Source organism: Chelonoidis abingdonii, chromosome 10 (genome assembly GCF_003597395.2).
Source record: "Chelonoidis abingdonii isolate Lonesome George chromosome 10, CheloAbing_2.0, whole genome shotgun sequence".
Classification (NCBI taxonomy): Eukaryota; Metazoa; Chordata; order Testudines; family Testudinidae; genus Chelonoidis; species Chelonoidis abingdonii.
In genome coordinates this window covers 40622167-40766345 of record NC_133778.1, presented here as the reverse complement: position 1 = coordinate 40766345, position 144179 = coordinate 40622167, and the positions used below count along the sequence as shown (strand labels likewise).

The window sequence follows — 144179 nt, the reverse complement described above, 5'->3', positions numbered from 1 at the left end:
TCACTACCCTCCACCCACCTACCCAATACCATAACACCTGCTGTACTGACCCCACACACAATACACTACAGCCCCTCACCCTGCCTGCTGTACTGAACCCACGCACAATACACTACAACCCCTCACACTGCCCTGCCTACTGCACTGACACACACACACCCCGCACACTACAGCCCCTCGTACCACTCTGCCTGGTGAACTGACCCCCACACCACAGCCCTTCCTGCTGCACTGACCCCCCGCACATGCCCTGACACTCCCCAAAACACACTACAACCCCTCACTACCCTCCACCCACCTACCCAATACACTACAGCCTCTCACACCATAACACCTGCTGTACTGACCCCACACACAATACACTACAGCCCCTCACCCTGCCCTGCCTGTTGTACTGAACCCATGCACAATACACTACAACCCCTCACACAGCTCTGCCTGCTGAGCTGACCCCCCCCCCATGCACACTACAGCCCCTAACACCACTCTGCCTGGTGAACTGACCCCACACACCTATACTACAGCCCCTCACACCACCCTGCCTGCTGCACTGACCCCCACACCACAGCCCTTCCTACTGCCCTGCCTGCTGCACTGACCCCACACACACACTACAGCGCCTCATCCCTCACACAGCCCTGCCTGCTGCAGATGGCCCATACACACACACTACAACTCTTTACACAGCCCTGCCTGCTGCACTGACCCACACACAGTCTAACCTCTCATACCGCCCTTAATGCTGCACTACAGCCCACCACACCTTACACAACCCTGCCTGCTGTACTAACCCTCACACAGCTCACCTTGCCCTGCCCGTTGCACTGACCCACTCACACACACACACCCCACTTTAAACTGCTCTGACTGCTGCATTTACTCCTAACTACACACACACAGCCACACACACTTCACACAGGCATGCCTGCTACACTGACCACCCTCATGCACCTAATAACCCTGCCTGCAGCAGCTGCCCTCAACTTACACACCCCTGTTTTCTGCACTGACCCCCCCCCCCGTTCCATACACACCCTACCATCTTTGCCCCACACAGCCACATAATACAGCTGTGTTTGCTGCATGGCCCTTATCACCCCTCTACCTAACAGCTGTGTCTGCTGCACTGATCCTGCACAGTGCAGTTGTGCCTGCTGAATTGACATCCCCACATACACACACACCTCATCACTACTTTGTCATATACTCCAACACAGCCTTACCTGCTGCACTGACTCTCCCATACACAGACCTCACCATCATAACCTATCCGCAACTGTGCATGGCATTGTGGGATGGAATTCCACTACATTTTCCTCCTCATCTCTTCTCAAAACCCATCTCTGCTTCATGCCTATGAGAAATCAGACAGTTAATGATGGCTTGAGGGGCAGATACAGACAGTTGATACTTTATCTAATTGTAATAATAAAGATAATCCAAATTTATTCACAAATTGCATATACAGTGGAGTCGCATCTTACATGGGGTTTAGGTTCTAAAGTCAGCACGTAAGGCGAAAATCACGTATAGTCAAAATTACCCTTGAAAATCCCTTAATCGCACATAAAGTACAGTATACTGTACATGGTTTTGTGTATACAACCCTGTACAGTAATATGTATAAATGTATAATGTATACAGTAATGTACAGTATATAATAGAGTACATATGCAAAATATAATTTTACAGTACTGTATTTTTAATTACAGGTAATCAGGGCTGATGTCGATCCAGGAAACGGAGGTGATGGAGAGCCTGGGTGATGGAGAGCAAGTTGTAGATGAAGTGGTTGGCTCTGGTTCAGCTCAAGAAGTTGATTGCGTAGGCTCATCTGCTGCTGGCCATTTTTCCTTGAAAAACATGGTGATCGGCAACTGTCACTGTTGTCTTTTGAGCTTCTCAAACAATTCTTGATACGGTCTCTAATAGTCCATAATACTACGTGTGATTTTGAGGGTTCATTCCATAGAGAGATCGTATTCAGAAATTAAATCATTCAAGTGTTTTGCTGCTTGGAACACTTCAGCAAAGTTATGAAGATTCCAACTTGCTGGCTCTTCCTGTTCGTTGTCATCATCTTCGTCTTCTGTAGATGATTTTGTCAGTTCCTTTAACTCTTCGTTAGTCAGTGTTTCTCTATGGCTCTCAGTTAATTCTTCAATTTCTTCCCCACGGATGTCGACGAAGCTATCAACACCTGCTTGCCTGGCCACTTGCACAATGCATTTCACTTCTTTGTCAATGGTCAGGAAACCCTTAAAATCATTCACACATTCTTTTCATAGGTTTCGCCAACATGCATTGACTGTTTTAGGCTTGATTGCATCCATTGCCCATTTAATATAAGTGATGCAATCGGCAATATTGAAGGACTTCTAAACACTCCATCACATTAAGATTGGGATCAGCATCCATAGCGCTATGTATCCATGAGAACGTAAGCCTCATGTGTATGCCCTTTAAACAGCGAATCACGCCTTGGTCGAGAGGTTGGATGATGGAGGTGGTATTAGGGGGGAGAAAGATGACTTCAGCTGCAAACTGGAGTGCCGCAGGGTGGCCAGGAGCATTGTCTACAATCAGCAACACCTTAAAGTCAAGTCCTTTCTCTTTGAGGTACCGCTTGACCTCTGGAATGAAACACTTGTGGAACAAATCCAGAAATAATGCTGCCATCACCCAAGCCTTTTTATTTGATTGCCAGAACACAGGCAGGAGATTTTTGTTCTTGCCTTTTAGGGCACAGGGATTTGCAGCCCAGCTTTATTAAATGCCCAGCTGCATTGCCACAAAACAACACAGTCACACTGTCTTTTTGCTTTGAAGCCAGGGGCTTGTCTTTCTGATTTTGAAATGTAAGTGCAGTTGGGCATTTTTTTCCAGAAGAGCCCAGTCTCATCAGCATTAAAAACTTGTTCTGGAAGGTAGCACTTTTCTTCTATGATTTTCTTTAATTGTTCGGGATAGGCTTTTGCTGCCTCTTCATTGGCAGATGCAGCTTCACCAGTAGTCTGCACATTTTTGAGGTTGAAGCAGTTCCTAAAACTGTTAAGCCATCCTTGTCTGGCTTTGAATTCCTTCTCATCAGAAGGCTGTCCCTCTTCCACAGAAGGTTTGAACAGCGCCTAGAGGGTAAGAGCCTTTTCTCGCAACATGTTGCCATTGATAGGCACACGTTTACGATTCATGTCTTCCAGCCATAAGTTTAATGCCTTTTCAGTCTTCATTAAAGTCTTGTCTTATGCATCTGGCTCATCACCTTAGCAATTATTGGAGCACTTGATGTCGCGGCTTGATGAATTTCTCTCTCTCGAATCTTGATGGCACAGATGCTAGGTTTGTTGCGGCCATATTTATGCGCCACATTGGAGACCGACATACCTTCTCTCAATAAGTCCAACACAGCCAGTTTTTCTCCCAGCACTGGAACAGATGGCTGTTTCTTCAGTGGAGCACCAGATGAAGTAGTTGGCTTGCGTTCAGGGGCCATGTTGTATGAAAAATAAATATCTTTAAACACTAGAATCACACTCAGCACGACGAGATGCTCACACTATGAGAGGCATGCAGGAATTGAGACTGACTGAGGAAACAGCAGATTCACGTCTCCCGTCTCACACTCAATCCGGGGCATTCGCTCATTGGGTGGAATCGCCTGCACTATATACAGGTATCTTGTTGTTTTTCTTTTTTTTGCTGAGTGTGTATGGTTGAATTCGCATAAGTTAAATGCACGTATGATGCGACTCGCCTGTATTTGTTTCCCTTTCCTCAGACCTTTTATTTGTCACATGTATTCTTAGATTCTAAATGCTGCAGGGCAAGAACCATGTCTGATGTGTTTGTGTAGCACCTGGAACAAGGGACTCTCAATCCTGTTGGGGACCTCTGGGTGCTACAACAATATAAATATTTAGCAACAATAATGGTCTGATATAGTATGGCAGTACTGTATATCATTTGTAGATATGATTTTTATTTTTTTATATCTATGGGTAATATAGTATTATATATTTAAATATATTGAGTAGTATTAAGGCACAGCTACAAATATAAGACCTAATTCCTCATTCCCTGCACACCCAAAACTCCCATGGACTTCAGTGAGGGTTTTGGGTGCATGGGGAATTCAGTGTTAGTAGTTTCTAATTTTGTAAATGCAACTTAGTGCTGAGGACAGCTTTGATTATTAATAATGCCATGATTCTCAAGTCTACCATGCCAGACACAGACAACTATCTTCTCTATGAGGCAAGTTTAAAGACTGGGACTGTTCATCTTAGAAAAGAGATTATTAAAAAGGGATATGAGAGAGGTCTATACAATTATGAATGATATGGAGAGAGTGAATAGGGAAATGTCACTTACCCCTTCATGTAACAAGAACAAGGTGTCACCCACTGAAATTAACTCCACACAGAACAGCCAGAGGAGGCAGAGGTGATGTGATGCTGCCACCTCCTACCTTATAACTTTTAGCCCAGAGGTTAGAAAACTCACCTGGGATGCAGGAGATAATCCAGACTCAATTCCCCTCTCATTTTGATGGGACAAAAAATTTGAACAGGGATCTCCCACCCTTCAGGAGAGCACCCTAAACACTGGGCTATGAGATATTCTGATGTGGGTCTCATCCAGTCCTTCCTGCTGAAGCTGTTTCACTCTAGATAAATAATTAAAGACTCACTGGACCAGGGGTACTAGACTTTTGGGGTATGTCTACACTGCAATTAAAAACTCGCAGCTGGTCCATGCCAGTCGACTCAGGCTCATGGGACTCGGGCTAAGTGGTTCTTTAGTTGTGGTGCAGATGTGCGAGCTTAGGCTGCAGCCCAAGTTCTGGTACCCTCCTACCTTGCAGGCTGTACTCGTATATTTTCATGCTTTTCTTCACAACCCTTTTTTTTTTTCACTGAAGGATGAGTTTCTCATGCAACATCATATTTCAGCAGCTGTGGCTTTCAGAAAAATATTAAAACACACAAGGCTCATGATAAATTGTGGGTGGACAGTGGGACTAGTTGTGTGACTAACCGCCCATCACTGTAAGGAGTTCACAAATCCGGTTCTATTTTAAGCCAAAAAAGTGTAAGAGGAAGTAGCCAGCACTGGATGAGGGGAGAGGTTGGGGCGATGTTTTGTACCTAACACTAACTCAAGCAATGAAGAGGTTAACAACCTGCCCATGGCATAGGGAACAAGGGAGAGAGGAAGGGAGTTGAAGCTTGGTCTCACCACACACATTACAACAGTGGGGCTAACAGTGTATTCCGATAAAAGCACACAATTACAGAACTTTAACAAACATTCTTAACATAAACTGACTTTATTTAATCATTAAGGTATGATAAACGCCACATTTATCCTCCACTCCTCTTGAGGAAGTATATTTCATGTCCATGGGCCATCTGCTGAGAGAGTTCTCTTCCCACTCCAACACCCTTCACCATCATTGCTGATAATTCTGTAGTTACCAAGGGTCAAGAGAGAGACTTCATATGGAGGCACCAGAGATGTTGGGGAAAGTTTATGTAACAGAAAAGGGGATTTTTCAGATCTTGGCTGGGACACTCTTAGTACTAATTAATTATAATTATTAAAATAACAGAAAAAATGAGGACCTTAAAACATCACTGACTCTGGGCTGAGTGTGGCTATTAAACCTATACCTTAGAACAGGGAGAAAACTCCACGTTCATATGGGATTGGGGATGGGGAAGAAACATTTCTGTGGCAAGATGACAAAATGAGTTTGATTTTTGTTTTTGTTTTTTTAAAATGACTCTTGGAAGGCTGCTCAGAGTTTTGGAATGTAATTAGCCCTGGCAGGGATGTGTTAATAAACATGACTGGAGGTGATAATGTCAAACGTATATGATAAACAGTTATTATCTAGTTTGGCAGTTTATCCCCACTTGCATTATATATATTGCATCCTTCCCTCACCCATATTGGCTCACAGTCCAGAAATTAGTCTCTTCCATCTGCTCTGTGGTTCTGCCCTCTCTGCTCAGGGTTCTTCTTAGGGTTTCTTTTGGGCGTTTACTCACATCACTTGGTTTCCACTTGATGACTTGATGTGGGAATCTGGTTGTTGGCATCCAGAGTACATGCCGTACTAACTATAATAGCTGGTTGAGTTGTTAATTCATCGCAACTTGTGACTGGTTTCCAGTGCAATTAAAAGGATAAAATGAACAGTTTCCAGAGGTAGAAGACCTAGGATTTTGCTGATGAGTCTTGGGCTCATGGGATAAGGTGAGAGATTTGTGGACCTCATGAGATATTATGACAAAAACATTTAATGTCACACTCTACCATGCACACAGGGTCATCTTTAAGATTTATGGTGCTCTGTGCAGTATTATTAAAATGGTGCCCCTATCCCCAACTTGCTCTTAGCAACACAAACATAAGCTTATGGTATTGGAAAACTTGCCACATGCACTTTATTAAAACCAGTTTAAACAAATTAAGCACACTATAATGCTGATGGACTATACTTGCACTAAAGAAGTAGCGCTATAGAAAAAATTCTGATTTATTGACAGAATGATACAAATAATAATTTTTTTTATTTGTCAACATTTTATTGGAAATTTCTATGAAGAGGTATTGAAACAAGGATTTGTTTTTAATTAAAAGCAATCTTTCTGGCTTTTTTGGCTGCAAAATCAGTAATACTGTCATTGTATGACAAAGACAAAGTGATGTCTTGTTCAACTGCAAGATTAGCAAGACCAGTCAACATTCCTGACTCATTGTAGAGTGGAGATAGTTTTTAATGAGCTTTAGTTTTGAGAAGCTCCATTCTCCTGATGCTACTGTTACAGGAATTGTCAGTAGAATACACATTAGGATATATGTCAACAAGTTTGCTGGTATGAATAAACTGCACAGTGTCCATCAGCGACTTTGCATGTGGCAACATTGATAATGTACTCAATTCTTGTACAGTTCAAGTCCATTTAAATCAAAATGATCACTGTGTTTCAGGAGGCTCTCTAGATTCTTGCACTTTGTCATTAGCTGCTCTTGTTTTCGTGTTTCGTTGAATTCAGTTATGTCATACAAAAATCCAAACTGTTTGTGGTGTACTCGTAAGGTATTAAACCTTTCATCAACAGCAGATATTGCTTTATCCATCACAACATTAAAAAATTCAACCTCAAATTTCTTTTCTGGATCTTCAGTGGGCTTATCTGCTCTTTCATATTCCACTTGCTGTTTTTTTCTCGAAACTCTTGTCACATTTGGACATGGAAATTTTGGTTCTACACTGCATGCCTCTGCAAACTCTCTTGCTGTAACCTGTGCTTCTTTGAATCCATTTTCTCTGTATTTCACTAAAAAGTCTTGTGTGTTGTTTAGTAAGGTAAGTGTTGAATCAAGCTGCATCGCTGGACTCTGTATTATTTTGCTTACACTGAGATTTTAACAAGAATGCCATATCAGATTATGACAGATGACTGGATATTTCAGAGGCCAATGACTGTGTTTCACTTTTAGATTTTGGATCTCTGGCTTCCTCCGACGAAACGGACACTACTGAGTATGAGTGGTGGGAAGGGGGGTCTGGTACCAGGGAAAACCCCACGAGTTCCAATACTGCCACTACATTGGCCAGTGGCCCGGTGGCCATGCGCTGGCCAGAGGGCTGATACCAAAGTCCAGTGAGTAGGTCAGGTACCGGTAGTACTTAGATGGAGCAAAGGATTCCCCTTCAGACTCAGAAGAGGATTCTTCTGAAGACCATGGCGGCGCAGTACCCACGTCCATCTCTGGGAAGTGCTGAGGACCTGGGGACCTTTGGTGGGCTGGGGATTTCTGTATTGGGACTATGGAGGGTTTGCTCCTGGACAGTGCCATAGTGGACCTCACTGTCCCTTGTTCCCTTCCACCCCCAGTCGCCTTGGTTGGCAGGGGGCCTTGAAGGGTTGGCAGGATCAGGAGGGACATCAGGTCCTTTGCCACCTGGAAAGCCTATGGGATTCAAGGGTCCACAGGCACATTGTCCCACGACCACTCCCAGGAGCTGAGGGCAGGTCCCAGACCAGACTCAGTGGTCTAGGCAGAGTTGCGGGTGCCAGCAGTGGCTCTGGGGAGGATGAGTGGCCTGGCGCAGGTCTCAGTACACTGGTCACTCCCCCATTGTCCCTCTTGAGCACCAGAGAGCACTTCTCTTGAGTCACTGTTTCTTATGCTTCTTCCTTGGCACCAGGGATGGAGAACAGTCCAAGAGCACGGAGGCCTAAGTGCTCAGCATCAGTTCAGAGCAGCTCGGCTCCAAGACTGGTCTGAGAGCTGTCTCCATGAGTAAGACCTAAATCAGTGTCCCTGTCCTTCTGAGTGTGTGGTCTGAATCCCCTGCAGATCTGGCACTCCTCTTTAATGTGTTTCCCTGAGGCACTTTAGACAGCTAGAGTGGGCCACTCACTGGCATCAGTTTGCCATAGGGGGTACAGTCTTGAAGCATGGAGCCTGGCACATGCCCAGCCCCTGAGGCAAAAGTCCCTCAATGATAAGGACGAGTATTATCACTACTATATACACTAATACTAACTAAGAACTATATACACTAACTACAAGAACTATACAGTATTTGACAGGAAAGTCCAAACCACTGGAAGCAAGGATTGTTCCAGGCAACTGTCAGGGGCAGTAAGAAGGAACGGAGAGGGTACAGAGTTGGCAGGGCCCCTTATACTGGCACATATGTGCACGGCTCCAGAGAGCACTAGAGCTAGTCCTATGGATACCACTGAGAGAAAAATCTCCGGCAACTGTGCACGCAGTGTGCACACACCTCACATGGAATGAACATGAGCAAGCACTCAAAGAACATCCATTTCTTCTGCCACTGGGTCACATTTTAAGGCTACCAAGTAGGAGGCCAGCTTTAATTTCCAAATACCCTATTGCACCCAGGATTTATAAGTTCAGTAATGTGAGAAGGTTTTTCAGCACTTTGTCTGGCAGACTCCAGGTAATTATTTTTTCACTTGCCTGGACTGGATTTTACTTTATCTGTATGCTAGAATATAGGATTTTCTTCAAGCTTGTTTAAAAGATATGGAAAAGCATACTCCAACATAAAACAACAAGACATTCTAATAACATAACAATATTATTGTAACAACTGTTTGGGGAAAATGTCAAAGGAAACCACAATAGCTTCACCTATACTATGATTTTTGCATGCACAAATGAACAAGTAAATACCCAGTTTGTGCAAACAAAATGACAATTAGTGCATATAAATACAGGTTCTTGTGAGTGTACTTACTTTTAGAATTGCTTCCTTTTAAACCAGCTCAAATTGTAATTGCATTTTGGGTCCCCCTCCTTCCCACATCTCCTCTAGGGATGAGTTATATTGTATATAGCCTGGAGTGGCATCACAATGAAATAGTTTGTCTCTTATCTTTTCACTAACTCATTCTCAGTGTGTGTCCCCATAGCTGTTCCTGCCATTCATCAGAATTACAACCATTTGATTCTGCTGCTTCTGATCAGCAGTGGCAGAGGCAAAGATGCAATCCTTGTGTGTAAGACTGACCAGTACAGGAAAACGCAACATTCCCAAAATCCTGCTTCTAACTTAAAACCCAAGCTAACAGGAGTAAATATCTCAAGGCTACCCCTCTGCTCCTTTGAAGAGTTTATTGTATATCCCCCACCCCCATGGTCCGGTTTACTTCTCAATATTAGATTGCGTTAGACTTAGGGAGACCAAAAGCCTCAAGGAGGGTAAGAGGATTGATTCTTTTTTGGGACAGGTGACTTCCCTGGTTTGTTCCTGAGACTGGCAGCCATTTGCCTCTATTTAACTAGAACAGACGGGAAGAAAGAGATTAAATGGGCATCATATATGGCTCTCCCTTGCTCACCTTTTCAACTTAATGTCAAGCCAGCCCGAGAAAAGCAGTAAAAAAGTTGTACAAAATCCAAACATTGTATAAATAAAAACTGGCCATTTGGGATAAGAAATCTACTGGATGAAATACATTTTTGCCTCTCCTGTCACTCCAAGATTGCTTCAAAGTAACTGTGGTTCATTCAAGATGCTGTTGAGTCCATGAACCGCTACCTTTATTACTGCAGCTTTGGGTTAGAGTATTGCTTGTTATTGGCATGGCTGCAAATAGGGATTCTGTAAATGCAGCCTTGTGGACTATAGTTGGAGGATAGCTCATATTGTGGTACAAGAATCTGTAAATAAGGTCATAAGTCATGGACTCAAAATTTCCAAACCTGCCCAGAGAGCAGGAGCAGATATTAAACACATGTACATTATGCAGGTGCCACTGACTTTTAACAGCTCCTAATCAAAAAGGCTCAAAGGTCAAAAGGGACTCATTCCTCTTTCATTTTTAATCTCCTTGATGGCAGCAGTGTTTCGTAGCAGCCTCAAAGCAAAGAAAGTCAGGCAAGAAGTAGCACATAACAGTAATACAAATTAGAGATGGAAAAGACCATCCAGTCCATTCCCTGACCAGTGTAGGATTTTTCAAATAATATTTTCTACAGCTTTGCGAGGTTTCAATTAATGGGACTTCTATTAATTCACTTGGAAGGCTATTCTGCAGATGAACAGACTTCATGATTTAGTTGGTGTTGGTCCTGCTTTGAGCAGAGGATTGGACTAGCTGACCTCCTGAAGTCTCTTCCAACCCTAATCTTCTATGATTCATCATTAGGACATTTTTCCTGACATTCTATCATTGTTAATCCTCTTTATTTTATCCCTTTGCTCCTAATATCTCATCTTTAAAATTCTTGCCTCTTCTTGGGGTTTGCGCTGTTCATGTATTATATAAGAAAGTTATGTTGCCAATTAGCTGCTAGAGTCCCTACTGCTTTGACTATCATTTACCCAAATTCCTTGTTTGTCATTCTTTTAATCTTGCCTTGTATGTCAATCCCTTTTTGGAACTTCTCTGAATTCCCTCTCATTTATTGACACCATTCTGATAATGAGGTGTCCAGAATCAATCATTCTAAGTGTGGTCTGAGACAACATTTGTGCCAGGGATAAATTTAGTGCTGGGTGTTCTGGACATTAGAGGAAAACATCTAAATTATATATGTACAGAAAACTGATTAACAGTCCGCTTGAATCCATGAAACATTTCTGGGACAATTGCTCAAGATATTGCCCGTTTGTATAGGAAAATTTAGACTATTCAGCACAATATGTAAAAGCCAAAATTTGAGGATATTGAATATTCAGGTGTGCAACAGAACACCAAAATGAATATTTCTGAATGATAACCTCCATTAAATGCAGTTAAATTAGAGATTAATTTGGTCCATTCTTGAGGAGAACCTCAGCTTTTTCCTGCAAGGTTAGAAGCCAATGACATCTTTCTTCATTACCTCATCTCTTTGGGCTTCTAAAATTTACCCAGTTTTGACTGGAAAATTATCCAGTATTCCCCTTTTTTCAGCTTTCCCCGACACAACCCAAAGGTGGAGCATTCATCCTTTCATGAGCTGGAAAGGAGAATTTCCATTTGCACTCAGGAAAGCTTAAGGTTCTTGAAGTGTGTCACTACAAAGCAATTCAGAGGCTAGCTTTATTATGAGCCTTATTTCATCATTTACAGTGACATAACAGTTCCCTAATGTAGATAATAATCACAGCCAAGTTTGATACCACAGGGCAACAGTCAGTCTTAGAATCAACTGATTCAGCTATATAATCAAACACAAGCTAAGAAAAGCTAACACTGATGTATAGGATTCTCCATAATTTGGAAGAAAACATAACACAGAACATTAAAGCACCCATTATAGCTGTTATTGTGGCAGTGTCTCAGAGTTCAGCAGGAGGTAAAGTACATTGCTGCTGCAGCAAGCACCCAAACAGCATTCAAAGAGGAAGAAGTGCTTCTCAGATCATTAATTCAGCTGAGAGGAGCAATGAGAGGCACAAAGTAGAAGTCCATTTTTGCAAAGGGTGGCTGAACTGAATTTTGGAAATTGACTACTGGTGACAGTTACATAGAGAGGGGGGCAGGATACCCCCATGCAATAGAATCTCATTTATAAAGTTCCTTCTCATGCAAACATGCTAAGGAGCTATATGTGAGGAGCTGAGGTAATGTATCACCCTTTTCCATCAGCCATACTAAAAAGTGAAAGCATTAATCTTACCTGCAGTAATATTTAGAGAGGACCTTTTCCTTGAGTTCAGTGGGTCAGGGGTGCGAAATAGAAATATGTGCATAATAAGATTTGGTTTTCAAAAGACAAGACCTGGGGACAGAAAGCAACCTAGGGTTGGAGAATCAGAGAAAAATGACTAAACAGAAGATGACAAGGAAATCTAAGAAATAAGATGATACATGAACATGAAAGACTTTAGAGGGTCTATTATAAAATGTGAGGTTATTTCTGATAAACAGGAAGAAACTGCATCATATCTGAAATACTGTGATGAGCGTCAAAGAGTACCTCAAAATAACTGATGACCATAAAAGCATCCTCATTCCTCCCATGTCTACCCCATCCAAATATGAGGAAATAATCGATCATACATAACCAGGAAGTGGTGACTAAAATTAATACACTGCTTTATTTTGCTCCTACCACAGCTATTATTGACCACAGAGGTCATTTACATAAGAACGGCCATACTGGGTCAGACCAAAGGTCCATATAGCCCAGTATCCTGTCTTCCGACAGTGGCCAATGCCAGGTGCCCCAGAGGGAATGAACAGAGCAAGTAATCGTCAAGAAATCCATCTCCTGTTGCCCATCCCAGCTTCTGACAAACAGTTAATTGTTATCTTCTCTCTTTGTTACTACATTGGCAATATATTAGCAAAGGTTATCCTGTACACATTAAGTTAGGTGATACTAGCAGCAGGGCTGCACTCTAGGGGCAAAATCCTGGCCCTATTTTCGTTCATTGCAAAGTTTCCTTTGACATCAATAGGGCAAGGGTTTCACTGTAAGCGTTTCTGCATGAGGAGTTGTAGGAGCCCTTTCTATATCCTCATTCCTTTCCCTGGGAAAATTTACTCCTTTGCTTTACACAAATGTTTTGCAAAACTCAACACACAATAACACTGCAGGTACAGTACTTTATACCTTTTCATTGCAATTCAGAAGTAATCCTCACCTCATCTTCAGCCTTCCAGAGGAATGCTCACACACCCCCCACCTCCGCCCCGTTCAGCTCTCGCTGAAGCAACAAAGCTATGTCTGTCTCTGGTGGTGTAATCTGGGTAAGGTTTCATGATCTAAGGGAACAAAGGATCTATATGATCTTATAAAATGTACTGTGGGTACCTGTAGCACTGTAGTAACGGTCTAATCATTGACTGGTTAGTGGGAACTTTGTTACAGCCACAGCCGAGCTTAAACTGCTAAAACTGGTCATTAAACTTGATTGTCAGGCACATGTAGACAGCCTCGTTCTCACTTGACAGTTTTTATTAAAAATTCCCACTCTCTATTACCAGTGCAGTTCCACCCATGGTAGCAATGACTGGAGCCCTTGTGTAGACAGGGTCTTGATGGCTGATGGCCTTTTAATAACCACATCATCTGTGCCTGTTGTTTAACCATCATGTAACTTAACTTCTAATTTCAAAAGAAGACTATCACTTGCTCACCTGAGCCAGGGGTATCCCAAAAAGTGAGCTCCCCTAGTTTTCAATAGCCTGACCAATGTCTAAATCAGGTTGGCCTGCCTGGGCCTTACACTCAGAGAAAACCAAAAAGTCTCTCGTTGACCTAAATGCAAAGTGCAGTCAGCAATGGACTCTGACTCATCTTGGCTTCCTGGATTATGGTAGAGGACCCAATCTCCATCCCTTGACTTCCTGCAGGAACTGCAATTTGGTAGAAGCAGCCAGCCCTTTTCATTTGCCTACTGGACCCTATCAGGCTACTGCCTGTTCCCAGCCCTTCTAGCCACTGGAGGACCAACTCTCGTTTGTTCCACCAGTAGCTGACCCTGGGAGACCTTTCTAGGCAATGCAGGAGGTCTAAAAGGCTCTGCACTTATCTTCTTGACGGGCTGCTTCCTGGAGTGGGGTGCATCAAAGCCGTGGGATTTCTGGCAGGAGGCAGCAAATGCCTGACACACCACATCACAGAAGCTAAGTGCCAGTCAACTCTTCTTGTGATAATGTGGTCCATCATGAAAAAATATCATGCATAACAATGGATGTGATGCTGACCAGCGTTCCCATAATGATGTGTACTCTAGATAATAAATGTGTCTATGATTCATTTGTGTTCCTTACTGATTTGTGCCAGCTCTAGCCCTTTTGTCTTGTTCTATTCACTGTTTTCATTTTCTTGTTCAGTGCACCCAGAAATCAATATTCCAATTTATATAAGAAAAGCAAATTGTGAATGTTTCTGTATAATTTAGCCTAAAATGAAGCTCTTAGGTCATTTGTGAATAGGGATAGCATATGCTAAAGTATCCATATTCATTTATTTATCCATGCTTTGTAGATTAAAAAAAATTAAATTTTATATAAATCAGGTTCTTTTCCATTCCATATAAGATCTCATCCTGTGCTTTTAGAATCCACGCACCTTCCCGTAGTGTATTACGCAAACAGAGAAGTGTGTGCAGTGGAGTGTTTTGGATTTTTTAAACGCTATATTGTGATGGAGTGGTGCTCCCAATCATGCCCTCTTGTGGCACAGCATGAGCTTGCTGGCTGTCTGTCCTCTTTTGCCCCCTCTTGTGGTCTTGCAATAGTTTACTCAGAGCCAGGAACTGAGAACAAGACGTCCCTTTGTGGGTCCCATTTATTAACTCCTTTTACAGAGTACAAAGAAACCCCCGCATAGTTAGTCCCTTAAATCCAGTACCATTTCTGGTCTTTATTCATTGATTGCAGATCATTAATCAGTGCCTCTAAATCATGCACAATCAGGAAAGCTTCCCAAGCAATCTGGATCTGCTCTGTCTGTGCCTACCCACCAATCAATAGGCCACCTGCATTTCTGGAGTTCAGTACATTAACTCATGAGGAAGTTCTGGACACTCTAAGAGAGTCACAACCCAAGACTTGTAAATCCAACCAGTGTCCGCCCTGGCTTCTGAAAGAGTCATGAGCAACTGGTGCCGCTCCTGACTGAAATAGCCAATATCTCATTCAGGGAAGGACCTTCCCTTCCTCCTTCAAACATGCAGTAATCTGACCAACATGAAAGAAACCCATACTGGAGACATCAGTTCCAGCCAACTACTGATCAGTATCAAACTTTCTGTTCCCAAGCAGCTCACAGAGAACCTAGCCAGCATCTACAGGCTTATCTATTTGAAGCTATTATCCTAGACTCAGCACAGTCTGGATTCAGGCCAGACCTGGACACCATACTCCAGCAGAGGCCTCACCAGTACTAAGTAGAATGGGACAATTACCTGCTGTGTCTTACATACAACACTCCTGTCAATATATCCCAGAATATGAGCCTTTTTTGCAACTGCATCATACTGTTGATTCATATTCATTTGTGACCCGCTATAACCCTCAGATGTTTTTCACCAGTACTACCACTTAGCCAGTTATTCTCCATCTTGTAGTTGTGAATTTGATTTTTCCTTCCTAAGTTAAGTACTTTGCATTTATCTGTATTGAATTTCATCTCTTTAAGTTCAAACCAAATTTCCAATTTGTCAAGGTAATTTTAAATTCTAATCCTATCCTCCAAAGTGCTTGAATCCCTCCCAGATTAATTTTCCAAGTCATAATGTAAATATTTAATAATAGAGGACACAAGATGACCCTTGCGGGACCCCATTAGAAATGTCCTCCCAGTAGACAGCAAACCATTGATAGCTATTCTGAGTACAGTATTTCAACCAGTAGTGCACTCACCTTATAGTAATTTAATCTAGACCGTATTTCCCAAGTTTGCTTATGAACATGTCATGAGGGACTGTGCAAAAAGCCTTAATAAAATCTACTTATATCGCGTCTACAGCTTCTGCTTATCCATTAGGCCAGTAACCCTGTTGGAGAAGCAAAATAGGTTGGTTTGGGATGATCTTGATGAATCCATGCTGGCTAATCCTTATAACTCTACTATACTCTAGGTGAGAGGTAGGCAACTTATGGCACATGTGCCAAAGGCAGCATGCAAGCTGATTTTCAGTGGCACTCAGATTGCCCGGGTCCTGGCCACCAGTCCGGAGGGCTCTGCATTTTAATTTAATTTTAAATGAAGCTTCTTAAACATTTAAAAAAACCTTATTTACTTTACATACAACAATAGTTTAGTTATATATTATAGAGAAACCTTCTAAAAACGTTAAAATGTATTACCGGGACACAAAACCTTAAATTAGAGTGAATAAATGAAGACTCGGCACACCACTTCTGAAAGGTTGCCGACCCCTGCAGTCTAGGTGCCTACAAACTGATTGTTCAATATTTGTTTAAGTATCTTTCCAGGTATCACTATTGGGCTGCTGGTTCATAATTTCCCAGGTCCTCTTTGTTGCACTTATTAAAGACAGGTACTACATTTTCCCTTTTCCAGTTGTTTGGGTCCTCACCCATCCTCCATGAGTTCTCCAAAATAATTGCTAACAGTTCAGAGATCGCTTCAACTAATTCCTTAAGTATCCCTAGGATGAATTTCATTAGGCCCTGCCCACTTGACCTGCTCTTTTCCTTTATTGGGTTGCATTTCTTCCCCCTTGCTGTTAATATTAATTAGATTAAGTATCTGGTCACCATTAACCTTTTAAGTGAGGACTAAAGAAAAATAAGCATTAACACCTCAGTCTTCTTGATGTCATCAGTTATTAGCTCTCCTTCCCCGCTAAGTAGAGGACCTACACGTTCTTTAATCTTTCTCTTGCTCCTAATGTATTTAAAGAATCTTTTCTTATTGCCTTTTATACCCTTGCTATGTATAACTCATTTTGTGCCTTCTGATTTTGTCCCTACATATTTGTGCTATTTTTTGTACTCATTAGCAATCAGTCCATATGTTTCCAGTTTTGGTAAGATTTCTTTTTCTTTTTTCTAACCCTTTTTTTATTTTTTCCCTTCTGCATTAACCCATGTTTTTTGCCATCAGTGCTCAAATTTCTATCCCTCTGTCTTCATCTGATGCAGGGTGTCAAAAAAACTAAGGAGATCTGTGTGGGTGATGAGGAAGAAGGAGCCATTAGGAGACCACCATGTCAGTAACTGAGGCTAGTGTACACCGATCATACTCACCAGATCCTAGGCTCCTTGGATCATGAGAGCAATTGTACTTTTATTTTAAAACATCATAAAGACAACAGAATTAATACAGCATTCAGTTGCCATGTAAAAATCTGAGCCTACTGTTATCAGCTCATTGACATTCTATCTTTTTTCTCCACAGAAGAGCTAAACTCTGATCTTCTTATTTGCACTGGTGATCAGTTACTCATATGAGTAGTCTCAATTAACTCACTACTCACCATTCTAAGTAAGGGAATTCATGGTCTCATTTTTATTTTATGATCAATGTAGGTGGATATGGAGGCCTGTAAACTACATTGTAAGTATTTAAAGGTAATATTTCCCACAAATCACTGATAAAGTTTTAGTCACATACTTGAGCCACCTTGGATTCCAACATTATTTTTATATTATATATTAAGTGCCCTGAATATTTCCCAAGGTAACTATGAAAAGATTCCCGAAACATTAAAGGTTTCCATCACCTACTGAAGTTCTGTCCTAGATCCATACTGACTTTCTAAAATGTTTACAACAGGACCACACAGAAGTGCTGAAATTAAAAAAGGACTGAAACAGGCATATTTAACATAGCTTGTATATTCAGATAGCTAGATTTCTCTCATATTCCTGCCAGATTGATACATTTCTGTCTTAACTACAAGGGCAATACTTTTCATGACCACTATCTACAGGAAGAATTTTCTGCCAATGCACATTGCCCACTGTATAAAAATAATAGGCCCAGTCTTCATTTTGACCATCCTCTCTGGCTTCTAAACATACTCATTTTCAAAATCTTTGTTCAGTAATACAGGAGTCCGGTTATCACAAGACAGTGGCGATGAAATGACAGGGACCTCAGAAACTATTCCAGAGACCAGCCTTTTACTTAATTCCTGACCTGGATGAAAGATACTGCAGGAGTGAATATTATTATTATTAAGTAAATGTCATGCCATGCCATGCCATCATAACAAACAACTAAAATTTGAGCTCACAAAGTATTTTGAATGGGAACATGCTAATAGCCATAGGAGCTGTATTAAACAAAGGAACTCCTAATGTGCCAGAATCCCAGCCAAGCCGAGTTGTTGGTAAAGCTGCTCCCCAATGGCCAAGGGAGTTTATACCATTCAGTTCAAAGTCCTTCACAAATCCTATTAGACTAAACATAACTATAACACAGCCGAACCAGTTTCCAAAGGTTAGTCTTTCATTTAGGCAAAGCAACATCTGTGTAGTAGTACAGAAATCTAACATGGATTCAACCAACAAGCTGAACAGGAAAGGCACAGATTCTCTAAATGCAAATAATTCAGGTACTAAATGAGTTTCTTAAAGGAAGCAAAGGGACACCTTTTCTCTGTCTAATAAATGAGAACACAGAACAGTTTAGTTTCTTCTTTAAGAATTCTTTGTATTTTTAACTCATCCTGCTGCTTCTATTACTGATCTTCTGTATAAGGTGCAGCTACCGGTTCTGAGCTGCTTCTGCCCTATATAGTCTGAACACCAAAATTACCCTTGCACTAAGGCTCTTGTAAGAAGTTTAAAGCTAGTTCTAAGAAGTGATGACAAAAGTAAAAAGAACCTTGACTGATATTCTAACGGTGCACATTTTAATTTCACCTCCCCTTTCATTTACTTGAAGGATCCTGTGTTTTCATCCCTGTAACAGTTAAATCAGAAATATCTAAAAAGATACAGAAAGAGCAGCCCAGTATTCATTGTCTCAATAAAACAGGTGCAAATGTCTAAGGCTCAGCATGAGCAGTAGCACATAATGGCTACAGGTTTGATTACTCGGTCACTACTCTCCAAGGGTGAAATCCTGGCATCACTCAAGTCAATTGCAAAACTTCCTTGGCTTCAATAGAGCCAAAATTTCATCTTTAATGTAAAATTATTTCTTTTTTGCACAGTGCTTTGGGATCACATGATTAGGAAAGGCATTACATTAAAAAACATTCTGTTCAGCGGCTCTGTAATGTACATGACTGACACAAGGTAAATTATGCACCAGTGTACTCTGTCATCCTAAGTGCTGTCTAGTAGTTTGATTCGAGGATGCTATTGTGGGCCTTATTTAGCAGTGGCTTGTGGATTGGAGTAAATTTCAAGAACATTTATTACAGTCAGCATAGACTTACCAGCTAAGTCTAGTCTCACCACATAACACTCAAAAGGGCATCTTCAGAACTAATACTGATATTCAACTCTTGGGATGTAAGACCTAACTCAAGAGAGAAGGTGGTAAAACAGTAAAAAATGGAAACAAGAATTCAGAATGAGAATAGTGTGCACCTAACTACCTGATTGGTGGAGATCACAGGAGGATTTTATCCTCCACTAGAAAAATGTACAAGAATCATCAGGTGATGATCAGGCAGGGGCGGCTCTAGGTATTTTGCCGCCCCAAGCACTGCAGGCAGGCTGCCCTCGGCGGCTTGCCTGCAAGAGGTCCTTGGTCCCGCGGATTCAGCAGCACACCTGTGGGAGGTCTGCTGAAGCCACAGGACCAGCGGACCCTCCTCAGGCATGCCACCAAAGGCAACCTGCCTGCCGCCCTCACGGCAACCAGGAGAGCGCCCCCCGCAGTTTGCTGCCCCAAGCACGCGCTTGGCATGCTGGTGCCTGGAGCCGCCCCTGTGATCAGGTGAGCAATTCCCACATAGTCACTTTCCCTCATTTCCCAGGAATATGAACATTGGTGGCCTAAGCTTAGACCTTTTTATTCCCCATGGTCTAAAACACTCTTGCTAGTGAAGCATTTATGTTATATTAACCACTTTGTAATTATGGGAATTATTTTAAAGTCTTAAAGTATTAAGCAAAGCAGGAAAGCTAAATGGATAAATTCTATGATAAACACATTCTAATGCAGGGATGCCAAACACCTGGACACCATGGCATATTGTGAGTTTGCCAAGTCTATGTTTCCATTTTTAACAATTTATATTTCTAGCCCTCAAGAAATTGCACAGGAAACTCTCCAAATGTGACTTGAGCATCACTGATAGAGTAGTGTCTTCTTGAGTATGCAGACAGCTTCAATCAATGCATTTAGGAGGTGTGATTACCCCCTACTATTTCCCACTAACCATTATTGTTTATTATTTATATTACATAACACCTATGAGCTCTTCTCCAGAACCAGGACTCCCTAATCTCACTGGAGTGTTAACTTTAATGTTTGGTGATGACTTTAATTATTTAACTGCAGCCCATTTTAGCAGATGGGGATAGGAACAAAGCCCATGAGAGTCGGAAATGAAGAGTTGCTGCGGAGAAGGAAATACAGAGGGGAAATAGAGCAGAGACAGGGAAGAGGGAGAGGAACAAAGGGAAGACGAAATAAGCAATTCTGCTGAGTGATGCTGAATGGGATAACAACGTATTGAACACACAATAAACTATAACAAAAAGTTTAGCTACTACACGAAGACCATATTCTACCTTAGATCTTATGCAAACCAATCAGTGACATCAGTGGGAATTCTGCTGGGGACTGAGTATAGTATGGAGTGCTAAATCTATCCCCCCATAACATATTCCATAATCAAAAACGGCATTCAGTCTTCTCCAGAAAATGTTTGACTGCCCTGCCCTAAATTATTGGCTAATGCCTGTAGCACTTTCCTCAAGTGGAAGAAATCACTACTACTGAGCTGTGTGTGATAGTCCCTATACATCTATAGCAGCTAGGGTGATCAGATGTCTCGATTTTATAGGAACAGTCCCGATTTTTGGGTCTTATATACGCTCCTATTACCCGCCACCCCATGTCCCGATTTTTCACATTTGCTGTCTGGTCACCGTAATAGCAGCCAGCAGAAGTGTTCTTTTAGGCCATGTTTTGGGACCTGATCTTTTGGAGCCTGAGAATCTGAATTCTATCTTCATGCTGCTGTGAAGTTCTGAATGGCCATCATGTGAAGCAAAACAGACCTGATGTCGAGGCTGGGCACAAATTTATTGCAGTGCATTGTGGTAATGGTGGAAGCGGAATCAATGAAGTGATCTGCCCCGTTTAACCAGAAATGTTATGAAGATGGATCAGGATCATGTTCCTCTGAAAGCCGAGCAGCTCTCTTTTCTGCCCTTGCGACAGAGAGCACAGATGCAAATTCTTCAAGATTTAGTTAGCAGCACAAGGCCAAAAGTCGGCTCCTAATAGGAGCTGATGTGAGTTGGATGCAATGATGAGGTACAGTAACTCTTCACTTAACATTGTAGTTATGTTCCTGAAAAATGCGACTTTAAGCAAAACGATGTTAAGCAAATCCAATTTCCCCATAAGAATTAATGTAAATAGGGAGGTTAGATTCCTGTTTTTTCACACACACACACACACACACACACACACACAGACACACACACACACACACACACAGACACACACACTATAAGTTTTAAACAAACAATTTAATACAGTACACAGCAATGATGATTGTGAAGCTTGGCTGAGGTGGTGAAGTCAGGGGGAGAGATATTTCCCAGGGAATGCCTTACTGCTAAATGATGAACAAGCACTCGGCTGAGCCATCAAGGGTTAAAACACTGTTGTTAAGGTAGCCTCACACTGTACAAGGCAGCACAAATGGAGGGAAGGGAGACAGCATTGCAGCAGAGACATACACCTTGTGTGTGTGTGTGAGAGATGTGCATTGCTCCTTGCACAGCACAGCAAGCAGGAGGCAGGGCCAGCTCCAGCTTTTTTGCCATCCCAAGCAGCGAAAAAAGAAGAAAAAAAAAACCATGATTGGGCTGCTGCCGAAGTGCTGCCGAAGAGGAAGGGAGTGAGTGAAGGGCCCACCACCGAATTGCCGCTGCAGGCCCAGACGTTCCGCCCCAATAACGGGCAGAGTGCCACCCCTTTCTATTGGGCACCCCAAGCACATGCTTCCGTCGCTGGTGCCCGGAGCCGGCCTGGCAAGAAGATCCCAGAAGCAGCTCCAAGGCAGAGGACAGGAGCAGCACATAGTAGTGTGGGAAGGGACAGCTGAACTGCCGGCAATTGATAGCCTACTGGGCGGCTGCTGCACAGGGAACTTAGAGGAGCAGGGACCTGAGGAAGGGCTGCCCCACCAGCTTGCTCCAACGGGCTGCTCTTTCTGCAAGCAGTGGACAAAGCAGGCAGCTGCCAAACATTATAAGGGAGCATTGCACAACTTTAAATGAGCATGTTCTCTAATTGATCAGCAACGTAACAATGAAACGTTAACCGGGACTGATTTAAGTGAGGACTTATTGTAGTAGGAACTGATTCCAATTAGCAAAGGCATTCTGACAAGCTAATCACACTTTTACAAGATTTCAGCCTCAATCCTTATAGCCATTTTGCCAACTTCCCTTTTTACCTTATGTTGGTGTCTGAGAATATCATTTTATTATTAACGCCAGATCCCTTCCACTCACCATTTGCTCCATGAGCCACCCTTCCATTTTGAGGTTATTGTCCATATTCTTGCTATATATGCAAACTGTGCACTCAAAGTTCAAAAATGAGCAGAGCGTTTCCATGCCCTCTAAACAATAGCACCAGGACCATGCCAGCTTTGTCATTTAAGATTAGTATCATGTAAGCTTATCTACATGATATTTGCCACCCTCTAATCTACATTATTATGATGGGGCTAGGATCATGGGCATCCAGTTACGGTTTCATCTTGCTCCATATTCTTATTTTCATCCACCTAAATTACTAGCAAGAAATCCCCTTTTACTTTGAAAATTGGCCTTCGGAAAGGGGAGTTTGAAGATAACTGATGAAACTGTTTTTAAATAGAAGCAAATAAAAATGTACTATTTTCAAATTTTAACATTTTTCTAACTCTGTTTCTGCAAGTCACATATGAGTGACTGACTTTTAAAACCACAAACTTTACATATTGTTAATATTCCTGGAAAATTAGGGCAAAGCGAAATCATCGTTGAACAGGCAAAGTCTACTGAGGATCCCCATGCCAGCCAGAATGTCCACAGTTAATAGCAGGCATTGAAAAGAGACGAGTACATGTAGTGTAGTAGGGGCATATTTTGCATGCTTAGGAGAGGCATTAACTAAACCCCACCCAGTGAAGGCAGAGCCCCAATGACCCCAATTTCCTGGAAATCCAAACAAGCTGAAGAACACACCATACAATAATAATAATATTTTTTTTCTTTTTATGGCTAACAGATTGGCTACCATGAGCTGCTTCAGTACTAAAACATTGTGTCTAATATGATGGTTAATTCTTCAGATGCTAACATCACTTGGGCTCTCCTGGAAAGGTCTGAAAACTCACTGCTGATCTCACCCGTTAGGCTTGGGTTAAAATGCAAGAAGCCCAAAGCTTTCACTGTTCATGTATTGACATGTGGAGATTTTTGTTTAACTTCGTATTTATTCACTTTCTCTAGGAATACAAAGAATACTTTTCACTTTTATAGCACCTTTCATCCGAGGATCTCAAAGTGCCTGACTAACATGAATCAAAAAGTTGCAGCAACTTGAAACAAGAATGCTAAAAGGGGCATGATGTGTCAGAAATCACCAAGAACAGCATGTGCAACATGATCCTACAAAAACAAATACTGTAGATAATCCATTTCATTTCACGCTCATAGACACAAGGAAAACAACACTCAGTTAATATTTAGCAATATTACCATCTAGTAAGATTTTGGCTTACACAAACGGATTTTTTTGCTAATTGATAGCAAGGCCAATCAAGGAGAAAGAGAACAAACATGAAACAATGGGAGGCCATAGCTTAATGTAAATAGTAACGCCATGACTTTATCAGGTATTTTCTTGGAGATTACTTCTTTGCATTTTGTTGTGCTCTCCCTAGTAACAGTAGTATGGAGTTAATCTGAAAAGCGGAAAAATACATTGTTAGTGCATTTTTTCTTCTTTATGATATATAAATCAAACCTGAAAGGATTTTGATAAGTGTTTGGATTTTTTCTGATCATTTTTTAATTTGATCTTCCCTAATTTTGCTGCAGCACCTGCTGAGGGTTTCAAAGAAGCAGTTTAGAAGTTCTTTCAGCCCTAATTAAAGGGGTGTTGAATATTTTAAAATAAACATATTTCCTCCCCAGAAATTTTCAGGCATTCGAGTTAAAGAGGTATTTATGAAAAACCAGAAAGAAAGAATTTTAAACAGATTTAATAAAAAATCACTTCCCATCTCATTTTATGAGAGTTCAATTCCTTGGCTGTGATGTAAGGACTATCACAGGATTTAAAAGAGAACTAGATAAATTCATGGAGGTTAAGTCCATTAATGTCTATTAGCCAGGATGGGTAAGGAATGGTGTCCCTAGCCTCTGTTTGTCAGAGGGTGGAGACGGATGGCAAGAGAGAGATCACTTGATCATTACCTGTTAGGTTCACTCTCTCTGAGGCACCTGGCATTGGCCACTGTCGGTAGACAGGATACTGGGCTGGATGGACCTTTGGTCTGACCCCCTATGGCCGTGCCTATGTTCATAGTACTTACTATCAGTTTTCCAGTTACTTAAATAGTTTTGCAGCATAGACAAGGCCTAAATTCCTAAAATAAAAAACACGGCAAGGGGGAAAAATAGCCAAACTTTTTATTACACAAGACTTTCTGTCCTTTTACAACATAAACAAGCAAAACAGGACACAGACCTATTTTTCCCCTTTGCAAGAAATCTTTAAATGTGAGAGATTATTAACAAGATTAATTTTTGCAAAATCTCACAGGTGAAATAAATCTGTCCCCATTATTTCTTCAACTTTTGTTACTAAAATATTTTGGGCACATGTTGGTCACAATTCTGATCATGATTATGCTGATGTAAGTCTGGAGTATCTCCACTGACTTTACTGAGAATCCCTTGGATTTACACCGTTGCAACTGTCAGAATCTGGTCCAAAGCCTTGAGAGGTTTTACCTTTGAAATGAACCACTGAGCTTCCCTTAAAGTTACTAGACTTTTATTGTTTCAGAGCAAAAAAATATTTACTACTTCTTTACTTTGTCTCCAGCCAATTGATGCAAGAAGGAAACAGTTTGATTTAGCACTTGGTGAAATATATTGAAAGGTGCAATATCTTTTAATGCATTGAATGATGTCTGTCATTTAGTTTCCTTTTAGCTGCTCTCATTGTTTTGAAAATAAGTGCATGTAGAAACAAATAAGGTTACAAACAAGGTTTCTGCTGAAAATGTCTATTGATCTCTCATAAACTTCAGCAAAATAAAGTATAGACTTTGTATTTTTTTTCTCTGTGAGCACGTGAGAATTTTCAAATTTAAAAATAGTCCTTATTTCACAGTTTGGTAACGACATGTGGTATTCATTTAGCCTACTAATATTTGCTCGTGAACAATGATAAGAGAGATTTGATTTATCTGGAATAAAATTATTATTATTGTGTTTGTCACAGTTTTCATTTCAAATCAAATCACGCTCAATGGCCAATCATAGTCTCAGTATCTCACGCTTTATTAACACACACCTTGGTTGCTAGGCCACAGAAATGTAGAGAGAATGAAAGTGATGTACTTTGTCAATTCTGCACACCATCTTTGGGCCTAGTTCAGCCCTGGTGTAAGTAGGCTTAGCCCTCATTGGCTTCAATTGGAGTTACACCCACTTATATCCAGGATTAATGAGATCCATCCCTTGAGTATTCACAGGTGTTTCATTCCAGGGATTCACTTAGTTTTGTTCTATTTTATTATTAATTTTAAACTAAACTCTGGTTCTTTTGTTTTTTAAAGAAAAATGTAAAAGGGACTCAAGTATTTTTCACTCAAAATGATCATTCTGAAAACAAAAGCCATCTTACAAAACCAACTATTAATCAAAATGTTTCCATGAAATGGCTTTGTCAGTTCACTGTTTCAGTGCCAGGATGATGTTCCTAACTTTGTATGAACCACTCTATCACACCCTCATGAGTAAACACAGGCACTGCAAGTTCCACAAATGGATTTTTAAAATCCCTGAGAAAATTCACTTCAGCTACTTTCTAAAACTAAAACAAAGATTTTCCCCAAATTAACTTGGAATTTTGTTTTAATAATAATGAAAATACATGAGGAAATACCCAGATAATCCAAGATCGTCACTGTTTTTCTGACAACCCTATTGCCTTCTAGGCTATTTTCAGATCTAAGGTCTCTTACTCTCAATCCTCATCATGAATCACTAAGGTTCCTCTCTCACTGTAATATTGGCTGAAACTGAGGGACCGGGTAAGACAATTGCAGAAGGTTTGAGTCTGGAGTGTAGGTGGGCTAAAACCCCAGTACTATAGCATGGCTTGGGAAAATTATTAAATCAGGTCCAGTACTATATACACACTGCAAAAATTGGACCATGTGCTAAGCTGGAGGACCACTAGGTTGTAACTGAGGGCCCTCTACCCTCAACACAATAATTTTTAAAAGGGAACCAAGATGTGCACATCAGATTTCCCTAGGAACAGCAAACAGAACCACCTCACAAACAAGTTCCTGGTTGTTTAGGTGATTCAGGCTTGTTCCTGATCTCAGATAGGCCCTGACCATGCAAACACACGCACACGTCAACTCATGACTCTCTCACAATATTTGACATTGTTTCTTAAAGCCCCAGTTCTTGGAGGCAAGTGACTACTGGAGAATCTCAGTTTTTATTTTTCTAAAAGAAAGTTTCTTGCCATAATGATTGCAGAGAAAAGTCTGAAAACATGACCTCAGAGAAGCTGCAGGCTCAGAAACCAACCAAACAAAAAGAACCACACATTTTTTTTTACTTCATAATTTTGTAGCCAGTCTCATGATTTTGGGAAGCATGACTTATGATTTTTGAAAGCCCATAATTGATAATACTGCATTCTTAACTTTAACAGTGGAAGTATTTCCATTCATTCCCTACATTTCACTTCAATGGGATATAAGCCTGTGTAAATCTGCAAAGCTGTGGAGAGAACTGTTCACCTTGTCAGTGAGCTCACATGTTGAGAATGTGAAATTAACGGTTAACATTGTATAACAACAATAATAGCAGAATGTGCCATTTGCAGTCGTCAAATCTATGCCCCATCTATATTCCTCCAGTGCCAACATTATACATGATAAGCAGAGTCCATAGATTCCATATGTTACTTTTTTCTTAGCTAAATTAATAACATTATCTATAAAAACTACATCAAGTTTCTGTTATTAATAAGACCATAGATGAGCCTGAACAAGAATCTTGATCCAAACACCCCTAGACTCTGAAATGGGTATTCCTAACTGTCAGGGTGGTTAAACACTGGAATAAATTGCCTAGAGAGGCTGTGGAATCTCCATCTCTGGAGATATTTAAGAGTAGGTCAGGCCTGGTCTACACTACGCGTTTAAACCGAATTTAGCAGCGTTAAATCGCCCGTCCACACAACGAGGCCCTTTATATCGATATAAAGGGCTTTTTAAACTGGTTTCTGTACTCCTCCCCGATGAGAGGAGTAGCGCTGAAATCGGTATTACTATATCAGATTAGGGTTAGTGTGGCGCAAATCGATGGTATTGGCCTCCGGGCAGTATCCCATAATGCACCATTGTGACCGCTCTGGAAAGCAATCTGAACTTGGATGCACTGGCCAGGTAGACAGGAAAAGCCCCGCAAACTTTTGAATTGCATTTCCTGTTTGCCCAGCATGAAGCTCTGATCAGCAACAGGTGGCGATGCAGCCCACAATCCAAAAGAGCTCCGATCACTGGACCGACAGGAGTACTGGATCTGGATCACTGTATGCGGACACAAAATCTTTCTTACTCAGAGCTCCGTACAAGAAGACGGAAATGACAAGCACTTTGAAAAAATCTCCAGGCTGTGATAGGACAGAGGCCACCAGCAGGGACTCAGCCACAGTGCTGGCGTGACCAAGGCAATAACGGAAAGCAAAGAATCCAGGATGGATGCTCATGGAGGGAGGGAGGGGAGTTACTGAGACTTCCAGCTTATCCACAGTCCTGCAGTCTCCGAAAAGCAATAATGCCATCTCATTGTGAGCTCCCAATGCCTTGTAGCCGGTGCAAAAAACGATCCCAGTGGTTCCAGGGTATTATTGTCCTGGAAGTAATGACACCGCCACCCATGAAGAAAGGGAAAAAAAAATTTCTTGCCATTTTCAATGTCACCGTACGTCTTCTGCATCCGGCTACATGGTAGACGACAGGTGCTGCGGCGCTGAACAGCAGGCATCCCTCTCCCCTACCATTCTGATGGCAGACGATACAAAGAATGGCTGAAAACCGTCAATCAGTCCCCGGTGAGTGTCCTCGGCTAGGCCTCAGTGGGGCGGCTGCGGGCGCTGGGCTGGCCGTAAAAATGGGATATGAATGCTGGAAGACGGTACAGAAAGTGTTTGTACCGTCTTATCATATGCAGGCGGTCTGAGCTCCATCAGCCCCCTGTGTGTCTACAGAAAGATCTGTCTCCCTGGAACTATCATAGTGAGCGGGGAGGCTGTGTTCCTCTCCCCCTACCGCTTAAGTCTGCCTTGGACATCATAGCAGCAGAGGAGCTGCCTGCCCACTCTGATAGTATCCGCTAAAAAAGTCTAGTGTTTCTATTCTGCTTCTTTATTATTCTCCACAAATGAGGAACCATTGCCACGGTTTATCCCCAAAGGTGAGACGAAAGCAACGGTCGGGTTCCTTGCAGGGGCACCCCCTAGAAATGGATGCAGCTTATCATTTTGTGGATCTCTGGTGCTCTGTCCGGGGCGCTCGTCTCTTCGGCATCTCGTAGTAGACTGTCCCAGATTGCTCGCAGGACTGACTCTATTTTTACGACAGAAAAATATAGAAGGGAATGCCCGGGAGTCATTCCCATTTTGTCATGCACCCCCAGCTGACCTCAGTAGAGACTAGCCAGGCACCATGACAGCACAGATGGTACAAAATGATTGATAACCGTCTGACCAACTTTGTCGCAATTGAACAAGCGGGTGCAAAAAATGACTGATAACCATCATTCAATCGCCACATTTACAATGGGCAGACGGTGCATTGCATGGGGGGGATGCTAACCAGTCTCTGCACGTGCAAAGCAAATGAATCGCTGCTGCTGGTGATGCACTGCAAGTACCACCTCTGTCGCAGCATCCAGTCACACAGTGTACAGTGGACAAAAGCAAAACAAGGCTCCATGGTTGCCATCGTATGGCGTCTGCCCAGGGCAATGCCACGGGGAAAGGCGGCCCGAAAATGATTGTCTGCCTTGCTTTCATGGAGGAAGGAATGAGTGAAGACATTTACCCAGAATCACCCGCAACACTGTTTTTCCACCATCATGCATTGGGATCTCAACCCAGAATTCCAATGGGTGGGGGAGACTGCGGGAACTATGGGATAGCTACGGGATAGCTACCCACAGTGCAACGCTCCAGAAATCAATGTTAGCCTCGGTACATGGATGCACACCACCAAATTAATGTGCTTAGTGTGGCCACGCGCACTAGACTTTATACAATGTTTTACAAAACCGGTTTATGTAAAATTGGAATAATCCCGTAGTGTAGACATACCCTCAGATAAATGTCTATCAGGGATGGTCTAGACAGTATTTGGTCCTGCCATGATGGCAGAGGACTAGACTCGATGACCTCTCGAGGTCCATTCCAGTCCTAGAATCTATGAATAAATATCTGAAGGTCAAACAATTAGTCCCTATCCAGAACCCCATTCTGGATTCTGTCAAACATAGGGTGCTTTGAAATCTGGACCCAAACACAGATCAGATTTTTGCAATTAGGCCCTCTCTCTATAATGGGATTAACCAGAATCCAAACACCTCCAAAACTTGCGAAGGTAGGAGTCGAAAACCAGACTCAATTTTAAAAGAACTGGCTCGCCTCTAGTTTAGAATAAAAATAACCTGTCAATCAAGTACCAGGATAAGGGTGATCCTTCCTTTTGGGAATACCTAGCACTTTCTTTCCACCTTCCCTCCCACGTTACTTTCTTATTTGTGTCAAGCATAATGAATATCAGAGGAAATGGAACTGGCTGATTCTCCAGAATGACATCTAAATATTATGCTCAATATGGCAGACAGTAAAGCAAACAGAGACATTAACATCCTAAAAACTTTTCCATGTGAAGAACTAAAGACCAAAAATAAGACTAGTGGAATGATGGGTTCAGATGAGCAACATACAGTTTAAGGCCAGAAGGGACCATTATAACTTGTTTGACTTCATGTATATCACAGACCACCAATGCCCCCCAGGACCCACACACTAAACCCAACTGAAATTAGACCAAAGTATTACAGCCCACAGAAGACTAGACTATTATGTGCCACTGGCAGAAAACAGGAGGGCCTGAGCCACACTGGTGCCCAAGAATCATGCAATGGCATGGAAATTAAGTGATATACACCCAGATAATCCTGGCAAGTGACCTGCGCTCATGCTGCAGAAGGCAGCAAAAACCGCCCTAAGGTCACTGCCAATTTGACCGGAGGGAAAATTGCTACCCAACCGCACATATGATAAATAAAGATAACGCATTTCAAAATGCAGATTTTAGCAAACTCAGGAAGTTGGTAGGTAAGATCCCATGGGAAGCAAGTCTAAGGGGAAAAACAATTCAAGAGAGTTGGTGTTTTTCCAAAGAAACATTATTAAGGGCACAAGAGCAAACTATCTCACTCCATAGGAAAGATAGGAAGCATGCCAAGAGACCACCCTGGCTTTTCCAGAAAATCTTCAATAATCTGAAACTGAAAAAAAGAGTCCTACAAAAAGTGGAAACTAGGTCAAATTATGAAGGATGAAAATAAATAACACAAATAACATAACAAAATTAGAAAGGCAAAGGCACAAAATTAGACTAAACGAGCTAGAGACATAAAGGGTAACAACTGCGTTAGAAACAAGAGGAAGACCAAGGACAGGGTAAGCCTGTTACTCAATGGGGGAGGGGAACAATAACAGAAAATGTGGAACCGGCAAAAGTGCTCAATTATTTTTGTGTTTTGGTTTTCATCAAAAAGTTCGTAGCGACTGGCCATTTAACACAATGAACGCCAATGAAAATGAGGTAGGATCAGAGGCTAGAACAGAGAAAGAACAAGTTAAAAATTACTTAAGACAAGTTAGATGTCTTCATCTTAGAATACTCAAGGAGCTGACTGAGGAGATACCTGAGCCATTAGCGATTATCTTCAAAAAGTCATGGAAGACGGGAGAGATTCCAGAGGCCTGAAAAAGGGCAAATATAGTGCACATCTATAAAAAGGGAAATAAGGACAACCTGGGGAATTACAGACCAGTCATCTAAACTTCAGTACTGGGAAAGATAATGGAGCAAATAATTAAGCAATCAATTTGAAATACCTAGACAATAATAAAGTGATAAGTAACAGTCAGCATGGATTTGTCAAAAACAAATGTCAAACCAACCTAATAGCTCTCTTTGACAGGGTAACAAACCTTGTGGATAGGGTGGAAGCTGTAGATGTGGCATATCTTGACTTTAGTAAGGCTCTTGATACTGTCTCACATGACTTTCTCATAAACAAACTAGAGAAATACAACCTAGATGGAGTTACTATAAGGTGGGTGCATAAGTGGTTGGAAAATCATTCCCAGAGAGTAGTTATCAGTGGTTCACAGTCAAGCTGGAAGGGCATAACGAGTTGGATCCTGCAGGGATCAGTTCTATTCAATATCTTCATCAAAGATTTAGATAAAGGCATGAAGAGTACACTTATAAAGTTTGCAGACAACACCAAACTGGGAGGGGTAGCAAGTACTTTGGAGAATAGGATTAAAATTCAAAATGATCTGGACAAACTGGAGAAATGGTCAGAAGTAAATAGGATGAAATTCAACTAGGACAAATGCAAAGTACTCCACTTAGGAAGGAACAATCAGCTGCATACATACAAAATGGGAAATGACTGCCTAAGGAGGAGTACTGCAGAAAGAGATCTGGGGGGGTCATAAGTGCATCACAAATTAAATATGAGTGAACGGTACATCACTGCTGCAAAAAAAGTAGACATCATTCTGGGATGTATTAGCAGGAATATTGTAACCAGGACACAAGAAATAATTCTTCTGCTCTACTCCATGCTGATTAGACCTCAACTGGAGTAATGTGTCCAGTTCTGAGTGCCACATTTCAGGAAAGAAGTGGACAAATTGGAGAAAGTCCAAAGAAGAGCAACAAAAATGATTAAAGTTCTAGAAAACATGACCTATGAGAGAAGATTGAAAAAATTGGGGTTGTTTAGTCTGGAGAAGTGAAGACTGAGAGGAGATATGATAACAGTTTTCAAGTACATAAAAGGTTGTCACAAGGAGGAGAGGAAGAAATGTTCTACTTAACCTCCTAGGATAAGACAAGAAACAATGGACTTAAATTACAGCAAGGGTGGTTTAGGTTGGACATTAGGAGAAACTTCCTGTCAGGGTGGTTAAGCATTGGAATAAATTGCAAAGGGAGGCTGTCTGATCTGCTCTCAAAAAATCTCCAAAGACCTGTCAGGATGGTCTAGAAAATACTTAGTCCTTACCAGGAGTGCAGGGGACTGTACAAGATGACCTCTCAAGGTCCCTTCCAGTTTCTATGATGATCAGTTAAACCTGAGCATGTGACCAGGAACCAAAGTACATTTGCTAGATCTCACACAATGAAACAGCACTAAGAGTCCAAAGATGCAGCTCACCTATTTAAACAGCACATGCTATTTGGAAGTAAACAGAAACCAGAGAAAGTCTGACAGTAGAGAAAAAGAAAATGAATGTTTGCCTGCACATCAGAATCATCCAACACAGCCAGCTTCAACTAGGCATAATTAATCAATTTCACACACATTTATCAAATCAACTTTCCTTTTTATTCCCTTCACTTTGGAGTTGTCTAAATATCTATTTATGGTGACACTGTGAAGTCATACGAGAATGAAGCTGACAGTTATGTACCTCTTTTCTGCATTGTACTGAATTTGTCAACTTACACAGACCACTAGCTGCTCTATCAGGAGCAGGCAAACTTTTTGGCCTGAGGATCACATCAGGTTTCAAAAATTGTATGGCAGGTCAGTTAGAGGAGGGGGTTGTGGCCTGGCCCCTACCTCCTATCTGCCCCCACCCCCGGACTCCTGCTCCATCCAACCACCCCATTCCCTGATGGCCTCCTGGGACCTCTGCCCCATCCACATACTCCTGCTCCCTGTCCCCTGGACCCCCACTGTCCCATCCAACCCCTCCTCTCATTCCTGACGCCCCCCCCCGGGACCCCTGCCCCATCCAACCATCCCTTCTCCCTGTCCCCTAACTGTTCCCAGAACCCCTCCCTGACTGCCCCCCGCCACCCCATCTAACCTCCCCTCCTTCCTGACTGCTCCTCTGGGACCCCTGCCCCCATTCAACCCCCTGTTCCCCACCTGATCACTCCAACCCCTATCTACACCCCCACCCCCTGACCACCACCCTGAACTCCCCTGCCGTCTATCCAACGCCCCCATTCCCTGCCCCCTTACCGCACTGCCTGGAGCACTGGTGGCTGGCGGCGCTGGAGCCAGGCCGTGCCGCCACTGCCACCATGCAGCACAGAGCACTGGGTCAGGCCGGGCTCTGCAGCTGTGCTGCCCTAGGAGCTCACAGCCCTGGCGCCCAGAGCATTGCGCCAGCGGCACAGTGAACTGAGGCTGCAGGGGAGGGGGAACACCAGGGGAGGGGACACACCAGGGGAGGGGACGGGGGCTAGCTTCCTGGGCCAGGAGCTTGGGGGCTGAGCAGGAGGGTCCTGCAGGCCGGATGTGGCCCATGGGCCATAGTTTGCCCACCTCTGTGCTATATAGACTACCTGTTGGAATATAGATGAGTTCACTTCCATTTTTTTAAATGGTGCTTTCCCCTCTACCTTGATTCAATTACATTTGCTTAAGAATTACCCTACAGCATCAGGCCAATGGTATATCCTAGCTCCAACGCTGGCTGATACTAGATACTTCAGAGAAAAGTGCAAGAAATCTTATCCAGTATTAGAAAATGATGGAATAATCCTGACCATAGGAGAAGTTTCTTCCTAAACCCAACATTTAGTGATTGGTTTATGCGCTAAAGAATGAGGGTTTATGCCCCTAATTATTTTTAGCCTAAATAATGTAAATTCTAATGTTTCCATCCTCTATGCACCTGTAGAGTCTTCATTTTTGAAATCCATCTAAGCTCCTAGCCCCAATGATATCTTGGGACAGTGAGTTTCTCAGGTTGTGTACTACTTAAAAAAAATTCCTTTTATTAGTTTACGTTTGTTGCCTTTCAATTTGATTGAATAACCCCTTGTTCTTGTATTATATGAAAAGGTAAGTAGAAACATCCAGCTGGCCTTCTCTATACTAAGCAAAACTTTATACACCTCTATTGTGTTCCTGCTTATTCATCTCCTTTCTAAATTAAAAAGTTCTAATCTTTTCACTCTGTCCTTATATAATATCTTTTCATGCCTCTAATAACTTTCACCATCTATTACTGCTATATCTTTTTTGAGATTGAGAGACCTGAACAGAATACAGTATTCCAAATGAGCCATACCCTGAATTTACATAATGGCATCACAACATTTTCAGTACTATTTTTATCCCATTCTTTATACATCTTAACATTTTGTTTGCTTTTATAACTGCCAAGACACACTGAGCAGCGGTTTTCATTGAGCCGTGCATAAAAATATCCAGGTCTTTTCCCTGTGTGGTTATGGTTAATTTAGAATACAGCAATGTGTATGAATAGCTCAGATTATTTCTTTGCAATATTCGTTACCTTATATTTGTCAACAGTGAATTTCATTTGCCCCTGAACTGCCGGTTCCACCTGGCTTTTATATCTCTTTCTCAATCCCTCACAGACATCACTAACCTACATAATTGTGCGTAATCTGCAAATTTTGCCACTTCACTGCTCCCCCCATCTTTTCAATGGTGTTGCATCAGGGATGCCTTTGGCTCACAGTGAGCTAAATGATGTGCAGGATACAAGGCTTTGTTACACAGGAATTAGATTTAACACTCCTGAGGGATCTTGAGAAGTTAGGCCCTTTGGATGTGTCTCACATTAAAAATGTTTCTGTTTGGGTTGGCTGCTGTTTTCTAAAAATAAGAAAGTTGAAGATATGTTCCTGCCAAAGAGAACTGTGTTAGAATCCCACATAAGGCTCAAGGATTGTCCAGCTGTGATTTCTTTTTAAACAATTTCTTTAGTTTACATATATTCACTGAAGTTCTGTGGAACAGATTCACATGTAACTGAAGCTAGGTCTGGGAGGAACTTCAAGGTGCTAATCTGGACATACAGCATTGATTTAAATGGAATGTATGGAATAAATTTAGTTGCTCTGCCTTAATTCAATAAACATAATCAGTGTGTACAGACTTCTGTTATTTTTTTTTTGCATTAGTGTCACAGGAGCTTAGGATTTTAGCTACTGCAACTTTACAGTTCTACTTGAAAAACAGAAAAATATTTTTTTCCAAAGAAAAAGAATAAGCAGGTACATCATAAATCTTTCTGCAGTTTTAAGAACACATAATATGGCACATAAAAAATACAACAAATAAAATATTCCATATATTAAAATATGCTGTGATACATATGGACTAAAGGCATATAATATTTCATCATAAAAGTCAAAAGATAGTAGTGCCCAAGGGGGAATATGCTTTGGAGGTAGGTGAAAATTTATTAGTTTTAAATAGCTCTCTGCTTTAGTTAGTGTTAAAATTCATTCTCTCTTCCCCCGCTCCCCCACATAAGTACAAAAAACCTATGTCAAAGAATTTTTAAGGTTGTAGAGTCAAGCACTCACAAGTTAGGAAATGCTAGGATTAGGGCTGTCCATACAACCTTAACTTTGCTCCCTTGTGCATATGCATTACGGTACACTCTTAAATTACATACTCACATACTACTTTTTTCACAGGACAGTTTTCACACACAGCAGGAAATGGTTTCCTCGTGTTATTGGACTCCCTGTCACCTCACTGGGCATGATGGGTTTTGTTTGCCCTCCTGAGATGAGGTGGGCTTTGTTTTTTATAAAAGAGGCATGTTACTGCTGTTCAGTGGAACTGAAATTTTAGCTATATCTGTTAAGAAACAGGGCACTTAAGAATTAAAGTTAATTATTAGAAGGTGTTGGTTATTTTCTCTACCTTTACCTGCCTTTTGTACTTATTTTCTTGGTAACTTTGACGGTGTTGGTCCGGCGTGATACTGAGTGTTTAGATCTTCCCCCCCACCCTTTCCATGTGGTGTATGTGGAAGCTGGGCGAAAAGTACATCCCACTGACAAAAACAAGTGAAAAACCAAAGCCTGATTCCAGCCTGTTTGTGAACACACCAAATTTGGTATTTTAACTACAATGTTTTTGCTTCAGCAAAACTGCTTTATCTTTCAACAAAGCCCCTTATCTGTTCCCATTGGCAACCTTTATGAGGCCAAGGACCAAAAACGTGCTAAAACACAAAGGCTTTTGCCTATTACAAAAGGACAATAGGCATGTACCCTATGAAAGAACGAGCTCAGATCTCAAGAGATCAATACTATTGTTCCAATTATCACCCTTTTTCTATAGTAGGAACATTCTGTACATTACACTCAAATTTTCCTTTTCCCTGTAAATTAATTATAAACCATTCTTAGGGTTGGTTGCACTTTCCCCTATAATTCTCTCCGTGGTTTCTTTCTGCCTCCTGTTGCAACCACTACATTGGCTGGGGCGGTTCTAGGCATTTAGCCGCTCCAAGCACAGCAGCCATGCTGTCTTTGGCGGCGTGCCTGTGGGAGGTCCGCCAAAGCTGCGGGACTAGCAGAAGGCAGCGTGCCTGCCGCCCTCGTGGCAACTGGCAGAGTGCCCCCCATGGCTTGCTGCCCCAAGCACGTGCTTGGCGTGCTGGGGCCTGGAGCCGCCCCTGTACATTGGACACCTCCACCCCCTTTTGGCAATACTGGTGGCATCTGTTCTCCATACCAGCACTAGAGTATTTGCAAATACTTTGAGACTACATCCTTGATTACTACTTTAAAAAAGTTAAATTTCATAAACCAAGACACAGAGTGTTATACAGGTTAAAGAGTTTCCAGTTTGCATCTGGACAGAACATCTGCCTCCTTCCTTGGCCTGTCAAGCAATTAATTGTGCTGATAAACAATAAAATACCATTTATTTTAAATATTTTTGGATGTTTACATTTTCAAATATATTTATTTCAATTACAACATAGAATACAAAGTGTACAGTGCTCACTTTATTTTTAATTACAAATATTTGCACTGTAAAAAATTATTTCAATTTTCAATATTTTTCATACAAGTACTGTAGTGCAATCTCTTTATCATGAAAGTTGAACTTACAAATGTAGAATTATGTACAAAAAATCTGCATTCAAAAATAAAAATGTAAAACTTCAGAGCCTACAAGTCTACTCAGTCCTACTTCTTGGTCACCCAATCACTCAGACAAACAAAGTTGGTTACAATTTGCAGGAGATAATGCTGCCTGCGTCTTGTGTACAATGAAAGCAAAAGTTAAAGTGAGAACAGGCGTTCGCATGGCACTGTTGTAGCTGGCGTTGCAAGATATTTACATGCCAGATGCGCTAAAGATTCTTATGTTCCTTCATGCTTCAATCACCATTCCAGAAGACATGCTTCCATGCTGATGATGGTTTCTGGTTGCTAACGATCCAAAGCAGTGCAGACTGATGCTTTCATTTTCATCATCTGAGTCAGATGCCACCAGGAGAAGGTTCATTTTCTTTTTTGGTGGTTTGGGTTCTGTAGTTTCCGCATCAGTGTTGCTCTTTTAAGATGTCTATAAGCATGCTCCATACCTCGTCCCTCTCAGATTTTGGACAGCATTTTAGATTCTTAAACCTTGGGTTGAACACTGTAGCTATTTTTAGAAATCTCACATCAGTACCTTCTTTACGTTTTGTCATATCTGTTGTGAAAGTTAAAATGAACTTAAGATGAACATGTGCTGGGTCATCATCCGACACTGCTATAACATGACATATAAGCAGAATGTGGGTGAAACAAAGCAGAAGACATCTAATTCTCCCCCCAAGGAGTACAGTCACAAATTTAATTGACTTTTTTTTTTTTAAATGAGCATAGTCAGCATGGAAGCATGTCCTCTGGAATGGTGGCCAAAGCATGAAGGGAAGGTTTAGCATATCTGGCATGTAAATACCTTGCAATGCCGGCTACAAAAGTGCCATGCAAATCCCTGTTCTCACTTTCAGATGACATCGTAAATAAGAAGCAGGCAGCAGTATCTCCTGTCAATGTAAACAAACTTGTTTGTCTTAGCGACTGGCAGAATAAGAAGTAGGACTGAATGGACTTGTAGGCTCTAAAGTTTTACATTGTTTTGTTTTTGAGTGCAGTTAGGTAATCAAAAAAATCTGCATTTGTAAGTTACACTTTCATGATAAACAGATTGCACTTCAGTACTTGCCTGAGATGAATTAAAAAACCCTATTTCTTTTCTCATTTTTAAGTGCAAGTATTTGTAATAAAAATAATATAAAGTGAGCACTGTGCACTTTGTATTCTGTGTTGTAATTGAAATCAATACTGAAAATGTAGAAAAAATTCAAAAATATTTAATAAATTTCAATTGGTATTCTATTATAAGTGCAATTAATCGTAAATAATTTTTTTTAGTTAACTGCGTGAGTTAACTGCAATTAACTAACAGCCCTACTGCTTTCATTCTTCCCCTCATCAATTTTTATAACATTTCAAACTACTCTGATAATTTGTTTTTCCACTGGAGTAACCACAGTCCTATACCTACTAGCCTATTCTATGGCTTCTGAAATGGCCACCATTCAGCACTCTAACTGCAATGCATGGAGAGGAAACAGCCAATAAGTGAAGCTGTTATTGTTCCAGGCCTTAAGAGAATTCAACTGGTCAATCATGCTTAAAAGGAGTTTTTGTTTCATCTGGTACCATATATTTGTTAAAACTAGAAACATATAGACATACACACACAGATCCTATATCCATTATCGGCATATCATTCTAAGTCAGTAAATGGGTTTTTGTTAGTCTGAGCGTACGGAAAATCCATGTTACCCACATACAAACAAGACTGTAACATCTCCTGACGTTTAACAATGATCACTACCACTATCACTTAGGAACTTCCATAACCGAAAATGCTTTTTGTTTCAGGCATGCATAGAACCAACCATAGGCGCCGACTTCATGGATGCTCCAGGGCTGGAGCACCCATGGGGAAAAATTAGTGTGTGCTCTACACCGACCAGTAGCCAAGCTCCCCTTACTCCCCACCCCACCTCCTCCTCCTCCCTTGAGCGTGCCACATCCCCATTCCTCCAGCCTACCCCCCAGTGTTTCCTGCCCAGCTGCCGCCAAACAACTGTTTGCCAGCATTAGCACACTCTGGGAGATGGGGAAGGAGCGGGAACGTGGCGTGCTCGGGGAGGAGGCAGGGCCGGGGGGGTTGGGGAAGGAATTGGAATGAGGGCAGGAAAGGGGTAGGAAGAGGCATGGTCTCATGGAGGGGGTGGAGGCAAGGCTCAGTGGGGGGAGGGGGTTGAGCACTCACCTGAAAGAGGGGAAGTCGGCACCTATGCAACTAGCAACATAGTGTAGAAAGTTAATATAATGTATTAGCAGATGTGTATTTATGTTTACTCTTTCCTAAACTATGTAGATTGTACAATAGCCTAAAACCTGTAACCAAATTTAGGGACTGGAGGAACACAGTGAAGCTTTAATCTCTGACTTGATTTATAGTGCAGTTTAGTTACAGGCCTGAATTATGCCTTATATTAGATATCGCTGACTTGAAAGAAAAACAAATAGCTGCTTTACTTTAGAACATAACATCTGATGTCAATGGGAGCTTTGAATGTACAAGGTATGCAGGATCAGGACCTAACATGGGATCCCTTACTGCTTTTGATCTGTGAGACTTATCTGATTTTTTTAAAAATAAGCTGGTCCTTAATACTGTCAAAAGTCAAAGATTCTTGCATTTCAAAACCTCACCTCTCCCGCCAAGCAGATGGATAGTGATTTTGTCATTTTGGAAGACAATCATTTTCCTTAGTTTTGTAGTTAATATCTGACAGAAAATCTATGATGCTAAGATTGCACCATACTTACCAGTCAGACAAAAATCAAAAGGGAGAAAGAAGAGACCTTGGGGACTCCACTGGCTGGATGGCATTTAAAGTTACACGTGTTCAAAACCCTTTTAAAATATCACTGATGTTTGCTTATTCATTCACCTGCTTCTTGCTCTGTGTCACTGAATGTTAAGTGACTAAGACTGGAAGGATTCATGTCTATTGCTTTAATTACTAGTTCAAGTGGTCGTAACTCACGGTCTGGCTTTGAAAAGCAACACCTGCCTCTCAGGGTCTTTTTTCTTTTTCAGACCACATGAAATGTGTGTGTGCTCTGTGGATCTTATTTGCATCGCTCTACAGTGCAGATCATATTGCTTTGTGTCTGGATTCTAAGACACTGGGTGAGGGCTGAAAAACCCATCTCTCTTCTGTGAATAATATATATATATATGATATGACATCCTGGATGCATCTATTATACTGACTTAACTGTTGTTTATATTACGCTATTGTGATAGTACGTCACACAATGGGTTTCTCTATTTTGCATCCTTCAGCTATTTCTGAGCTGTTTCTGATTCAGACCAGAAGAAATAAGCAATTTTGGCTGCAATATGCTCCCCTCCACCCACATAAATGGAGGACTGCTTATTTCTGACACTCCTTTCTTGTGTGATTTTCAGGTTACCACCTAAGGAGCTTTAAATATATTATATACGTTACAGTTATTATTCTATCTTTCTGTGACTTATGATCCTGTTGATTACGACCTGAAGTTACGTTTAGGCTTTTTGGCGTTATTCTGTATTTTAAAAGCAATCAATAAAAAAAGTTTAATATTTCTTGTTTTGAAACTAAATAAAATGTATCAATATATCAAAAATACAATTTTTTGACTTATAAATACCATTATATTTTGGAGTTGATGACATCTCCTGAATTAATATGATATATTGGTAAGGATTACATTAGAGCCGGATACATCTGAAGGCATATGGAAAAGACTTTTCTGCACTACAGTCTAGTAAACTGACATTGCTTTAGCAGGATGTGTGATGCAGAGTCAATCCATTTCTCGTTCAAGGATGTTAATGGAACACTTAGAAGGAGTCCGTTGAGTATCTGTCCTTACCAGACTAAACCCAAAATATCAGAGGGAAGCAAGCTGGGAAACCTCTGAAACTGGACACAGTGTTTTGTCACCATGAGAGTCCTGCTGGGTTTGAAAGATGAACACATAAGGATTAGATACTAAATCACTGTTTATAGTTTAAATGTAGAGCACATGATCAGTCATCCTTTAAAGTGGAAAAACATTGTTTTAAAGTACATTATCTAATTTTAAAATTTAGATTTATAATAAAATTTTGTTTATTTCTCTGTTAATCGTTCAACCAAAAGGCACTTTCCCATGCTCTGAAGGCCCTTGCAACAATTGAAAATTACATTAATATTTTTTAAAAAACCAATAAATATCATATACTAATATAGTGGACTGCTCATCCCTCCATGAATCAGATGAATAAACTTGTCCGGCCAAAACAACATATTATACAGTTAGATAGATAATGCCAATATTACATTGTGTTGATTTGTTGCATTTTTTAACTAATTTGTCTTTTGCATGAGGTGTCCTGACTGAGGTGCTGACCAGCTGTGGTCAGGAAAGAGCTCAACACTTTTTGCAGTGGTAGGGATGTTAACCCTCCCTGTGTCCTGGTTAAATTTCAATTGGGGGTAATTACATTCTGTTTCCTGAAAAATCCCATTATAGTTTATAATAAAAGTGATATTCTTCACTTCTTGTCCTAAACAGTGGTGTAGCATCTCTCTGCAGTTACAGAGCTACCATATTTCAACTTCCATGTGGCTAAGTCTGAATGGTGGATAAATGATTCAGTGCCAAACATTGCAAGCATAGTGTACACAAAACTCCCACTGACTTCCACAGGAGCTACATGTTTATCAGGAATACAGGATCAGGTCCATACAATTCTTCTGTGTGAAATGTAGAAAACAAGGACTTATGTTTTTGTAATCTACCGAAGGGCCTAATAAGGGTCTAGAAATTTAACAAAAGCACATTTTAGCTGAATGGGAAGGAAAATGGTTTGGATGATCTAGTGAGGTTTTTTCCATCTATAACTCCTGCGATTTAAAATGCTATTGGTCTAAAATGATCACGGTAGATTAAAAAGTTATGAAGACTTCATTTTGGCACTGAGAAGAATGGAAGACATTAAAATGCAATGGGCATTATTTCCTACCTTCTACCATGCTATATGCTCTGAGAAGAGGGGGAAGCTCAGACCTTTGCCACATATTTAAAATAACTTACCTGTACAGAATACATTAAAAGTGTAACAAAAATATTTTGACAAATTAGGGACATTTCACATCTACCATAATGGAAGGAATCATAGAAATATAGGGCTGGAAAGGACTTCAAGAGGCTCGTGTAATCCGTCACCCTGCAGTGAGGCAGGATTAAGTACACCTAGACCATCCCTGGCAGGCATGCGTCTAACCTGTTCTTAAAAGCTTCCAAGGACAGGGATTCCATAGCCCCCCCAAACTGCCTGTTCCAATGCTTAACTATCCTTATAGTTAGAAATGCTTTCCTACTATCTAACCTAAATCTCCCTTGCTGCAAACTAAACTACTTACTTACTGCCCTACCTTTGGTGGACAAGGAGAATAATTGGTCACCATCCTCTTTATAACAGTCCTTTACACATTTGTTATCATATCTCCCCCTTAGCCTTCTCTTCTCTAGACTAAATATGCAAATTCCTCAACCTTGCCTCATAAATTATGTTTTTAAAACATCTTATTTTTGTGGTTCTTCTCTGGAGTTTCTCCAATTTGCCCACATCTTCCTTAAAGTGTGGTCACAGTACTCCCAGTACCTTTTCTATAATTTTATCTTGCTTTATTTTTCAGCGTCCAGAAATCAGCTGTGTGCTACCAGCAAACCAGGTGGCTGTTGCTTGCATAAATAAATACAAATAAAAATATAATGGCTTAATTAGGCTAGACAAACGAAAAAAGGAAAGAAAGCTAAAAGCTAGATGGGAAGTGTGCATGTGTAACGCCCGTAATGTCTGTCCCCAAATACTTTACCTTCCACTGAGACTTAACCACCTATAGGGTGCAATGTGGTAGTTGTATAATATTTTGATATAACCACCACCAACCTTTCAAACAAAAGGTGCTTCTGCTAATACTTACTTCATCTTTTAATAAGGTTCTCTGTAAACCAATACTTCTGATTAAGGAGAGAGATGATATTTATCAGAAGTAGTATGTCTGTGAACTGGTAAAATAAACTGATTTGGCGCTGATAGTCTACATTTATCTATCTAAAAAGATTCCAGGAATGTCATTCAGAAGCCTAAAATGGCTGCTGAGTACTGTGAAGCAATGGAGGCAGCTACAAGCTCTTTTTGGTCAGAATATCAGCAGGTTGAATCATCACTGGGTTATGTGGTCTGTTACCATCCAGTTTTTAAGAACACAGCCATTCTGACTTCAAAATTACACCTGCACAGCCATACTAAGGCATGTGTCTATACCATGCCAAGAATCCTAAGCCAGTGTGATGTCAGAGGTAATTCAGCCAGTCACCATTCTTACTCTACGGCTAATTTGCATGCATCAAACTTAACTGGTTGTGAGGGAGACCACACAGATGGTGGATTTCTTGGCTCAAATACCACACCTGTGTGCCCAACTGCCACCTGCAAAAATCAACACAAATCAACACAACCACTCACAACCAGCATACATAAGAACCCCAAACAGACACTGCTCTTCACTGAAGCATACACCTATTCACCACCTACATAAATTAACACAAATCTCCCAGCACAATGCTCCCCGACACAAATCAACACAACCACACAAATCAACACAACCAGCATACACAATAATTCCAAATACAACTAGTTCTTCATTGTAAACAATCCCTCCTCTTCTGCTACCCTTACAAATCAATGCAACTCACCCAGCCAATACAACCCACACACAAATCACCATAGCCACCCACACAACCACCCCGTACATCACCCTCATGCCTAGAATGTCTATGGAGTCAGTGTGAAGAGATGGAAACAGCTACAGGTATGGCTGAGAGCCATTTTTCTTTAGCATATCACCAGGTTCAAACAGCACTAAGATTCGTGGTCTGCTACTGTCCAATTTTTAAGTTCTCAGTCATTTTCCACATGACTTTACAAATTACACCTGCATGACAGCATGGGCTTTCAGCTACTAGCCTAGAATATATTACTGACATTAATTCTTCAATGTGTGCAGACTATTTAGATTAACCTGAGAATGCTCCCTGTTTATCATTGTATCATGAGCTAAATGAACCTGACAGATCATGTCCTTATAGAAAAATAACTCTGAGGCCAAAAGCCAAGGACTTTTAGCACACAACAGTTATTATTGAGTTAACAGGACATTTGCCTATTTCTTAAGCATAAATCCCTATGCTCTGTCTACTGCCCTTGGAATCCCTGGATTTATCTGTGCAACGACTCTTTGTGGCCTGTCAGGGCATGACTCATATAGCCAGCTGTCTCTGCTGATAGGTTTGCTGTCTCTTGCAAGGTCCAATGTAGCAGTACTTTAGCCCTCTAGCCAAGTCACACTTCAGTCCTACCTCTTCCACGGTATTAAGGTTCATAAGAAATCAGAAAAAAAAAAATTCCTCAAAACCATGGTATGATGACCCTGAAGTGCTTGTCTTCAATCAGGATTTCAACCAATCTCCCAGTGACTGGTCATCCCTTCTGCCAGGAGACGAGGCTAGGCTACCTTATCCTCAGTTTCCGTCTGCAACCAGGCTTCTCTCACAGCATGAGAAGCCGAGTTCTGATCTCCTTCCTGGTCAGCCTTGAACTGGAATAAATTTCGTCCTTTTAACTCCCCTCCTCCGGCCTGACATCTCCTGCAGGTACAGCGGGGCATGGCCAACTGGGTCCAAAGGCTCTAATTAGCCCTCTGCTTCCCAGTGTTAGGTGTTTCTGCCAATCGCAGTCCCTAACAAACATGACTGCCTCAACTTCTGCCTCCTTCCGCTACCTCATTCCAGTCTTCTCAATAAACCCTATATCCCAGACTGCTACTTAGCCATTGGGGAAGACTTAAGCTCCCTAATCTAATTAAATACAATCCTTTTTACATAAAAGTGAAGTCAGTACAAACTAAAATTTCATATCCTGTCTTGTTTATACTGTTTTATATACCATACACTGACATGTAAGTATAATATATGTATTTCAATTGATTTATAATTATATGGTAAAAATAAGAACGTAAGCAATTTGTCAGTGATACTGTATTGTCACACTTTTGTATTTTTATGTCTGATTTTGTAAGCAGGCAGTTTTTAAGTGAGGTTAACCTTGAGGGTATGCAAGACAAATGAGACTCCTTAGAGGGGTATAGTACTCTGGAAAGGTTGAGAGCCCCTGGTGTAGGGGATTTCTCAAAGTATGTCTACATGGCAATAAAACACTTGCGACTGGTCCAAGTCAGCTGAATCGGGCTCCTGGGGCTTGGGCTGCTAGACTATAAAATTGCAGTTTAGATGTTTGGGTTTGAGCTTGGGCTGGAGCCCAGGCTCTGGGACCACATGAGGAGAAGGGTAGGAGCAGCTTTAACTATGAGAACCGGCATTCCTGTGCTTAAACCATGCAAGACAATTCCATTTCAGTCTAAAATTCTCTTCACAAATTATGAGAATTGCAGCAGCAAGTTGACTTGTTATATTTTAATATTATTGTTCAACTATTCAAACCAAATAATAAGAGGTCATTGAGATATGAATAGGTTAGTGCACGGCCATTTTATTATGTACACAAGCAGAGACAAGAGACATTTTTCCACAGCACTTCTTAACAAAAAAGTACACTTTTTAAAGAAAATGCTTTCAGTTCAACATTTTTTCTGCCTTTTCAGCAGTTAACATAGGATCCACAGGAAATATACATGCACTCACTTGTTTTGGTCTCTGTGGAATACTATATATTTAGCTATGAGGGTGCATATTGGCAGCTATTCTGAGGTGGCTGAAGTGGTTTTTGGAACTTGCCCTGTATCCAAACTCGCTGCATTTTCACTTTTTTCTTCCGGTTGACTTGTAATCGTCGATCAACGAGATTCTGCACTTCAACTAACCCAGCCAGGGTAAACATGTTGTGGACCTCATCTGTTCCCCAAATGAGAAGTAGAATTACTATAATTAAAAAAAACCAAACTGATACAGCCAGTTAAAGAAATGTACCAATTTAACACACATACTGTAGTTCATCAGAAATGGAATCAGCTCTGCTTTGTAATCTGATAACCCAGAGCTAGAACAGTCCATGAGAAATCCTTCTATAAAAGAGACAATCTTTGTGGCATTATGGAGTTGTAATATAGTATAAAATCTCACATTTGGGGTCCAGAACATATTGCTCATAGTATATAACAACCTTTCTTCAGGGTTCCAAGTTACACTGGATTTGAGGAAGGCAAATATACAACATTTTGATCATTCTGGATATGTCTGCACTGCAACAAAAAACTTGCAGCACCAAGTCTCAGAGCCTGGGTCAACTAACTAGGGCTCAGCGCCTTGGGGAGCAGGGCTAAAAATTGCACTGTAGACATTTGGGCTCAGATTGGAGCGTGGGCTCTGACAATCCCCTCAAGCCTGAGTCAGATGACGGGCCAGCCACAGCCGTGCTGCAGGTCTTATTGCAGTGCAGATGTACCCCTTGGTTTCCACAGTAAAGTATAGAAACTATTGTATAAAACTACCTTTAACATCTTCTGTGGTGAGTCCCAACTGCTAATGCCAATGTCATTCTCTATCACTGCACAACCTCAGCTAAGTGATGTCTTCTATTGATAAGCAGGTGCTACTGATCTGTCTGGGCACCCCCTTTCAGTCACCGCCTGGACTGCTGGGTAGGGAATGTAAGCCTTTGTGTCCACGATCCCAGAATGTTTTAAGCCCAGGGAGCCTGAATGGAGTCCAGTCACTGCCCCAAGGCAGGCTATCTGGGTGTGTCTACACTGCACGCCCCTTTCCTCATACATACTTGCATAGTACCCCCAGCACAAGTAACAACAGCAGCGAAGCCAGTGAGGACCAGTACAGGCAAGTGGAGAAAAGACACTCCTGAAGGTGTAGTTATGTATACTCTCTACTCACCCAAGCCCTGCCTCTCCAGCTACACTGCCATTTTGAGCAATGTGATATCCCACTGTTGGAGCCTTTCCACTCTGCAGGAAGACACTCCATCAGCGGAGAAAGACTCTAGCGGGAAAGGAGGCAGGGGAAAGGCTCCACCAGCTCCCCGCTGCTGGAACCTTTGCCCTCTGCCAGAGTCTCTTCCATGAGGTGAGGAAAGGTTCTGGCAGGGGGGAGGCAGCAGCGAAAGGCACCACCGCCATGAAAGGCTCCAGCAGCATGGAAAGGCTTTGCCAGTTCCCCGCTACTGGAGCTTTCCCCACAGTAGAGAAAGACTTCAGAAGGGAGGAAAAGCTCTGACAGAACCGTTTTCCACTGCCTCCCTCCTGCCAGAGCCTTTCCTTGCTGCAGTGAAGGGCTCCGACAGCAAGGAGTTTTCCTGCTGCCTTCTCTCTGCCACAGCCTTTCATTGAGACTCGTAGCTACACACTGCAGTGTGGATGCAGCTTGCTTTTTGCTGAAGCAGGTTTCTACATGCCACAGGCAGTGCTGTGTAGTGTAGATGAAGCCTCAGAGCACAGACCTGCTGCCTAGCACCCAATCCTGTAAACTCCACCTTAAAGGTTTGAAGCTTCTGATTAAAGTTTAACTCCCTCAAGGGCACACAGCAGTTGTGAAGCAGTTAACACAAACACACACTTTGCACAAAGTCTAACACGTTAATACTCTTTTATACTTAATCACATAGAAACCAAGAGAGTACAGCTCATACAAAACAAAGACCACCACAAACCCTGCCGCAATTTCCTTCTCACTACAGGGCACTCTTTGCGCTGGGGTTAGAGCAGTGGTTCTCAAAGTTTTGTACTGCTGACCCCTTTCATACAGCAAGCCTCTGAATGTGACTCTCCCTTATAAATTAAAAAAACTTTTTAATATATTTAACACCATTATAAATACTGGAGGCAAAGCAGGGTTTGGAGTGGAGGCTGACAGCTCGTGACCCCACATGTAATAACCTCGCGACCCTCTGAGGGGTCCTGACCCTCAGTCTGAGGACCCCTGGGTTACAGTCCCTTGGGTTGTCCAGAGTCCTTGGGGCCATCTGGGCTCAGATAAGTGGGCAGAGCTCCACTGCCCCTATGAGGCTGCTACATGCTGGATGACTTTGCTCCCTCCTATCTCATGCTTTATTTTCCTATCTAGACCTCTCTGTTCCTGTGTGGCTTGCTATTTAAATCCCCTGCCCCTCCCACTTCTTTTGTTCTGTCCTTTATGTAACTTTTCACTCCTCCTACCTCCAAGAGGTGAAGCTAAAACCGGTTTTCTAAGGATACAGCTGCTTTTTAGAATAGCCTCTGTGTAGTCGAAGTGCCATCATTAACATTAAATATTCCCCGGTGTTACTCTCATGTGTGTACTTGCTACAGGACCTGTCAGCAATGGTGGATCCACATACATACAGGCACTCATGACCCAGCAGTTTTTAATAACACAAATTCACCATTGCAACCAGATTTCATAAGCTGTACAAATGGAGCCAGAATTTACCACAGTAGGCACTCCCCATTTTCTGCTAAGAATCAAGAGATCCCATGGCATGTTAGGGTTCCCCCACCCCCATAGCTAATATCTGAATCCCTCCTACTCACTTCCCCAGTCTCTTATTACAAAGATGTCAGGCCAGACCCTTGGCTCCAGCTGTACTGCACACAGTGCAGGCCAGGGAGGTATAGGCAGCATAAAACTCCCCTTTGTGTTCCCCAAATCCTTGGCTGCTGTGCCAGGTTTTGTTCATTGCTAACAGCCCTAAGAGGCCAACAGTCATTCACAGAGCCATGGGTGATTCTACTCAAGCCAGAGATACCTGCCAGAGACAGTCAGGATCTGCCAGAAGTAAAGCACCAGCACATGCTCTCCAGTCCATTATTCGGCCCAGCATGTTTACTTCAAGTATAAAAGATATTTCTTTCACAGTAGGAAGGATCTTTAAGAAAGCATTAGAGGTGAGACTCTTCAGAGTAAAATTCCAAATGTAGTAAAATTCCAGTAAAACTTGAATGTCCCCAGACCTGTGGGAGGGGGAAGACCCACACACTGAGACTGCTCTATGTATGGGTCATGGGAACACAATCAGCTCCTAAGAACCACCGTTTAGCTGCTTAATGGTATTTCTTTAAGACATCTGATTTCGGATCTCATGCCCTTGTTAATCCGGGGCTACCACCATGCAAGTCAGAGCTAAAACCTGTGTAAAATTGCAGATGCTATCAAAAGTAGATCGAAGGTTGTGACCCATAAACCCCTCAGTGCTAACTCACAACGGAGTTACAGGAATATTCTGATTGTGGTATGTACATTCTCATTCACCAAAGAATATCTTGTGAGGTCTTAAACGAAAGCCAGGGTTATGCTGGTCATTAATATTGTTGTACAAGATCTGTACAAATACTATGTAAGGAGTTCTGTATGCATACTGAAATATATTCCTCAAATCTGTATTAAGGCAGAGTTCACAAATAGGTTTCTGTCAGAGCAAGGATGTTTATTCACCTGTCTCTGTTGGTCTGCGTGCAAATTAAGCACGATAAGTTAACACAAAGGGAAGTCATTTACAAAGTCAGAGGGGAGATATGAAGTCAGCAGGAAGACAGTGTACCACGGTGGGGATTGGCCGGACTCTGGGAGGTACAAGCAATGAACTTTAGGGAATATAAAATGAAGACAAGGAAGACACCTTTTATCCTACACCTAGGAAGTCATCGAGCAGTGCTATTGCATTCATGAAAATGGATCACAACCAGGCTAGGCTGAAGCACCGCAAAGGACATCTGGATGAGACAAACTTATTTAGATTTGAGATTAGCCTATTAAATTTAGTCTCTGTGGATTATATTATGATTTTGTTTTATATAACCCATCTGTTTCCATTATACTTACTCACTACCTCTTAAATTTCAATTGCTGATAAAAAACTTATTATTGTTTTCACAATAAATAAATCTCAGTGCTGTGGTATTGTACAAGGAGATGATCCTGAGTTGAATCATTCAAGCTGGTGTGCACACTGTTCCTTGGGGACAGCAGGTCTGGTGTTACTATCGGTGTTCAGTGGATAAGGCGTTGAACACAACAGGGGAATGCTTCAAAGGGGATCAAGGACTCGTGTGCACCTATGGTTAACCTGCAAGGCAAAGTAAGGGCTGGCAAAGCCCAAAGGAGATTGTTTGGGTGGTTAACAGACTGGAGGTGTCAGGGAACTGAGAGTTAAACACAAGCAGTTCTCCTTCTTACTGGAAGCAGGAAGGTAACGAGGTACCCCAAGAATTATCATAAAGGTACCTAATTAGTTAAAACTGCTAATCTCCAGTAGGAAACTCCTCCCAGTATAGACCTACTTCTTGCTAAAATTGATGAACCCAGTCCTAGGAATTTAAAAAGAAGAAAATGGAAAAAAATGGACTATATACTTTTTACTGGTTCCATAAAAACAATTGTGTGCTCCAGTATAACCCTCTATATAATCTGATATAGCGACAGAAATAAAGCAATGATGCTAGTGCAGAGGAAACTTATTTATAAAGGGTAAAGAGGCACTCAAACTAATGTTACATTAAAATAGTTGAAGTATGATAACTTAAGCTTCAATGACACAGCTGAGGAAGGGAATCAAAGTCTGATGCTGGAAAAGAAAAAATCTTCCACAAAAATGAGCTTCATGTTTTTGAAAAATGGAGAGTTAAAGGGGTATGAAAATTACTTACATAGCTTTTTAAGTGGCTTTGTACCCCATGTCATCTAAAGAGACACTCAGAACTTTTCTATAAAACTGAAATTTGTTTTACCTTCTGTAAAGAAATAAACTCTGGTACCGTCTCCTCGTACATAAAAATTCTCTGACAAACAGTGGCCTAAAAGATAAAAATTGTGAATAGAATGACTGTGCTATCCCTTTAAAAGATATGCAAAGTGAAAAATAAATACTAAACAAACATCTCTTAGGAAATACCTTTTTTAAAACGAAGCTGAGATGTATCGTATCTTCCGTAGTCTCGAAATAACAACATCCCTCCAGGTTTCAATAATTTGGCCAGTCTACTTACAACTCCTTGCATCCTTAGAAAATAAAATGACACACTGGTGTAACTCCAAACGTAGCTTTTCTCTTGCCACTGGGTTCAACATGTTGTTTTTGAAGTGTCAGTGAGAAGGGACTGTCTTCAATCACGTAAAAATGTCAGACACTAACAAACAGCTTCAGAAGGAAGAACAATTTTTTTTTTTTTTTTACAAAGATGCAAAGGCACAAAAATGCAAAAGGAACTTTTATTGAATAATATAAAATGGTGGGAGAGGGAATGAGTCCTTTCCTCCTCTTTAGCAAAATATCAAGAATGGATTAAAGTAAGATTCTTGAGATCCAATCCCTCAAGATCAAAGGAAGCCTGGCTCTTCCGTGAGTTATAAGTAAAGCAGCAGGCAGTTGTGTGGCATAAAGCTGAATGAACAGCCAGCTACCAAGGTAGGATGGGTTGGGCTACCTGCCAGGATAGGGTGGATCGGGCTGTCTCTTTGATCTTCCTGCCAAAAGACTCTGGAGCAGGAGGCAGACAAGAAGCTCTCTCTCTCTCTAATCCAGCTATCTATCTATGTATTTATACCATACACACAACAGTGGACGACGAGTGTCTATCCTAGTGGAATAAAAGGAAGAGTTTGAGATCTGTCAATGGAGGGGAATTTGGCAGGAGAAACTTGTCTGAAGATACTGGCAGGAAGCAGAGACAAGAAAAGTCTAGCATCCTCTAAAGCCCTGAAATTTTGGTGAACCTGGGTCTTGTCTAGCATTAATCTACCCTTACCTAAGATCACCGAACCATTTGCATTTACTGTAGGAGTAAATGTCACGCTCATGAAAAGGCTCTTTGTTCTATTTCCCATTTCTTTGGCCAGTTTACCTTGACCTGGTTGGGTGCTAAGTGGGGGAGGAGCGAGTATGCTGCACCCTGAAAAGAGCTGTTGTGAGATACATCCTCCTCTAATACAAGATATGAGCACACAGGCACTGCACTTCCAAGGGGTGTCTCTGAAGTACAGTGTCTCCTGGGCTCCTCCCCCAGCTCACACACTGGCTCATGCTTAAGGCTATCCCTAGAAGCACAATCTAGCAAGAGAGCAGAAGCCCAGTTTTGCACACACTGACTTTGAAGGTGCTGCATCAGGCCTTAACTAAGCAGAAAAGGAGAATTATGAGCTAAGAGAAACCATTCAAAAAGGAAAACATGCACTTCTAAAGGAAATCCTGTGCTTAAATTCAGAAATAGAGGAAGACAAACATTTAAAGGGCCTCTGTTTTGTTCATACACAAAATTTGCACGTTTTTGCCCAAGCAAAAAAGGGGTAGCTGCAGGTACAAATGTGCGTAAGAGTTCTCAGAGCAAACAGGCAGGCACAGAATTAGAAACGCCGTACGTGAAAATGTGTGTTCTGTGCACTCACATGGGGATATTGACAAATTCCACACGCACATGAAGCATGAACCCTTTGAAAATTTGGCACAGTATAAATACCACATGGCATAAAGGAACGTTAATGGCTTCCCAATTATCTTGTTTTTGAGAACAACATAATTTCAAAACGGGGGCTGCTAGCTGAAAAGAAGAGTGTTGCTTTATAAAGTAAAAGAACAGCAACTGTCAAAACGAGAACATAATGGCTAATAACAAAGGTGCTGAATGAGAATGTATAATCCCAGAACCTTACATTTCCCAGGCACCCAAGTGTTACTTATTTAAGACTCTGCATTATCAGTCTCTTCGTTTTCCTTGTCATTTCTTATATTTCAAGCTGTTAGACAATTGTTGTAAAAATCAACAAGGGTCTAGATTACAATTTTTTTATGCAACCACTTTATGTCTAGGGGATATTGTAATGAAGAAAGTATATTTGAGTACTTAAACTTTTGGCGACTGGATTATACTGCATAGGAATCTACACATAGAAATCTATATGCATTTACACATATAAATGCCCATGTAGCATTCATTTGGCTAATCTTGGTGGTGGGGGAGGGGAATTGTATTCTTAACGGTCACTGGGAAAAACACTCTCAGAAATTTTGTCTGTGAGTATTTTATCATTTCTCCCATGGACAAAAGGTGTGATAAAAATATATTTTGCCTGGTATCCTCCCCACTGCATTGCTGCACTTACACACATTTCAATCTACTGTCTGAATTGTGTTTGGAATCTGCACCCAGGCTTAGCAAAACACTCTTCTGCACATGACTCATATGCTCATCTTTGCACAAACAGGAAGGAGAGATATGCTTTCTGGGAAATATCGTCTTTCTGCAAAAGCTAATGATTAATAACTCAGCCATTCAGGCAAGAAAACAGTCCTCAAATGTAAAACTGACTCAGGTGAGTACTGTTCTAACGTCTGCTGAGCATGGATGGCCATATTTAATGCAGTTCTTAAAACAATACACTTACCATTACATGTGCAATATGCATTTCCTTTTGTACAGTCTGGTTAAAGGAGCAGTTGAATAGTAAGCGTGAATAATATATACCCTTTTGTATTTTTCCCCATGAGAAAGAATATTCTTTCAAAATTTGTCAGTGTTAGCTGGTTCTTTAGATATTGAGAGTTGCTTCAGTAATAAAGCAAATAGCTCTCAACCCAATATAGTGCAAATTAGATTAATTTGCCTAATCCAAATAAGCCAGGTCCTCTTAAGTGATCTTCTTCATAAGAGGCCAATATGTATGCAGTTGTCTGCAACTAATGAATTGCAGCCTGGGTCTTTATCAATATGTTGTAAGATGCTAAATCACGGATATTTGTTTTTGATCACCAAGAATAATTTCCCTCTGGGAGACTAGTAGCCTGTTTCTTAATTTGTAACTTTCTTGAAGCACTGTCACTTTTAATAGGTATACGTCTTTCAAGAAGAAGTTCATTTCATTTTGATGGTGACAGGAGGCTCACTAATGAAGTAGTTTGACCAGCTTCTCTCTCAGATTCCGAAAAGGCAAAAGTGGCATTTAAAATGTCCTGCATTATACATAATGTAGCTTACTAAATAATAAATTCAAGATTCATCATCTCACTTTGATATTCTTGAAAACCACTAGTGATAAAAGAGCTTTAAACACATTTGCTTTGCCCTTTAGTCTTCATTTACCTGTCAGGATGAATGGCAGAGAGCACAAAGACAAGGAGAATGACATCCTGGATCTCATCTGGAAAAGGGTAGGGTAAGGAATCATCACACACATCATGAACAAAGGCAGAACACCAGGCTGCATTGTAGGACAAGTGTGACTATAATGATTAAGTTTAAGAGAAACAGAGAGAGAATAGTAGTAGTTAGTCAATTTACCATGACTCAAGAAATGTTTTTTCAATTATTCAGTTTTGTAAAATATTTCTCATAAAGCTGATTCTGTTCTGGGATCTTGCTCAGGACAAGAGACAGGCCCACTGGCGGCATTCACTCCTCTCTCTGCAGGGAAGGACTTTGTTCTTTGGAGTATTAAAAACTTCAGTTTAAAGTTGTCAAAACCATTGTGCTCCCTTTCACAAGAATGGCCTCCTTGCAGCTTTCTGAATGACAGGCTCATGGGGTACATCATACTTTCTAAAGTGAACACTTGAAATACCTTTACTAGCTCCACTGCTCCTGACGCAAAATCACAGCAGTACAGAAAGGCTCCAGGAGTATTGCTATGAACACAAAACAAACATCAATTAAAGAAATTCTATTGTACTAACCACATCAGCTCTTTGGGGTGCTCCATACGTTTGATCAAAATCTCTTTCACTGGTCTCAGCAACATGCTTTATATTGTCCAGCACTAACCACACAGGTCAGAGCTGTAGGAATATCTGCCAACAGTTCGTGGGGTGGGAATTGGGAGGGTGGACACCAAGCTAGGAAGAGAGTGTAAGTGGAAAGCAAGAGAAGGAAGACGACTGGACGGAGTCACAGCCATCAAATACTTGTGACGATACCCAGGAGCTGCATTGCATCAATATGCAATAATGGGTCACACTTTCACTCTGCAATCATTTTGTGGGTTTCTGCAACTCCACTCTGAGATTTTCTGGCACTGGTCTGTGCATGTAATTTAATTAGCAACATGAAAAATATTTATTTCAGCTTCAACGGAGGAAATTACTTAACAGTTATTAACTGTTCTGAAGACGTTTGTGTTCCCAGGTGTCATTTGTGCTGGCTGTGATCAGATTATGTGGTTTTGATTGTTTCCTTCCATTACCCTGGGCCTTTTTTCATCAAAATACATGTCGGTTTCCTGTAGTGCTAGCTTCCCTTCCCCTCACATTCACTGCAAAGCCAGTTGCAAATTTTCCTCACATTAAAACATCAGATGTCAGGAACCCAGGACAGGATTTTTTCAACTCTTGAACAATCAGTGTAAATGAGGGCAAGTCAAGCAGCAGACCCACTAATTAAGGAACAGGATTAGCGCTCAGAAAAACCATTTCTCCTAAAGTGCTGGAGATTTTGGAAAGGAAGTCTCACCAAAGAGAAAATGTGTCCCTGTGCCCAGCAGATTCTGCTGTATACCCAGCTCAGCAGACCATATCTCTAAGGGGGCTGAGCAGAAGAACGCTCTTGGACCAAGAGCAGCCGATCTTGATCTCACTACTGAGCAAAACCCTCATCAGCCCTGTGAATGCTTAAGAGCTGTATTCAGGCAACCAGTGGAATTACAGGTCCCAGACTGGATGTGAGATCTTGTGGAACCTGAAACCCCTAGCATGATTGAGGGTAAGCAGCTGGGGTTTTGACTCACCAAGGTGTATAAACAGCTGTTCTCTTCTCGTGAAGTGGGACGTGAACTACATGAAAAGCCTCTGTCAAACAACAGGGATAGTTCTGGTCTGGAGAGTTATTTCACGGCCAGCATGTCTGGACCCTAGTCTGAGGCATGGCCAGGCAGCTCTGCACAGTGTGCACTACCCACAGGCACTGCCACCGCAGCTCCCACTTGCCATGAACTGCGGCCAATGGGTGCTGAGGAGCCAGTGCTGGGGGCAGGGGCAGTAAGCGGAGTTTCTTTGATTGCCCCTGCATCTAGGGGCCGGAGGGAAACGCCAGCCACTTCCGGGAGCAGTGCAGAGCCTGGGCAGGCAGGGAGACTGCCTTAGCCCCACTGCACCACCGCCTGGACTTTTAACGGCCCGGTCAGTGGTGCTGACCGGAGCCAACAGGGTCCCTTTTCGACCAGGCATTCCGGTCAAAAACCATATGCCTGGCAACTCTAAGCACTAACTGTGTCAAGCACCATTCCTTTTTATTTTTAATTTTGGAACTTAAAAAAAAAAAATTAAAAATATTCCACAGAAAGGGGAAGGTTTTCTTTCTAGCACAGTGTGAATCTACATTGTATTACTATTCTTTTGTGCAAACAAAAGGCAATTTTACATTGCCAAATACAGTGTGAATTGTACTTGGATACAAGATGTGCCTTCCAGTAGATAAGAGATGTTTCCATCAATTCAAATATGAAATCAATGCATATTCTTAACTGCAATGTATTCTTAACTGCATTCAGACTTCAGTTACACCTCTGTGTTTTAAATGCTAAATACTATGTAGTTAACGCACCTATCTGGTCACATGCAGGATTTGCATACCAACTGAGATCACTGAGTAAAATACTGATTAATAGGAAGACTCTTAATTCAAATAAGTTTTGCAGTACAAATTATGCTTCCTGTATAATGCACGCTAGTTTGAGTTTTTCCCCATATACATACCTAATAATGTCTTTTCTCCCACAGAACACCACTTTCTGTTGTTTTTATTGATAATACAGGTTTCTCCTTTCACAATGTAATCTGACGTTCAGGGGAGACAGATTGTTTTGGGGTTAAGGCCTGGTAGTTTGGAGACTGGATTCTTTTGCTAACTGCAACACACTTCCTGTGTGACTTTGGCACACCACTTGGGTGTGCCAACATAGCAGCTGGAAAGGTGCTTCCCAGTGTGGATGGGCAGACACACACCAGCTCTGCTCTAGCCACAAGCAGTATGGTGACAGCTCGAGCTACTCTGGTATGTACCCAGGGGTCTGCCGGTTTATATTCGGGAAGCTAGTCTAAGCCACTACCTGTCCCACCGTGGCCACACTGCTATTTTTACCATGCATCTAGAGCAGAGCTGGTGTGTGTGTATGTCTGCTTGGGCTAGGAAGCATGCTCTCAGCAGCCCTGAATCTCTCTGTATGTGAATTTCCTCATCTGTGAAATGGACACAATAATGCTTGTACCACAGGAATGCTGTGGCTAACAAATGTCTGTGAAGTGGACTGAAGTCACTACAAAAGTGCAATTTATTAGCATTGGGCTGCAGAACAACAATTAGTGTGTTGCACACAAGTTTCAGAGATGACAGCAGAAAAGAGTCTGACTCTTCCCCTGATGTGTGGACATCGTTTCCAGTGAAAACTAAGAACATGCACAGAAAGGAGAACATTCTCTCACAACACTTCCTTCTGAAGACAAAAGCTATGTGGATGGGATGGAGGGTTCAAGGGATTAAGTAATGCAACATGGAACTTTGGATCTCTGTGTCATTAAAACTTGAGCTGCTTTAATCGAGAATATGGACCAAATTCAGAAGTGACATAAGGGGTCAAAGATAACACTCATAACTTCTTGCCAATGTGGTAATATACACCATCATTTCTGTCACCTCTGAATTTGGAACCAGAAGTTGATACTATCTGATGGCTGTTCAGTGCTGAACTCGAATTAATATGCAAATTAGACACAATTAACTCAGGCCTTAACAGAGACTGGGAATGGCTGGGTCATTATACTAATTGAATCTATTTCCCTATGTTAAGTTCTCCTCACACCTTCTATGGTCATTTTAATTATCACTTCAAAAGTTTTTTTTTCCCCTGCTGACGATAGCTCATCTCAATTGATTAGACTCTTCCTGTTGGCATGCATACTTCCATCTTTTCATGTTCTCTGTATGTATAAATATCTCCTGTCTGTGTGTTCCATTCTGTGCATCTGAAGAAGTGAGCTGTAGCTCACGAAAGCTAATGCTGAAATAAATTTATTAGTCTCTAAGGTGCCACAAGTACTCTTGTTCTTTTTGCGGATATAGACTAACATGGCTGCTACTCTGAAACCTGTATGACAAATGTTGGTGGTCTCAGTCCGGTGCCACTGGACTGGTGTAAACACCCAAACTAACACAAGCGACAGACACTTTTGTTAGTAGTTGTCATGAATGAGCCTGAAGACTGACCTACCACCTCAACAACCAATGTTTTCCCTTCTAAATCAAAGCCAAATAACTCGCTCAGCACCATGGGGAACAACTTGCTTGGCTACTGCCACATCGTCCCTGTTCTGTGGGTAACCAAAAGACTCTGGCGTCTAGCACTGTCAATCCAGCACTTCTCATAGCATAAGACTAGCTTAAAACTTTTTTTTTCATTCATGTTGGGCTTGTATTTGGGGGGAATGACATTGCTTACCATATAACTTTCAAAATAGGAAAAGCACTATTTCCAGCACCACAACCAACCTGGAATTAAAGCAGAAACAAAAATTTAACTAAACCATCAAATAAAGCCTGTATCCCAAATTAATGGAAACAATTACAGTGGTTAAAGAAGTAAAAAAGGGGTAAATGGCTTTGCTGCTCCTTACACCGCAACTCTCAGAAGCACTGACTCTTCCGCTATACTTATGGACCAGGATCAGGTCCTACATTCTCTCCCATGCCCAGAAAAGATTCTTCTCTCAAGGGCAACCGCACAGGAAATTGTCATTTTCTTGTACAATTTTGCTATTTTGTCACACAGCATTGTATTAGACAGAACAAAATATTTTAAACGAGGATTTTCAGATAGGCCTAAGGGAATTAGAAGTATAAATCCAAGTGACTTTCACTGGGAACTGAGCATCTAAATTTTCTTAGGTCTCTCTGAAAATTTCAGGCACAAGGCAAAAGTAGTGTTGTGAACTCTGAATAGTTGTTACCTTGATAAATATTAAGCAACCATTATATTTGAAGCCATCATTTGGAGTTGTAAATTATGTGTTAAATGTCTGCAGTAAAATACCTCTAGTATTCTGTAAGTAGCACCACTGCCAGGGAAGGATTCTTGCTTCACAGTTTCTTGTTCACAGTTCTTAACATGTTTGTTCTCAGTAACAGGTTCTGCTTGGTTTTTGTTGTATGAGTGTCCTTGCACAGAAGTTAAGCCATCCACCAAATGGTTCTGGCAATAATCTTTGCCTTCTTCAAACATTCCAGGAAAGCCCACATTTGTGCAACCGTTTGTAGCATTCAGTTTTACAGGATAAGAAGATTTTTCCTCTTTATTCATCTGATCTTTCCTTCCTTTTGGAAGAATTTCTGGAAACTCCAGAAATAGCCAATTACGATCCTTGAAAAAGTTATTCTTATGAGTCTTGTAAAATTCATTCCAGTATTTACTAGCTTCTCTTTCATATTTGTCTGGAACAAAAAAAAAAAAAAAAGAAAAAAGAGTACTTAATTGTCATAATAAAACAATATGAAATTTAAAAATGAAACTAGATAATAGCAGAGATAAAGGTTAAGAAATTTGATGCTCTCTACACGGTGTTGTTTAAATCACATATCAAGTATTATGGCCCAGTCCTTTCACCTGTGTACAAGGAAAACTACTACTGGAGTTAAAAAGGATTTTACCTGCATAAAGACTATAAGAACAGACTTTCTACATCTTTCATTTTATTTTTGTTCAGTCATGCACAAGGAGAATGTCACCAAAATGCACAATAACCTGCTTACTCAAGTTTTATTTCATATAAACCAACTCTTAATACTTCCATTTTTATAAATAAGAGATATATTTAATTTATATTAACTAACTATAGGGAAAGATATATGAGCCCCTAGAAATGAGTTTGCAAAATCCATGTGTACAGCTATATTACAGACAAAATTATTGCATGCAAAATTACCAAGTAAATATTAGAACATTAGGATAAAATATTAGTTAGGAGGCCAAAAATAAAACATCCCTGGTGTAAGCTGATGCAACTGCACAAAATTTGGTCCCATGGCTCTAATATTGCCCCATCCAAAAATCCATAAGCAATATTATAAAAGAATCTAAATACCTACTGATTTGTAATACACAAATTTGCAAAGCTGCTTTCATCTACTGTAACAGCTCACGTATACCTATACACACAAACACACGCACCTGTAAATTGTTCAGGAAATAATGAAGCCATAAGCCAAATTATACAAGCAATGCATCACTTTAGTTAAGCTTTCTCTGCTCTTTGAAATTAATACTCTATCATGACTTATGAATTTATATGAACAACTGCAAATGTTTTGATAACTGCAATTCTCTTTTTAAATATATGCTATTAGAAATCCACTCCTTCAGAGCCATTATTCACTGATCGGTATTATTGCATGTGGCCAATAACAGCCCATACTCTTTTAACCATACTACTGATGTGCTATAGAAAATTATAACGTGCAGGAGCAACAGGAATGCTTGCTTACTCTGCAAACCCTTTAAAGAGATCTGCTAAAAACTGGCCCTTTGTGTTCAACAAATCTGATTTCTCCGTCAATTTATTTAATATCTAGTACATGATTTAACAACTATTCCATACAATATATACATACAGGGTCACTAGTTCTATATCACATTTCTCCTGTCATTTTCCTTTGTATCTTAAAACAAAATTGCCTACAATCACTCCAATTTTTCAAAGTTCAATAAAGCTGAGAACAGCCATTAGAGATGTGTGGATTAGGAGACGTAGTCAGATGTGCCAATGGGGTGACAGAATACTGTGTAGTAGAGATCTGCATAATTCTTTATTAAAGGGCAAGACCCAGTCCCGCTCAGTAACGGTGCAAAGTTGTTTTACACTGCAAGTACAGAGTTAATTGACGTAATACATACTGGATTTCAAAAGTCTATGTCACATTTGTATAGATACTTGATGATAAAAATGCAAAACCAAGCCTCCTTCTCAAAAGAGTCTTAAATTACTTTCATCTCTTTGTTAGATTCACAATTTTTCCTAAATGTCTGATCAAAACACAATTTAAAAACCTTGCATTTAACTTCCCTGTAAGATTTCTAGATTTGATAGCTTGTTTAATACAGGAGCACAATGCTTAAAATTAAAGCCTTTAAAAGTCAGGTTCAGTAGTAACACTAGTTTGTTGGGCAGTCTTTTTTTCTTTTTTAAACATCCATCCTTCACTGCATTGTGTTATTGCCAATTAGTTTTCTTATCAATATGACAGAACCCATCATTATTAAATTAACTCATTCAACAATTTCTTTATAAATTGATCAGAAAAGAATGTATTACTCATCAAATTCTACCTACAATGCTCCTGCGCGACTGTCTCTCTTTGTGGTTCAGACGCAGAGACAGGTAATGCAGTTTCCAATGCAACTAAATTATTAACTTTCCTTTCTTAATCTCTGAAAATTTCATAAGTAAGAAATGTCAGTCAGCCTAGCTCTTGGGTCATGGTTGTTATTGCCTTCTGTTTATTTTATTAAGCTGCCCAATTGTAGCACTTTCCAAAACCTGGGAAGGTACACAGCTCAATGGTGCACTGAGCTTCTGAAACTAGGATCCTGCAGAAACTGGTTACTTTGCCTCATTTTTTAATGGACTCTTTTGTGCAGTTGCTCTGCCACAGCCTGTAGCCCTTCTTGAGAAGAAGCTGAACATGCTAATAAGCAAACCAAATACTCCAAAGTGGTATCATCAGTCCATTCAGTTTTGCATTTCCTGGTTGTACTGAGGCTTGTCACAGCTATTTTATTTTAGTGATATTACAGTATTGTGGGAAACTCTTTTTTTTTTTCTTACTGCAGTGTCCAAGGCACCAAAATACCTGTTCATTAGCTTCAGTCTAGTTCATTGTTAATACGGTATAAATAGGCCAAAATGTGATGCCACTTGCAGAACCAAGCTGGAGTTTTTGGTAAAATATTACTGTCAATGCTCGTCTAATTCAAGTTTTAAACAGAGCGACATTCACAGAAAATGTCCTTGGATTCTTACATTTCTTGGCAATAAGCAAACGCATGCTCATTTTATTTCTAGCAAGCGCAAACTAAATTATAATTGACTTCAGATGATGAGTAAGAATGTCACATCAACCACATGTGTACACAGTTAAGTTTTCAACCAGGGGCTCATTTTCACAGGTTTTCAATAAATAGATGAAAATATTAAATGTGAAGTTTAAAAGATAAACATTATTTCTGTGAATTTAGATAAAGAATGAGAGAATGAAGATAATGTAAAAGAGCAGGATGACAGTAAGGCCCTAGAATAGAGACATTTTTCAGTCTGGTGTGCAGAGAATCACTCCCATTAACCATGATGGGAAAGCATGCCCTATTCTCAAGGTATTATGCGACAAAGAAATAAGTGTCAGAAAAAAAGCCTCAATCACAAGGTATTAAAAGGGATGAAGAGCACATTACAGAAGAAGTATTCACAGGTAATTCAAACACACTCCAGTATAATGACACAGTCTAGTTTGACAAAGTTCAAGACCTGCAACCCCCATTGTTACCTTAATGCACACAAAAATAACTGCTTTCTGAATATCCTTCTAATAATAGAAAGATTATTGGCCTCCAAGATTAATGCAGCAACAGATTTAATGCCCCAGTTCTGGGAACGTACAAAAACCTAACAGAACAAACCCAGGAGTCTGGATTTCTTGTACATGTAGACCTCCCTCCAATTGCCCCAATCAACGCTATCTATTTCACTATACTGCTGATTTTTTTCATTAAAATATGCAGTGTAATCTGCCTTACTCTCCTCTTGCATGCCAATGGTTCAGAAACTCTGCGGTATCTGCATATGTGCAGAGGAGTGCTGGTTTTCAATTATGGGTAATAGAATCATTCAGAATATGAATTCAGTGAGACCCAACTATGAGTAGAAATTCCACTTTGATGATGCCACCAGTGTGTATGTGTCACACTCTTCCCTACAGACAGGGCAAAGCCCTGAAAATTTTAATTCCTTTACTCCCCTAATTCACCATCCTTCTGAAAGAAGGAGTACATAGCCAGCCAAGGAAATCCCTTAGTTCACAGGAGTCACCTTTGAATGATATAAGAAAACACCCTCTGCCCAGCACAATGAGCACAATGTCTCTAAAGCATTTCTAGCTCAAGCTGCCTAGGGCATAAAGTTGGGACCAGAAATCCATCTCAGATCTCCTGAGAGACAGCACTATGCACATCCACTAGCCCACAATGCTGATCTGCAACCAAATTAAAAAGCAAATGTGAAAATTTTACATGAGAACTTTAGATTTCATCACCCCCAATGACTGCAAATTCACTCCCTTTCCCTATGGTGACAGCATAAGCAACAATGGGGGCTTTAATTTGAAGCATTGTAAAGGTCAGGATTCACAACTCTGAAAATCGCAATTTGCAGATTTCATCATATTAGGCTGAGACCTATTGACCTGGAGAAAGGGAAAATACTTTAAAAGGATAATTGAACAGCTAGGTAAAGGTGAATGATTTTGGACAAGTTTGTCGTGGTTAATAAGACAAAGGCAAAATGAGCAAAAAGTGGATTTAATCAAGGAAAAAATATTAATTAAAAAAAGAGCATTCTTGGAGCATTAGAACTTCTTAGGAATTATGTAAAAGCAGCGAAGAGTCTTGGTGGCACCTTATAGACTAACAGACGTTTTGGAGCATGAGCTTTTGCGAGTGAATACCCACTTCGTCACATGCATCCGACGAAGTGGGGATTCACCCACGAAAGCTCATGCACCAAAATGTCTGTTAAGTCTATAAGGTGCCACAAGACTTTTTGCTGCTTTTACAGATCCAGACTAACATGGCTACTCTCTGATACTTAGGAATTACGGGCTCATTACCTTGATCTTCTGGTTGAACCCGCACAAGACAGTTCTCTGTTGCTTTTTCTCTGGCTCTTTCTTCTTCCTCTTGTGACCACTGCATGTGGTCCCTGCAAAAAGACAGTTGCAGAACATGTTTTTAAAATGATTTCTCCATAGCCTTTTGGGGGGACTGTTCGCAAATTAACTACATTGTATGTTCCAGTGTCATATAAATACATTCTGGTGCAAGATAATTCTTTCAGCTGGTCCTGATGCAATCTGGAGCTCCTACAGTTCTGATCTTTAGTTCTTTTGCTTTGTTCTGCGTTCCAGCAGCCTCTGTGCTGACAGCTAACATAATATCCTCTCCTAACTGTACACCCTACTAGCTGATTATTTGATTGACTGTGTAGCATGTTGTCTTTTTGTTGCTCTCTCTGTGAGACTTTCTATAGCTATCCCTTTGCTCGATGATTTATTCTCACATTGGCAATGGTAGAAATTGTAGTGCTGCTTTCTTTATATTTTTGTAATTTAAAAAAAGGAACTCTTGCTAGCTTGCATTTATCAATGTTGTCTTGTTCTTGTATAAAGATGATTCATTACGTTGGAGCGATATATTGTATATTACATTCCAACAAAAACGATGTGTCACCTTAACTTTTCCTCCCTCAGTTTATAGTCATACAGTTTTGTATCCTGGCGAGCTGAAGTCCTACAGAACTGTACTTTTTAGAAACAACAATTTAATACAAGAATATATTCATTGGGTTTGTGAAAGACGTTTGCAATTTCCGTGTATACTTATGGATTACAAAAACATAGATACACCATCCAAAAGGATGGTGCTATAAAGCAACTAATAGCCAAGCATGAATAACCAGACAAGAATAAAGATTCAGATCTCCTGGCCAATTAATAACTTGCAAATGTCAACTAGACTAGAGTTAATGAATACTGGAGCCAATGCCCTACCATTGCACTATGCTTACGTCTCCAAAACACACTTTGATTTTTTGCAATGTGAGCAAATTCCCAGGAATGATGCAGGTTCAAACCTGGAAGTTTGTAGGCGTTAAAAAAAAAAAAAATCTAAGCTTGTGTGTGTTACAGATAATGATGAATCACTAGTGACATAAATCTCAACCAGAAGAATGATTAAACACAGACTTCGAACTGCAAATAAGGCAAAATAATCAGCATTTTGTTTTCATCCCTGGGTTTAGCATGCACCTTGCAAGTTAATTCTGTTTATTTTGAATGTCACATTAGATGCATACTTGACTGAGTCTAGGCAGACCTATTACCGCAGATTCTGATCCAAAGAATCCAATTGTTACTAATGTTTATCATGTGGAGGACCAAAGGTCATCTAGGTAGGAAACTAGCCGCTCCTGAGACAGGGAACACATTTCTATCCAGAAATTCTTACAGCCTATATGGAAGAAGGAAGAGCAAGCAGTTTCTGAAAACAGGCGAGGTATGCTGCAATACTTTGTGGTTCCAGAACACGTTATTATGCTTGTGTAAAATGGTTCACCCTGATCATTTAACAGATTCATGTCATAGCTTAAATGAAATAAAATAAGGACCTGATCCTGACAAGTGCTGAACTCCAGCAATTCCTATTCACTCTAATGTAGCTCTCAGATCAGGCCCTAAGGACCTGCTAAACTCCCATTTACTTTGACATAAGCAGGATTGGGATCTAACTTGTTTTCTTTAACTCCTTTCTAAGATTGTTTTCAAACTGTAAGCTTATGGGGGGAAAACCTTCAGCTTCCTCTCTGTTTGGAAAGCTCCTAGTACATTTTGGGTACTGCCACAATATAAATAATCATCTCAAATACAGTAAGTCCTCACTTAACATTGTAGTTATGTTCCTGAAAAATGCAACTTTATGCAAAACTATGTTAAGCGAATCCAATTTCCCCATAAGAATTAATGTAAACGGGGAGGGTTAGGTTCTCCAGGGAAATTTTTTTTGCCAGACAAAAGACATTATATACATATACATATACGGTAAAAGTTTTAAATAATTTTAAACAAACGGTTTAATATTGTACACAGCAATGAATGATTGTGAAGCTGGTGGAGTAAGAGGGTGGAATATTTCCCAGGAAATGCTTTGCTGCTAAATGATCAACTAGCACTAGGCTGAGCCCTCAAGGGTTAATACACTGTTGTTAATGTAGCCTCACACTCTACAAGGCAGCATGGACTGAGGCAGAGGGAGGGAACACAACAAACGAATGGCAGTAGCTGCAAACACTTCCCTGAAAAAAACTGAACATGATGATAAGCCCAGACTACCCAGCTGTAGTGCACCACTCCCTCCTCCTGCTAGCACATCCACATGCACAGCTGCATAGGTGCTGACTTTCCAAAGTGCTAAGGGATGCATGCCTGAGTGAGACAGAGAAATGTGCACTGCCGCCTCTTTAAGTACGCTGACTCCACTTAAAGGATGTTGCCCTTTTAAGCAGATCAGCCAGTTCAGACAGGAAGCAACTGCTTCCAGCAAGCTCCCTCCGTTCTGTTCCTGAGCCCCGTCCCCCTCCTCTGCTTTGTGGAGAGGGAATATGGAGCAGGGGGACATCCTGATATCAGCATCCCTCTCCTCCCATTCCCCAGCAAGCAAGAAGCTCTGGGAAGCAGCTCCAAGGCAGAGGGCTGGTCAGGAGCAGCATCGCAGTGGGGTGGGGAGGGCCATCTGAATTGTTGCTGGGCAGCTGCTAAACCACATACCTTACAGGGAATTTAGGGAAGATGATGGGGGTGGGGCTAGTGGCCCCCCCCCCGGTTCTACTTCACACAAGGAGAGGCTGCTCTTCCAGAGAATCCTGCAAGCAGTGGACAAAGCAGGCAGCTGCCAAACGACATTATACAGGAGCGTTGCACACCTTTAAATGAGCTTGTTCCCTAACAGATCAGCAACCTAACAATGAAACAATGTGACCAGACAACGTTAAGTGAGGAGTTACTGCACACACTAGCAATAAAGGTTAATTTTAGTTTGCACATTAAACTTGAACAGGGGCAAGTTCTTCTGCTTTAAAATGACTGTACATGATCTTTGAGCATATTACTAACCAGGCTACATTTATTTTCAAACAAGGTCAAGTATCATTCAAGACTACCCCCGGTTAAATTATTCCAGAAATCAGCAGTTTCAGACGTGTTTTTCACAATAGAAAAGAAAATTCCTACGTTATGAAGAAGGGGACGTGAGCTGAAATGAGGAGCAAGGGGAAAGGAATATATCAGGCCCATTATTGAATGTGAAACATAGAAACTAAAAAATATAAAAAGCTTTCTGATAGTTAAACAGCATGTTCACATGGGATATGGCAAACAGACATTGATGCCGGCAGCATTACACAGGGAGGTCTCCGCATAAAGATGATCAGAGGCTAAGACGTGGACAAGCCTGCTGTCATTAACAGTTATACATTTTTTCTCTCTCTCAGCTGCATGCTTGCTTTAACAAATATTTGTCATGGGCAAAGCAAGGAAAATCCCACCCATGTCTGATTTTGCTGTGTTTCTCTTAAAGTCAATGATGTAATAGAGCATGTTCCACACCCATTTGCAAAATGTGATGTCCTTATGCCACAGTCTGGACACTGAGGTTTAGGACTGATGGTAGGTAAAGATACAGAGTGTGACCATTACTCTATGGCATCAATGTGAACTATGGAGGACAGGAAAAGCAAATATCAGAACAATGGACTAGGTGACATCCTGGAACATCAGTACAATTTTACTGTTCCGAGGTAATTCTCCCATGCTCTTATAAAGCCAGACATTTCCTATGCACTAAGAACTAAATTCTGCTCTCAGTGACATGGGTGTAACTTATAGTGACTGCAGCGGGAGTTATATATATGTAACTGAGAACAAAATTTGGTATTAAGTGTAAATAGAAACTTTGTCATACAAGCAACGAATAATGTTTGCAGTCCCCTAATAAAATGGGGGACAAGAATCCCTCTGCTGACATTAACCGAAATCAGTGCTCAAACATGCAACTGGCTGCTCAATTCACAACCATACATGGGCATCTCGTTCTGTGTTTTGAGGTTGTTGGTTTTTTAAATAAATTTAATTCACCTAGTTTGCCCAGTCTGCTGGTCACAAGATGCAGAGGAAGATAAGAGATGCACATGATATAAGTAATAACTAAAAAATCAGATCTGGAGTCCTGAAGAAAGCCAGCCAGACAGACGTGTATCACAGAGGGGAAAGGAACCTCCAGAACTCTGGTGGCTCTTAAAAGATGAGAAAGTCTTGACAACCAGGGAACTTTGTTCGTTCTCTAATAGTTAACATAAAAAACAGCATTCCCTGCCTATCCCATGGGAAATCAGTTACACAGGGATGTGTCTCATGCTATGCTAATGTGCTTCAGGTATCATGGTGGCCTGAAGTTTTCATTCTTAATTAATGACTTGTTGCTTTTGCTCCAATTATATTTTCATTAAGCTTGTTGCTTTTGCTCCAATTATATTTTCATTCTTGGCTTTTCCCTAAAAGTCTGTATAAGATGGGTGACATGTCTCACATACAGTAGCAGGACTAGAGCTTGGATATTTTAAAGGAGACTGCTTGTCCTTTCATACAGGCCAACTAGAACCATGATAAAGCTTACATAAATACTTTAACCACTTCTTTCAATAATGCTCTCTAAAGGGACGCTAAGAGCTCTCCATCTCAGCTCCATCAGGATAGTATTCACTTGAGAAAGTCTGATGTAAGATCAGGCAATTCTAACTTCAGTTTATTACCCACTTGCTACTAACTTTCCTATTAACGGGGAAAAACACTGCCCCCACATCTCCACACATGAAAACCCAGAAGATTACTGGCTTGAACTGAGGTTATAAGTAGAAGCAGACGTTTTCTGCATTGTTTTGCATAATTAATCACCTCTTTAAATAATGAGAGATCATGCAACAATATATAGAAGGCAATACAGGACCACTTTAAGCAAAGCCCCACATAAATATCTGCCACCACTGCCAATAAATCCTACATAGGTTTACCTGGAAATCAGGGTTACCTGTTAAATAATAGTACTACATCATTAATAGTACATCACCACCACATTAACCAGGAGAAAGAAAATTCTGCAAACCAGCACATTATTTAATGAGCTTCTTAGTATACATCTGGGAAGAAGTTGCATAGCTCTCTTATGAATATGCATGTAACTAAAAACAAAGCTTGGACTGGGCCTTTTCGTGTTTAGCTCTCTCGGTCTTGCTTTAAAACATTTGCTCCCATCCACTGCAACAGTTATAGGCTTGAAAAATGCTCAAAATAGTAATATACAAAGAAAGGCCCAGTTGAAACCTTTCCCTCTACATTACAGACTCGTGATTGTGGTGATATTTCTATCCTGAGTTACAACAGTGTGACCCTGCTCTCTTTTATGTTGTTGACCTATTTCATCTGCCTTTTTATTGTCAAAATTCTACTAAAAGATGGTTTGAAAAGATTTTGATCATACCTACCTGATGGACAAATAAAAGAGACTATTAAAAGATCCAGTAACCTGCAAACCTTATTCAGGACCATGGGAATTATCATGGTGGATCAGACCTGAGTTCTATCTACACAGTATCCTGTTTGTGACAGTGGCTGGTATCAGGTGATTCAGAGGAAGGTGTGAGAACCCTGCAGTAGGTAGAGGCAGGACAATTTGTCCACATTAGATCTCATCCTGATCTCTAAGACAATGCCTACACAGCCCGTGGAAGCATGCCTCCCTGCCTGGTCTGACAGATTTGGCTTGTGAGGCTCATGCCAGCACTCTAAAAATAGCTGAGTAGACAGCACTTTGAAGTTGCAGCTTGGGCTGGAGCTCAGGCTCTGAGGCTTAGAAAGGGGACTGGGCTTCAGACAGCCATCTCAAGCCCAAGCTGCAACTCCAAAGCATGTCTACACAGCTATTTTCAGAGTGCTAGTAGGAGCCCCGCTAACCCCAGTCTGTAGGAAACTGTGTAAGGAGAGCCTGTACTAGGGCTTTCAACTCTTCCACTTTTCTGGCCAAGATAACGGCCACTAGAAATGCTACTTTCATAAACAGGTGCAGAGGAGAGCAGGCTGCAAAGGGTTCAACGGTTGGGCCCATCAATTTTGCTAGGACCAAGTTCAGATCCCAAGGAGGGACGGGATGTTGCATGTGTGGGTACGATCTAACCAAACCCTTTAGAAGTCTGTTGATGATGGTTTTGGAGAAAAGGGATCTACTATCCACCGAGACATGGAAGGCCGAAATAGCACTATAAGACTGCCTCTGGTAGGCTATAGCCAAACTGTTTTAGATTTAGAATACAGTCCAGCATGAGGCTCAGGGGAGCCCACCCTCGAGATGTAGTTTTCCGATGGGACCAAAACACAGAAATGCTTCCACTTAGCCAGGTAAGTGCTCTGAGTTGAGGGATTTCTGCTATTCCAAAACACTTTCTGAATATTCTTTGAGCAGGATCTCTCAAATAGTGTTAACCACGAAGTACCCATGCTATCAGACGAAGGTCTCAGAAGGTAGGACAGAGAAGGTGACTGTGGTCCTGGGAAATGATGTCTGGATCCAACAGGAGAGACAGCGGAGGCTTGACTGACCTGGCTAGTAGAGTTGAAAACCAGTACTGATGAGGCTATGCTAGTGCTATAAGGAAGAGACATGCATGATCTTATTTGACTCTGAATAAGAACCTAGGTAGCAAAGGAATTGGAGGGAAGGCATACAGGAAGGAATTCTTCCAGGATAGGAGAAAAGCATCTGTCAGTGAACCTGGGCTGAGACTTCCCAGGGCACAAAGCTGATGGCATTTTCTGTTGGTTTTTGTTGCAAACAAGTCTATTTGGGGAGTTCCCCAGAGCTGGAAGATGGATTTGCCCATGTCTGGGCACAACAGCTAGTTGCGGTGGTTGGAAAAGGACTTGTTCAGCTAATGCATTAATGTGTTCTGTTTCCCTGAAAGATAAGCAGCTCTGAGATGAGTTGTTTATACAAAAGTCCCAGAGGCAAATCGTCTCTTGGCACAGTTGGGTTGATCGTGCCCCTCCCTGCCTGTTTATGTAAAACACAGCTGCAGAGTTTTCTATTAGAATTAATAAATTCTTCCCTACAACGTTGAGGAGAAAGGCCAAGAAGACTAGAGGGACTACTTTTAACTCCCTGACATGTATGAGTCTTTAGAACGTAAGACAACCAGAGACCCGGGATCTGCAGCAACTCCATATGAGCTCTCCATTGCAGGGATGATGAGTTTGTGACTAAAGTGAGAGTTGGTAGCAAGGGGAACAAAGGGGATGAGATGTTACACCCCATATTCTTCATAGAAATGTGGTTATGATATGAATATGGCATAACTAAGATATACATGAGCCATCAAGCACAGAGGCCACTCCATTTGAAAGATCTTGATGAGCTCTGCAGTCCTCTGGTGGTGGTGAATCACCTGCCAGCTCGATAGCCTCATCTGGCGATGAGGAAGAGGCTTTTAAGGTGGTGGCGGGTCTATGTCTCGCCTGAGTGACTTCTGGGTGGTCAGTACTGACCTCAGTCTCAGGAACTGGAAAATGTGGTGCCAATGCCTCCAGAAAGTTCTTGGAAATAGTGAATGAGACGGTTGAGGGGAGGTCCTAGCCAGAGCGGGGACACCCCACGGTGTCCAAAATGGCGAGCAGTATGGGCCTGGGACCCATCCTTGTCCAGACCGTTGTCCCTTAGAAGGTCAGTTCTGAGGTTACTGCATGACGTATGGACCCCATCCTTGACAGGATAGAGATAACCTCACCTCTGAGAGTCCGAAACTTCTGACAATGGAGGAGCAGAACCAGCTGGGATGGGAGAGAGATAGCCTGAGCCCATGGATGGCATTACTAGGGATATCATCAGAAGCTTGCCTCTCAACTGCACTGGCTTTTGCAGAAGCTTGGGAGGTAACAGTACCGCAGGCTCTTGACGCAGTGAGGTAGGAGCTGCAGCATCAGTACCAGCTATAAAACCTTCAAGAACTGCAGGCAATACAGGTACTGAGATGCTAAGCAGGTCCCCTGCGGCCGTGTATGCCTCTGGGGTGGCTGGGAGCGGCACTCTGCAAGAAATTTTCCAGGTACAGCCTTGATAGACCTGGCACATGTTTTGGAGGTGGCAGTCTCCTGTTCCCAGGTATGAGAGATTCAAAGAGAGCTTCTTCCTTGAATGTTACGCAGAGTCACTGCCTTTCCTTGGCTGCAGTACCAACACACTTGATCGAGGTACCAAACTTGAGGAAGGCCTAAGTCTTTTCTTCGGTATCAGCAAACGGGGTGAAGAAACTACAGATAACTCCGCTGGGGCACTCCACACTGAAGCTGATGTACCTGGGCTGCTTTCCCCATGTGATGACACCGAAGGAGGGCAAAGCACTGCCTCCATAAGTAAGCACTCAAGCCTCGCCACTCTGTCTTTCTGTGAGCAGGACTTGAATCCTTTACAAGTGTGACATTTGTAACTAATGTGGGATTCCCTCAAACATTTGAAGCAGGCCAGGGGAGGGTTACTGACTCGCATAGGCTTAGTGAAAGCCCAGTGGGACTTAAATCCCGGCGGGTGAGACACCGTTCCAGTACTAATCCTACTAAAGATCCTGGTAATGCAAGATAAAGAGTAGTCAAAAAAGACCTAAAATGAAAACCTAGCCCTAAAATCTAGCTATAACTAAGTAACTTCTACAACTACAACTAACAAAGGTGTGAGGGAAGCACTTGTCACAAGTCTGGAATCGCTCTGACAACCATCACAGGGAGTAAGAAGGAAGCGGGGGGAGGGAGAAGTCGAGGGCAGCTCTGCCCTCTTATACCAGCATGCAGTGGTGAGTGGCAATAGAGGGGTATTGCCGTGACCACCATTACAGGTACCTGTGACGGTACCAGTTTACAGTACCTCTCTGTCAATTGTGCACAAGGTACACACACAAATCCTGGGGAATGGATATTGCAACACAGCTCAAAGAAGTGTTATGAATCAGTATCAAACATCAAGTTTGAAGAGGCAACTCACCACATGTTATGTTCAAAAACTTTAGTAGGATCAGTTAAAATCCGTGACCCAAGCGGAGCAATTGGTCGTCTGTTACTTTGGCACCTCTGCTGCATCTTGCTTTTCCTCAGATATGAAGCAGAAAACCTTTTAATGACATTCATTTTGATCAGAGATCTGTAAAAACACAATCCATTGAAATTACAGCTTTGCTAGAACTTAATCATATGTCACCTAGAAGAGACCTTGGTCAAGTAGTCAAGTTGCAATATGGGCTTTACTGATGGAGGTTGTTTTTTTAAAATCAATTAAAATGCTTTTTTAAAATGTTAACATCTTCCAAGAGTGCTGGAAACCCAACTAACCCAAAACATGCTACTGCTATATAGAAAGCAGAAAGTAAAACTTGCTAATCTACTTTCAAAGTCCTATTAGCCAGTGACAAAAAGCCACACACACAATGGTGAATCAATGCATTGATGTGTTTTGGTTTTCCATTTGAAAAATGTAAAATGTTATTAGTAATCAAGGTAAGGAAATGATTTTTGGATTAGTTTGTTTTTACCTTGACACTGTCCCTTTAAAAAAATAATCAAGAAGCGATCAGAGACCAAACCATTTGTTCTAGTGGAAACATACTGGTATTCTGCTTGACATTTTTCACCCCACTCACTAGGTTACGGTCTTCAAAGGATTTCATTCTAAAGCTGTTACTGTGGTTTCACTCTTTAAAATAGAAAGTGAAAGATTCAGAAATGTATTATATATTGTATGCACATGACGCCTTTCAAAAAATTTCTACTGCGTAGTGTAGTAATTTGTATTCAATGCCTCATCTGAAATGAATGTTTTCAGATGTTAATTCTACATCCATGTAAAGTATAAAGTATTCGAGATTTTTCTGCTTAAACATGTAATTCTAACCTGGCACCTCTGTATTTTTTACATTATAGTTACTCAAAAACATTAACTCTGAATTTGTTCAAACAAGTCTAACGAGCAAAGATGAGAAGTATGCTGTAGTTAGTACCAGTATTCTGTCTGGTTGTGGCTTTTTCCCCCCATGTCCCTGTTGATGCAAGCTCTTGTTTTTAGTATAGGAGTAAAAATGAAATGCTCCTCCTCCTACTTTTACCCTGATGTGCCTTTGTTCTTTCCTCCTTCAAGTGCTCTGCATATTACAAAAAATATGCCACTGAGTCATTATTTTTAGAGTGTTCTCTCTGCATAAAACATGCGTATGAATCTAATGCATATAGCATTGAGAACACAAAATGTAGTTACAAAGAAGCAGGTTCTATTTAAACGCAAACATTATTCTGCAAACTGGCTAAAAAATGAAGATTTTATCTTAAGCAAGAAACAGTAATGCACTATATGATTGACCACAAGTCTTGCATTGTGAACAAAAAAGATTCACTAGATGTATGATCTAAATCTTTGTAAAGGAATCAGTTAAATAACGTGAACAATTCCTCAGTTAAGATACGCTTCTGAATTACTAATACTATAGAAATGCTATTGTTTATTAATTTTAAGCCTTTAAGAGAGAGAGAAGAAGATTAACATTTCCTTGTATTTGTCTGAAGGCTTAAAAACATATTTCTAGATTTCCAATGTCAAATATAACAACAACTGGTACATTAGGGCTGCTGTATCTGCTATGTAATAGCTTCTTTGCCAGTACACAGGTGCCCCCTTATTGCAACATGTGATTTCACAGGCGTCTGACGAAGTGGGTATTCACCCATGAAAGCTTATGCTCCAATACTTCTGTTAGTCTATAAGATGCCACAGGACTCTGTGTCTCTTTTTACAGATCCAGACTAACACGGCTATCTCTCAGATGGTGAAGATGTTGCACTTAATCATATAACAAAACTATTTTTTCAGTCAAAACCATTTCTAATTTTGATCAATTCACCATGTCTCTTGGCAAGATATTTGGGTATCTAAAATGATAATTCCAATTTATAATAAAATCACCACAATAAAATCATTTAGGCTCTGATTCTGCAAAGACTTATGCATGCAAATTGTAATATTCCCTTCATTGGGATTACTCGTGCATAAAGTTAAGTATGAACATAAGTCTGCAGGATCAGGGCCTTAGCTAATCTATTTTATTGACAATAAAACAACAGATTCACATCCTATCTATCAGCTAAAGCTACAGTACAGCTCTGCAACAGCATGCATATAGACTGCACACAAAAAGTTATTAGAAATGCTTCTGTACAGTTGCTAGGATTAAAAATTAACATACCCACTGCTCCATAATGTAGGATTTATATCACATGAAATTAATACTATTTTAAAAGATACAAAACACAACAAACCAACCCCCCAAATCAAATTGTGATCTCAAATCATTAACAGATTATACAGATGCTTAGAGGCACATTATGTTATTACATTATATACTGTTTCAAAATCAGCTCCTCCTTCATTCATTTACCTGCCAAGGCCTGAATTCATGCTCTAAATATCCTTTGCTATAAAACTGATGTTCAACATAAAATAAAAATGATTCAGATGTTAGGCATGATTTTGGTTGGTTCTCTATCTTATTAAGAACATGAAAAGACGCACAGATGGGATACATAGACAGGTGGCTAAAATGATTTGGCATGAGTAACAGGTGGAACATTGGGATTTGTATGAGAATTTGACCTTTGTATGAGAATTTGTAGCTGACTAATTGTTGAAACCTGCAATATTCAAAACATTGCAAGGATATAGAGGAAAGGCAAGTGAAATATGGAAGCTGGAAGTGATAAGAATGCAGAGGAAAGCCCTGGAACCAGGCTTAGCACTGATGAGCTGGTGGAATTACTGATCATGTGATTAATGGGCAGTATGGCTACTAAGCGTAACATTTCAAAAAGCACCTAAGTGACTTAGGATCCTAAATCCCATTTTAAAAAGTGCCTCATTGCTTAATTGCTTCTTTATCTGATTTTTTTAATGATCTATTGGAAGAGGTAACCACCTCTCTGCCAGATAGCTGCACACCGTGGAGTTGACACCAGGGAATGTTGTTTGAAAGTGTCAGTTATTTGGTACAGAGGCATAGCCAGGAATAAGCAAAATCACTATACACTTGATTATTATAGCAATAATAATCTGGCCTCCATTTGAAAACCCCTCATCTTCTCAGAAATTACCACTCACGGGATTTACATAAAAAATTACCAACCACTGTAAGCAGAACCATTTATCCAGCAAGAACACTAGAGGAATAACACTAGAAAAGGAGTGGAAGTTGTCCTTCCTGTGGAGTGATGTGTTTAAGCTTTTAGAGGTTAGTGGTGAGATGTTCTATTTCTAATTATCATCTTGACAACCACAGACTCTGCCTCTCTGCCTCAGCTGAGCTAATGGAGGACACTCTTAAAAAGAAAAGAAAAAAAAGCTACACATTCAGTGCAGCTTTCTCACGGCGCACACACAGAGAAGCCGTTATGTGTAAACTGCCGGTTGGACTGGAAAGTATTATTTTTTTAAACTGAAGTTGGCATTTGAGCTTCCCAATAGTGGTCTCCACCCTGCCGGAACTTGAGATTGTAAAACAGACAGGATGGGGAAGGGAAGAGCTGTTTCCATCCTGCTTTAAATAGCAAAGAGTCAAGTTTTCTTCTGACTGGAACAAGAAATCAACACCAGAACATACTATAAACCTAATCATGGAGGAATAAAGCCCAGAGGAGTATCAGCTCTGAAACAGGGGTCAGATAAAAATCAAGCAAAAGAAAATTTGCTTCCAATAAACTATGGCAAAAACAATTAGTTGTTTGGTAGCTCTCTGGACTACAAAGCTATTGATTCATTATATCTGCAATGATTGGGCCTGATGTTGTTCCCACAGTTATATTTATAAGGGGACTAGTGGGGCTATACTTGTAATAATTTGGGTTACTCTGTTTACTCTGGTTACTTACTTTTTCAAAATAAGATATTTTGAAAAAGTTGAACTTCATACTATTACTCGGCACTTACAAACTTAGTTGTACAAACATTCACAACTCTCCTGTAAAGCAGGTTCTGTACTACTGTATTTTATTATCAAAATACTACTCAGGCTCAAAAGACCTTAGCTATGCAAAACATCTAGAAAAGATAAGACAGAGGTGCCAGCGGACATAAGATGGAAGAATCAGTCCTGGAAAATACCTTGCAGAACAGAATACTCTGAGTTGGTGGTAGACAAATTACCTCACATTTGAACACTGATGTTTCTAAGGTCCAGACATAACCTGAGAATAGCCTAAACCAAACCAACAAAAATAGACAAAATGGACTTTTTAAAACCAGTCAGTCTTCATAGCTCAGGCATTGCAGCAAAAATATATATTAATCTTGCCTTGAGCAGTGTGAGGAGACTGATATTACAGCCTCTCTGGGTCTTCTTTGCCATAACAGGGACAACATGACAAAGTCATTAACCTCTTGTGAAAATAAAGCTGCAAAAGAATTCACAGAAATTGATGGGTTAGAAAGCTGGGAAACTGTGAAGAAAATTACATAAAGAAGCTTGAAAATAAAACAAATTATTTGGAAGGAAAGCAAGGGCTTTGCAGCTGGTATATTAAAGTACAGGAATTTGGGAGAGAAAATTGGAAATGCTGGAATACCACAGGAGAGGAAACAGATGAGTTCTGGGAATCCTTAAAGGTGAGAAGGGAGTAGATTCAATGGGCTTCAAGGGGAAAGTTATGTCACAAGTGTACAATGAGGTAAAAGATCTGATACATATTAAGTGCTTTTAAAAAATTACTCATCAGGCACCATTATTGTAGTACCGTCAGACAAACTGAAAAGGACAGACTAATTCTACTCTGTGATTCTACTCTGAAAGGTCACTCTAAATATGGCACTGTGGAGTTCCATCTTCATTCTCTCTCAACGGTATGATGATGTGCTCAATTTGTAAGTAAAATGATATTTTTCTAGCTGCCAATCCCGCGAACAACCTGGAATCAGAGCTTCAAACGTAGTACTTTCCTTCTCATGCACCATCACAGGCAATGATGCAGGCCAACTCAGGCCCACAGTGACTCCTGTGAAACCCCACTGCCTTCCAAGGGTCTGCACAGATTTAATTATGAGAAAACTTACTCAACAATTCTCTTTATCTATAAGAAGGAATAGAATCCAAGTCTCTTTCTCAGCACAGCAGGGTCAATACAACTAACTGAAGTAATAAGTTATTTTTCCACTAAGGTCAGCAGATATGACTGAATACACACAAGGAGTAGATCAGTTGAGTTTAAGAAGGCACCATTTTTACAATCACCTCTCAGAGAGAACTGGGGAGTAGTTAGGGAAAGAGGAAATGTTTTGTTCAATGGGGAAGAGAGCTTATATTCTCCTGCCCATATCTCCCTAACAAAGCACAGTAGGAAGGAAATAAGTCATATAAAAACAGCCTTTCTGGAAACACAGGTTTGCTAAAGCCATCAACTGAACTATAAGGAATACATTCTTGGGGTAAAAATTCTGCAGCTACTGTTGGCTCCTGAAAAACCAAGACAACACCCAGCACACACTAATGTGGAAGGAGTGGTGAATTAAAAATGTTTAAGATCGTGAAACAGCCATACTGAATTTGGAAGGTGTTTTGTTTCTGTTTGTTCTTTTTGTTTTTTTGTTTTAATTTTATCCTCTTTTGGCATTTTGGAGATTTGTTCCTCAGTCACTGTTCTCCCTGGAGACTCCTGTTAGAAGTATTCTGCTAGACAACTCAAGTCTGTGATGAAGTGCAAAGCTATAGGTGAAAAACAGTAAGTTATCAATATTCGTTTGCTAAGAAATAATAGTCATACCTCCACCAAAATGGAGATCTATTTTACTTAATAATGTATATGAATTGGAGTGTGAATGGTGTGTTGAATTTTTTTTTAAGTGAATAGCTCCAAATTATCCTTTGTAGCACTGAGGGAATCTACTGTGTGTGTTAATATGTTTTTATAAACATTACAGTTAAAAGAAAAATGTAAATGCAAGTCAAGTTGAGCTAATGCCAAATGCAAGAACAAAGACATGAATGGACTGACAGGTAAGGAAGGAGTAAGTATCTTAGACATAAAGATATCATTTATTTAGAGAATCTTTAACTAATACAAATGCAGTGAGAGTGAAACAACTAAAAGAAGCAGTTTTGAAAATGAATTATGCAAGGAAAATTGCTGGATATGGTTGCTAACCAAAAGGAAGGACAGACTAGATAAAAGGCTTCCTGGACTCATTCCATCCAAAACAACCTGTGCCCCTATTTTATCTTTTTACTTGTAATTAGAGCTCGTCAGGAATTCTCCAATGGAACAGTATCCAATGAGAAATGCTGATTTGATTAAATCAAAATGTTTTGTAGGAATGTACTGATTTCCTTGAAAATTTTGTGGGAAATTATCAAAACATTTACTTACAATAAGGTCAAATGGTTAATTTTGATAATGTTCAAATACTTTGTTGCAACTTTATTGTTTCAACTTTTATATTATATTTTGTTTATAATTATAAAAGTCAAAACAATAAAATCAAAACAAAACATTCTTGACCATATCAAAATGAAATATCTTGGAATATTTTCTTTTACGAAAAGTTCAGAGATTTCAACTTTTCATTGAGATTTGGGATGAAAAACCGTATTTCAAAATTTCAGAATGTCTTGCAGGATGGAAATTCCATTCTTCAGCAAGTTCTACATGTAATAGTGTTTGTGTTAATCACGCCAATTGAAGATTTTTACACTTAATGTGCACTGAAAAGCACACACACACAGCAAAACTGGTGCCTATAATTTACTCTGATGTAGAGATTTTAAATAATGGACATGAGGGAGATATTGGTGACCCTCAGTTCAGAGTTCTTTGTTACTAATGCTTGCTAATTTAAAGGGATAGGCTCACATTTTTTTTTTTTTTTTTTTTTTTTTTTAACATTTAGGTCCAGGTCCTGCGAAGACTTAACTCTACACACGAGTAGTCCCAGCGGTAAGTGTTTGCAGCATCTAGGATTTAGACACATATATGTACTGCCCTCCAAAAGGTTGAAAAGTATCCGTCCCACTTCTTTCCCTATTAGGGTATGCCTACACAGCATTTTGGAGCACACCTTCCAGCCTGGGTAGAGAAACTCCGGCTAGTGGGGCTTGCATTAGTGCTCCATTTATGACTCTAAAAATAGCTGTAGAAACAAAGGTTTGCAGTGGCAACTGGAGCTAGAGCTGGGGCTTCAGAGCCTGACCTCTAGCCTGAAGCCTGGTCTACACTACGCGTTTAATCCGATTTTAGCAGCGTTAAACTGATTTAACGCTGTACCCGTCCACACTACGAGGCCATTTATATCGATATAAAGGGCTCTTTAAATCGGTTTCTGTACTCCTCCCGAGAGGAGTAGCGCTAAAATCCTGGTCAATTACCATATCGGATTAGGGTTAGTGTGGCCTGGAATCGACGTATGTAAATCGGCCTCCGCGGCGGTCATCCCACAAGTGCTAATGACTGTAGACGCTCACAGCAAGATTCTGTAAACTCGGATTCGGCAGTAGCCAGGTATACAGGAAAAGCCCTGCGACTTTTGAATTTCATCTTGTTTGGCCAGCGTGAGCTCTGATAGCACATACACAGGTGACCACACAGAGCTCATCAGCTACAGGTAGCAAATGCAGTCTCCTGAGAAAAAAGAGCTCCAGCATGGACCGCAGGGAGGTACTGGATCTGACGCTATAGATGGGGAGAGGATCAGTGCTAACAGAACTCGCTGTTTCAAAAGACGAAATGAAAAATATTTGAAAAATTTCCCAAGGCTATGCATGGAAAAAGGCACACCAGGGGAACTCAGTGCAGTGCAGAGTGAAAGCTAAGCGCTCGTAACAAGCCTACCAGAAAACCAAAGAGCAAATCGAAGGTCCGTGGGTCAGGGCCTGAAAACATGCCGCTTCTACACTGAGCTGACATAGCAATTTCTAGGGGCTGCGCACCACTAACCCACCTTGGTCTTGTCTGTGGTATCCGGGTGGGGGTTTGTAATTCTTTACAATATCTGCATGAGCTGAGATTCTGGGCGAGGGCAAGTAGAGTGAGGAAGGAGGTGGACCTAGAGACGGAATGAGCCTAGGTGAGGGGCGATGCACAGGACAGCACTCCGTCGCTTAGCGGCCGCATAACAGCCAAGGAGCTTTTGTTGACCGCAGACGGAATTACCCTCCCCGCTCCAAGCCAACTAGCCCCGCCAGACACGTCTAAGTCTCCATGGTAGAGCGACATCGGTGAGTGTACCTTCTTGTAAATATAAAAACATGTGTTAAAAGCAAAAGGTGTTTTTAATGATTTTGATTGCCATGCAGGGCTGGGGATGCATACGCGGCCAGTAAAGTTACTGGAAAAGTTTGTATTTAACATGTTGGGGATGGAGCGGAATCCTCAGGACAATCTCCATAAGCGCGTCCTGGAGGTACTCCAAAAGTCCTTTGTAGGAAGGTTCTGGGCAAGGCGCCTTTTCCATCCACCATGGTAGGACACTTTACCATGCCATGCATGTAGCAAAGTAACTCGGGATATCATTGCATACAAAGCATAGCTGCGACCGTCCCGGTGATTGCTGGCATTCAAGAAACATCCGTCTTATCTTGCCTCTGTACCTCAGCAGAGTGATATCGTTCATGGTAACCTGGGTGAAATCAGGATTTAATTAAGGACAGAGATGGGCCATTTCCTGGGCTGTTGCTTAAAACAAATCCTCTTGAACGTAAGGCCATGGGGAACGGGAGAGGATAGCGCTGAGCTTTTTTGGCGTTGGCTAGCAGGAATCTTCCAGCTACCAGCCACGTTGTTGTGGGGGGTAAAGCGGGGATGATAGCAGTGATCTTCCATGATACAGCCATGCGGTGGGGGAGGGGGTAAAAGCAATCATCCTAGAGAATGACGTGGGGGTTGGCTTCTGCTGCGCATGTTAAACAGGAAAGAAGCATCAGGGCACTGTGTATATGAAGCTGCGAGGAAGTCGAAAAACAATGGGCATTTACATGGGCTCATGCAAGCTGAATTCTGACTGGCCAGACCTGCGTCTGTGAGATCTGAACACCAGATCTGAGGCCACTCAATTATTTAAAACAATGCAAAATGCGACCTTTGTAGTGAAATCACATGTCTATGTAGGTAATAGTGTTGTCACTGTGCAAGAGTATAACCATTGTTCTGTAAAAGTGTATCTTTTTAAATACTTCTCTCCTTTTCCCTCCCTCATGCAGCGGACATTTTTGAAGTCTCCCTACCTCCGATCTGAAGCTATCTCACGATAAGCGGAGGAAAAGAAGACGCAGAGACGAATGTCTCTCAGAAATCATGTTTAAGTAACCCGCCAATGAAAGAGCTCACGACTGAGTGGAAGATGTGTAGCAAAAGTTACAGGAACAGATGCCAGTGAACGGAGGAAGAAGGGACAACGTAGGATAGGGAGGGACGAACGTGGAGGATGGGAAATAGGCTTTGAGGAGAGATGGTGGGCAGCAGGAAGATCAGAGGTGTAGGCAGAAGTCAGCTGGTGCGGGATGCACCTGAGCTGCTGCGTGATCAACTGATTATCCTCGACGTCTGGCGGATCTTCAGGAAGAGCAAGCGGAGTCACAGAAGTCTTGCTCAGCCCCTGTGTAACCACCCCTCACCACTCCATGTTCCATATCTTCCTCACCCAGACGTGTATAGAACGTGTTGGGGAAGGCTTTATGCACGCCGGCCCAACTCCACACCCGTGGACAGTCCAACCAAAAGCTGTCATACACTGAGTGTGGTTAATGGCCTTTTCCTTCCCTCCGATCCTCCTTCCCAAACCACACCCAGGATACCTTCAGTTCCTGCTCTTTTTAAATTACTTTTTAATAATGAACATGATTTTCAAACGATAGTACTTTACCTTAAGGCAAGCTGTAACGAAAGGGGAGGGTGGGTTGTTCAGAGAAGGAGTCAATAAGGCGGGTTCATGAAGGAGAAACAAACACAGTAGTCACACTGTACCCTGGCAGTGATGAAAATCATTTTTCAAGTCTCTCTGATGTGCACCTCTCCTGGTGTGCTCTTCTTAATCCCCCCTTGTGTCGGCTGCGGCGTAATCAGCAGCAGGTGATTTAGCCTTCAGCTTCCACCCTTGCCATAAAGTTTCCCCCTTACTCTCACAGACTGATTGCTGGAGCACACACAACGCAGCAATAACAATGGACATTGGTTTTGGCTGAGGTCTGAGTGAGTCAGAATGCACAGCGCGCTTAAACGGCCAAATGCCATATTTCTACCACCATTCTGCACTTGCTCAGCTGTGTTGAACAGCTCCTGACCACGTCCAGGCTGCCTGATGTATGGCTTCATGAAGCCATGCATTCAAGGGTAGGCTGGGTCACCCAGGATAACTATAGGCATTTCAACATCCCCAACTGTTATTTCTGTCTGGGAAGTAATTCCTTGCTGCAGCGTTTAAACAGAGCAGTGCTGCTGAACCGAGCATCATGAACCCTTCCTGCATCCCACGTGATGTTTGGTGAAACGTTCTTGTATCCACCCAGTGCTTGCAGCACCATGGAAAAGTACCCCTGCGGTTATTACTGGGTGCCCTGGTGCTCCGGTTGCCAAGATAGGGATATGGCGTTCTTCATAAACGATAGCTAAGGGTTAAGTTCTCTCACCTGTAAAGGGGTTAACAAACAGTGACCGCAACACCGACCAGAGGATCAATCAGGAAGACAAGATCTTTAAATCTGGGTGGAGGAACGCTTGGTGTGGTTCTTTGTTCTGTGTGTGTTTTCTCTCTGGAGGTCTTCAGAGGGACCAGATGTAACAGATTCCTCCAATCTTTCTAAACAATCTCTTCTGTTCTAATTCTAGAAAGTATCAGGATAAAGGAGCTTTAGTCTTTTAATTGGTTTTCTTTATTGGCCAAATGAATGTCATCTGGGTGGTAGAGTTCTTAATTGTGTATTTGGCTGAAATATTTTAAATTGTATCTTCTGTGGAGGACTTTTCTCATTTCTACTTAAGCTGAAAGACCCTGTAAATATTACATTTGTATTTAACAGAGATTTTCTTACTTTTCTTCTTTCTTGAAACTTTCTTTTAAAGACCTAATTGATTTTTACCTGTTAATGCTAAGGTATTGAGTCTGTACTCACCAAGGACTGGTGGAGAGAGAGAGCAAGGGGGGGGAAGGTAAATTTCCTTTTTGTTTTAGATTCAGCGAGCTTGATCGTATTCCCTCTGGGTAGGGAGGGGAGGGTGGAGGTGGAATTCCTCTGTTTTAGATTCAGGGTTTGAATCACTGTCTATCCTCCAGGATATCAGGAGGGAAGCCTGGGAGGGAGGAAGGGGAGAGAAAACCTGACTTTCTCTGTGTTGTGATCAGAGTTGAAAGCATGGTAATCTCTGGTGTATCCAGGCGTGGAAAGTCGGGAGGAAGAAGGAGGAGAAGGGAAATGTTTATTCCCCTTGTGTGAGACTCAAGAATTTCGGTCTTGGGGTCCCCAGGGAAGGTTGTGGAGGACCAGAGTGCCCACACAACTACTATATTTGGGTGGTGCAGGCTTATCAGAATCTAAGCAGTAATTAAGCTTAGAGAAATTTCATGCTGGTACCCCAATTTTGGACTCTAAGTTCAGATTGAGAAAGATTACCATGACAGGTTTCCATCTATCGCCCCCTACAGTTAGGAATCCCATGCAGCAAAGCCATCCACTATGACCTGCACATTTTCCAGAGTCACCACCTTCGAGCAGCAGCTTAATGATTGCTTTGGCTACTTGCTCACGAACAGCCCACGGTAGGTTCCCACTCCAAATGCATCCCGACTGGACTGGTAGTTGTCTGGTGTTGATGCTTCCAGAGGGCTATTGCCACTCGTTCTCCACTTGTGAGGGCTGCTCTCATCCTTGTTATGCGTTTCAGTGCATGGAAAGCAAGTCACCAAGTTCCATGAAAATGCCCTTACACATGCGAAAGTTGTGCAAGCCACTGTTGAATCGTCCCATACTCAAAACTATGCGGTCCCACCAGTCTGTGCTTTGTTCCGGCCAAAATCGGCGTGCAATTGGCTAGAACCTGACCATTACCAGCAGGATCTTCAAAGCGCAGGGGTCCCACGTTTGAGATATTCTGTGTCCAGTCCTCATTACTTCTTCGTCGCCGTGCTGCTAAGCCCCGCCTCCTCCTTGACTGGCTTTGCAGGTGCCCGGTTCAGCTTATACTTGCATTGAGAATGCGCGAGGTGTTACAAACGTCCACGTTGCCAGTATGATCTGACAGGGTCCATGCTTTGCTGTGCTATGGCGTTTGCCACAGTTCCACCAGGAAAAAGGCACAAATGTTGTCTGCTGCCTTTCACGAAGGGAAGGGTAAGCTTACCAGAACACCCGCGACAATGATTTTTGCCCCACGGGCACTGGGCTCTCCAACCAGAATCCAAGGGGCGGTAAAGACTGAGGGAACTATGGGATAGCTTCGGGATAGCTATCCACAGTGTAACGCTCCAGAAATCACTCTAGCCTCGGCCATGACGCACGCCTCGATTAAATTGCTTAGTGTGGCCGCTGTTGCATCGACTTTAACATCTGTTTTACAAACCAGTATGTTAAAATCGGGAATAATCCCGTGGTAGACTACCCTTTAGTCACAACTTCAGCTATTTTAGAAGCACTAACACAAGCCCCACTACCCTGAGTCTGTCTCTTGTCTGAGAGGTTCTCCTAAATGGTGTATAGACATAGTTTCCCCTTTTTACATGTGACAACTCACTTCCCTTTTTGTACTTTATAGGGCCGCAGTCTATCAAGCATCTGACTCACTGACTTTTGTCCTCATCGTGGAAAGAGAAGCCATCAATTGAACATCATAGTTCTGGCACGGGTTTGCTAAATTAATTGGGGTATCCCCTGCCTGCTCATCCGTTCTTTATCTTGCTCTGTTATCCTCAGCAGAGTGATATCGTTCATGGTAACCTGGGTGAAATTCAGGAATTTAATTAAGAGGACAGAGATGGCCATTTTCCTACTGGGCTGTTGCTTAAAACAAATCCTTCCTTGAACGTAGCCAAGTGGGGGAACGGGAGGAAGGATAGCGCTGAGCTTTTTTGCGTTTGGCTAGCAGGAATCTTCCCAGCTACCAGCCACGTGGTGTGGGGGTAAAGCGGGGTGATTAGCAGTGATCTTCCATGATACCAGCCATGCGGTGGGGGGAGGGGTAAAGCAATCATCCTAGAGAATTGGACGTGGGGGGGTTGGCTTCTGCTGCTGCATGTTAACAGGAAAGAAGCATCAGAGGGCACTGTGTATATGAAGGCTGGAGAAGTCGAAAAACAATGGATTACCATGGCTGCATGCAAGCTGAATTCTGATGCCCAGACCTGCGTCTGTGAGATCTGTAACACCAGATCTGCAGGCACTCAATATTAAACAATGCAAAATGCGACCTTGTAGTGAAATCACATGTGCTATGTAAGGTGAATAGTGTTGTTCACTGTGAAAGAGTATAACCATTGTTCTGTAAAATGTATCTTTTTAAATACTTCTCTCTCTTTTTTCCCTCCCTCATGCAGCGGCACATTTTTGAAGTCTCCCTACTCCATCCTGAAGGCTATCTCAGATAAGGCGGAGGAAAAAGAAGACGCGAGACGAAATGTTCTCAGAAATCATGGAAGTAACCCGCAATGAAAGAGCTCATCTGAATGAGTGGAAGGATGTGGTAGCAAAGTACAGGAAAGATGCCAGTGAACGTGAGGACAGAAGGGACCAACGTGAGGATAGGAGGGACGAACGTGAGGATAGGAAAGATGCTTGAGATGAGAGGTGGCAGCAGGAAGATCAGAGGTGTAGGCAGGAAGATCAGCGGTGGCGGGATGCAACGCTGGAGCTGCTGCGTGATCAAACTGATATCCTCCGACGTCTGGCGGATCTTCAGGAAGAGCAGCGGAGTCACAGAGTGCTGCTGCAGCCCCTGTGTAACCACCCTCACCACTCACCATGTTCCATATCTTCCTCACCCAGACGTGTAAGAACGTGTGGGGGAAGGCTTCATGCACCCGCCCACTCCACACCCGTGGACAGTCCAACCAAAAGGCTGTCATTACACTGAAGTGTGTTAATGGCCTTTTCCTTCCCTCCTATCCTCCTCCCAAACCACACCCAGGATACCTTCAGTTCTCTGCCTCTTTTTATAATTACTTTTTAATAATGATACATGATTTTTAAACGATAGTGACTTTATTTCCTTAAGCAAGCTGTAATCGAAGGGGGAGGGTGGGTTGATTACAGAGAAGGAGTCAATAAAGGCGGGGGTTCATGAAGGAGAAACAAACACAGTAGTCACACTGTACCCTGGGCAGTGATGAAACTCATTTTCAAAGTTTCTCTGATGTGCACCTCTTCCTGGTGTGCTCTTCTAATCCCCCTTGTGTCTGGCTGCGCGTAATCAGCAGCCAGGTGATTTGCCTCAGCCTCCCACCCTGCCATAAAGGTTTCCCCCTTACTCTCACAGAGATTGTGGAGCACACAGCAAGCAGCAATAACAATGGGGACATTGGTTTGGCTGAGGTCTGAGTGAGTCTAGTAAATCGTGCCAGCCGCGCCTTAAACGGCCAACGATGCACATTCTACCACCATTCTGCACTCTCAGCCTGTGTTTTAGCTGAACGCTCTACCATGCCGGCTCTGCCGATGTAGGCTTCATGAGCCAGGGCCAAGTAGCTGTGTACCCGGGAAATATAGGCATTGCAAACATCCCCAACTGTTATCTGGTCTGGGAGCGGTGTCTTTTTTATTTTGTTTGGTGGAATATAATCTCCCTTGCTGCACCGAAAAAAAGCAAGAGTCAGTGTCTTCTGAAGATGCACCACAGGCATCCGCGTGAACACCCTCCTGGCATCCCCACGGTGATGTTGTGATTTTGAAACTTCTGATTGATTCCACCAGTGCCTGCTAGCGACACCATGGAAAAGTACCCTTCGGTTTTTGTACTGTGTGCCTGTGCTCCCGGTGCCGAATGATAGGATTATGGGTCTCATAAACAGATAGCAGTAGTAATGTCTCTCTCACCTGTTAAGTGAGTTAAAACAAACGTGACCTCGCGGCAAACTGACCGAGGTACGAATCAGAAACAAAGTACTTTTTCAACTGGGGTGGAGTGAAGCATTTGGTTGGTGTTGTTCTTTGTTCTGTGGTGTGACTTTTTTCTCGGGTCTCCAGAGGCAGGAAAATGTTAACAGATTCCTCCAATCTTCTGTTTTTTTATAACTGAAGTCGTCTTCTTGTTCTAATTTCTAGAAAGTTATTCAGGATAAAGGCTAGCTTTAGTCGTTTTAATTGGTTTTCTTTATTTGCAAATGTTATCTGAGCTGGTAGAGAAGTTTTTGGTTTAGAGGTTTTTATGGTATTGGCCCTGAAAGTTTGTAAATTGTTATTCTGCTGCGAGGAGGCTTTTTCTCCATTTTCTATAAGCTGAAAGACCCTGTGATATTACATTTTGTATTTACAGAGATTTCTTACTTTTTCTTTCTTTTATTAAAAACTTTCTTTTTAAAGACCTAATTGATTTTTTTACCCCTTGTTAATGCTAAGGTATTGAGTCTGTACTCACCAAGGACTTGGTGGGAGAGAGAGAGAAGGGGGGGGAAGGTAAATTTCCTCTTTGTTTTAGATTCACGGAGCTTGAATCTGTATTCCCTCTGGGTGAGGGGAAGAGGGGAGGGGTGGAGGTGGAATCCCTCTGTTTTAAGATTCAAGGAGTTTGAATCACTGTCTATCTCTCCAGGATATCCAGGGAGGGAAAGCCTGGGAGGGAGGGGAAGGGGGAGGAGAAACCTGACTTCTCTGTGTTGTGATTCAGGAGTTTGAAGCATGGTAATCTCCTGGTGTATCCAGGGTGGGAAAGATCTGGGAGGAAGAAAGGAGGGAGAAGGGAAATGGTTTATTCCCCTTTGTTGTGAGACTCAAGGAATTTCGGTCTTGGGGTCCCCAGGGAAGGTTGTTGGAGGGACCAGAGTGCCCCACAACACTATATATTTTTGGGTGGTGGCAGCTTATCAGATCTAAGCAGGTAATTAAGCTTAGAGAAATTCATGCTGGTACCCCAATTTTTTGGACTCTAAGGTTCAGATTGGAGAAAGATACCATGACAGGTTCCATCTATCGCCCCCCTACAGTTAGGGAATCCCATTGCAGCAAAGCCATCCACTATGACCTGCACATTTCCCAGAGTCACCACCTTTCGTAGCAGCAGCTTAATGATTGCTTTGGCTACTTGCATCACAGCAGCCCCCACGGTAGGTTTTCCCACTCCAAATTGATTCCCGACTGACTGGTAGTTGTCTGGTGTTGCATGCTTCCAGAGGGCTATTGCCACTCGCTTCTCCACTGTGAGGGCTGCTCTCATCTTGGTATTATGGCGTTTCAGTGCAGGGGAAAGCAAGTCACCAAGTTCCATGAAAGTGCCCTTACACATGCGAAAGTTTTGCAGCCACTGGGAATCGTCCCATACCTCAAAACTATGCGGTCCCACCAGTCTGTGCTTGTTTCCCGGGCCCAAAATCGGCGTTCAATGGCTAGAACCTGCCCCATTACCAGCAGGATCTCCAAAGCGCAGGGGCCCAACGGTTTGAGATAATTCTGTGTCCATGTCCTCATTATCCGTCGCCGTGCTGCTATAAGCCTGCCGCCTCCCTCTTGATGGCGTTGGCGGTCCCGGTTTCAGCATATGACTGCATGAGAATGCGCGAGGTGTTTACAACGTCCACGATGCAGTATTGAATCTGAGCGGGTCCATGCTTGCTGATGCTAATGGCGTTTGCACAAGTTCACCCAGGAAAAAAGGCACAAATGGTTGTCTGCTGCTTCAACAGAAGGGAAGAGTTAAGGCTGTACCAGAACCACCGCGACATGATTTTGCCGCCATCGGGCACTGGTCTCCAACCCAAGAATTCCAAGGGGCGGGGAAGAACTGAGGGAACTATGGGATAAAGCTTTCGGGATAGCATAATCCCAGTGTAAAGCTTCCAGAAATCGAACTCCTAGCCTCGAGAACATGGAACTAGACCCGCCATCAGACTTACATGTGCTTAGTGTGGCCGCGTGCACTCGACTTTATACAATCTGTTTTACAAAACCAGTTTATGTAAAATCGGAATAATCCCGTAGTGTAGACATACCCTTAGTCACAACTTCAGCTATTTTTAGAGCACTAACACAAGCCCCACTACCCTGAGTCTGTCATCTTGGTCTGAGAGGCTTGCTCCTAAATGGTGTATAGACATAGTTTTCCCCTTTTTACATGTGACAACTCACTTCCCTTTTTGTTACTTATAAGGCCGAGTCTATCAAGCATCTGACTCACTGACTTTTGTCCTCATCAGCATGGAAAGAGAAAGCCATCAATGAACATCATAGTTCTGGGCACAGGGTTTGCTAAATAATTTGGGTATCCCCTGCCTGCTGGCGCTGTAACAGCAAAACAAAGCAAAGTTAATATTATGCATGAACAGTGACCTTAAATCGGTGATAGATCTTGAGTAAATGAGTATTAAGAAATTAAATACTTCATCCAAGCTATAAAAATAGTAAAATCTAATGTGAGGACTTTTAAAGTGACAGAATCTGTTTAGAATATTTCTGTTTTGCAAATAAAGATTTGAACTCTTCACAATGTTCACTTAAATTACTAGAAAGCCAAAAACTACACAGTCACAAAACTGGTCAATACGTTAAACTAGAATTATGCTAATTTTAACTAGGAGTCCAGCTCTTGACTTATAACTTAAATGCTCTTAGACTTTGATTTAACAAAATATGATTAAATCTCTGGATTAAATGTTTTAGTTGTTTAAAAGCTACTTTGTTTTATAAAAAAGGCATTATGAAAGGAATAGTTTGTCCGGCAAAGTTTCTAAACATGCAGGTGTCCTAATTAAATGCACAGGCTAGGACACATTAGTTAACCCATGGAGGGAGAGGAAGGGAAATTGTACTTTTCTCTTACGGCTTTTAAAATATCGATTATTTTTTTCAAATTAACTAAAGCAATCAAAATTTACATTTGTGAGCAAAACTACTTAAAAGCATCCCTTTCATGTGACATATTCTCTTCAGCTATTTCTTTTAAATGTCCTTTACATTTATTATTATAGGACCACTTTATGTATTTATTTTGATTTGTTAAAAATGTCTATGCATGTTCTAAGCACCTATAGAAAGCTAAACAAGCATACAACTAAAAAACATAAATAGCCTTAATACAAAATAAACTTCTGTACTATACCTAAAACTTTAACAAAGCTTAACAGATTAATTCATCACAACCATGAAAATCACAAATTACCTACAATTTATACTTAAGAACTCCGCTGTTGGCCTCTACAAATCCATCCACCCATCTCTCCAAGAGAGCCCTGAGAGTCTACATGGGCTTTGTCCATGCACAGCATACCCTGAAGGCCAACAAACCTTAGCCCTGCCAGACCAGGCGTGAGTTCCAGAGCTGAGCACCACTCATGGAAAAAAACATCAGGAACCTCCCACCTTGGTTTGAGCAACTGCAACTACCACAGAGATCATGCATTTAGTTCTCTTCATTACAATGAGTAATTAAGCTTGCATTTTTCTAAGTAGTCAGAATTTCATGGTTCAGGGACACATCTCTTTTTATAGCACCAGCTAAGGACAGTCAGGCTTAAAACTTATTACATCTAAAACTTAGGTCAACTTATCTATGGCACTCAGGGGTGTGAAAAATTCATAGTTAAAGCATCTTAACGCCCAGTGTAGACACTTGTAGGTCAATAGAAGATTTATGTTAACCTAGCTACCACCTCTCAGAGGGGTGAATTAACTATAGCGATGGAAAAAACCCTTTCATCACTGTGGCAAGTGTCTATACCACAGATGCTACGGTGGCACACCTGCAGCGCAATAGCTGTGCCATTGTAGTATCTGTAGTGTACACATAGCCTCAGTGTTATTAGCATTAGTCCCTCAAGTGTGCACTTGAAACATACTTTCCTCTCACTAGCCTGCACAACATGAATAGTTTGACTCTCCCCTGTTTGTTGCAAGTACACTCTCTGCACTAACACTTGAGTTTCTTCATTCATTCATTCATTCGTTCATAGACATTGCTAGGGCTTGGCCTGAAGGCGACTGCCCCATAGACATGTGGCAGCAACTCCATCTTCCCTTGACCCTCAAAATATTTTTACATTTTTAAGATAATTTAATACTTGTTTAAAGTCCCAGTGTATTTGACATCCCTAAAGACTGAAGTCCACTATTTAGCCTCACAGACAGTGGTAGCACAAGCTTCCACACAAGCCCACCAGTGTGCTTCACTCCTGATCTGCAGACCTCTTCAGGCAAGAGGATGATTACCATAGGTCCAAACATGCTGTACCTCTCAGGGAACTACTACCAAGATGAAGTGCTTTACATTTCTAAGCCACTTATCCTGCAAACTTCACGTATGTCATCACTAAGTATTTCTAGGATTGGGAATTGAGTCAATACAAATTCAGCCCAGTTCAATAGTGACCAGAATTCATTAGCTGGTGACAGCTGTTCAGTGGTACAAATACAATGAGTTTGTGAACTCCATTAGTTCCATATCCACATGTCTATATCAGACATATCACCAACAAAACCAAGTCTCCATGAAGATTCAAATTACCCTTCTAACCTTCTGGATCAGTTATACAAAAAATAATTCAGTCTCCATAGTTTTCCGTCCAGCAACTTTCACAACCCGCAATTTATATTTAAAAAACTAATGACCAGTATCATCACTGGTATCTCACTGAAGAGCATGACTGCACAGAATAGCAAGCACACTTTCAGCGAGTTGCATAGTATAATTGCCCTGCTAATATTGTTGAATATTATTGAAAAATAACAATGCAGAGCATAATTAGACTTTTCTTCTTTCCCCCTGCTCAGATTAAAGGTATTTTATTTTCAATGAGGAAAAAAAAATTGGAAAGAAATTCTCATTTCAATTATCTTGTCTTTCCTAATCATAAATAAATGCCTTTTTTTTTCAATAAATGTATGATAAAATGCCTTTGCTTAGGTTTTTTTTTTTAATTTGACAATGTATGTGTACTAGTTATGTTGTCTTTTGCCAGACTTATGGAACCGCATTATAAGAAAGCAAAGAAAGCGTTATAATGAACTATTAAGGCCATCATCTTGCAACGATTTAGCCATATGCTTAACTTTTGTGCACACAAGTAATATCACTGATTTCACTGAGACTACTCTCCTATAAAGTTAAGCATGTGTGTAAGTCTTTGCTCCATCAGGGACTATACTTAAAAGTTATTCTTAAGTGTGTACTTAAGTTATTCTTATTTATACCAGCACTGTAAATTTTCATGATCTTTATAAATTAAGGCATTTTGCTTGTGCTTACTGTGGCTGATTTACTGAAAAGTGCCAATAACATTTTAATTAAAAAAAAACCTCAAACGTACCTTCAAACTGTTCGTCTAGTTTATAGAGAAAATCCTTTAAAATAATCGCAGGGCCTTTTTACTAATTTCCCCCCAGGACTGCCTCTCTGTGTATAGCTAAAGAGACTGTTTAACAAGTAAGAACAGTAGCACAGTGCACAGAGTTCACAACATTAGTTATTTCCCACTCAGGCGCCCCGCGACCTTTCTGCATAGCAACGTCTAGCCCCCGGGATTGCGTGTGACAACCCCCTCCCATCTGGCACTTAACAGGACCTGCGGGAGCTCGGCTCAGCGCCCCAGCCCGGCTGCTGCCGTAACACTCTCCGTGCGGCTGGGAAAAGGAATCCGGAACGACAGGCAGGCGCCACACGCGCGAGGAGGCGCACGGAGAGGCCAGGGCAAAGGATTCGGGGAGTTGTAGTTTTGGCGCGTCATCGGGAAGCGTCTGAAAACTACCCTCCCCGGCGCCGAGCTGTGGGAGAAAGGAGCGGGCGGGGCCGGGGAGAGGCCTGGCCTGCAGCACAGACACGCTGGGGACTGACGGGGGCAGTAAGTAATGGCCGCTGGAAAGTTGTGTTACTCTCCTCCCGTCGCCAATGGCTGGTGGTGCGTTCCTCTGAGAGCCCGGCCAGGCTCCAGGCGCTGCTGTCAGCCCACAGGCTTGCCGCAAACTGGCCGTGAACAGCTTCATACATATGCATTGCCACGGCCGGGTGAGCTGCGGCTGCCAACAGGGAGAGCAGCGGGGCTCACGGACCCTCTCTTGGGGCCCGGGGAGGCAGGCAGGGCAGGGGGTTCCCATCTGCATCCAGGCTGGAGTGTAGCGAGGGCTGTGGAGGCAGCTCTTTCCCGCTTGCTGTGCCCGCGGAGGGCTCCAGGATTTGGGGGAGGGAGAAGGAAGCATCAGCCGGGGGGGTCCATGATACTTGTGACATTGAAAGATGATCAGGCACATGCATTGTTGTCTCCTTATATTGAACAGCCCCGCGCTTGCTGCCGGAGCCAGGAATTAGAAGGGATTCGAGCTTTTCCCAAGAAATAAAAATGTCCCCAGATTCAGCCGCTTCTTCCTCCTCCTCAGCCGCGAGACTCTCCTCCAATGCTTTTAAAATTCACAATGTCTGCCGCCTTCTAACCAGGAGATCTCATGGATTTTATACAAAAGATGCAGGTGTCGCTCACAGAAAAAACATGGGAATCCTAAGAAAGCTAGTGTGTCAGGTAACCGCTTATAACATTTTCCAGCAGTGACTCAATCCTTGTTTGGAACCTGATTTCTTCATTCCAGATGTTGTGAACTCCAGTTTAGTGCAGGAATTTGGGTAACCTCTCGACCAAACTCTGAACGGGAGAAGTTTGTGAGAGAGCGAACAGCGTGAGTTTTTGATTAAGGATGAGAGAGTTAGCAATACTATTAAACTTACCTCTGAAAAAATCTGGAAAAGATGCAGCATCTTTATTATTCAAATCTGAAGAATATTGTATGGTGGAAAAAATGGCATTACCATTTCTAAATCAAACTTTTACTTTATAACAGTATTACTATCTGACTCTCTTTTTAAACTCTTTCACTCAGATTTCTTAATCCTGGGGACTATTATTGTACACAATTATATAATACTTAATATTAAAATTATGCTAACGGTGTAAGGGACATCATCAACTTTAAATTTGACCTCAAAACTCTAAGGGTTTGTCTACATGTGCAGTGGTGCAGGCTGCCCCGCTATAGACCCCTGGGGGAAATCTGTGCCAAACTTCTCAAAATAACGCTATATATTCACACCAGTTTCAATTATTTTGGTAATTTATTTCAAAATACCTGTCAGCAAGTATGTCTGTAACAATACAAAAAAAAAAATCAGGATTTTTTTTTGACAAACATATTTCTCACTGGGCATGTTAATACAGAATTTTGAGTAATTTATTTAAACTACAATACAGATCTATATTTCCTCCACCCCTTAGAAGCAGTGCAAAGGCTTAGGGTAGGCAGGGGTAACAGAGATGCTGAGGGAGAGGGAAGGAGCCTGGGAGAGAACCTGAAGGGTTGTTGGGTGTGAGTGGGAGAAGTATAGAACAGGGTTTTTTGTTATGGAGTAAGGAAGCCTCCCCCACGCAGCCCCTGGCTGACCCCATGTGTCCCTACAGCCCCTACCCCCTCTCCCTCATGTTGCTCTGCAGCCCCCTAGCTCCCATCCCCATGTGGCCCTGCAGCAGGGATGCTGGAACATGGAGGGCCATGCTTGCCCCTCCCCTCCCATTTTTTACCAACCATAAGGGCAAGTGACAGGGAGGAGAGGAGCAAGCAGGTGGCAGGGTCTTGGGGGAAGAGGCTGTACGAGGGCAGGGTCTTGGGAAAGGGGGCAGCGAGAGGGTGGGGCTCAGGAATAAGGGGCAGTGTGGGCTTGCGGGGGGGACATTTTGGGTGCCTGTGCCGTCCCCCCCCCACTTTTAGAGTGCTTCTGCCCTCCCATTCAGCCCCTGCTCAATGTTGTCGTCCCATTAGCCCTTCTGAACACCAGTCTGTTACAGGGCTGCCCCCCGCCGCCAAATTGCTGCCAAAGTGCCGGAAGGACCCAGTGCCACAGGTCTTCGGGGCACTTCGGTGGCGGGTCCCGAAGCGGAAGGACCCCCCCGCCGCCGAATTCCTGACAACAACCTGGAGCGGAAGACGCTCCGGGGGCCTGGGCCCCACGAGAGTTTTCTGGGGCCCCCAGAGTGAGTGAAGGACCCCGCCCATGGCCCTCGAAAAATTCGGGGCCCCTGCAGAGCCTGGGGGCAAATTGCCCCTCTCCTCCCCCCCCCCCCCGGGCAGCCCTGGACTGTTAATCCCCCAAATCCTATAACTCTTAATGGGGCTGGCACGCAGAGCACCCTGAGGAACTGCAGCCAGCAGCTGACAGTTCTGGTGCACAGTGGCCCCTGGTGGGCAAAAGGCAGAACTGCAGAGCCTCTGGCAGAATATTTCCTGCAGAGGGACATGAATTCTGCATGTGCACAGAATTCCCCCAGGAATAACTAGCACTTTAGTGAAGATTCCACTACACCAATAGGAGAGCTTCTCCCATCGGTATAGTTAATTCACCTCCACGAGAATCAATAGCTATGTCGGCAGGAGAAGCACTCCCATCACATAGAGCTGTCTACACAGGCAGTTAGGTTGGTATAACTCAGGAATTTTTCATACCTCTGAATGAGTTATACCAGTGTAAATTAGTAGTGTAGATCTGGCTTAAGTCCAACAGAATTGTTTCCACAATTAAAAAAATCAATAGTTTTCTGTAAACAAATAAACATGCCTCTGAAGTGGAAACCAAACATTGCAGCACTGGGAAATTGAAATTGCAGCTGATTATAAACCAGAGTGAAACTGATTTAAATTCTGTTATTGCTCAAGCTGAGAGAAATGTAGAAATAGCACACATAGGGACAATTAAATTAGTATTTAAAAATTACTTTGGTTTTAACAATCTAAGGTATTAGGCCCCATTTATGCAATCAGATGTGTGAAGGGGGATTCCTGCACTCACATAGGGCCCCACTGAAGCTAATGGGGCTTTGTCCGACTATAGCCCACCTACATGCATCTCATAAAGGATTGGGGCTTTAATTAATACAGATACAATTATTTACAATCCCATATCCTGATATCATTAATACACACGAGTAACTTTATGCATGTGAGTAATTCAAGTGAACTCATTAACATCTTGCATTCATTACACAAGCATGTAAACTCCCTCCCGTGCCTTCCTCCAAACACCAAAAGTAGGCTGGATCCCAAAACACCATGAATTCAGCGGGACTACTAACATATATATAGGTACTTATGCATATTTGCAATATCAGAGCCTATCATTTTTAAGTTGAAAAGGTTGCATACAAATTTTATTACCAATTTTATTTTTAACCTGTGTCGGTTAATGATAAACATTTATTTTCCATGATGCCCATGAAGTGGTAAAGCTTCTCTTTTCATTTTTTTGTCCCTAGTTTTCTTATAAAGGCCATTCATAAGTTTTTGTTACATTTTCCTCCACCGTATACCCCACTCCAGCTTTTCTGGATTTACTTTTCAAATACTTTTGAGTCAAAGCCCTGCTTGCCTTATTTCAGTGCCTACTGTATTCACAACTGGAAGTATCCAGTGCACAAACATAGAAAGAAGGAAAGAAAAATATAAAATGGCTAGATAACTCCAGGAGAGTTATTTATTTATTTTAAAAGTCCTTTATGTGTTCCACAGACTATGTTAAACTAATGTAAGTTATTAAGCGGTAGCGGCAAGTGAAATATTTTCCAAAACCACAGCTTGTCATAAAAGCCTTCATCTACTCATTGTCTATTTCAGAAAAGTACTAAATTCAAGAATGTTTGGACAACTCATTCCACATCTCCTATTGCTTATGAGCATGGAAGAATTTATTTTGACAACTACCGGTGCTGTGTGAGCAGGTAATTATTTGATTGCCAAAAATTGCCATTATTTTTCATTTTAATACTCAGGCTCTGATCTTAGAAACTCACATGAGTAGTCCCACTGAGTTGAACGGGATTACTTGTATAAGCGCAGATACCCATATGCCTAATTGTTCGCAGGATTGGACCCTTATTTTATTATCTTTAAGTGTTAGACAATAGCTGTATTGCATTGCTTTTGGCAAGGTATGGCCTGATCCTGTGAGGTGCTGCTTATGTTCAACTATCACTGGACTTTAATGGGAGTTTAAGATGTTCAGCACCGCACAGAATTCAAATTAAACAGACTGAACACTAGTTTTATTTCTTGTAGTTGTCACCTGGCCTCAGTGGGTCACAGCGGAGGATGCCAAATTCAGGGCAAACTGATGGGAAATAGGGCATTCTCACCCTAAATTGGTGGATATTCTATCATTAGACTATACCAAGCCAGTAGCAAAAGTAAACTTCTGCCTCAGCACATTGATTATCAAGAAGTCAAAGGTGCAGTCTCTTTAGGCATTACAGCCCTTGTCTCACCACGCAGACACTGGACTCTATGATGAGTGGTTACTAAAAAACAATTTAATCAAACATAGGGTTCTTTTACCCCCAAGAGATCAGGAACATAGGCAGATCAATGTATAAGTGAGATCTTACCCAATAATCATGCTGATGCCAATCCTTTAGTAACTATAAACTAAAAGTTTAATAATAAAAGAATAAGACAGTTGTTCATAGAATATCAGGGTTGGAAGGGACCTCAGGTCATTTAGTCCAACTTCTGGCTCAAAGCAGGATCAATCTCCAGCCAGATTTTTGCCCACATCCCTAAATGGCGCCCTCAAGGATTGAGCTCACAACCCTAGGTTTAGGGGCCAAGGTGCAAACCACTGAGCCATCCCTCTCCCCAATAGTTAATAGATCAAATAATTGCAAAGTTCTTATATTAGGTTTATAGCAGTGGATTAAACTGCTATCTTGTAAAGTCTCTCAGGTGAATCAGGGCAGGAAAGAGGCAAAGTGGAGATATTTCAGGGGCTTTTATATTCTGTGCCATGGGTCTGGAAATTTACTGTCTCAAAACAAAGCTCACAGCCCAGTTTATGGAAAGTTACTGGCTCAAGGTGGAGTTCAAGATCACGTAAGCATATCACATGTGCTTACATGGCTTGATGATTCACAGGGGTAGCCATTGCCTATATTCATGCTGAGGCATCCACAGGAAGAGCTATCTAGGTGGAATGGGTTTCCTCTATGACCCATTGTTAGAGTGAAGTGTCCTGAATGGGTCATCAACACATAGCTGATCTGGCTCTAATGTAAATCTATCTGGTTGGTTGGTGTTACCCAAGAATACCACACGTTTAAGATTAGGGCTGCCATGCAATTAAAAAAATTAATTGTGATTAACCGCATGAGTAATTGTACCATTAAACAATAATAGAATACTATTTAAATATTTTTGTATGTTTTCTACATTTTCAAATATATTGATTTCAATTACAACACAGAATAGAAAGCGTACAGTGCTCACTTTATATTTATTTTTTATTACAAATATTTTCACTGTAAAGAAAAGAAATAGTATTTTCAATTCACCTAATAAGTACTGTAGTGCAGTCTCTTTATCATGAAAGTTGAACTTACAAATGTTGAATTATGTACAGAAAAATAACTTCATTCAAAAACAAAAATTGTAAAACATTAGAGCCTACAAGTCCACTCAATACTACTTCAGCCAATCGCTCAGACAAACATTTGCAGGAGATAATGCTGTCTGCTTCTTGTTTACAATGGCACCTGAAAGTGAGAACAGGTGTTCGCATGAAACTGTTGTAACCAGTGTCACAAGATATTTAGGTGTCAGATGCACTTTAATGGGGGTTGAAGATACTTATCATCTTGTAGGATCAGGCCCCATTTTAGCATGTGATTTCCAGCACGTAAAATGCCTTGTGAATGATGTCATTTAATAAGTCCAAAAGAAGAAGACAGAACTAGAGACAGAGTTCATTTCAGGAAACATGTGTTGCTAAATTCTTAAACCATACAAGAATTCTCAGCTTCTGGCACCCACGCCATGAAAGGCACAACACTCTGATACACTGGAAGAGATTCCTCCTGATGTTACTTAATGGGTCAAATTCTGCTGTCAGCTACACAGTGCAAGTCAATGAAGTTACTCTAGATTTAAACAGGAGTAACTCAGAAGAATTTGGCACAATAACTTGTTACAAACTGATAGTTCCCCCCACCTCAAGTTCTAACCTATATAGGTTCTTATATCACTCTCATGACTCTAGAATCTGAGCACCTTCTAGTAGTGCAATTAGCAACATGAGTAACATCTGTCATTTGTCCTTCATTCTTTTTCTCCTCCTCACTCCAGGGGGAGAGTTGTTCATGCAGTGAAGTATTTTGTTTTGGTAGAGTTTTAGAGTGAGTGTGAGTGTGTGCATGCGCTGCAATGATTTTGCATTAGAGAAGGCAAGGTGGAAGAAGTGTGTCATGCACTTGGAGCTGCAGGTGGTGAGGTTTTTGATGATGGTCTGCTCCTGAGTTAATTTTCATATATTCTGTTTAGTTCTTTTTTTAAGTATGTTACTAAAATAAGAACATTATTGGTACATCTCTTGTCTAAAATGTTTACCTAGACGAAAAGTGATCTTTTTAATAGCATCTTATAGTGGGGGGGTGGGGTTACCCAAATTCTGAAAGTAGCATAGACAGACAATTACCAAAATAAGAATAGCCTAGCATGCTGGGAAGTTCAGAATGCTGACTTCATGAGGAGGAGGTAATGATTTATAATAGTGCATAAAGTGACCTGTTGACAGAGGTAGTTTATAAAGTAGACTGATCATTTATAATCTTTTTTCCTCAGCATTGCACGAGAGCCAAGAATACTTTATCAACTGCCAGCATGTTCTAAATCAGAAAAAATAGAGGATGCATTATTATTGGAATGCCCATTGGTAAGGTTACTTTTTACTGAAGGAATTTTGAAAACAAAATATAGCAACTGTTTTAGCTGTGGAAGAACAATTCACTGTAGACAAAATTGAAACCAAACATTTTAAAAAATGGGAATGACGTTTATTACAAATTATGGTCAGTTTATGTCTTCAGATGGCTGTGTATGGCTCCCATTGAAGTTGGAGGGAGTTTTGCTGTTACTTCATGGAAGAAGCCAAGTATTCGGAGACCATATTATCAACCTGCTCTTCTCTAACATTTTCAGTTAACCTAAATAAGTTCAAAACAGTATACATTAATACATTATGCTTTTCTTTGCTTGGAGCAGTTATTTAATGGGTCAGTTGCACTGTTTGTAACAACATTCTTGTTAACAACTATCACATTGCTTGTCAGGAATGATGATCTTCACACAGTAGATAAGTGAGAATTTTTGCATTGAAATGGGCTTAGACACTAGAGAACACTCTCTTCTCTGAGTTAAGTAATCATCTTTGAAAAAATTCCATGAAAATACAGGGTTCATTTAAAGTTTGCAGAATCTGACCTCCAGTCCGAGCCAAACATCTACACACTATTTTTAGTGGCATAGCACAAGTCTGTAGACAGGGGCTCTGAGACTTGCTGCCATGGGTTTCTGCTTGCCACGTACACACATCCTTATTGACTACAGCTGGTCATAACTCTACTGGCATTTTAGCTCACTATTTTCATTTGCGCACAGCTTTCTCTAAACTTCATTTTTTTGACTGAAATTGTCATACTTTCTCTCAGACCAAAGGTGACTTTTAGGGAAAGACTGAGTGGTTTTCTCATATTAAGATTTATTTGCATCTGGCTAACTCAAATAGGGGAACTCTAAAATATGACATTTTGTGCATGGCAAATTCTACTGGGAAATAGTCTGGTAATTTTGAGAAAAATTAGTAAATATTTTAAAATGTGCATTAATGAATGCAAACTACAACACTTTAATAGTCTTTTTTTTAGTTATGTTATTGCATATGGTATAATAATATCCGTGTGACTTTATAGTGCCACATTTCTCCACTATGCTGCTCCTAGATTTCTGCCTCCTGTAAGCAGCTGAGTGTCTAACTCCCACAGGAGTTGAGGATAGTCAGCATCTTGCAGGATCAGGCCCATACCGAGAAATGCAGTTTAAATCCCATGGAGTCATGCAAAAACAATTGGATAACTCCGTAGTGTCAGAGGGGGGTGCAGGGCTTAGGGCAGAGGGCTGGGGATGTGGGGGGCGGGGTTCAGGAGTCAGGGCAGGGGACTGGGGATGTAGGCTGGAGTAGTGGGGATGCTCACGGCAGGGAGCTTAAGGGGATATGCCCTAATTCCACCCTCATTCCCCAAGGCCCCATCCCTGCCTCTTCTCCGGAGCAGTGAGCGCACTGTGGCTGCAGTTCCCGCTCTGCTTCTCCCACTCCCTCCAGGGCCGCAGGGAGGGAGAGGAGGAGGGGCAGGAACCCAGTACGTTGGGGAAAGAGGCAGGGAGGAGGGAGCTTGGCTGCCGGTGGAGGCTGCCCTGCAGCAACAGCAGCCGGCAGGACCAAACTTCTGTCCCCTGCCCCTGCAAGAGAGAGCAGTGGGCAGGGGCGGAAAAGAGCAGGCTGGGCCTGGCAGGATTTTTAATGGCATGCTGCTGCCTGCTAGGGTCCCGGCCACTGGCCCCACCCAGCCCATTGCCAGCCAGGGTTCCGCAGCAGGCTGGGACCCCAGCAGCGTGCCATTAAAAATCAGCTCCTGTGCCGTCTTTGTGCCATATGTTGCCGAGCCCTGGCCTAGTTTCTCCTTCTGTTTCTTTTTTAGGGAATCCATGTTTAATTCAGATTTGCTGGCCAACTGTGCATATAGTGTTGCTGTAGGTCTTGGCAATCTGGTAATATTTGAGAAATGAATGCAGTTCAGGTGGGTCAGGGTAGCATAGGCATTGGGGCCCAACAGATGGGAGATGGCATGTTTAAGTTGGACGTATTTCCACTCCTTCTTAGTCTATAGATCAGAGGTCAGCAACCTTTCAGAAGTGGTGTGCCGAGTCTTCATTTATTCACTCTAATTTAAGGTTTTGCATGCCAGTAATACATTTTAATGTTTTTAGAAGGTCTCTTTCTATAAGTCTATAATATATAACTAAACTATTGTTGTATGTAAAGTAAATAAGGTCTTTAAAATGCCTAAGAACCTTCATTTAAAATTAAATTAAAATGCAGAGCCCCCCGGACTGGTGGCCAGGACCCAGGCAGAGTGAGTGCCACTGAAAATCAGTTCATGTGCCACCTTTGGCACACGTGCCATAGGTTGCCTACCCCTGCTATAGATTGAACCTTCTTTGAGTATTATAAAAGGGAGGAAGGTATCATTTTCAGTCAATTGAATGATGGTCAGAATTCCTTTCCTAATTAAATCTGGCCAAATGATGGGGTTGTCTGCTATACAGAATTTCAAGTTACCCCAGATAAAGAGTCTTTGTTATGTAGAAGAGGGTGATTTTTAAATTTAGTAGACATAGTTTGCCAAATATTTTTGTCTGCGACAATAGCTGGTAGTTGTTCTTTAGGGAAACAGTAGTAATCTAAGTGCAGTGCATTGGAAAAGGGTAAAGGAACAAACAGTTCTGCTTCCAGCTGGAACCAATCTGAGTTTCTAAAGCACAAGGGAATGAGCCATTGTGCTGATGGCTAAGGATTATTGCTTGATGGTTGGGACATCTAAAATCTGTTTTGAGAGGGAACTGTAATCTTTGTAAGGAGATTCTGGGTTTGTTACCAGCACCCTACAAAACAGACGGGAACATGTTGTCAATTTTGGTAAAATAAAAAGGAGAAATATGGGTAGGAAAGGAATTCAGAGTAAAAAGGATCCTCAGAATGGCATTCATTTTGACTGTTTATTTTTTCCCAAAGGGAGAGAGGTAGTGCCTGCTATCTATATAAATAGTTTGTTAACTGCATGATTAATGGGGTGAGGGTAACCTTGACTGTGCTTTTAATTTCCTTAAGGAAGAGGATGCCAAAATATCTGAGATTTGGTTTTTTTTTATCTAAATATCCCTATACAGGTAGAGCCACTTCCATCTAAATCCAAAGAGATCTTTATTGTTTCAAATTTATCTTGTAGCCAGAGAATTTACCAGTTATCTATAGTTTGTAGACTATTTAGAACAGATTGATTTGGATTTTTAATATATAGGAGGATGTCATCTCCATATAGAAAAATTTGTCTCCTGAGTCTCTGATTTAATCCACTGAATAGTTTGATGTTCCCTAATTTCTACTGCAAGTGTTCTAATGCTAGATTGAATAGGAAGGGAGAAAGAGAAGGCATCCCTGTCTTGCTCCCTGAAACAGGTCAAAGGGGCAGGGAGATATTGTGCTACACCTTTCCCCCAATATAACACGAATTTGGATATAATGCGGTAAAGCAGTGCGGGGGAGAGGGGGTAGAACTGTGCACTCCGATGGATCAAAGCAAGTTCAATATAACGCGGTTTCACGTATAACGCAGTAAGATTTTTTGGCTCCCGAGGACAGCATTATATCGAGGTAGAGATGTATTTGTTATATTCCAATCCCAATTCTTGGATCCTAACAGCTTTATCCATGAAATAAAGGACTTTCCCAAGCCAAATTTGTCCAGGGTCACAAACAGATATTGCCAGTTCACTCTGTCAAAGGCTTTCTCTGCACTGAGTGAAACAATTCCATGGGAATTTCTAGAGTGTGAACTATGCCTTTTTAAAATAAATTTCATCTGTTCAGGGTTAACCATTTCATTCATTACTTTTTCCAGTCCCTTAGCCAATATTTGTGACAGTATTTTTACATCAGTATTGATTAATGAGATGGATCTATAGCTGTTACAGTTTTGAGCATCCTTAGCTGGTTTAAGTAATACGGTAATTAGAGCTCCTCTCATAGTAGGAGGTAGCATACCTTTCTTTAAGGCATCTTAGAAAAGTATAACAGCTTAGGGGCCAGAATGTTCTTGAAACTTTGATAGAATTCTATCTGTAGGCCATCAAGGGCAGGGGTCTTGGCCAGATTAATTTCCTCCATGGCCTTGATTAATTTCTCTAATTGCAAGGGAAAGGCCAGCCTGGTCTGCTGTTCTTATGAGATTGTGGGCAGTTAAGAGCTTTAATAAAATTATTTAGTTCTTCTGGGTCAAGTGGTGAATCGTTATTGTAAAGAGCCTGGTAGAATTTGACAAATTGATCATTGATCTCTTTTTGATTAATAATAACCTGCCCTTGTTATGATTTGAGTGATAGTATTTGAGACCTTTGACTGCTTACTTTTAATCTATATGTGAGAATTTTCCCCACTCTTACTCCTGACTCCCAGTATCTCTTGTGTGAGTCTAAAAAGAGAAAATTGGGGGCTTGTGCTGAAGTTAGTCTATTTACTTTTTACCAAAGATTGATTAATTTTTTAAGATTTTCTTGGTAGGACTAGTTGGCACATTTTATGTCGATAGCTTTAAGTTGTTTGGTTAATTCTAGGACCTGAGCCTGGCTAGCCATCTCCCTATCTGCTGAATAGGAAATAATCCTGCCCCTAATAAAAGCTTTTAGTGTATCACATAGGGTGGATTGGGATATCTCTGGTGGGTCATTTGTTTAGGAAAAAAACTGAATTTCTTCTGTGACATAGTTCTGAAAATGTTTATCTTTCTCAAGAGCAGAGTTCAGTATCTTTCTTTACAAGTCCAATTTGTCTTGGGAGGTGTAGCAACCTGGTGCATGATAAGTGATCATAATAGACTTGATTTCATTATTGAGCACTAAGTCTACCAGATTCGTAGAAATCAGGAAGAAATCTATTTGTGAATATGTGGACTGCGAGGAGGAAAAAAAAGTAAAATCCTTCATCCAAGGGTTCCGCAACCACCATACATCTTTTAACCCCAATTCTTCCTTATAATCTTTTATAATATTTCTAATATGTGATTGTGTATGTTGGGGTTGGCCTGATTTGTCTAAAAAAGGGTCCAATACTTCATTAAGATCTCCTGTTATGATGATTGATACTAACAGCATATTAATTTCGGAGGGCAAGTGTTTTTAAAAAGTAGAGCATCTTTATTAAGAACATAAGAACATGAGAATGGCCATGCTGGTTCAGAGCAAAGGTCCATCTAGCCCAGTATCCTGTCTTCCAACAGTGGCCAATGCCAGGTGCCTCAGGGGGAATGAACAGAACAGGTAATCATCAAGTGATCCATCCCATCACCCATTCCCAGCTTCTGGCAAACAGAGGCTAAGGACACCATTCCTGCCCATCCTGGCTAATAGCCATTGATGGACCTATACTCCATGAATTTATCTAGTTCTTTTTTTGTACCCTGTTATAGTTTATTGGGTCCACATACATCAGTGGGTGTCTATAGAATCAGAGGTCATAGCCTTCACAATAAAAAGTACCTTCCTGATCTTCATTTACATCTAGAATTTGTAAAGTGAGTCTTTTAAGAAACAATATTGCTACATGTTTGGCTGCAGAGGAGAACTTGTTAAGCACCCCTCCACCTATCCTAAATGTCTCTGCCTCCAAGTCATTACGTGGGTTTCTTGTAGGAAGATATCTGCTTTCAGTGTTCCTCTGACGTTCCAGGAAACATAGTTTATAATATTAGCCATAAGGCGTGTTTAAGTCAAATATCTCTTTATCAGGTGGCTGAATACTTCTCATTGCTTGAGCTGCATATCTGGATTCCTCCTCACCACCCTGGGCATATGAAGAGTGGCCTCATCACACCTTCCCCCCCACAACTCAAAACATCCAACTGGAGCATAGCTGGAGTCCCTTTAATTTGATAAAGGAGAAATAGTCTCATATCAGGGGAGGGCGTGGTTTGATCCCAACAACAAAAAAAGTGTGAAGAAGACTACTGTCTCAACTTAAGAGCAAGTCTATAGTGGATATATAAGAAAAAGTTATACAAATTGTTTAAACAACCTTATTCCAACATAACTGGATCGTTTGCAGATAAGGGTTGATTAGCAGAACAGTTTTTCCTAAACTTTGCCCCTGGAGCCTTGTCCACGCTGGATTATAGTGTAAACTCCATAGTCACCCGTGTAAATCAGCATAACATTTATTTCAACTCTAACAAAAATAAAAACTAAAGAAAAAACCTGAATATTACTGAAAAAAAACAGACGGCTACAACTACACTGCATACAACAGTGTCATAATAACACATTCTCAGTAATTTGGTGAATCATGAACAGCAATAATAATAATTATTCTTGGATAGGATTTTAGGAGATCAGATTTCTTTACAGTTGGGGAATTGAAACAGTTCATCATTCAACTGAAATCTTCATTACACTATTTAGATCTGATATCTCTTATAAGTGTACGTTTAGGGCAAATGGATTGAATATTTCCAAATTTACTATAAACCCAAAATATAGGAAATTAGATGGGGATGAAAGAAAATTATCGAGGAAGGGGAAAGGAGAGGAAGATTTTAAAAATAAAAAAAGGTGAGAAAGGGTTGGAAAAGATATCAGGAGCAAGAGTCCCTCAGATCGAAAACAAAACCACACTTCTCTGTGGCACCTTACCGATCCATAGGTGTAAGGAGTCCACGGGTCTAGTTAAGCAGTTTGGTTGGAGTGAGGGTCTTGAATGTGGATATGCTCCTGGTACACTGGATTAATGAAGGGCATGGGCTAGGGTGGATGCACGCAAAGCAGGCGTGTCCATATTGTAATCCTACAACCTGCTTACAGCAGCAGGTGGAGCACATAGTGGCTTCTTGAGTTTGGGTGGAGGCTCAAAATTCAAATCAGAGATGAGATCCTTCTTCCCAGCCAGCCCCCTCTGCTGATGAAGCATGGAAGTTCAAAGAAATGAAAAGTAAGGGGACAAAATGGTGGATTTGTCCTTTACAATTGTTTTGTTAGACTGAGATCTAAATTCCACCACTGCAGTGACTTATCTGGTAAAGTTGTTTTAATGCATCCCATCTGTATCTTTTACAGGTTTTTTTTTCTCCTTTTTTTCTCTGTAGTGAGATCAGACACCTTCAACTTCTTCTACTGTCATAAAACCATCTTGCCTTCCCTTTTAACTCTGAAAGTAGAGGGGAAGAAAATGAAGTAGTCCAAACCCAATCCTTTGGCTACAGCTCTTGATGTGTTAAATTTAGCTCTCTTCACCACATCCTTGGTGTAGTCATCAGCCTATGTCCCTTCCATGTTAGGTTTTTAAGTTCTTTTTTAAGAATGAGTTCCTTAAAACTGTATTTTAAAAATCTTAGTTATAGCCTGGTGCTTTGTATGTGGAGTGGATTTTTGCACAAATGAGCGATGGAATATCTCAATATTTAACTTTGATTGGTGGGGGAGAGACAAAAAGAACTGGCAACATGGTAGATAAAAATTCCACAAGCTTCCCTTTTTCCAACCCCTCTTGGAGACCCAAAATTCTCAGATATTTTTGTCCTTGATCTTCCCTCAAGATCATTAACCTTCTCCTGCAGTGTTTTAGTGGTCCTTTTCTGTTGCTCTGAGGTTATATTCATAGTACTCATTGTGTCTTCTAGTGAGGAGATTCTGTTTTCAGCTTCCTCTAGTTTTGATGCTGAGTCTTATTAGTACACGTCAAGTCAATTTGTAATAGTTTTGATTTCAGTTAAATCTTCAGATATTTTTCTCAAGATAGATCACTTGAGATTTGTTTTAGGTAGTCCATAATTTCATATAGTGTCAGAGGAGCAGCCTCTCCCTCGTCAGCCATCTTGCTGCAAAAGGACTGTCTGAAACCTTCTGCTTTTTAGGATTTTGTAGAAAGTCTGGAGATGGAACAGCATCTGTAATGCTATTAAATTAAAAGAGTTATAGAATATCTGATGAATATTAGATGGGGCATGGGGGTGGGAAAGCGAATCAGTTGCTGCTGGTTGTGGATTTTAGAGGTGGCAAAAGGTAGTTATAAAACTATGCATCCATCGTTCCCCTTGTGGCTCTCAGAAGTCCTACCATCAGCTTTAAAACTGTTGCAGTCTTGTGTCTGTATATTTCATTTTTATTGCAGGACATTTTAATTGTATCTGTGTTTTAATCTGGGTTTGTAAACGCCACCCATCACTAAGGCACTGATTTTGTGTTTGGCCTCTACTTACATCTTTTTTGAACCTGCAGTTTTGTAAGCACAATTGGTATGACATCCAACTGCTTAATACCAAGCAGTTAGACTTCTATGGCCTTGTTGGGGGGGAGATTGACCAGTATAGCTGTCTGGAATAATTAGATATTACAGAATAAATAAATTATATCAGAATAATTCCTTGTGTGGATGCTGTATTCCAGATTTATCGCGTCTAGATGAGACACGATAAATCAATCCCCGATAGATCTATCGCTACGTGCCAATCCGGCGGGTAGTGTGGATGTACCCAAAAAAGTGAGTCCATATAGGAAGCTATTCTGGTATAGCTTATTGCCTGTCAATTTCTCCATGTAGATTCAGCCTAAGCGATATCAATTACACCTACAAACAATTGTGCCCACAGTTATTTGTACCTGAATACTGTGAGTGTGAAAAGAGAGGATGGTGTTCAATAATCTGCCCCCTAATCTCCATTTAGGCCAGATAGTTTGCTTTAAAAGCTATAGGAAGTACGCAGTATGGCTTTCCTCATGTTCACATTCAAACTTTTTACTGATAACTTCTTTTTATATAGGAGGAAACGCTTCCCAGTCCACCAGACTATAAATCTTCTCTTGCAGTTTTGACTGCTCATAACTGGCTCCTTCGTCTCTCTGCTAATACTGGAGAAATACTGGAAAAAATATACCTTCCACCCTACTGCAAATTCAGGTATTAATTATTGGCTGGGCTTTCTACAAGTAATGGTTTAATTATTTAGGATTATAGCAATACTATAGGAGAAAATCACTTAATTTGTAATATATTAAAGCTATTTTGTTCCTATGAATTCACAAAGCTTTGTTTAACACTGTTACTTTGGAGGGGCAGAACCTATATTGTTTAGCTAGAGGTCTGGAAAATACATTTTTCTGGATGAAATTTCTCTCAAATTCACGGCAGGAAAAGGATGAAGCCCAAAACTCATCAGCAAATAACACCTTTCTTTCAGACTCTGTGGAGGTGCAAGTGGTTGAATAGCCTGGAGGTTAACTTCCTTCAGATCAGAATGAAGGCATTTTGTTGATGCAATGAATGGCAGCCTGCAGTGCTGGTCCCATGCTGTACCTACTCTATGGATGACTTCAAGGCTCTCAGTCTGGCATCTTTTGTGAGCACAGTTACCACACCGAATTTTCTTTTAGAAAAGTTTTAAACTTCAGCACTGTAAATGTTAGGGACTTGAGTTTACACCTATATTTCCAGTTAGCTCATCTGGAAAAGCAAGAAAACCACAAAATCAGGCTAACACTGGCTTTTCTCTGCCAATTTTACAACTTTAATATTGCAACAACAGCATTCCAGAATGTACCTTTTAAGATGTGAAAAGCAAACGTCATAAAACAAGGAAAATATTACCAATTCAGAAATAGACAATTCTAACTTATGAATGTTCTTTTGCACAAAGTATCCATTTTTCCATTTAAGAGGAGGGCAATTACTGCTACTGGAGAACTGCAAGTTTTCCTTTTAATTCCGAGAGGAAATGACCCTTTTTATGCTGCAGAATCAAAAACTGGTTTATGAAGGGAAAAGGGGAAAAGTGCATTAGCTGGTCTTAATATATTAAGAGCTTGCAATAGTGCTTGTCTCATTGTCTCAATAAAGTGAACCAGATCTTGGCCCCCAACTCCATCAACGTTGTGCTACTTCAGGTGCCCAAACACTCTTTACCCCAGATGGTTTAACAAGCAGAGCTTGGCCAGATTCTGGGACCTGCTTCAGCATCCACATGATCTGACGTGTTGTAACCTGTGTTGCAAAAAGCTTGCAGTGTGAAATGGTGCATTTGCCTTAAGAAAATCTAAAAAAACTACTACATTTAAAAATGCATTTTTATCACCAATAGGTATCTGAGTTGGGACACTCCTCAGGAGATTATGGTTGTCAAGTCAGCTCAGCATAAATTTACAGCAGCAGCACAGCAGGTAGGTGTACTCAAGCATGCTGTGAGGTGAGGTATATATAGCCAAATATTTACAGGATAAGTCCAGAGGTTAAGAGAGAACTCTTCGTGAGCTGACCCTGTGGCATTACCTAATGCAGGTATGTTAACACTCTTCTTTTATGTTACTAGAAGAGAAAACATGACTGGCTTTGTGATTAGAGGACAGAACCGGGTCAAGAGACCCTCCCTTCCTCATATGGCTTTGGGTATGACTACAAGTTCTCTGAGCCTCAGTCTCCCCCCTTGGTGATAATCCTCCCCTAACTCACAGGATGTTGTAAAGCTCTGAACAATATTTATCATGGTTTCATACTGTGAGCTTCATGTCCTAGCATGTAATATTGCCTGAAATACAATAACTAAGTTCAGTGTTACTGTTCTTCCCCAGGCAGGCATCCAGCAGTCTGTGCTATTCTTTCTTGCTGTATTCAGAGTTCTACCTCTGAAATTTATTGGAATGCTGGAGATAAACAAAAAAGTGAGTTACTTTCTATATTAACTATGCTTCAAGGTGTAGTAATTTAAAAAGCATTGTGTTGCCTCATTGCATGTCCCAATAACGCAGGACTAATTTGTATAATGTAGTGGCTTATTTCCCTGGTGAATGTAACGATATCCCACTTTCTTTGGATAGAAACAACCACAGAGTGATTCTTCACACAAGTGACCTGCAGGGAAAATACCAAGTGCACCAGATCTGTTCTGTAGGTGCTAGGAAAGGTTGTTTGAAACAAATTCCTTCTTAAAGGAAGAAGAGAGTTGGGAATTGGAGTTTTTAAGGAAGCTAGCTATGAGAATATCTCCGTTCACCATTAGGGGTGTAATCTGTAAATACTACATATAATGAGGGATTTTTAACTTGTGTTTATATTAATCTGGAAAGATATTAGAAAAATAATAAAAATGTGAGTCTTCTTGTGCCAGTCAAGAAGAAATATGTCCTATCTGAAGCTTGTCTGTAATAGCATGTGCATGAGGAGGCTATTGATGAGAAAAGCAGCAGTGAAATTTTGCTATCAATAAGCACCTCTGTCCGTAAATAGTTTGAGTTGCAAAATAAAGTTTACAAATTGGCTGGTGAACAAGTGGGCAAAAAAAAAAAAAAAAAGGCAACACAGTTAATCTCACTGAATGCACTATGTGTAAATTATTTAATTTACACAATATTTATTTTATTTAAATTATTTAATTTACAAATAATTATTTACTCTATGTGTAAATATTTAATAGTAGGTTAGATAAATGTCTATCAGGGATGGTCTAGACGGTATTTGGCCCTGCCATGAGGGCAGGTTACTGGTCTTGATGACCTCTCAAGGTCCCTTCCAGTCCTAGAATCTATGAAAATCATAAGTGGGGTTATTTTATAGCAAAACATAAATTACTCAAGAGCCTATGTAAATTAATGTCTGCCACAAACTAGAAATCTAACATCTTATATGCTGGTATGTTTTTATTTAAAGTTTACCACAAAGCACAGAATTTGATATAATTGAAAACAAACCTGTCTAGGGAATGTAATGAAGAGATTTCAACTGTGAGGGTCAAATCTGAGATTAAATATATATGCCAAAAACACTTATAAAGGAACCACTGGCAGACCCTGCCTAAGGGCCCAATTCTGCACCACTGAAATCGTGGGAGTTTTGCCATTGATTGCACTGGGTGTAGAATCAAGGGTTAATGCCATCTGAGAAGTTAGTACACCTCTACCTCGATATAACGTGACCCGATATAACACGGATTTGGATATAACACAGTAAAGCAGTGCTCCAGTGGATCAAAGCAAGTTCGATATAACGTGGTTTCACTTATAACGCAGTAAGATTTTTTGGCTTCCAAGGACAGCGTTATATCGAGGTAGAGGTGTATCAGAAACTGGTGAAATGCTGATCCATTGGTGCAGATGAGTATCCTTTCCCCATCTCAGCCATCTAGTTGGTGCTGAAGGGAGCTGAGACCTCTGAAGCAGAGGGCTTGGAATCAGAGCAAGCCCTCCTAAGCTCTGCAAAACCTGACCTTTTTTCTGCTGTTCTGATTGCTGCTCTCCCAACAGGCCCTAGTGCCAATCTTCATGCCCCTTTTTTCTCCACTAGCAGACTGGCCAATGTGGAGGACAGAGATGGCCTTATTCCAACATGTACTGTTGATGTAGCTCTGAGCCACAGGGGTTTTCTTTTTTGTTACTCATCTGCCCAAGCTTAGTACAGCAAGACCCCAATTCTTGACTGGAGTTCTTAGGCCCTACAGAAATACAAATAATTAGAGCTAGGCAGAGAAAGATAATTCTGTTTTGTGGAGGATTTTGACATTTAGGTTTTGTTCCAATTCAGATTGAGAAGCAAAAATGTTGAAATTCTCTGTGAAAGGGAATGAACCCTGGTTCTGGAGCAGTCTGCCTGGCAGGCTGCCCCAGAGCCACAGATCCTGGAAGCCCTGGGAACGTGAGCTGCCAAGGACTTGGAAGCTTGGGCTCCCCAGCATGCCCACAGGCAAGCTGGCAGGAAACCAGGCAGGATTTCATCAGGATCCTGCCTAAGTTCTGTCAGAACTTCACAGAAATCAAGCTGTTTCCACAGAACATTTTGATTTTGACAAATTGGCAAATTTCAACGAAAAAACATTTCATTAGAAATTTTCCAACCACCTGTACAAATAGTGACTAGTTCTATGGAGAGAGCATTAAACAGGGCATGTAGATTCAGATCTAATCCCCACTGATTTGGCCCCCTCTGGCTTGTGAAGCAGGCAATACATGTATTTCTAAGACAGCCAGAATCTGACAGCATGTATTTGGGATGTGGTTCCTGACATGTGCTATGGATCCAAATGGGTTTGGGTTTTTTGTCCTACATATGGGTCAAAGAACATCTGATTTGATGCTTGTTTTGGCTTTTTCTCTCCCCCATTTTAACCACATTTCCATAAAATATATCTGATTAGCAGAGTGAAAACTTTACTCTTCATAAATCCTTTATAAACGTAGGAAGAAATTGAGCTTGGAAGCGCATGTGTGGCCCATAAAATATTAGGAATAAAGTTCATCTTTTTACATCAGCAAAAGTTTATTTGCATTTTTTGTGGTGTTCCTTCGTGGAGATGCATGAGGCACTCTGGACAAAATGAATACTGCAGTGTCATTAAGATCATAAGCACCTCTCCACAGACCTATCCAACTTGGGTTCAGGTTCAGAGCTTAAACATCCAATATTGTATCCTGACTGATGCATTAGTAACATAATTAACTTTTCAGCTGTGTGTGTCCTGGATCCCTGAGCAGAATGAACACTTGCCTCCAGTTATAGCAGTAAACCAGGTATCAGGATTAAAAGATTGTATTTCCATCTCTGCTACTGATTTATCATGTGCCCTTAACCAACTTCATCACTGTGTGAATTTGTAAAAACAGGGTAACAAGTTACCTGTTTTAGAGGCATATTGAGAATGAATGTCGGTAAAGATTCTCTGACTTCAGATGGTACAGAAGTGCAAAGTATTATTACTGAAGTACAAAAGAATAGCTGATTTGCAAAACCATCTAAAATAAAACATCTGTCAGCAATTTTGGAGAAGAGTGTAGCAGGAAATGAGACTGTAAAACAAAGCGAGTCAATTTCTATGTCAAGCAGCCTTAGTGTTTTACATTTTCTTTTTAATGATCTCTTTCCTGATGGAATATTTTCTTTTCCTTGAGCCAGATATTTGGGAACAATGTAACAGATGTTGCTTTTTCTCATGGAATGCTGATTGTGATGTCTAGCGTGGGTCTGGTCAGGCTCTATAGCTTCCAGTCTATCTCTGAGCAGGTAATGGAGTATGGAATTTGACACACGACCTACTATACTTTGAGGAAACTTATTATTATTAATTTAGCACTGTATATGAATATGACACTTTACTATAGGAGAAATGCACCAAACAAAGGTTAGAATCCATGCTCTAAGAAAATTACAGTCTAAGGTATGAATGGGCAGACTATCTTACCAAACAATTCCAATAGCATTATTCTCAAATTTTAAAATGTACGTAGGGCGGGTACATAAATACTCAGACTCCCCATAGAGACAGCTTACCAAAACAAGTGTCTACAGCCTGCTACGTCATGTCTGTCGTAACAGGAAGAAGTATTGAGGTTGGAAACCAATGGGCAAGGAAGACTCTTTGATATGAAATGGAATCAGAGAGAGTCTAGGAATAATAATTTAAATTCCTTTAGCCAAAAAAATCTACTAGTACTTAGAAAACAAGATTTTAGGTTTAAATGAACCATTTGAGTAATGCAGTAAAATTGAACAGCAAACGTGTACATCACTAAAACCAATTTGTTTGTATGATTTTAGTTCACAGAGCAGAAATTTGATTTGGGATGCAAATGCAACTGGAATGGTAAAGTTGGAATTGTAGGAAAGTATCCATTTGGACTTCCTTGTAACATTAAAATAACAGGTATTTTATCTTTTCATAATTGATATTCATGGCTGTTATGTTTTATCTGTTGATCTTTCAGTGTTAGCAAGAATATTTAAAACTGCTGTGTCATGTTGTGTTGTTCTATACCTCTATTTTTAATTGGATATTCATGTTACAATTCAGAATGTTTTCTGTTTTACTTCCAAACCCAAGAATTTACTAAATAGGACTTCTACAGAAAGTTAGAACAGGAACAAAACTGCTTCAGAAACTAAAAACTGTGCATAAACAGGAATCCCTTCACCTACCACTGTAATACAGCCACTTCTGAGGTGGAACATGATAGCTGTTAAATTGCACACAGAAAAGCTACACAATAGTTAGGGCCCTACCAAATTCATGGTCCATTTTGGTCAATTTCACAGTCATAGGATTTTTTAAATAATTTCATGATTTGAGCTATTTAAATCTGAAATTTCACGGTGTTGTAACTGTACGGGTCTTGACCCAAAAAGGAGTTGTCAGGGGGGTTGCAAGGTTATTGTAGGGGGGATTGCGATACTGTTACCCTTACTTCTGCACTGCTGCTGGGGACAGCACTGCCTTCAGAGCTGGACAGCTAGAGAGCAATGGCTGCTGGCCGGGATCCCAGCTCTGAAGGCAGAGCCACCGCCAGCAGCAGCGCGGAAGTAAAGATGGCGTGGTACGGTATTGCCACCCTTATTTCTGCACTGCTGCTGGCAGGGCATTGCCTTCAAAGCTGGGCACCCGGCCAACAGCTGCACTGTCCAACCACCCAGATCTGAAGGCAGTGTAGAAATAAGGGTGGCAATACCGCAATCCCCCTAAAATAACCTTATGCTGGTCTCCCTCGTAAAATCTGTGTAATATAGGGTCAAAGCATACAAAAGACCAGATTTCACAGGTGGAGACCGGATTTCACTGTCCATGACGCGTTTTTCATGGCATGAATTTGGTAGGACTCTAACAGTGGTATAACATAGGAAGTGAGAAACAGATTACTGTATCTAATCTAAACTGCGGGGAGAATTCAAGGGGACAGAATGTAATTTATCCAAATTGCAGTTTGACCATTCTAGCTGTCCATACTGTGTCAGTCATATTGAGCTTAATTCTTAGTGAAAAACTAACCTATTTTAGAAAACAACTCTTATGTCCAGCTTACAGATATGGCATTCTGTACTATTACTTTTTGTGTGTAAAGTTCTCAGATACAAAAGGCATCTTTATACCAGTGCATCAGAGATCAGAATCTTAAGGAGGGTCCCAAGTCCAGGACTTCCCCATCTCAGCACATAAATTGTTTTTCTCTAATTAAAGAAAATCTAGACTTTTTCCTCCCTGCCCCTGCAAAAGTAGGAGCCTCCTACATTAATATTTGGGCACAAAAGTGCTAAGCTGTTGCCAGCTCCCACTGCTGTCAAATATCCACTTAGAATACCAGTTTTAGGCTCCCTTTAAAAAAAAAAATAATAAAATCATGTGCTTTTTGTAGTCAATATTTTAACAAATGATTTTCCATATAAAAAGTGCATTTTATATTTACATTAATTTTTATTGAAGAATTTCACATAGTAATAGCAGACAAAACAAGCCAGATACTTCTGCCTAATGCAAGTAATTCACAAAGATATAATATAGAGCTAGATAATAATCTAAAGCTTTAATTATGTAACATCTTATGAAAACAAGAAATGAGACTGTACGATGATCTAAATTGGATCAAGTTCTGCAAAGGAGAGGGAGTTTAGGAAATCTCTCTTCAGTTCCTCTCTGACGTAGTATACTAAACCGTGATTTAGTGTTGGATGCCCTGTTGAGAATACGCCTGTGTGAGTTTTGAAAGGCAGCTTATATTAGATACATTTCCAAGGTTTGTGGATCGTTAGAGTTTTGGATCATGAGTTTTAAGACAAAGTAAAAGCAAAAGAAACCTTTTTGATCTTGAACTTTATTCAAGAACAGTTTGTGGTTAGGACATTTTCAGCTTCTGATGAACATTGACTATAGCTGCTCTTTGGAGATAGTTACGTACCTGTGGTTTTTGAGTTGTTTTCTTTTATGAGTGAGATGGCTGATTTAGCCTGTACAGTGACATTCAGTGCATCTATGAAGAAGCAGCTGATCTTTTTGAAGACTGCAGAGTCTAAACTTGTGCTTGTTGAAACTTAACTGTTTGGGATGCTATGTGGAAGGCTTGAAAGCTGTGGGGACTTGAAATCTTGTATTTTTCCACAGAAAAAACACATCTTGGGAAGAAGTAACGCACGCTTCCCAGCATTACTCTGCAAGGGTAACCCTGACCTAGAGAAACCACCTCTACAGCTGACAGGGTAGAGCAGTCTCCATGTGTATTCAGTTCTTGGCTCTCTGCCAAGACTGACAACAACGTAGGTGATGTGGACACCTATCCAAGAGGAACTGTACAGAGATCAATAAGTTAGTGCACATAGGTCACCAAACAGCTGTTGGCTGGTAATGATTTTCATGTACTACTGACCCTGGCCAAATGTGAAAGAGGCAAAAAGCACCTTTAAACCATCATAAATCTACTATCTCCTGTTTAACACACACACCAACATTTATTATGAGAGGATTTAATAGTTTCATAAAAATGGAGAGGAAAATATCTTGCTCATCGTTTTTCCAAATTTAGAACAAATATACTAGTACCGCCAGGCGCAAATGAGGCTTTGCATTTAGATGACACTGGAGTATTTTGTGGAAATGAACTAAAGAGGCTCAAATAATGATTGAAAATTGACATTTCTAGGAGGTGCTTTTAAGAACAATGACAGTATTCTAATAAACAGTGGACTGCTGGGCAGGGCCGGCGCTACCATTTAGGCAGCCTAGGCAATTGCCTAGGGCGCCAGGATTATTGAGGGGGCAGCATTTTGCTGTGGAGTGGCAGGCAGCTCCGGTGGAGCTGCCGCAGTCGTGCCTGCGGATGGTCAGCTGCTCCCACGGCTCCGGTGGCCCTCCCGCAGGCATGCCTGCGGCAGCTCCACCAGAGCCGCAGGATCGGCGCGGGAGGCAGTGAAATGGCCATGCGCCTAGGGCGGGAGAAACCCTGGCACTGGTCCTGCTGCTGGGTAATGGGAGCAAGCAACACATAAGAAAGAAAGGAGAGGTGGGAGATAGTGATAGCAATTGCTGTGATTTTGGGATCTGATCTTTAAAATTGTTGGCAAAAGACAACATAAGCATAAAGAGAGAGACTTGTGAGGTTTATATTTTTTAAGGCTGTTGTTGCGTAAAATGGGCTCAGAGTTAGTAATTTAGTCAATCCTCCTGAACTTTTTCAGGATTCTTAGTAGTAAATGTTTTTATAAAGAAAATGATCAGCCTGTCAGGGAATGAGGTTTCATGAGGTTTTCCTCTAATTTTTTAACCAATTCTATTTGCTATCAACCCTCTTCCAGTGCTTCTGATCTACCACATATTGCACTTTTCTCCCTAGAGACATCATTCATTATTAATCCTATGTTATTAAATCTTGCTTAGAATCTCCCTTTTTACTAAATGTTAGATCAGAGGCAGTCGTCTTCACTTCCTGTCCTAACCTACTGGCTGCAGCTAAACAGCTGCCACTTTCGAAGTCAGATGTGGTTTCATTCCCATGACAGATAAAGCGACTCTTCTCAGAATAGCTGGCTGAGCACTTTGGGATCTTGACATGCATTGGGGGGAAGGGGGAGCACTAGCTAAATGTAAATTCAGGTATTGGATGCAGTCAGACTACTTCAAACTGTAATTTTGTTCAATCTCACAAATTAAGCAGCATAAAACCAGGTCAGAATTTGGCTGAAACATCTAGGGAAAACTCACAGTGCTGCAAAAAGTACTGTGGCTGATTCAGTTGGTGGCATTTTTTCCCCTAAAGCAGCACATAACCAATTCCCCAGCACAGCACAAGAGGGCACTGTACTGCTGTAAAATCAGTGTTTCAAAAGAGACATCAAACTGAAGTCATAATCAGTTCTTGTCATTAAACGTACCACAGTATATTTTACAAAAGCAGAGATGTGGGCCTTATTATTATTAATTATTATTATTATTATTGTTGCTCTGGCCAAACTCCAGCTTGGGTAATTACATTCCACCTATTTCAATTCCCCTTGTAATTTCAAATAGTCTTGAGTTTCTGTCAGATTGTTTTGTAGTATTGCTATATTCTGTTAAACAGGGCTGTTCTTCAGCCCAAAAGTTGGGTCCATGTTAGTGGTTGTAGAAATTATTTGTAGGATACTAGTTAGTAAAGGTTTGTAAAGTTTTTTGGTATCCATTTAGATTAAAGTTACTATGTAAATACTTTCTCCCATTGTTGCACGGAGGATTTATATGAGTAGCTTATTAATGCAGAATGTAACTTGCTCCACGTGAGCTGAAGGGAAAACTAGATTCCTTTTGCCATTTACTGCACTGAGTCCTAAAATTTTCTATTTGTATAATTTATCAACTCAGCTGCAGATTACACTGATTGTGATTCCTCCATTGTTTTCTTAAGAGAGATGAGTGGGGGATATATTAAAGTTCAGACACTTTCTTGCACGTAATGCCAGTTCGCTAGGTAGAAGTTAGTTGCCCGTCTGTACTGTATTTCTATGTGCACAATGACATTAAATGCTGTAATGAGTTTTTAGATGTTTTTAAGAATGAATAATTTAATTAGAATTCTACAGACCAATGGAATTATGAGGCTGTTAATAATGATCTTAACATTACACAATGTTACAGATACCCCACCTTTGCTATTTGAAGTGTCTTCCCTGGAGAACTCATTTCAAATTGGAGGATACCCTTGGCATTACATCATCACACCTAACAAGAAAAAGCATAAAGGAGTCTTCCATATTTGTGCTCTGAAAGACAATGTTTTGGTAATATATTCACATAGCAGCCTCACTCATCCTATCATCTGAGTAACACTTCGAGCAATAAAGATTTTCCCATTCTCTCCTACAGTGCCCTCTTAATGTGCTGATTGCGCCCTTGGCCAGGGAGTGCCATACTTGATGGGCTGCATCTATAGCCCAGCAATGCTGCTTCTGAAATTGCCAGAAGAATCAACACAAAGCAATGGAAATATTTTCTTCCCACCAGTGTTGCTTCTGGTGCTTCCTGCCTTCCCCTGCATCCACAGCATTACCTCCTCTGTGTTCCCAACTCAACAGTGATGGGTTGAGCTGAGTCTTGTACCTATATCCTGCATGGTGCCATGTTGTTTCCCACTGTCTACAGCCATTTTACAAATAAGCTGCTTTACTATTTGGCGATTGATCCTTTTACTCCTGGGTGAATTCTGCACCACTGTGCACATACAGAATTTATGTGCCAACCAGAATTTTTTTTCTCCTGCAAAAAATACATTGTTGGAAAGTTGCTGCAATTATGCCTTTCACCCACCAGGGGCTGCTGTGGTGCCAGATCAGAGCAGACACTCCCAGGCCAGCCCTAGCTGCAGATAGGGAAGAGAAGAGGCTACATTCCTCACAATGCTCTGCCCCTGGGGCCAGGTCAGGAGGCTAGGGGATGGTCAGCATTGGGCACATGAGGCTGCTGGGGAAGAGGATCACAGACTGGGGTTCATAAGGGCTAATGGTGCAGAGGCTGGATAGGAGTGGGGGTCCAGGGACACATGGGGACAGGGTACGGAGATGGCTGAATGGGAGTGCAGGGCCACATAGGGATGAGGGTGAGGGGGCTGTCTGAGTGGGGGTGCAGGGCCAGATGAGGGAGGGGTGCAGGGCGACATAGGGATGGGGAGCTGGCTGAGTGGGGGTGCAGGGACACATGCAGATGAGCAGATGTCCCTGACTGAATGGGAGAGGCTAGGAGTCAGCCAGGGTCTGCAAGAGGAAGGCTCCCTAACAGTCCTCCCCGACCCCCCAAAAAACCTGTTCTGTAGTTCTCCCACTCACACCCAACATCCCTTCAAGTTCGCATCCAGACTCCTTCCCAGCAATTACTTTCCTCTCCCTCAGCTCCTCTGTTACCCCTGACTCTCCCAAACTGTTGCACGGCTTCTGGGGGGTGGGGGTGAGAAATACAGTTCTATATTGTAGTTTAAATAAATTATTACTCGGAGTTCTGCATGAATATGCCTAGTAAGGAATCTATTTTACAAAAAAGATTCAGAAAATGTTTTTTGACGTCTGTATTGTTACAGACATACGTGCTGACAGGTATTTTGAAATAAATTACCAAAATAATTGAAACTGGTCTGATTATATTGTATAATTTTGACAAATAAAATATATAGAATTTTGCAGAATTTTAAAATATTGTGCACAGAATTCCCCCCAGGAGTATCCTCCTTATGTGGTTTCTCTTTCAAAATGTTTTCGAACACTGTGTTTATAACTGTGTCATTTTTAAAAAAGTTGTATTATCCACCATTTCGTCATTTGCTTGAGCTCACTTTTTCAGACTTTATTTTGGCTTCCTTGTTCAGGCTAAAAATATATCAGCTCAGGATTTTTCAACTGGGAAGTTTATCGTCTATGTGTGTCCCCATCTCTTAGTCTGTTGAGACCAACGTCCCTTCCTTCCTGTCTCTTAACATCAGAATATACAGGTCTTCAGCCTCATGGTGAAGTACAGCTGCACAAAATGTGGTGCTTTTGCTTCACAGATCTCAGGCAAACCTCTTGCCCCTGGCTTTATTTTGTGTGAGTTCACACTCACAAAAGTTTGTTCAAAATTAAGTCAAAACAAAACTCTGCCAAAATGCCTGAATTTTGCCTAGTTTGAGGCTGAAATCCTAAACTGTCCCAAGTCCACAGACCTCAGTAAGCTTTTCCACATACTTGCCCAGGTCTTGGGTTTGTTTTAAAACTCAATGCTAGTATAAAAGCTTTTCATAGGTCTCGTCCCAAGTCAAAGTTTACTTTGTTTTGAATTGCTGAAATGTTTGCAGGCTAGGTCTTTAATTTTCAATGTGTAGTTTCAGGAGAAGTAGGAACAGGTCTAATCATGTTAAAGGCGTTCACTGGATACTAAACAATGTCATAACCCAGTGTGATAGAATTTATTTAAGTCTTGGTGTTCCATAAGGGTTTGTTATTCTCCTTACAGATTCAGCTCCACTGCTGCTTCAACTTTTTGTAGTATGTATATGGTTCTGCCTAGCACTGAAAATGCCCAGATGTAGATGGGTGGGAGCTGAGCTTTTCCAGTTTAATCAGATCTAAATATAATCATTCTAAACCTTCTCTTCCACCTTCAGGCAAAAAATGGAATACAGGATATGAAGTGCTGTTCATTAGAACCCGACTGGATATATTTCCATCCAGATACTTCAGGCAGAATAATCCACGTGGGACCAAATTTGATAAAGTATGAGCAATAATTTTTTTTCAGAGCTTGTTGTATTCATTAAAGAGGCTACTGGGTAACGTCTAATTCTCATCCTGATTTTAGGAGATGGCTGAGTTAGACAGGGTAATTATGGGGTTCCAGGAGCAATGCCATTGTTAATGTATGTAGAGTCAGAAAAGCACATCTGTAAAAATGATATCATGCGGTTTTTTACAAATTCTCTTTTCTTGTGACCTCCAAATAAAATGGCACATTAAATAATTAACACTATATACAGTTACAGAAGGGCAAACTGGATCCTTCGTGATACATGAGGTAGGAAGAACCCAGCTTACTCTTCCATGAGAGAGTGCATGTATATATAATACAAAATGTATTACCTGTGCAAATTTATGGTAATGGGCCATAGAATACCATTGGCTTGATAAATAGGGATGAGAATATAACTCTTGCAGCCTTAGGATGTTAAGATCCCAATTGTAACTATAAAAATGACTCCATCTTAGATATGTTTGCTTGTTTTCTTAACATGTTTTTTGGTACTGTAAGCAAGAGAGGCAGTGCAATTAGGAAAAATAAACTGGATTACGTTCTGCCTCGCACATCCTCCAGAACACGACATTCTTTTGGAAGACACTACGACTAGTGATGATACACGAAGCCAGAAAGACCAGGGTTTAATTTTCAGACACCAGCTTGAGTCTGGAGTACTATTAACGGGCCAACTGCCAGAAAAGGAGCATGCTGGGAAAGGCTCCTATACAAAGAGTGAGCCCACAGTTATACTTCATAGTGCTCCTTGGAGAGAATAAGCTGTAATTCTGGTGTATGAAAATAGCCCTGAAATAATAGTAAAAATAGCTGTGATTTTGCTTACATAGGAAAACTTTTCTTTAATTTGTATTTTGCTAATCTATGTAAAAATCCAGCTGCGTTTTAAGAATTCCAGCTTCCACTATCACAAGTTTATTCACATGCCTTAAGAATAAACTTTGAGACCCAAATCCCTTTTTGGGTGCATAAGCTTTGATCAACTAATGCTGTGCATCTTCTATTTCCTAACAGCAGATTTAACCTGTTAAAATAAAACAAATCTGATTTTATCATTCAGACCATTGACCTTTCTCTGCTGTCCTGCAGTCTTTGCTTGCCATTGCTTCTCATTGATTTCCACTCCGTACCTCACCCCAAAGTTCATTTACGGGAATTTCATTCCAAAGATTGCATGTTTTTTGGCTTTGCACTGAAAGGGCACCTTAAGTATAAGCAGAAAATTAACACCTGAGGGAGCCAAGTAAGGAATCAGGTCAGATTCGCTCTTCCAATGCCATCTGAAAAAACAGTGGAACTGGACCAAATGTTATCCCCCCAACTACTTTTAAGATGATCTACAATGAGCCCAGCGTATCTGCCAGTCACATTACTTCCCCTTCCTGACCCATCAGTTTTAAATTTTGTACACTCTGGGATGTCAGCTCTAGAATATGCACAATTTGATTTGAATGTCTCATCTTCTGAGCATGCATTCAAATACTCCTACAGTGACAAGCCCATGATAACTTACTTCCTAGCCCAAATATTCCCAGACTGTTCCCCCAACATGGTGAGCATGCAATTGCTTTCTGATACTCCTACCACGTTCGACTGACAGTCTGATACAGACCCTCATTCTGTTCAGCTAAAAGATCTGAGGCCCAAGTCCAGACTGCAAGAAAATGGATTTGGGATAGGGTGGACGGGAAAGAGGACAGAACAATGTCTTTCTTTTAACAATGAAAATTGTGGTCATTAAACTGAACGCACTGTAAACAAGTGGCCTTCCTTGCGGCAGCCCTGCCAGTGTTCCCCTGCCTCAGTTTCTCTCTTGGGTTCCCAATAGGTCCACATGAGCTTTTTCTCTAGTCCTCCTACAGTTTATCAGCCAAAACACAGTGCAAAAGTCCCAAACCAAATGTCCCACAGCATAGTCCACATCAGCCCTGTGCAAGTAATCTTTGAGCCCTGGCTTCATTCTCACCATCCTGGTTTCTTTTACCAGATGTGGACTCTTGGAGTCCTCCTCTAACCCTCCACCCCAGCACTTCTGGGGCACAACCCACTCTTCCTAGTGGGAGTTCTCACAGTTTCTCCACTGGTTCCTCTGGGACCCAGCTCTCTGGCAAAGAGACATCAGCAGGTAAGTCTCTCTGCTGCTCCTCCTTCTGCAGCCCTCTCTGGCTTTTGGCTTCATCTCTCTGGCTTAGAGGCAGCAGGCACTTCCTTCTGCTGTTCCTCCTGTCTTCAGCTCTCTCCTGCCTAGCTTGGGGACACTGGCCAGCAAACCACTCTTGCTGCTCTCTCCAAGAAACCACCTTCTCTCTGGCAATTCTCATCTCCGAGTCTTCTCCCAACAACCCAGTGGATCTCACCAGGCCTCTTAGAGTTCCCCAAGCAATGCCCCACCCTGTTAATTAACCCACCTGGAGCGGAACAGGAAAGCTGAGCCCATTTTCACTTAAAAGGCCAGCTATCCTGTTACACCCTATTTCCCCCAAATAGAAAATATATTTTAAGGAGACTGCTTAAGTGCTGGTTCTGAAACTTTAGTTGATCATTTCTTTACTTTTTAGAGTTTAAAATCTCAGCTCTCTATAAAATGATGTATCAGAGCTTTCTCCCTCCCCTCAAAGGAATAAATTTTCAAACTTAAAATTATTAATGCAAATATACTTATGAGAGTTTAATTTCTGTTGCTTGAATGTATTTTAAAAGTTAGATACATGCATTGAAGAACAAAATGTTTTGGTCACCTCCCATAAATATACAGTTGTTCATATCGCAGAAGACATCTTTATTTACACTGATCTACATTTTAACTTAAAAAATATTTTGAAAACAGGATCAGAACTAAATTTTGTCAGAGGGAGAATATTGTCAAGGTTGTAGTTTTGAAGCCTAGTTCGGGAAATATCTAAACAACAAAGGCAGATTTCACTCTATTATTTCCTGTAAGGATAGAGACTAAATTCTACTTCTGTATTGTCCCCTTTTCCCTTAATGTTATGTTACTATAGCTCATTTTATCAAATTAAAAAAAAATCATTTTATTAATAAAATTGGGCATATTTCTATAGAGAATTACTGTTCCCTAAAGGCTAGTATGGCTTATTTTCTATTACAGAGTGGCCACTATTTGTTTTGTGGTAGTGCCTAGAGGCCCTATTAGAGGATCATTGTACTAGGCAAAGAATACACACATATTCCACCCCCAAAGAATTACAGTCTTAGTTATCATATGTTGCTTCCATCAGTGGATCCTGAGCTGGTTCAACAGCTTTGTAAACATGTAGGAAGAAGTGTAAAACACTGATAACTAGCAATGGACCCAAACTAAAAGCCCATATCCAAGCCCTCTTCTGAACTTTGGAAGAAGTCAGATCCAAATTTCAATTGTGCAGCTCGGTCCCATAGCTATTCCTGAGGTTCTCTCAAAGGAAAACTTGCATATTGAGTGGTCTCAGTAGTATGCATTATGGAATGTTAAAGTTTAGTGACATAATTCTGACCAGTCCTCCCCTACATGACTCCAACTTAAGCTGAGAAGTACTAGACCAAAGAGTTACCACCAACCTATAACACCCAGAGGATTTGTAAACCAACCAGCATCAGGAATTCTAGAAGAAACATCTGGAGACTTCCACATAGTGGATGTGAGCAACAGTAGAATTTAATAAGGAAACATATTGTATATCTAGAACTGATGTGCTAATCAGATGTAATAAAATAGCACAGATAAATATGTTATAGTAATATCTTTCAAATGTGGTATATATTTATCCTGTACTATATTTGAAAGAAGTTATGAATGTAACTTATCTGTGCTATTTTAGTACATCTGATTTTAGAAATCACAGCATGTTAGATTTTAACAAGACTCATTTTATATCTTCTTTTTTTTAAGAATACTGAAGCTGAAGGAAACTGAAAATAATAAATACCAACAAGAAATTGCAGAAGATTTTGTGATCGTGGCCAACAGGCAGAACAATGTGAGGCTATAGCAGGAAATTCTTAATACAAACAATACATTTTACTTTTGCGTGATTATATAGCATATGTAGGTGTTTTATATGCATATGTATATCAGCGTATTGTGTGGGCCTCATCCAAAGCCTATTGAAAGACACTTTGACTTCAACAGTCTTTGCATCAGGCCTGTGCTAGAGGAATTTCAAAGACAATTACATTTTCAGGGTATCTCACTGAAACCTTTTATCACTTTTTAGGTTCTTGGCATCTATTGTGGTGAACAATGCAAATAGTTGCCTTGGGTGTAAACCTTAAGTAGCATACAGAGAGATGAATTTCTTTGGCAAGGAGGTATCACTGACTTAAGTCATAATTATATGCAAATTTGATAGCGATGAAGTTCAAATGGCTGAAAAATGTCAAGCCTGGCAAAACAAACATTTGTGACAGCAAACCACAAAAAACAAATGGGAATGCTAAAAAGGCCAAACCCGTCTCTGGTTACTGTTAGTGAAAAACCTTTGATGACATTGCCGTAGCTTAGAATTGCAGTTTGCTTCAGCAGAGACTTTTAGGGTTTTTCGTAGTTTATGAATGCTGAGCCCCTTGCAGTCAGTGACACTGCTTTTGAAGTTCCCTCATAAATAAAAATGTATTTAAAAATCTACATAATGTCAATAGCAAAACTCTCATTAAATCAGTAGGGGCAGGAGTAGTCTCAAGTGCACGACACTCCTTTTCTTTTCCTAGGATTTTGTTTAGGGAGGATGATCTTGGTTTGGGAATAGGAGTCAAGAATAGGAGTCTTGTGACCTTCCTTAGCCAAGACATGAAAGGCCCAATTCGAGAGGTGCTGAGGATTCTCAAATCTTATTGATGTCCATTGGGAATCGAGGATACTCATCACATTCAGGATCAGGCTCTTAATGCTGCTATGCTCCCATTTTCTCAACTATGCAATGGGGATAATAGCACCCACCTCACAGGAGTGTTGCAAGGATATATTCATTAATGTTCGTAAATCACTTTGAGAAAGTAGAAATAAGATGGTGGTTTAATAAGAACACAAGAACAGCCATACTGGGTCAGACCAATTGTCCATCTAGCCCAGTATCCTGTCCTCCAACAGCAGCCAGTGCCAGATGCTTCAGAGGAAACGAACAAAACAGACAATTATCAAGTGATCCATGTCATCTAGTCCCAGCTTCTGTCAATCAGAAGCTAAGGGACACCCAGAACATGGTGCTGCATCCCTTGATTTCTTTTATTGGCAGTCTTCTTTTACTCACCAGTGTACCTATTTGCTAAATTAAGGGTCTTCCATTTAAGAGATCCTTATAAAATGGATTGCTGCCTGATTATTTGTACCGTAATTTCCTAAATATTAGATTATTGATGTAGGCCACATAGGCACAACCCTGTTGATTTCAAAGTGGTTGTGCACAGCCAGGTGCAGGATTGGAACCTAAATTGCTGGCTTGACTTCGATATTTCTAACTAACCTAATTTTTCTGTAGAAACTGTAATTACCTCTCACTGAAAAATACTCCAATCAACAAAAATAATTGAATCAACAACATTACACAATCTATGTGCTAGAATTTCTACAGTGAAATTAGGTTCACTGGCATATCAAGGGATAAAATAGAGGAAGAACAGGATAGCGGGGGAAATCTTTAAAGATATGAAAAATGTTCCTGTTTCCTCTGCAGAGAGTGGGGAACGAAATAGTGGAGGAAAAGCGGTTTAGTGCTGTCTTTTCTACCTTGTATTATATTATATCTTTATATAGCAGGGGTAGGCAACCTATGGCATGATTTTCCTTGACACTCACACTGTCCGGGTCCTGGCCACCTGTCCGTGGGCTCTGCATTTTAACTGAATTTTAAATGAAGCTTCTTAAAAATTTTAAAAACCTTATTTACTTTACATACAACAATAATTTAGTTATATATTATAGACTTGTAGAAAGAGACCTTCTAAAAACATTAAAATGTATTACCAGCACACAAAACCTTAAATTAGAGTGTATAAATGAAGACTCGGCACATCACTTCTGAAAGGTTGCCAACCCCTGTTATATAGTTTTAACCTCAAACAGTCCTAAAATGCTTCACCAACCACATGGGGCAAGGATCATCTTTTTGCATTTGTACAGCATGTAGCCATGACTGGGGCTTCTAGATGCTATAGTACTGCAAATAATAATAACCACATAGAGCATATTAAAGTCCAACCCTGGAACAGATGGTGGCAGCCAGCCTGGGCATAGCACAGTATTGGGACAAGCTTTGAGGAAAGTTTGGCAAAAGGACACAAGGGTTCTTATGGAGTCTTCAATGTCCTCTAGGCTCAGACAGGAAATCAGATTTTTAGGAGGGCTGTAAAACGTCTCAGCTAAAACAATGACCGATGCTTACTAAAATGATTTATTTGCTCCTGTACAGACTGTCTATACTTTCTGTTTAACTAAAGATAGTGTTGCCTTTTAGTCTTTTTAAAAGTTTACCAAATTTCAAATAAAATGAATATACTGCTTAGAAAAAGTATACACATCCTATATTATTGCCTGCCACGCAGACTTACACCCTCTCTCTTTTTCTTTTTTTTAAATTCTGTGTCCAAGATGAACAACTCAGTAACTGTAACTGCTTCTGGCCGAGTAGTGAAAAAGCGTTTTAACGTGCTGGATGATGACCCAGAACAAGAGGTAATTGTGATACAGTGAGCTAAAAAGGACCAAAAGATTGGCCAAGGAGTTGAGCCATCAAGAACTTTTAGCCACATTAAGTTCTACATTCATTCTTTATCGCTCTCCTTCTGCTGCCTTCATTCCCCTCCCTTTGCTTTCTTCTCCCATCTTTATGTCTTTCTTCTTCTTTGTTGCTATTGGTGCCCGAAAGTGTCTTCCTCATTTAAGGACTGATCCTAGTCCCATTGAAATCAATGGCAAAACACTCAGTGACTTAAGTGGTATGAGACCAAACCCTTAATGTGAGAAACTACAACCATTCTCTCCATTCAGATTTCTCCTTAAAACATTTCTACTGAAAAACTTTTCAGTAGTAAATACAAAGAAACAAAATTTTAAATTATATTTTTGCGTTGAGACTGGATCTTCCGATTCCCAGAATCTGGTCTGTGGTGTCTGAACTATATTGTCTCTCCACTCTGCTGTAGCATGTAAACTCACCCAGGGACCATCTCTTCCTCTGCTATGAACAGAACTGAGCACACACTGATACATTATTGACTGTGAACAAAAATACTCTGTAACTAGTCACTCATGAAATTTTTCTTTGTTTTCAATATAATTGAACAGTTTAAAAAAAAAGTGGGTGATGGTGGGAACTCCTGTGACATCACTATTCGAGTTTAAGCTACAATGTGGCTATATAAAATCATAGGACTGGAAGGGACCTCAAGAGGTCATCCAGTCCAGTCCTCTGCACTCATGACAGAACTAAGTATGATCTAGACCATCCCTGAATGGTGTTTGTCTAACCTGCTATTAAAAATCTCCAATGATGGAGATTCTACAACCTTGCTAGGCAATTTATTCCACTACTGAGCAGGTCTGATTCAGATCCTCAGATTAATTATGATGTATCCTTCCAGCTTGCTGATCTCTTCCCAGTTTTATTTCTTCTTTATTTCATTCATTCATTCAATCTTTGCATTTTGTTTCAACTTGGACCAGAAACAAGTATGAGAATTACTAGTTCACGAGGCTGGAGCTTGCCCCTGCTAATAGTCTTGAAGTGCAGAAAAAGGGGCGAAAATCTTCAAGTAGTCTTCTTTTTCATTTTGTTAGCTTATACTCATTTTATTTTACCCTGGATATAAATACATTATAGTCTTGAAGACTATGAAGAATGTGTCAAGCCTGCTGTGGCTTTGCCACTCCTAAGTAATGCAGACATCGAAAAGGGGGGGAGGGGAGTAGAACGGGGTGTGAGAGACTGGTGGTTGAATCCTCCAGGATTCAATGTAAAACTTTTTGCTAGATCATTCTAGCTAAAGTGCTTCAGCTAAACCTCTCTTCTCCCTAGTCTTCTCTTCCCAACCCCACAAGGGTAACTAAGGAATGAGCCAGAAGACTTCTCCAGTTATCTGAACAGCACCTTTCTGAAATAGGACTGTTATTTCCACCCGTAAAGACAGGACCCTGATATGCCCTTAGTTAGATAACATGGGTTGTCAGATAAATAACGTTTGGATAGTTTAAGCTACACTGTTATGAAAAGAGGTCTGAAGCATCTAATTGGCCAGTGAAAGTTCTGAGTGTTTGGGTACCCATGTAACTGCATAGTTCGCCACTCTTTGGTCAGGTTAGCCTACCTCAAATTTTGATGCCAATGGATCCTAACTAGAGGGGTTAGTCAGCCAACTTGGTAAATTGCAGGGAAATTATTTAAGTTTTTTTTTAATTGAATATTTTCAAATTAAAAACACTACATTGCCGAGGTCTTCACGTAGTGTTTGAAAAACATATTTTAGCTCTCAGCTAGGACTCAGCTGAAATTCACACTGAAATGAGAATTCTAATTCCTCAGCTTCTGGCAACCATTTCCACTGTTGTTGCCATGGGAATGGATACCAGCTCAGTGAAAACAGGGTAAGTTTTTACATAGCCCTTAAAGCTTGGAGTTAATTTATATTAATTTATAATCAACAGAATAAAAATTCCATGAAGACACTTCAGTAGTCAGAACTCCACAGATTTTGTTCCTGCTATTGAGCTTTACGCTCTGAACTATGTAGGAAATATACTTCCTTAGATTTAGACAGGAGAAGAGCAAACAAGTTATTTAGGGTATGTCTCCGCTGCATCCAGAAGCGAGTCTCCTAGCCTGCTCCACAGACTTGTGCTAGCGCTCTTAAAATAGCGGTGTAGACGGTGCTTACTTACATGTGTTGATAATAGCTTTTCCAAAACAGCCTTTCCCTCATCATAAACTGGAGCTGCTGACTGTGTGTGTATATATATATATATGTAGAGGTATGTAACTCTAAAGAGAGGCTGCAGGAGTTTTTGTGACATATACCTCTACCCCAATATGACGCTGTCCTCGGGAGCCAAAAAAATCTTACCGTGTTTTAGGTAAAACCGTGTTATATCGAATTTGCTTTGATCCGCCAGAGTGCGCAGCCCCATCCCCCGGAGCTCTGCTTTACCGCATTATAGCCGAATTCATGTTATATCGAGTCGCATTGTATCGGGGTAGAGATATATTACCCTAATAAATTTCTCAAATCTCACGGCCTAGATGTTGACAACAGGTTTAAATCATATTGCTGCTAATGTGTATAAGCAAATGGCACTGAACTGGTGCCTTTCTTCCTCTCCCTCTTGTTGTTTACAATATTCTGTCTTACATTTCCTGTGTGGTGTGTGTAAAACCCTTATACTCACACACAGGACCCTATTTTCTCTTCTTCCTCTTATATGGGGGCTCTGCTGAAATGCACTGAATAGTCTGTGGTTGGAAAGATGCCTATAGTTTACTATCTGGATGGCAGATCTGTGAACTGGGAAGCCTTCCATTTCTTTCCTTTCCCCTTCCCAAAAAACATATGTAAAGTTCTTTTAAAAATAACTGTAAAAGTCTGTTTATTAACTGGTCAACTTGAGATTTTGTTTTTTCATAAGACTTTCAAAATTGTGGACTATGAAGATGAGCTGGATTTGTTATCCGTTGTGGCAGTTACTCAGACAGGAGCTGATGGGAAAGCTCACCTTGACTTGCACTGTAATGAACATGGGATTCTACTTAAGAGTATTCCATTAGCGGAATCTTGGGATGTGGTGAGTATAATCCACTGAATTCAGTTTACAGTAACATTCCCCTATATCCACTTAACACACCGCTTTGCGTCCAAGTAACTGTTTTGTTCAATTTTTCGAGTCAGATATATAATACAGATCCCACTGGCAATTCCCATGCACAGTATCTGTGGCAGAAATTACTCAGTTGAACTTCCAAGTATTCTGTGATACAGTAGTTCATTTATCTGAAAATCTCCATAATCTTAATTCAGGATTTCTCTCAATGTGTATCAATTGCATTGAAAAATGTATCGTTTGACAATTATAAAATGCTTAATTAACCTAAGCCTTGATCCTGCAAACACTTGTGTGAGTGCTTAACTTTACAACCTTTGAATAGTCCAACTGATGGCAGTGGAACTTCTCATGTGCACAAAATTAAGTATGGGCCTAACTCTATGGGAATTTATGTATTTAGACACTTAATTCCCATTGATTTTAATGGGAATTAGGTTCCTAAATACTTTTGAAATTCTGGACCATGGTTTCTAAACACTGTCCTTGCTTTATCTGAAAGACCAATTATCCATATATGCTTTTTGTCATGTGTCCTAGGAAAATAAACAGTTTTCTTCTGTAATTTTTTTAATCAGTTCTAGGGAAGTCATATTTATATGGTACTTACACTAGCCTCTGGAAAATGAAGCTGTCATTCAAAATTATTTTCTCATTGCAGACTTACAATCATGAAGTTTACTTTGACAGAGACATTGTGTTACATATAGAACAAAAGCCTAACAGGATCTTCATCTGTTACCTTTACCAAATGGTCTGTGATAGTGCAGAGGAAGATGAACATTCAAGCCTTGAAAAAGTGGAGAGAGTTTTCTGTAAAAAAGGGGAGAGAATTTTTGAATGTTTTTAAGAGAGAAAGACTTCTGCATAGACTTCACTCTACACAATATCCATGGACTTTGTCTCTTTGGACTAGTCAAATATTATATTTCAACCACTGTGTGTTAAAAGTGTATATTTTGAGCTTAAGTATTTGTATTACTATCAGGGTTTTTAATTTCTCTTTTGCATATAAAGATAGTTGTATGTATTTTCATAGACCACAATTTAACTCATTTATTTACCTTATACTTTTGCTACTGATTATGATATTGTAACACAAATAATGATCTGATTTGTTGGCCTTGTCCACCAACCAGTTTGATTGAAATACTAGGTATCAGGCACAAGGTCTTGAACTTACATCCATACTGTTCCATATTCTCTTTTATTTATGCTTGGATCTTACATTGTTACTTTCTTTTAATTAGTCTATATTAAAGTAAAGTTTTTTAGAATAAAATTATATATAGAATAATGTGGTTGACAGTTCCAGGGTCCCTGCTACCACTGGCAAAACATACTTGTATTGATACTATCTAATATTGGAATCCATATGTCACTTTTTAATTCAATTTTAAAGAGTTATTTCTTAGGGACATTAATGATGTATATTAAAATAGAAGATTTATACAATATGAATCTGAACCCAACAAATATTTAAATATTCAAAATACAAGTGCACCTTGCAGTACCTAGGCTGTTTTGGTGGATATTTTGTATTTTATTATCCAGTATAAAACAGCTCCAGAAAGACAGTGCTTATGTTACATGTAGAAGTAGTTCAGGGTCTTTTGAATGTGAAAGTAGATGAGACCGCCTACAGATCCAGGATGAGGGCCGTGGTTGACAAATCCACTACTCAGGCACAGTGGAACCGCCAAACACAAGGACAAAGCTCCTCTGCGGGAGACAGGGCTTTCCTCAAGGTCTGGTCCCATGCTGTGGAACAAATTCCCACAGGAAGTAAGGACCACCATAAACCTCACCACCTTTCACTCCATGTGCAAGGCATGCTTCAACTTGTCTTCTCTTATATAAACACACAGCATCTTGTAGATATTTTAAACAAAATCTACCAAACAAAAACACTACACCACACACACAATTCTGTCCTGAGGAGAGAATAAGAGGATGAACCGCATGTGACAGATCTTTGTTACATCATTTAATGCACTTCTTGAAGGTGCTAAGATACTACAGTGATGAATGCAGTATAAGAACCTACATAGAATAGAATTTTAATCAATAATAACTGGGCTCTATTCTGAAATAGTAGCGGTATCAATATAGACATAGCAATCTTGCCAGATGCTAAATTATCTTCATGGAAGTCAGTGGGAAGTAATAAATAAGAGTCATTAATGAGACCTGGATAAATGTCACATGGACTGAAGGAAAGAAAAACTAAAAAGATATTCCGTAGGCAGTAGACCAATCTCCAAGTACCCAAAAAACCTTACATGTCTGCCAGGGCAGTTAAGAGTTACACAAAGAGGGTTTAAAAAACCCAAAATGTAAGTCTCTTTCCCCTTACTGGTTTTAGAGTTGATTAACAATAGACTATTTGATCATCAAAAGGCCACACTACATATTGCATTACTCTTCTGTGACACAGAGGCCCCATGCCACCCTGAACAACTAGCTTTGGCAGGAAGCAATAAAGGCAGAGATGCACAGGAACTTCCTCAGAGTTCCAATTGGGCAGAACTGATACTGAATCTGTCTCCCTGGCAATCTTATGGCAAATCTTTGTTATCTAAAAACACCCCACTCAACCTTTTCTTGACACTTTTTTTCACTTTTTGTTTTCCAAATTGGTGTTTTGTGATCATTGTGTGGTCAAAGCACTTCTCTGAATGAGAAATTTCTATTTCCAATTGTAAAGTCTTCATTAGCCTATTTACACATTATACAGTGGAGTCAGCTGTTGATCTGAAAATCTGTTGATGTTTGCATAGGTTTGTGACACTTTCCAAAGACTGTGTGTACAGAGACAGGAACTATTGTCCATTAACAACAAGTAAGCAGAACATTTGCACTTCTATTTATCAGTTTAGATCAATTTATAGTTCCAAAAATGTTCTTGTGATCTAACAGTATCCGAATGCCAAAGGGCAAGGGGATCACTGGTATCTGGTAGTGAGTTTCCGCTGCCCTGATCAGTTGAATGTACCCCAGTTCACAGATGTGATAACTTGTAAGTAAAATGTGGCATATACGATATCAATAGAGCGCTAATAACATACTGATCATGAATATTATTGTGTGGTATACAGAGGACAAATTCAAAATTTCAAACATGTTGAAAGGTATGTTATTAAAGTCAGTCTGCCAGCAGACAAAGTAAGGTGGTTTTGCCACCTTGAAGATATTTCCAAGGTACATTAAGAGAATATTGGCCTGCAATTTACATAGATGATATAACAGGACCATCAAGACAGCAGGGGTGAAAGCTGCAGGAAACATCAATTTGCAATTTAGCAAACACCAGTGGGTGGGTAAGAAACCAGCAAAGAACTTTCACTAGCAGACTCTATGTCACCTTCCTGACACCTTGAATGAACTTTACGTTGGGGGAGGGCGGGGGGGTAATCTTCAGAAGAATCTATTTCAAAGGTTCACTGGACTGTACAGGAAAGGGACAAAGAACCCCAAGTTTTATTTCATCTAAGATGACTAAGGAACTGAGCACTTAGGACTTTGTAGGAGATACTGACCAGAGGGGTTAGTCAGCCATCTTGCTGGAAGGTAGAAAGATGAGACTCTTCCCTTGAACCAAGACTGTAGTTTTGTTAAGGCAGTCTCTAAAAAGTGTTTTTCGCTTTTATTTGCTTGTATCCATTTCCATCTCTATCCTTTATATTTGAATTCACTTAAAATCTCTTTTTGTTAATAAACGTGTTTTACTTTTAATAAACCAACCCAGTTCTGTGTATGATTTAAAGTGACTGTTTACTCCGGTTAATGTGGCAAGCTGCTGGGTGTTGTATCTTTAAAGGAACAAACAAATATTGAGTGAGAGCTGCATTAGACACAGACACTCACTGCATACTTATACGTTGGTTGGGAGCATCCAGACGAGGAACTACAACAGCAAAGTATTTTAAGGCACTCAGGTTACAGGGCAAGTAGCGACAACCCCCCACTGGTATGGATTGCACCCTAGAATATGACATTCATCCAGTACTGTTTTATTAAAACGTGTTTTGTCATAAAATTTGCTTTCATATAACTTCACTTTAATACATACAATGGTAGAATGATATCAAATCAGACTAAAACAAGGCAGACTCATTCAGAGTATATGATAGAAACACACAGACATGGAGAGTACTCTTCTCTTCCTCTCCCCCTCTCTCAGTGTTCACCTGAGCAAAAGACTGGCACAGAGCAGCCTTTATGCTCACCTGCACTACATAACTAGCAGTAGTAGTCATGAAGCTCCCAGCTCACATGTGGCCTGGGAAAATGGGCAATGTCAAGCCACAACACCCCTGTGTGTTCATGTAAAGCTGTCTCCTAGTCACACGTTAGGGGATATACACAGAAAGTAGCCATGGTTGCAGTGATGTACTTTGGGTCTTCGTCATTTTGCTTCAATAGGCATTCCTGCTGCCCCTTCAGTATCCCAAAAGCACACTGGACCACCAATTTGACATGACAGAGGCATTTTCTAATTACCAGTTGCTAATATCCTCATAATTTTCCTCAGAGTAACAAAGGGAGTGCAAGGTCCTTGTTAATCACAGCTGACGCAGCAGCAGCAGCACTAATATCTCTAGTGTGTAATGAAAAGGTATTCTTGCATATCCCTTCCTGTACAAGCTTGAATGATTCAATATAATATTCTAGCACCATGAACCTTGCCAAGCCATCCTGTGTTTGCATCCATGAAATACCATCTGTAGTCAACCACAGCCTGTCTGATCAATGAGAAGACTCAGTTGTAGAATTCTGAATCTGATTAGGGTAACAAAGAATTGGAAAATGAGTTCTCTGAATGATTCCAGTACAGTTTGGGAAGCTTCAGCATTGTTCAAAACCATCCATTATTTCAGGATCACTCGTAACTTTGATCACACAAGTCTACAGCATTTACTTCATTGCACTCCACTCCTCCAGTCCAATGTGATCTTCTACATGCCAAGGAGCATTAGTATGTGTTGAGGGCTAGTTCCCAGATGCCTATGACACCTCTCTTGTCACCAGGGACAACAGCTGTCAAATGTGTTGTTTTATGGTGTAAGCTAAGCCTTTGTAAGGAATCTCAACCACAGCTGTCTCAGCTAGTCACTGTCAGTCCAGGAGTCATAACATTGTCCCACCAGTGGATCGAGCCTGATCTGGCTCAGAGTCTGCACTCCTCGCAATTCAGTTCAGCATGTAGGTGAACTGAAATCTGTACATATCCCCTTGTATTCTTTTCAGGTACCACCTCAGAATGCTCTGGATATTGTTACCATTTCTGCTCTGCTCTTCCTCCAGTATGTCATACATCAAAATTCAGAAGCTGGAAGATGCAACTATCAGCAGTGACAAAAAGGTCTCTGATACCAAGTGCAACTGTGACTGCCTTGGAAGAAGATTATGGGCTTTATGTAAGAAATTGTATAATCCTAGGTAGAAAGAAGGAGTGTTGCTGAATTACACATAGGCCATGGTACTGACAGCAGTTGATAGGCCATTATGAAAGAGATGCCCAGAAAGTCCTAGCATGAACTGCTAAAAAGAGGTGGAGAGGTGGGTGTGGACATAAAAGTACAGTTGTGATAGAAGAAAACATGCTATTTTCACAAACCAACTGTGTAACTTACAACACAACTTGTTAAGGTGACCAATCCCATAACATCCTAGCTGTAGTCTGGGTGAGATCCACTAGAGGATTAGAGCCTCTAAATATTTATAATCCCCAATCCACCAATGGAATCTGATTGCATGGGCTTCTGCACCTGTGCAGAATCCCAGTTAAATCCAAACAAACTCATTTTAAAGAAAAAAAACTAGCCTTTATGGCTGCAAAAATAACCTTATATGTGAATCAAATGTAAACGGGTAAAGTCCTGTGTATGGACAGCCCCAATTCATTTCAGGTTAGATTCTGAAACACAATATACAGCCACCAGAGAAAGGTGACATGTATTGTGCCACTGTCATCGAGCCCAGTTTTGGCCTGCATTCACTCCTGGTCTATTTTCATTTCCAGCAGACTCAATATAAAAAGCACTAAAGCACTTCTTCGGTTGCTGCTGTTGGTGAGGCCAAACTGCTGTGCAATCTCAAACTAAAGTGAAGTCTGAATAGATATATAAAATCAGGCCACATCTGGCCTGTGGACCAGGAGCTTGATAACCATATACCAGCATGTGACTGTGGAGCAGTTACCTTTCTCTCAGTTATAACCAGTGTAAAATAGATACTTGGAAATCACTTATATTAACTGAATTATTCAATATGCTAAACAGTAAGAAATATGAGTAAAGTGGAAAAATTCCGAGGATTTCCATATGGTTCCTATTTCAAGAAATTTTTTTTTTTTGATATCCACATGCTCAGCATAATTGTCTCTTTCAACATCAAAGCATGGCACTGGCACAAGGAAGAAGGAAGGAAATACCTCTGAAAATTGTGTGTAGCTTTTCAATGCATTTGAAATAAAGCGGAATATTTTATTATTTTTTCAGGGTTGCTCATTTGAAACTAAAATCTGCATTTTCTTTCCAGGCAGCAGTTCAATGGTTTAAGATCTGGAAAGCTGTGAGTTTAGCCCAACAACAAGAATTGCCTGGACTTACAAAGAGTAAAATGCTAAGCATCCTTAATTCCTACTGATTTCAGTGTGAGCTGTGGGTGTTCAGCATCTCACAGGACCAGGCCCTTATTCTACCATTCTATGAGATTTTCAAATAAAATTCAGACCTTCAAGAATTAGAACAAGGATTGATGCGCAGTCACATTGACAGAGATGTCTGCAGTGCCACTCTTTGTGCTATATGGATAAATATGTGACTTTCCACAAGCTCTACATTCAATTACATTTGTTTTTAAAGTCAACTTTAATATAATACTCAAGATCATTAAAACATATATCACAAGAATAAAACTCACAGTGTATTACTCACCACTATGCCTCTCAACCTTGCAGTGCTATGAATCACAAATATTGTATAGCATTTTGTTAGTCCATTCTTGCTATCTCTGTCCTTTCTATTAACAGCCTCTTTCTTTATTGATCCCCATTCTCCTTCATCCCTCTTCCTGTTCATAAGTAAAATGCTGCTTATGTGACTTTAATTTATCTGTAATACACTCCCATTACAAACAAAATAATGCCATATTCATGACTGCAATATCTTCAGTTACCTTTCCTGCACATGCTGAATCCTTTTTTTCCTATATCCATTAGATTAAGAGACCCTGAGAAATTACATTTTTTATTCAATATATTAACTATCTTATTATCAAATCTATGTACTTGTTTTCCTTTTGAGAAAATCACCATATATCATCCTAAATTCCATGGACCTCTTTTTACATGGAAACTGTGTCACTGTCTTTGGTACAACAAGCCATATCCTTTTTTCTCTACAGTCTGCATGTTGCCATTATCTGCAGTGGTTGAAGAAAGTATGCCAAAATAGACCTGGGCAATAATTTTCAAAAGCATCTAAGTGACTTAGTAGTCTAAATCTAGCACAAGGAAGTCAACACTAAGGCTTTGAAATTGTCTCTCATCCACATTAATTTGTATTCCAAATACTTTTAAAAGATAGTCTTATAAAGAATTATACCTTAATATTTACTTATGCAGATGTGCAGGTATTTAAAAAGGGAAACTTTTTTGTAATTATATTTCAACTTCAGATTCATCCAGACGTGGCCACTTGAAACTCCGCAGCTCCTGGTTTTAGCATATACCCAATCATGATTTTAGCAAATATTTCTATTTTGTCACAAAGTAATGTCCCGTGTACCCATCAGGAGGGCCCACCAGAATATGGCTACCAACCTTTTGTTACGCATTATTTAAACAGAAGCAATCTTTTGGAACAGTAACATTTCTTGCTTTGCACAATAAGGAAACAAGCACTTGGCTGCAACCCCTCCCCCTGTCCAAAACCCCCCACAACCATTATACATTCTTCCAGCACAACAAATGGGGGTAGTGAAACAGTCAAACGAACTGAGCTTCTTGGTACAGCTTTTGCGTAGACATCATAGTTACCAACATGTGAAAATGTTTGTCAGCAACAACTCACCTCATAGACTGAGTGTACCAAATCAACTGGGGATCCTGTGCATACTCTGGTGAATTTTAGGCCATTTTCTTTTCAGCAAGGAGAGATGAAAAAAGCAACTGGTAGGAGGACCCTACAATTCACCAGAATTATTCTTCCACCAGTCCCAGGCCCCTGGCTTACTTGTGGAGTTTTCTCTTGAGAAAAATATTGCTCATCATCTGCCCCCCAACTTACCTTTTCTCTTCATCTGTCTGATTGCAGGCTCACCAGGCAGTCCTCAGTGTGGGCTGCCTCTCATCCTCATCAGGCACAGGGTAGAGGGACAGATGGGAAGTGGCTAAAACCAAAGGCAGTCACTAGAGGTAACAGAACTCCAGCTACCGGCCTGCCTGCCTACTTCCACTGTGTGTTCAGGTGCACATACCCATACCTTAATCCCTACTCAGAAACACATAGTTGCCAAGCTTTGTGCAGCTCCACGTGTGAAATGTATGCAATTTTTTTGTCTAATTTGCATGTCTGCAAATAAACTTCAGCTTACAGTCAGTCAACAAACCTTGCTCCAGGCAATGGTGGAGGTCAGGCAAGGAGCTGCACTAAACTCATCTGCTATGGTTTGAATAGGTGGGGGCTGGAAAGTGTCTGGAGTGTTAGGGTACATGAGATGGGTGGTGGAGGGTACCTAGGGGGTAGCTGGCTGCTGAGTGGAGTGGGAGATTTGGGGACTGGGGAGGCAGGGAGAATTGCATAGCTGCCAACTTTTGTGCAGGATAAATGTATATAGGACCATAAACTTCACCTGAATGTCAATATGCCCTGCCCAAGGCAGTGGAAAGGGGTCGGATATGGAGCTGCACACACCTTGGCATGAGTGGCTGGCAGGTGGATGGATGCTGAGGTGTGGGTGCGGAGCAGGCAGGTGCTGCATGAGGGCTGTCAAGTAGCTAGGGCTGCAGGAAAGCTGGATGGGCAGTGGCTAAAGGCAGCTGAGGTGGTGGTGGTGTCTGGGTGGAGGAGGGGGTGACTGGGAAGTAGCTACAGGGAAAGATAGGGAGATGCTCAGTGGCAGGAGGCTGGGCACATGTGGGGTGTGTGGAGCTGGCTGGGGGAGTCCTTGGAAAAACTGGGCAGTAGCTGTGTTATGTGGGTAGTGGGATTACTGGGGGAGAGGCTGGGATTGTGACATCTGCGGGGAACACAGGCCCAGTACTGGCTCCCCGCCTCCCCTCACTTCCCCTGCAGCCTCCATAGCAGCTGCAGCTGGCGCCACTTGCCTGCTACTCCCGCTTGTTGCCTCGCTCAGATCCAGCAGGGGGAGCAGCCTAACTCAGCAGATACCACGGCGCCCTCTGGTGGGCGTGACCTGAATCGCAGGGGATTCCTGCAGCTCAGCTGTGCGGGACATTCTGCCTGGCCCGCGGGAATGCGCCTGTCTGCGAGTATCCGAGAGAGGAGAGACATTTGGCAGACCTGAAGGTGAATGTGTTGGGGCTTCTTGAGGGCAAGATGTCAATTCTCGCTTAAATCAATGCGAATTGAGGGCATTCAGCGCTTTGCAGGGTTGGACTCATTGAGCAGAATCTGTCCCAGAGTAATTGTATGTTATTGTTTGCTGTCTGTTTAATCATTTTTTACACTGGTTCATTTGCGTTTCACTATTTGAAACTAACAAGCACTATAAGCTATGTAACATTTTTACAACAATTTATAATTTCATTAGACATCCGAAAATGTCAGAAATAAATATACTGTAAAAACAATACTTTGGGAAAATAACTCTTTACCAGAGATCCCCCTCAAAATACTAATTACAGATGGGTTGCACAAAGAGCTTGAAAATGTGACTTATTATTTGTTTTCATGACCCCAACATTAATTTTTTTTTTAAATCTCATGATTTTAAGCCGCTCATGATTTTTGAGGGAGGTCTGACATGATTTTATTATGGATTGGGTTTTGCAATACATAATATTACTGTATTATAATTATTTGTGTTGCCATAGCACCTAAAAGCTCTCCTCACAGGCACACTGTGCTAGGCACTTAAGTGAATTAATTTTCTTTTGCATGGGTGTCTCCTGATTATACAGTATAGAATATACGCTGTGTAAAAAAATTATAGGCATAAATTTGGGATGACCTGCATCTCCAATGAGCAAGAGTTTGTGATCATGTGCAATTCGTGCAAGTTTATTCATGAGTAAATTCATCCCAAACATATGCTAATGAAAACCTTATGCCACACTAAACCTTACCACAGCATTGCTCACTTTAATTACAACTGTTCCTCAAACTTTTGAAAGTTTAGTGCTCCTTCAGAAAAATAAAATTGCATCCTCCTTCAACCCTGCCATATGTTGTCAAAGGCCTACCCATATTTTAGAATTTCAATAAAATTAAACTAATTTAAAATATTTTCTTAAATGTTTATTCAAAGAATGATGTATATTTAATATTGGATGGCAAAAATATTTGAATAGATGTTATTTCATTATTTATAACTGAAACAAAATATTATTTCTCAACTTTATAATAGTATTATTTAAGTGGCATGTAGTTGGTACTGCTACATGGCAACTTTAATTTCCTCCAAGAAAATATCTCACATCCATAAGCTCCACTGGGGCCTTCAGGTTTGGCCTCCCTTTAGCAGAACTAAAAGCACCCACTGGTGGCACAAAAATGAGCACAGGTTGTGTAGATCTTCATCCTTTTCTATATGCTTTAAGCAGTGAAATAATTAACACTGGCATTTAAAGTATCATTGTCATCTGAGTTAGCATCCACTGAAATGATGGGGCAATCCATACCTCAGAACTATTGTTTCAGGCCCCCTCTGATATCTGGAAGGAAGAAAGAACATTGTGTCCCATCCGAGGGTTTCCTTGATGCTTCTCTGATGCTCTACCCCTCCCCTCATTTCTGAATCCTCCTCTGTAATGAAAAGCTCTAGTGCATACCACTCCTGTTGCTCAGAGCTTTCCCAAGCAGC

The 144179-nt window shown here is 41.0% G+C and overlaps 3 protein-coding genes across 8 annotated transcripts in view; 1 reads left to right on the top strand and 2 right to left on the bottom strand.

The window, feature by feature from the left end:
* TLK1 (tousled like kinase 1) overlaps window positions 1-1316 on the bottom strand; it is a 143176-nt gene extending 141860 nt beyond the window's left edge. Inside the window, exon 1 of the mRNA XM_032771035.2 lies at window positions 1224-1316. Within this exon, the coding sequence (XP_032626926.2) occupies window positions 1224-1263 (40 nt within the window). The 5' untranslated portion in view covers window positions 1264-1316. The remainder of the gene's footprint in view (window positions 1-1223) is intronic.
* A 22098-nt stretch (window positions 1317-23414) lies between these two features.
* Window positions 23415-94307, bottom strand: METTL8 (methyltransferase 8, tRNA N3-cytidine). 4 transcript variants are annotated; one of them, XM_032771048.2, is made up of 10 exons: window positions 93980-94302; window positions 73514-73669; window positions 64495-64586; window positions 59654-60051; window positions 59063-59112; window positions 55199-55262; window positions 54721-54860; window positions 51540-51646; window positions 51376-51441; window positions 46177-46558 (listed from the first exon to the last, which is right to left on the bottom strand). In XM_032771048.2, exons 2-10 carry the CDS (start codon window positions 73654-73656, stop codon window positions 46383-46385), a joined length of 1236 nt encoding a protein of 411 aa, XP_032626939.1. In that variant the 5' UTR covers window positions 73657-73669; window positions 93980-94302; the 3' UTR covers window positions 46177-46382. The 4 variants fall into 4 exon arrangements, with proteins under 4 accessions (XP_074926224.1, XP_032626939.1, XP_032626941.1 ...); XM_032771050.2 differs by lacking the exon at window positions 93980-94302 and adding an exon at window positions 74058-74180; XM_032771051.2 differs by lacking the exon at window positions 73514-73669.
* Window positions 94308-94370: 63 nt separating this feature from the next.
* Window positions 94371-140036, top strand: DCAF17 (DDB1 and CUL4 associated factor 17). 3 transcript variants are annotated; one of them, XR_012656648.1, is made up of 16 exons: window positions 94443-94510; window positions 94944-95182; window positions 98316-98419; window positions 101310-101400; window positions 110108-110244; window positions 111422-111500; window positions 111909-111998; window positions 115219-115326; window positions 115861-115966; window positions 120692-120834; window positions 123183-123292; window positions 127215-127302; window positions 129909-129992; window positions 132936-133091; window positions 138378-138547; window positions 139671-140036. XR_012656648.1 is itself a non-coding variant. In XM_032771046.2 (15 exons), the coding sequence occupies exons 2-15, from the start codon at window positions 95006-95008 to the stop codon at window positions 133975-133977; spliced, it is 1662 nt and encodes a 553-aa protein (XP_032626937.1). In that variant the 5' UTR covers window positions 94371-94510; window positions 94944-95005; the 3' UTR covers window positions 133978-136866. The 3 variants fall into 3 exon arrangements, 2 of the variants coding, with proteins under 2 accessions (XP_032626937.1, XP_074926223.1); XM_032771046.2 differs by lacking the exons at window positions 138378-138547; window positions 139671-140036 and adding an exon at window positions 133789-136866 and having other exon boundaries at window positions 94371-94510; XM_075070122.1 differs by lacking the exon at window positions 139671-140036 and having other exon boundaries at window positions 138378-138651.
* The last annotated feature ends 4143 nt before the right edge of the window (window positions 140037-144179 follow it).

Coding starts and splice junctions, on each gene's coding strand:
- METTL8 (XM_032771048.2), bottom strand. CDS start 73,656: ATGAATGTCATTAAAAGGTTTTCTGCTTCATATCTGAGGAAAAGCAAG. Junction 55,263..59,062: donor CCTATTTTGAAAGTTATATG/GTAAGCAATGTC, acceptor TTGTGTTCATAG/CAATACTCCTGGAGCCTTTC. Junction 51,647..54,720: donor TCTGCCATTCATCCTGACAG/GTAAATGAAGAC, acceptor TTATTTTCTAAG/GATGCAAGGAGTTGTAAGTA.
- DCAF17 (XM_032771046.2), top strand. CDS start 95,006: ATGTCCCCAGATTCAGCCGCTTCTTCCTCCTCCTCAGCCGCGAGACTC. Junction 115,327..115,860: donor TCCAGTCTATCTCTGAGCAG/GTAATGGAGTAT, acceptor GTATGATTTTAG/TTCACAGAGCAGAAATTTGA. Junction 115,967..120,691: donor TTGTAACATTAAAATAACAG/GTATTTTATCTT, acceptor ACAATGTTACAG/ATACCCCACCTTTGCTATTT.